Source organism: Falco peregrinus, chromosome Z, assembly GCF_023634155.1.
Source record: "Falco peregrinus isolate bFalPer1 chromosome Z, bFalPer1.pri, whole genome shotgun sequence".
Lineage (NCBI taxonomy): Eukaryota > Metazoa > Chordata > Aves > Falconiformes > Falconidae > Falco > Falco peregrinus.
In genome coordinates, this window is record NC_073739.1 from 4,248,059 (window position 1) to 4,392,237 (window position 144,179).

Consider the following 144,179-nt stretch of genomic DNA (forward strand, 5'->3'; position numbering starts at 1 on the left):
ACTTCACTGAATTCAGACATTTCACTGAATGGGATTTGAATCTTCTTACATGTTTTGCTATTCTATCGCGGTTCAGATATACTGTTATCCAATAAGTGACCACAGACATAATAGGTGTTTGCACTCAAAGAATTCATTTATTTAAGGAAAGATTTTGATACAGCAGTTCAGATGGAGCATTTGTACACTTTTTCTTTCAGACAGTATTTTGTTTTGTTTCAATCCCTGCTCTCACAGCCTCCTCTTCTTTAGCTTCTACGTAAATGTCAGCCAGTTCGACATGTGTGAAGAAATATTCATGGCATATTACCAAGCAGTTTGTATTCTGACACACTGATCTTAATTTTCAAAAAAAACCAACTGCATAGTTACACATTCAGAGAGCATGAGTAATTGTGTAACACATTCTCTGTAACTATGAGCCAAATTATGGGTGGTGTTCACGACAGCAGACAGAACAGCATGTAGTGGATCAGATCGCATTTGAACACACAACTTTGAAACCAGCTTATGTAAAGGTGGGGCTGTTATACTATCTATATTGAGAGGAAATCTGCAAAGGTTGGAAATGTTTCCTAAGATACATAGAAGCTTTGGCATTTCATTTCAGCCTGAGCCAGAATGAAAACCTGGCTTTTTCAAACTCTCTGAGAAAGAAAATGCAAGGAGAACAAGCTTGGGATTGATCAAACCCTTTTGTTGTGACAACATATTGTATTTATTATGCAATAGGAAAATCAAAACAGAACCAAACTATTTCAAATGAATACAAATATTTCTTACCAAAAGCAACAGAACTTCGAGCGTCAAATTCAAGGCAAATCAGTACCCATCCTCCCTTACAGCATAAAGACGTGAATGTTCTCCCAGAAGCTTTTAAAATGGTTCAGTATTGACCATTCATTTTGCTTAACTCTGATGTTCAGCTGAAGTGACTCTTTCAATCCAAATAGGTCTGTACTGGAATACTGTTAGCAGACATTGCTCCTTATCTGAATAGGTGTTAAGGAATGACACATCCCACCTGTATCTCTTAGATGGTCACCTTTCATCTTCCATCTCTATGAGTGGAGTGAAACACACAGTTCTAGAAAGAGATTCTAAACAAAGATTGCTTAGAATAGGTCAAAAAAGTTACTTCTTAAAAACGCTGAGACAGTCTAGAAACCTGTTTAAATGGAAACATCTATGGTTTAATCCCACATCAAGTATATGACTGGGGTGAGCTGTTTTCTCATAGCTGATCTAGCATTATCCCATATAAATTTCTTATACACCTTATCATGAATTTTGTCTTTTACCTTTGACACTGAATGGTGTATATGCAAAATGTGGTCACATTTAAAAGTGACAGAACTGGGTAAGGTAACACTATAATCTACTGGCTTGTGTGTGTGTCAGGTATTGTTTATGTCAGGGAAAGAACAGACTATTTGAAAAACAAGTCTCGAAAAGTGCAAGTAGCTTTAAAAAGTTATTATGCTCGTATCATTTTGTATTATATATATATATATAATGTTTTAAATTCATATATTCCCATATACGGCATATTAATATCTGAGAAATATTATATATAGTATTATAAGAATTATAATTTGATCATTAAGTAATTTATACACTAAGCTCTAAATTAAGAGGAACAAAATTATTCTAAGAATTGCGCTATAGTTCTTCGACAGCAATCGCTTCTCCTGTTCTGGTAGAAATTATGTGGAATTACATGTGACCCAAGAAGATAACCGAAGATTGGGGTTTGTGCATGTTTTCCATACTTTGGAGAACCTGGAGAAACAGTTGAGGCTGGTGGTCTGTGCGTTATTTGAATCAGTTCGTTTGCACCCTGAAATAGCTTTACTGAATGTGTTGTGCATAAACCTGAAGCACTGATATTTCAGCAATTATGTGAATTCTGCTACATATTCAGCATTACACCAGATAATCCAGGGCGAAGAAATCTTAATACTCTATCCAACTGCATTACAGGCTGAGTGAAATTACTGTAATTGTCTATTTTTCAGTCTGACAATTGGTGAGAGATTACAGATATATATCAGATATGTCATTATAGGCAATTACACTATTAACTGAAGCAAAACTTCTATAGTATTCCTATGCAGTAAAAAGATCATTTTTTTCCTTCCTTCTCTTTCTTTCTTTCTTTCTTTCTTTTTTCTTTCTTTCTTTCCTTTCTTTCTTTCTTCCTTTCTTTCTTTCTTCCTTTCTTTCTTTCTTCCTTTCTTTCTTTCTTCCTTTCTTTCTTCCTTTCTTTCTTTCTTCCTTTCTTTCCTTTCTTTCTTCCTTTCTTTCTTTCTTCCTTTCTTTCTTTCTTCCTTTCTTTTTTTCTTCCTTTCCTTTTTTCTTCCTTTCTTTCTTTCTTCCTTTCTTTTTTCTTTCTCATTTTTTCTTCATCTGATGGCCTTACCATAACTTGGAGGAATATTTATGAATGTGAGTATTAATGTCAGCATCTAACCTAGCTGGCCCAGTCAAAGCAAACAGCTGCTAGGAGTCACCTCTTCTACCTGCAGTGTTTTCCCCCTAAATACACATAAATGTCACGAGTGGATAGCTAGTGATGATGCCTTCTACCACATGCGTGGGAATATCTAGCACAATCTAGCCAGTAGTCCATTTATTCCATAACTGCATGTTAAATTCTAAACTCATTACAAAAAAAAACAACTTCCAGAAGACCTGTGTAAAATTTAACCCAGATAGGAAGCCAATGTGAGTCATTTATTGATGCAAAACTATTAGCACTCCATCCCTGGTCACTGCTGCTGCCCAACAGGTACTAACCCATTTGGCATGGACAGTTCTGCCTCTGTGGCTGTTGCAGTGGAGTGCCCCCACTAAAGAGGCAGTCTTCTGTCGCAAGGCTTTCAACAACTTCTGTTCGACAAAAGTAATTTGCAAATATACAGTCCTCCAGTCATATTCATGCATTTAACAGAACCCACGCTCTATTTATAACCTACCTAAATCCTCACCTATACTAGGGTGTATTTGTATAGAGTTCATATACACTAGGAGCTGCTCAGGAGTTTATATAGGAGCTCATATATAGTAAGGTGCATTCCTTCAATGTGTTCTAAAGTGTGATCACTTTTTTAAGTTCCGTTACCATTGTTGCAGGTGAGCCCAGAAGTCCTGTAAGCTGGAACTTCCAGGCATTCTCAGCTGTTCATTGCAATGGAAAAAGACTGGCTTGTTAGAAAAACTTGTGCTTTGGAAATGAATGGTGTTGGCATCCTTCCGCTATTCCGGAAGACTTTGCCTGTCCTCTAGTAGTAAGGCTGATGAAACTTTTTATCAGATTAGGAAAGAATTAACTGTCAGAAAAGGAGATGCAGGATGATAGAGGGGTATGCTCTTGGGAAACTGATGGGTAAACAGTCAGTGTAATCAGGAGTCTCAAGGCAGCAAGCAATACTTGCCTTGAATTACAAGCAAGTGCACGCTCAGTCCCACAGGACATCTGAGAAGCAAAGGAGAAAATTTTGCGGAGGTGTGGAGATGCTTTCTGTGGCAGTTCTCTCTTGGCCTGCCAGGGGCATGTCTATGTACCTGCTTTGAAAGATGAGCATGTTGTTTCATATTTTTTCACAGAGATACACTCCGATGGTCATTTATAGTATTTACGTTCTATAAAGATTTTCCGTAGTTCGCACACCTAAAGGCTGCTGTGACTGAAGCAGGATTACAGCGTGGAAAATGGTGGAAAGTGACCGTATGACCATATGGATCATGATCAGCACCAACAAGAGTATTTATCTGCTGTCAGCAGTACCCCTGCTCCTGCCCCCCGGTAATGTGGTTCTCACAGCTAACACCACCTGACGAGGGAAGCAGCCATTCATTCCCTGTGACCGAGAGGGGCATTATTTGTTCCCTTCCCTCATTGTCCGGCCCTGAAGGTCCCACGCCCCAAACAGACCCACCAAACCGATTTCTTCTCCCCTCCCTCAAGGTTCCTGGGTGCCAGAACTCCCCTCCTCACCGGTGCTGAGGCACCCGGCCAGCCCAGCGGCGGTGGTGGCCCTGGCACGGGAGTGGCAAGCGTAACAGCGCCGAGCACCATCCGTAAAATCAAGCCATTACAAGTCCCAGGGGGGAACCGCTGCTGGGCAGTGAGACATGGGACCCCCATGGCCAGGGGCACCCCCAGTGTCCTCTGCTGTCTCGGGGACGGAGGCAGCGACTCGACCACCCTTCGAGTGATTTTCGAGTTTAGGTGGCGATGGCTATGCTGATGCAGCACAGCAAGTATTAATACCGGTCATGGTTTAATCCCTCTCATCTATTTCCCAGCTGAAACCAGGACAAGACCTCACCCAACCGGCAGAGGGTCCAGGTGATTAGAAATCATAAGTCACATTATAAATTCTGTATTACACTGCTTACAGATTGTGGAACAGTGATGCTGTGAAAAATTATTAAATTGCTTACTGCTTATGAAGTCTTTGTCTTTAATTAGGAATCGTTTAACTTGGACAGTGAGCTCAGGGAGCTCAAGGACAACTGTAATGAGCAGGTGGTGTTTGTCTTGAGCCCCCTGAACAAGCAAGATGTGGGCAGGACCATCCAGACAATAATACTGTGTGCAGCTATATCACCGCGGTGGCGTCTGGCCAGCGTCCCTGGAGTGTATGAACCTTACAAATCGTAAGGTAGTGCACGCCTGCACTTAGCCTAAACTCACATATACTAGGTGTGTAAACTATTTTTGTTTTTCACTGAGTATGAAGGTGGGCAAGCTCTGGGTCTGGGCCAGAAGCCTCAGCTATGGGTGGACGTGCCACGTAGGAATTTTCCCAGTTACTGAGAGACTTCTGGGACTGGCTGCAAAGGGGCTTCCCAGCCAAAGTGTGGGCCTGGATGATGTTAAGGTGGTAATTGGTGATGTCTCCTTCTCTTAGTTTCTCTAATGCTTTGCAGTAATGATTTGATGATTCACTTCTATTGCTCTTTTAACATTTTTTTTAATATTAAAAATATTTTATCATATTTTGTCATATATGTACAATATACAGCTATTTTACATATAACCAGTACTCTTTCCTTTTATTATATTTCATGCTATTTTCCTTTATTATATTGTAATATAATAACCTGAAATTATTCTTATATTTGATTTGGAATTCGAGTTTGTCAATCAGCAAAACAATTGATTCTGCTTGTAGGTGGCCTGTGCCATTCTAATCATAAATTCTGTGCTATACTAATCATAATATTCTGCTAAGAAAATAAAAGCTTTAATTGCAACTACGATTTCATGCTGTCATCATTCTGCCAGAAATAACACATCTGTCCCCTCGGTGTTGGATGACACCTGCCCAGTATCTCCATCAACTGCCTCTGTCTCTGATTTTCTTGGCTACAAGGCTCCATTTTGTCACGGTAAGTGACATCCCTGCCAGCACTGTGGCTACTGAAATGTTTTCCTTCCCCATCTTTCTGTCCATTTCCTACTTCAGAAATATATTGAATTGCTGAGCCAACTTTCCACGTTCTCATAAGTTTTTGGTAGTTCTATTAGCCTTTTCTCTTACGCTGTTGCCTTTTTAAAACAAAATGAGACAGTGAGCAACAGTTAACATCAGTGCTTTTCAGGATCTGGACACTAAGGTGTTAGTCTGCTATATTAAATTTCCATAACAATAAAGACCCAGGAGAATATTAGTACAACTTCTGTCATCCCAGATCCTCTCCAGAATTCTTTGGGGTTTTTTGTTGGTTGGTTGGTTGGTGTTTTTTAATATTGGAGGTACATCACTTTCTACCTCTCTTTCTGTTTACTTAAAAAATATGCCGTGGATCCACCTATATCAGAGACATTGCCATTAGCAATATAAGACACATGTCATTACAGATGTGCTGTTCTTCATTTCAAATAAGGGAAACACAAGGGTGGCACAGGTCTTGTGGGTTATCTTTGAATTAAAAATAATGAGAGTATGGCACAGACTTAAGGGTTTTTGGGGTTTTTTTTAAGGCTGGTTTAATTAATCATTCTACACAACTCTTAATCATAGAATCATTGAATGTTTTGGGTCGGAAAGGACCTTGAAGATTTTCTGTTTCCAACCTCCTGCTATGGGCAGGGACACCTTCCACTGGACCAGGTTGCTCAAAGCCTGATCCAACTTTTTGAAGGATATTTTGATAACCCACACAATGAAACAGCAAAGGAAGCAAAGAACTCTTCATGTAGGCTAAGGAAGACATGACAAAAAATACAAGCAAAGATGCAAAAATAAAACTAAGAGGAACAATGGTTCCTGTCTCCCTTCTTCACCCTCCGTTGGCACTGACCAATGTGCTAACGGGTTGTGTGACACAGCTGAGCAACCCTCCTTCCAAGCATGGGTCTATCTGAGCCCTTCACACGAACTGCTGTCACCCAACAGAATGACAATGTTCCGGGCTGCTGGAAGGCATACTCACATACTTAGGAAAGGGAGATGGAGATAAGTGGTTCCTACAGCTATAATATGGCATTTTTTGTATCTAAAATATGATTCTTGTACCTCGTGGATGGCTTAAAGTTCATGTTACCATGACTGCTACTTTTCAACGAGATTCAGCAATTTAGGAGCTTAAACAGTTGGTAACTTATAAAATGCTCTGTGTGATACAACACCAATATGAAGTTATCATATTGCTGCAATACTTTTTTAGTAAGCTAAAGAAACACAAGTAGGAATTTTTGTTGATCAAAATAGTCTAAATATGATGCTAATAAAAAGTAACTTACGAAGATTTTACCCACTGATATTTTTTTATGTTACAACAATTAACTGAAGTAATTCCTTCCATGATTCAAAACATGTATGTACAACATAAGCAAAAACCAGTATCTATAGCATTCAATAGCCATAATTTCTAAGGCCATGTTTTCTAGCCTTGCTTTCCAAGAATACATGGTCATGTTGTACGGGTGTGTGAGAATGTCTGACGCCTTTAACAGCCTTTGAACGTAATCGCCCAGTGTTGACTTAGACTTTACCAGGACTCAGAAGTAATTATTTTCCACAAGTTTTAGGAAAATTAAGGTAAGGTGGAAACAATTCTAAAAGCCCCCTCTGCTCCTTCCACCCCAAGAGAAATGGCTCAAGCCTGCATGTGGCTTTCAATCAAATAGTCCACAAGCGGTTCACAACTATCTATGTCTTATGCTTTCTCCTTCTCAGGCAGCATTTAGAGAAGAAAAGAAGAGACGGTGGTGACATGGGAAGATACAGAAGGCCCAGATTCACAGAAATGTGCAGCACAGATTCATAAGAAACTGCTGCTTATGGAATTGTTTGGTTGTTTTTAACTTTCTTTCTGGCACCCTACTTTCACTACAGCAACGCTTAGCATGTCATCCGAGACCTTGCTTCTCCACTGTCATGGTACTACCCTCAAATATGTCATATTTTCTGTACCTGATATGTAGGATTTCCTTTAACTTCTTCCTGGACTCTCATACAATCCATGATCTTAGCTTAGGTGAAGAGCTATGGTAAAGGTCTAAAACAGTGTATTTTCTAGCTATGCTGATATCAAAAACGGGATAGAAAAAGGCAGAATATGGCCAAACCCCAGCATTCAGACCAGGAGGTCATGTCAGGCATTCAGGTTGTCCAGGTACTCTATTCCCTGGGAAACAGAGGTGCTACCAGTAGGTGGATTGGCTGGTTAGGACAGTGAAGTGGTTGGAAAGGTGAGAAAGCAGAGCAGGAAGGCAAATGCAGAATTGCTAGAAAGTTTGGCACAGATGTAACTAAACAAATTTATGTCAATGCAAATTACTTTTCATTCCCACAAGAATAAATTCTCCAGAGGAAATTCAAGTTACAGAAATGTGAGTTATACTTAAGCTGCAAACTGGAACATCATGTGCACTGCTGTAAATGTCTCACATAGAGAAGCCCATAAATTTTCAATTAGCATCTGCTTTAACTTGAGGCACAGCACTGCCAGATATTTAAAGGCAAGACAGCTAAGGTCAGGAGGTAACCATAGGATGTGATCTGTCAGTCTGCAATTCCCCTGCTCATACACAAAAACTCAGACGCACAAATACTAAGGTGCATCCTTTGTCTGGGATGGGGGATACTTTGTTCTCTTGTGCAGACATAACATGAGCTAATCTGTAAACATTGAGCATTAGGCTCAAAATCCTACATAGATATGCACCAGCGAAGAAGACCCACTCCCACTGCCAGCTCTAATTCCATTTAGAAAGGTAACTTTAACCTTGTCTGAAATCTGCCAGCCTGACTGTAATCCTCCTGGAATTGCTGACCATCGTCTTGCATGAATTTAGCCAGAAGCCAGAAACCTTTATTCCCTAGAGAGATATTACCACTGATTTACTGCAGCTCTGTTGAAATAGGCTGGAGCTTGTCTGAGTCCAGGAGGAAAACCTCCTGCCCCTAACATTCCGTATCAAAGAGACAGTGAGTGTCCACTGCAAGCATTACTCACCACCACTAACCACCAAAGGCAGAGGTACCTTTAGTTCACAGCACTCTTTCAGTTGTAAGTTGCTTTCCTCAGAAAGCAAAGCCTCCTCTTCTTTTTGAAGTACTATTAAACCGCTTGCTCTTTTAATATTATGGACAGCAGAATATTCCATCATGTCACCTCTATGCTCCCCTGGTGCAGGGACTGGACGTGCTTATTCCTGGTGTATGCCAAGGCAGCTCCTTGTTTCACAAACTCCTTCTGACCATGTATGCTGCAATTTCTCATTATTTAGAGTAGATGGATACTAGTATTCAGCATTCCGTAACTTTCTATTTACTCCTGTGCACTCCTGTTATAAATTCTATGCATATCCTGCTGTTTACATAGCAACATTTTCAAAACAGAGCCCAAACTCTGTATATTCTTATTATATACTCTGTGACTAACGTAATTGTTCTAAACAGTTCTGCCTTTCACTGTTCTACATACATACAAATCGAAAAATCAGTGTGTCATTCCTGATTATGAGGAAATGGATATCCTTGCAAATTGCTGTCAATGAAGGTAGCAAAGATATTCTTGGGAGCTGCAAAAGCTGCAAATGAACTAATTATATATCTCTTGAAAAATCGTAAGGTTATATCTAAACAGTGTGTATAAGTTGTCATTTAAATGTCAGGTGTAACTAATACTATTTATAATGGATAACTGCTGCTACTATGCCCGCATGTAGCAGATGCCATACATCAGATGCAACATTTGAACCTCCCATCGTCCTAACCAAGAGTGTCACACTGAAGCATATGTATCAGGCTTCTACCCCTTTTAAAGTAATTAGGTTCAGCAGCAATTCTACTGTCACCATTAGATCCTCAGCTATTTCTGACTTAAAATCAGACAGAACAGTGGGATGACGGCAAGTGATTTCTTGTTTAATACCTCTTTGAATTTGATCCACAATTAGTTAAAATCAAGTAAATGAATAACTGTGTGATAACATTTAGGTTACTCTGGAATGAGTTATACCACACCTTAAATCTATGGACTACTTATGTTCCTATTCCTTGTAGTTTCTTACCTTGGAACAGATTTCCACGTCAATGACAGAAATTCAACTAGTTTAAACAAATTGCTTTCATACAAGCAAATACTACCATAAGCATATAATAAATAAATTATATAAATAGATATATTTATATATAGATAATAAAACAAACAATAAATAGAATAATAATGGAAAGAGCAATAAGTGTACTATTTGGAAAGTATACATTTAAATTAACATGTTACACTGTCAAGAGGTTTAGGAGCCTGGACAATCGTATTATACAAATCACAGCATTTCACCTATTTTCTTTTGCAAGTAGATTGATACAATCTGTCCCAAGTCCTTGTATCCTATAAGAAAAATAGCTAAGAATTGATTTTAGCCTGTTAGGTTTTAACATTTTGTTTCTTCTTTCTAACTGGGAAACATTTCTTAACAGAAAAATTCATCCTAGGACAGAGGACATATAGGAACTAACCTGTAACGAGCAGAACAGCAGAAGAACCTGAACTATCCCAGTGTAATACTTGAAGGAACTTGTTCCATGGGAGTATATACATAAGGAAATAGGAATCTTCATATACAGAATAGATACCTTAGATGTGTAAATATGACCTCAGACGCAGTTACCAATTTTGCAAATATATTTTATTTGCCTCACATGCAAATACTGGTTTCTGTGCAGTCAGTAAGTGTGTATACAAATTTTGCTGGCACTGTGTGAGCAGCCGTTTTAAAAAACTACTGGCATTATGCAGATCTGATGTCCATGAAATTAGATCTAGCTACATCTTAGCTAAAGTCACATCTGCTACACAAAACAATGTTTCCTTTCCTGATCTCTGAGTTATCAATGACATCATTCATAAGCAGGTTAATCTAAAAATATAGGTCAAAAAGAGTTGACTATTATTTTATGGTAACTGGAAATACAAGTTAAATTTTAAAATTAAATTAGAAATATAATTTTAGACTAAAATAATTGCCATTTTTACTGTTTTAGGAGCTCCACTATACAAATATTCCTTGAAAAGACCAATATATAGCTATTTATTAGCTATATTACAGCTACATCTAGAAATAGTCTCTGTAAGTTTTACTCTTGAATTGTTCTATTAAGCAAGGACATAAAGTTCTGCTATCAATGCAGAATATGAGCCTGCTGACGCGACATGCATTGTAGCCTTTTGTTGATTTTTATAGGTTATGCATACAATTCCATCTACAGGAACACCTATTAGCTATATCTGACAGAAATATCCTTTATTTAAATACAAGATATAGGTAGGCGGCCTAAATTAAGTCATTGCAACTAATAACCACAAACTGAGGAACTATTTTATTGAAAGGAATGAGAATGATACGTTCCTCAGTAGTGTGATTAACTGTTTGTTTAAAAGTGTCAGGGTAAACAGCATGAAAAATCGCCTGAGGTTGAAATGAAAGACAGTCCTCCACGCAACAGCTACGATTATCCTGCACAGGCTGCATCATGGGTCTCAGAGGAAGTTCTGTAGGTATGACCAGTGTAATCACATTTTCCTGTTTGTTCATTCTTATCAGACTTTTTTCCTTTCCCTAGCTCCTGTAAAAGCACCTATATAAACATCCAAAGGATACCTAAACAGCTGCAAAAATACAGCAATGTTTGTCAACGTGTAAATTTTTGTCCATCAACAGTCAGAGAGATGCTGCATAAACTTAAGGTCATTCATTCATCACTGAGAATTCTTATGGAAGTTAGCTATAATTAAGCAGAGAAAATTACTACATGCAAATTATTTTCAAATTCAAAATGGAGAAAAATGTTGTTTGTCCTGTGTAACTCAGTTTTTCATGTCTTCTTGTGGAAAAAATCTTAGTAACTAAGAAATCAGCTTCCAAAAATGAGGATACTTTCTGTGTTCCTTAAAAAATAATTGTTCAGTATATCTTTAAATGGAGTCACTGAATACTTGCAGGCTCAGGAGAGAATCTGTATGTGCTTTATGTGAAGGCATAAGTTGTAAATATGGATAAGTATAAAAAGACAGGTTTCTCTTGCACTTAAAAACAAGTAATAATGCTTAAGCTTAAACTAAAATTAAAGGGTCTCAGTCTTATAGTAAGAGCATTCATGTAGCACTTGTTCTTATACTACTGAAGTTAAAGGGGTGTTTTGCTGTGGCCTTTCAGGGACATAAATTTCAGCTCTTAGAAAGGAGGAAAAATGCTGGTGCTGTTTAATTAACTATTATATACTAAAAAAGACAGCCAATCTGTCAGAGAAGGTACTGATAAGGACAAAGATATATGAAAAATCACATATGGAAAAATTACAAGTAGTTTTTCAAAGCAAAAAAATGTTCTCAGGTGTGCTTTTTTTTTTCAGTTTTTTTTCTTTCCTTATTTTTTTTTTCTTTTCAGTTTTTCATTTTGATTTGACTCCTGCAACATTTCCTTTGGAAAAATAGATGATTTGCATGGCTGGTCTGTTTTCTGGGACCCGTGCCCACTCACACCCTTAAACTTGCTGCTCTATTTCAGGTAGAACACGCATCTTGCCAGCTACAGCTGCCATGGAGTATTATATGAAAAGCACACTGCACTTGCCTCCTGTGTGCTAAGACAACATGCAAGCACCTCTGTGACTGAAGCCTCTTCACTGTATTTTCATCTACAACACACTTAAAATTTATAAATGGCAATTATCTAACAATAGCCTTCCACAGGAATACCAGATAAATAATACGCAGTTTGGGTTCCACTTACTGATCAGTTTCATACCGTCTCTAGAGTAGTTCTTGGCTTTTCAGGTTTGTCTGTAAATTAAAACACAACACTGGCAATTACAATTTATTACCAATCCAGAGCTGCATAAGACCATATTGTACAGTACAATGCTCCCAGAACAAGCTGGCACGGGTGCACCTGGATTTAAATGTGCTGTTCCTGAAATAACAAGCCTGATCTCTGAAACATACTGCTTTGCCAATGTATTTTGCCAGATATGAGCTGAGAACAATGACAACTAGAAAATCTAAATGTGAGAACCAGTAAAATATCTATTATCTCTGATGATTTTTAAAACACCTGCTGCAGGAGGCTTATGTGAAGTGCTAGGGCAGAGTCTAAACTTAGCAGGTAAAATGGATCCAAAAGTCAAAGCACAGTGGCTTTTCTAAAAAGCAAAATCCCGCAACGTTGTAAAAAGCTATAGCAAGGGACATCAGTGAATATCCATTTTCTCAGACACATACAGAAATTTTAGAAAATGCCTGAGGAGAAAGACTTGGGGGTGCTAGTTGACAAGAAGCTCAACATGACCCAGCAACAAGTGCTCACAGACCCCTAAACCAGCCATATCCTGGGCTGCATCAGAAGCAGCATGGCCAGCAGGTCAAGGGGGGGATCCTCCCCCTCTGCTCCGCTCTCATGAGACCCCCCTGCAGTACCGCCTTCAGCTCCAGGCGCCCAACACAGGAAGGGCATGGGCCTGTTGGAGCGAGTCCAGAGGAGGGACACGAAGATGACCAGAGGGCTGGAGCACCTTTCCTGTGCAGACAGGCTGAGAGAGCTGGGGTGGTTCAGCCTGGAGAAGAGAAGGCTCCAGGGAGACCTTACAGCACCTGCCAGCACCTAAAGGTGAAGCACCTAAAGGGAAGCTGGAGAGGGACTTTTTACCAGGGCAAGCAGTGACAGGACAAGGGGGGATGGCTGTAATCAGAAAGAGGGAGATTTAGATGAGATGTTAAGCAGAAATTCTCCCCTGTGAGGGCGGCGAGGCGCTGGCCCAGGCTGCCCGGAGCAGCTGTGGGTGCCCCATCCCTGGCAGGGCTCAAGGCCAGGCTGGACGGGGCTGGGAGCAGCCTGGGCTGGGGGGAGGGGGCCCTGCCTGGGGCAGGGGGGTGAGACTACAAGATCTTTAAGGTCCTTCCAACCCAAACCATTCCATGATTCCTCCCTGTGATGGTGGTGAGAGCATCTGTGGGTGCCCCATCCCTGCCAGTGCTTAAGGCCAGTCTGGATGGGGCTTGGAGCAACCTGTGCTGGTAGAAGGTGTCCCTGCCCATAGCAGGAGGGTGGAACAGGATGGTCTTTAAAGGTCCTTTCTAACCCAAACCATTCTAGGTGCTATAATTTTATTTGTCCACAGGAAAATACAGTAAGTAGAACAATCCGATTATTCTGATGCACTACTTCACTGGTCTTCCTCTACAGAATTTCTTTTTTTTTTCTTCACTCTCTTACACTATGTGTACTTTTAAATAGTATTAGCCTTCACAGGCATGTTTTCACAGCACTTGGTTTAGGGTTTGTGGAAAAAAACCCTATTGTCTGCTTCATTGCTGTAGGTCTGAAAGAACAAAATAATACTGGGCACTGACTTACCAGGCAAAGGGCAGCAGCAAAGCTTCTGACTCTGCTAGTACAGGCCAAGGTCTGGCCAGAAGGTCGTGAAATGCCTTCAAACAGGGTGCTACTGGGTGCCATTACTCCTGCTTAAAATGTTTGTTTCTGAAAAATTCACTTGCTGATATACTGTATGACCTAAGATAAATATTCATTCAGATGAGTATCGTACGTTTCCATCAGTGTGTCACAAAGCACCATGTAAAATTTCAGGACAGCAAATGGTCTGAAACTAGCAACGTACCAACCTGAACAGTACAGTAAAAAAAACACACTATTTTTAAAATTTGTTGGTAATGTGGTAATAACTAAGGTAAAATGTATACTGACATCAATGTACTACACTCAAGAAATGGATTTTTTAAAGGTCAGCATTAAAACAATTTGTCTTTGATTAAACTAGCAGGCTGTGGACAACATTTGAACAGTACAGCTTAGAAACTGTACACTTTCTCAAGAAAACTTCAGCGCAACAGGTTCTGAGCAAATATGTCAAGGTGTACAAATAATAAAGGTAGGAGAAGTACTTCCAACAATATTTATGACTGGAACAACTGGGTTGAAGCATGGGCAGACTCAGATCAGCAAGGAACAAGGTTTGCCAGGAAGAAAGGATTTTGAGCCTCAGTGTTCTAACACATGGTTTCAGGTGCAAAGACATGTGCTGAGGCTGGGCATTGAAGTGTAACATCAACGTGTTTCTGAAAGGAAGAAGATATCTGGCGTGCACTGAGGGCTCATGAAAAGGGACTGAAATACAACACATCTATTTACACCAGCAGACCTGTGAAATATGCAAAATTAAAGGGGAAGAAAAAAAAGACTTCTTTTCCAGATGCAGCCTGAAGTGAAGTTAGACAAGCGAAAACCCATGCTTGTATGTAATGGTGCTGTTCTAAAATTGAAAAGAGAGAGTGAACAATTACAGGCAACTATACAAAAGCTTTGTAAGACATTTTGGAAGGCAGACAAAAGAAACAAAAAGAACAGTATCACACACTAATAAAAATTATTATCTCAAGGTGGTTGTTCACATTTATTTTTGCATCCACTTAAGAGACAAAAATAAAGGTACTGACCAGCAGTAATTTCTTAATGAATATTGAAAGTCATATACATGCTGACTCTTAAGATAGAATTTCTGTTAGTATCGGGATTATAGGTTTTTTATTTAGGGTAAATTCATCTCCAGCTTAAACATTGGCTTCAGAGGATATCAAATGACATAAGAACAGAGTGAGTAGGGACAAAAGGTTATGGAACAGTTTGGAGTTTGAGAGAGATTATTTCTCATGTGAAAAAAATGTTTTTGAAAATCAATAATAATCAGGAAGTCATTAAACAAAAATAACATTTGAAAACTGTCGGTCTTTTAAAACGAAGGGAAAGATTTTAAAAATAGCATATCATTAATGATCTATTCAGAGACTCAATACAGACAAAATATTCCATGCAAACAAAAGTTTCTAATTTGTACCATGAACATGGGAGAGCTGACAGCACAGACCCCAAATTAAATACGCAGAAAGTGATGATGACTCTTCAATGATTACCTTATGACAACCAGTCTGGGAACATAGTCAGCTTTGTTCAATAAACACAAAAAGAAAGTATGAACATGATGGAAGTAAAGAATTAAAGTTACAGGAAATAAAAATACCTGTGCTCAAGTTATTGCCCAGACTGACCACTTTTCCACCTCCCTGGCAACACATGTGGCCTCCCATGGGGTTATAACAGCTATGCGGGTAGGAAGAATTAGCCCTCTGTAACTGTTAATGATATAGCCGTGGGAGTACCAGGGGGAGAACTGAATAGCTGGAGCATTCTGGTTTCTTCGTTACAGGAAGGCTGCTTTCTTGTCACTCCATCCTGCGACAGAAAGACCGAAAACTCCCCAAGTGCTATGTATTTTTGAGATAGGATAAAACTCTGGAAAAGTGGAAATATACTGCACTCAGTGTAGGGGAGAGAAGCGTGTTTTGTGCTGAAATACGGAGTGAAAGTTACATGGTGTTTGTAGCTATGATCTAAGCAACATCTACAAATAACTGAAACAATGTGTCGCTCACTTTATGTGGCTTTTCATCTGAATAAGCATTAATGTCCAACAGCTGTCAAATTAAAAAAAAAGCTAATTAATCCTCTGACACATCTGTGAAATAGCTTCTTATTTTACTGATGGAGAAAGTGTAACCTTGTTCAAATGACTTGCCCAAGGTCACGCAAATCAGTGGCAAACCCAGCCTGAAAACTCACATTCTTAACCACGTATTCAGCTGCCTTGAACATCTCACCACTGTCACCATTCTTATTGTATGTACTATTATGTTAGTCCCAACTGTCTATGAGTGGTATGGCACAAGTATCCTATATGAACCAGAGTCTCTGATTTAGTAATGTAGTTCAAAGGCCTCAATGCCACTGTAATTCACCGGCCACACCAGTGGAAGACATAGCTTCGCATCCCAAAGTCTGTTGTATCTAGAGCTAGGTATCTGCTAGGAACTAGATCTACTGCTACTACTAATAAAATAATGGCAGTTATGGCTGCATTTACTCCACTGAAGTGCATCAAGCATCCCCGTGAACCTGCATGGGGTCTCAAGCCAGGTGGCACAGACCGGTGGGTGACTCCACACAGGAGCTGTCTCAGTCTCCAGCTGCCGGAAGGGTGCCTGCCCTGCCTCCACTGCCCAGCAGCACTGAGCTGGTGGTATGCTCAGAGGCACAGCAGAAAAGGTCGCTGCGCCCTGGGCTCTCTGGACAATCGTATTCAAGCACATTCAGTTTTATTTACAAGCACAGGCACAGACTGTGTTAGTCCTCCACAGGCAGAAACCTATGTTAAGAACTTTATGTACCATAAATCAATAAATGAGCCAGTACTTTTAACGGCAGCATTAACAAACACACAGCAATGTGCTTTTGTGTGTCAGACTCAGTATTGGCCTTTCTACAGATTGGTCTTTAAATCAGGTCAGAAAAACCATAACCTACCTGTGCTCTTGACATTTCAATACTAGACCAAGGGTAAGGGATACCAAACCCAACAGCCAGCGGAGAAGAAATCATAGATATTCCCAGATTCACCAGCCTGCAAATGGGCTTGAGGGAACACACAAATAGACTTTTCAGAGAAAGCTAGCCTGACACCATCCACATAGCAGGGATAAAGGACTAACTATCCCAGCATCATTTATACCGGGCATTTCAGAAAAAGACCTACTTGCTAATGCACAAGGAAGTACCAACAAATACAGCGTTACACTTGTTCCTTCATCCAAATACAGTCACGTAAATAAAGCCCCATGAAGGCTTATAACGGGAGCAGACTTGCAAGCCTTAAGAAAGAGGAAATACAGGGCGATATGCATTACCTGCAGCGCCAAGTGACCTGAGGCAGACAACTTTGCCTGCAAAGCGAGCAGAAATGGTGCATCCCAGGCAGAGATGCAAAGGCTCGGCTGATCTTACCACGTCCCTTTTCTGTGGTTTCCTTGCCCATTTTAATGCTGCTCCCCTCAAACCTCCTGAAGGAGGTGTGCCACAGCCACATTACCCCCTTCTGCAGGAAATTCTCAGCACAGCTGTCCTTCCAGTCCCCCCACACCCGTACACATGCTGCTGCCCTGGAAGGCACTTAGAAAAGCCTGCCTCATAAAGGGAATCTTACAAATATTTACACTGCATTGCTATATTTAGGCATATCACTACTACAGCAGCAGCAAGGCTGTGTTAAAATCATTGTATTTATAAATCCATGAAGGAAAGCAAACAGCAGTCAATAGAAGCCCACACAGGCAGCTGGCTACAACATTATTTGAAATTATAATACTGAAACGTGGTAATGCAAAAATCAAAGCTGGAAGAGATTTCTGTTGAAACTACGATTTCTTAAACAGAAAAATGGCACCGAATGAATGTGTTACAATGCCGTAAACCCAGGGCTAGAGCTAGCTCCTCCTTTCACTGCCACTGGGCACAAACCCAGCATAATTCCACAGATCTTAGTGGTGTAACTGGAAGCAAATTTTGCCTTTAGAAGGCAAGATATGAAACTTTGTTTCAGCAGATGAAAAGAGGTTGGCTGGAGAGCTGTGAAAGTGGGAGTAGTAGTTTGTTTTAGTGGCCTCAGGAAAAATTCACTTAATACTTTTGGGTAACGCAAAGCTTTGAAAACCTGAATGTTTAGATGCCTTCTGAGAACTCTTGAGAGACATGCAAGTGTCAACGTGCTGCTATTTGTCAGCCCTTCTAACACCGGGGGAAGAAGAGAAAAAAAAAAAAAAAGAAAGAAAGAAAAGCTACCTACATGTTGTATAGCCTGGTAATGTTTGTCACAGGGTGTCTTCTTGATGACTGAGGTACTTAATGTGCAAGGTGAAGCTGCTGTGCCAAGGAAACCCACTGAAGTTTGCAAAATTATCAATGATGAGGATAGGCTTGGGGGTGTGAGCGCTTGTGGCTTCAGTAAGAAGAGGGAAAAAAAAATGCAAATTCAGGAAAAAAAGTACAAATTCAGGAAGGAGCAGATACCTTTTTAGTAGCAATGGAGGCGCAACTCTTACAAGATAAAGGGTACCTTGCAGAGTGTAGGACACGACTTTTTATTCCGATGGCTATAATACCCCGTTTCTGCAGTAACACGTAAAGGAAAGGGTCCTTTTCAAGCCGGCTACTGGGAGAAAACCGAGCCCGGCCCGCAGCCGGGCACGCCAGGCCCAGAGGCGGTGGGACCCCTCCCCACCCTGCGGGTTGCTGCCCCCAGGCCCGGAGCGGGGTGGTCGTGCCGGGGCGGGGGTAGGGGGTCACCCCACCGAGTCCCGCTCCGGGAAGGCCCCACCTGAGGCGTAGGGTGGGCACCAGCCGCCCACCCCCTCAATCGGCCGGGGAGCGCAGCACCGCCCCCGCACAGCCCCTCCTCACGGCCGGGGCGCCCGCCCCCCCCCCACGTCCGCGCAGCACCTGCCGCCCGCGCCGCGTGGCCGCACTTCTTATTTCTCTCCCCCTCCCCCCGCCCCCGCGGGCCGAGGGGGGTGTCCCTCACGCCCCCCCTCCCCTCCCCGCCGCCCACCCGCGCACGCGTGCGGGGCGGGGGGGTTGCGGCGCGCAGGCGCGGTGGGGCGCGCTCCGTCTGGCTGCCGCGCGCTCCCGGGCCGGCCGGCGGGAGGCGGGGTGAGAGCGCGGGGCCGCGGGAGCCGCTCCCCTGGCGGCCGGCGGGGGCCGAGGCAGCCGCGGCGGGGCCCTGCGGAGCTGCCCTGCGCGCCCAGCCCCCGCCCAGCCGGCTATTGTTCCCAGCCCGTCTCCGCCGGGGAAGTTTTGCCCGCGTCCCGGCTCCGCTCCCCGCCGGGGCGGGGCGGGGCGGGGCGGGGGGGGTGGGGGGGGACTGGGGCCCCTTTGTCGCCACCTCCCCGGCGTGCGGCGGCGGCCGGCGGAGGGGGGCCGGCGGGGGGGGGAGGGGGGCGAGGCTCAACATGATGGCGGCCGAGGCCGGAGGTGAGGAGGGCGGTTCGGTTACCTCAGCCGGGACGGCGGGAGCCGCGGCCGGCGCGGAACCGGGACACCACCCCGCCGTGTGCCGGGCTAAGGGGCCGGGGCCGCAGGGCCCCTTCCCGACCGGTTCTGGTAGCCTGGGCGCCGGCCCCCCGGGCGGCCCGGCATTGTGCTCGGTGCTGGGGCACCTGGAGCTGGGCGCGGGGCCTGCCTCCCCGGTGGCCGCCGCCGCCACGGCGGCCGGCCCGGGGCAGGGACCGGAGGCGGCCCGGGCCGCCGATTCCGGTACCGCCGCCTTCCCCCCGCTGCCGCCGCCGCCGCCGCCGCCCCCCTCGTCCGGGGGGCTGGGGACTGTGGACGAAGGCGACTCGCTGGATGGGCCGGAGTACGAAGAGGAGGAGGTGGCCATCCCGCTCAACGCGCCCCCCACCAACCAGTGAGTAGCCGCCGCCCCGCGGGGCCCGCCACACCCGGCCGCTCCCCCCCCACGCACCCCCGCAGCCTCCGCGGAGCGGGGCCGCCGCGCCCCCGCCTCACCCCGGCGAGGCGCGTGTGCGAGCTCCCGTGGAAGTCCCGCAGAAGTTTTGCGCCCCCCCGCCCCACCCGGTTCCGCTCCAGCAGGAAGGCTGCTCCGCCGGAGAGCGCCCGCGCCGGGAGCCCCGCTGCGGGGCCGGGGGCAGCCCCCTCGGCGGCCGCCGGGCAGCCCTGCCCTGTGCGGGGGGAGGGGGGCCGGGGGGGCGGCGGGCACCGGCCGCGGGGGCGCCAAGCCAAGCTGCCCGCCGTGGAAGGTGGTACCGGGGTCGGCTCCTGGGGACCAGCCGGGTTAGTTTTTTACAAGTTTTCGTAGCGATACTGCAGGCTGCCAGGAAGAGTGAGCTATTCCGGTTGTGGTTTAACTACCTGTTGGGGAGACTTTTCCAATCTCCGGTAGCGCTGTCGTCTTCTGTCTTAGAAGAGCAATTTTTTTTTTTTTTTCGAATAAAACCTAACAAAAATGCTGTCCACGGCATAATTCCCATCCCATGTCATCATTCTCCATTGCATTGCTTTATACTAAAGAAAACACAGTAATACTTCGCTTTTCCATTCCATACCCAAACATAGCTAAAGTGATGCACACGTGTTTGGCTTTTTCTTCAATTCAGGCAGCTGAAACATGGCTTTAAAATGAATTAAAAATCAGTCCTGTATTTTAAAGTGTTAGCAGAGAGGCAATCTTTATGAATAAAGTCTAACTGCTTTGCTGCTCAACCAAGGGGGGGGGGGGGGAACCCCCAAAATCTGTAAACCTACTGTTAGGTTTTATTACTCTTATCCATCCATTAGGCTAATCGTGATTCCTGCAGTGCTTGGTAATAGAAAGAATCCTACACTAGAGGCACACCAGTTCTGTGTTTATATTGTGTGAAATATAAGATCAGATAATGTTATATAGAGTTCATGTACTTAGTGAGTACTCTAAACAGCCTTAAAGCCTGCAGTTTACGTAAAGCACTCTCAAGCTTGTATGAGAACAGAAAATAGTCCTCAAGCATGTAAATGTATTCTCCCAAAAATCAAGTTGCTTCAAAGGCTTTGATTGGTTTCATCGCTATCTAGAAATACGTTGTTTCTAAAGTTACAGTGAGTATAGTCAATAATTTAGGGTTTTGAGGTACAGGGTGGCAGATGTATTCAAGAGATAGGTCAGAAAGTTAATCTGAAAACCCATCTGAATTTGGGTTCTTTTTTACATTCTCTCATAATCCCACTGTCACAGAGTTCCCTTCTGTGCTATTTCGCTTCACTGCTTCCAAGGTTTCAGGAGCAACTGCCATTGTAAGGAGGACATAAAATGTAACATTATAGGATTTCTTTTAAATTAATCTCTCTAACCTTGACAGGTTTCCTAGTAATCCTTTATTCTTTCAATTTCTGGACTTGTGGAAATTTGTAAATGTTAAGGCCTTGTTTTGTGAAGGCAGTGTTTGAATGGTCTTAAACTTGCAGAATTTCCTAATGAGCTAGAAATAGGATTAGGCAGGTTTGACAAAGGATAAGGAGGGAAATAGAAGCACATAAAAGAGAAGCTACTCCTTCAGTGTTGCATGCCAAGCCAGTGAGGTACAGAATTCTGCTCTTCTGATTTTCTCTCTGAAAGATCAGACTGCTGCTTCTGCTAAGACCTGGCTGAGTTGCTCAGAGAACTGAGGAAAAAGCCAGAAAGCAAGCTTTGTAAGAAGTATTTTTGGAAAGTGGGGTACTTACTTGTGAATAATTACCTGTTTGATGCTTGTCTAATTTCTACCATACCTAAATTCTGAGTGGATTTTACAGTCAGAACATTGTTTTGTAAGTCACGTGCAAGGGTGATGGTTAACTTTTCATGAAGGAAGATGTTAGATTTCTGACAAGGAGTACCAAGGAGTACATGCAAGGGAAGACTGCAGAGGCCCTGATTTTGTTTTGGTTGACAAGGTTACTTACCTGATTCAAACAAAGGGAACATCAAAGTTTTTGTAGGACCAGGGCGTAGCTCTGTAGTTAAATGTTCTTCTCTCGGAGATTCTTTAATACAGAAACATCCAAGAAATAAAATACGTTTAAAAAACTGATTTGGAAGTTCTTACCTCTCTATACTTAAGCTTTTTCTTTGTAATTTTATCCTTGGTGTGTGACTTTAACATAAAAGAAAGAATTAATATGGCTGGTTAAAATAATTAGAAGCCTTTTCCCCTTTTGTTTCTCATTTTATACAGCATCGGTTTTTACCATTTCAATTAAGTCATTTACATTTGCCATATGTCGGTAGTAAATTGTATCCTTTCAGTCCTGCTGTTTTATTCTGGAAGTGCCCTTTCTTTGCAGTCATACCATCTGCTTCTGCGGAGTTGAACTCTTGATTTATTACCAAAACCAAAGATCAATATTATCTATCATCTTACATAAGGAAAGGTCCAATATAAGTATATAAGAGCAATAATTGAACTTCTAATTTAAATTTGTGATTAAATTTATCCAGTTGAATGTGATTACAAAACTGCTGTTCCATTTGTTTAAATATCACTGCCAGCTCCACCCTTTCCCACTTCCTCCTAATTCATTCATTTTTTATAGGAGGCATGCAGGGTTGGCTTGATGGGTAATTCCACAACTCTGTCAAATGGTTTTCTTTCTTTGTCTTAATTGCTTGTAGTATATTACGTGTACATCAGAAATTGAGAGTGCTTGTCACTTCGGGCCTTGCTTTATGTGATAGAAATTTACTATTCTCCTGTATAAGAATGAAAAGGAATTATTTCTTTCGTAATAGTAACGACTCACTAGGCTTCTTTGCCTTCCCATGGACATGCATCACATTTCAGGATTTACGGAATGGTTGGTTACTGACTCCAGACAAATATCTGGTAAAAGTTGCTGCAAGTGTTTCCAAGTTCATACTCCAATGTCAGATTAGGCTTTTAAGTATAGAGTAAGATGAAGCTTTCTGCGTAAACTTAGACACTTTATCACTTTTTTGTCTCCTAACTTGTTTTGCCAATTAAAAAAAACCCAGAACAAACACAAAACAAAAAATTAGTGAGTTCCCGGTTTGCAAGTGTTAGGCCATAAAGATGTTGCAGACAAACACCTTTTTGTGTGTGTGTGTGTGTTTTAAACATGAATAAGTTTTGAAATAATGCATAGTTAACATTGTGGCTTTCACAGTAACTAACCTGAAGAGATGGGAAGTGAAGCAGATGCAAGTTCTGCACTTCCCATCAGGATGCTGTAAATATAGTTTGCTCAGGGTAGTCAGGATGTGTTCGTCTTAGCTAGCAAGCACCTAATACACTTTATTTCCTCTTCTCTTTTCCACATACCTAAGGAAGAGGGGAACTTGTCTTCTCATAGCCTGTTTTCTTTAACTTTCTAGCAGTGGGAGGTGATTGTTAGCATGTATCAGGTTCTCTGTATTCAAAAACTCAAAATCTCCGGGTAGGGTGCGTTTTTGTCTTTGATCTGGAGTGAAACTGACTTAAGGCTTGTCTGTTCTGTGTGTGTGTGTGTGTGTGGTTTTTCAGGAGCACAGCAGTAGCATGTTTATATAGTAGCTTAATGCTAGGTGGGAGGCACAGGATGCTAGAGAATAAAGTGGGCAACCCTGTGTTTGTGTTGGTCATTTTTTTCTGTGCTTTCTACCCCATTTGCAAAGCTTGCTGACAGGGGCTGAAACAGTGTAAGGAAATGGCTTCAAATTTAATGAATGAATGCTGTTTAACTTGGTTGTAACCAGCTGGATGTGGAATAGTTCAGTTGTTTATGTATTTGATTAAAAATCATATTTGAGACATTTATTATTGATCCTAGTATTACATTAAGGTGGCAGAAGCAGTTCCAATATATTCCAGCAAAACTGTCATTTTCATATGGTGTTTTTTGAGCGTGTTTATCAGTTTGAAATGGAAATCAAAATCAAAAGTTGAAATCAAAAGCTATGAACCATACAAACCCAAATAGGCTGTCAAAATACTGTCTGGTTGAAATACATCTTACCCAAAGCAGATATATTCTTACAGTCACTCTCGATGCCTGTTGAGGCAATGTAATAGTGAGAAAAGAGCTGAAGATAAAGAGATAGGTAGAGAAATATTAAATAAGCATGGATTGCATGAAAGTAGAACATTTTCCTACTTGAATGTAATGTGAAGTTTCTTCATGTGACTGTCAGAGGTGGTAGGTCCGGGGTTCTGCAGCAATTATTTCACTTACTCATGAAAAGGAATTTTTTCAGTTTGAATAATGGCTGAAGGCCCTTTTCCATACTGTTGAATGGATCTGTTGCACTGAAAACTGAGGGGAAATAATATTGGCATGTTCAGTTAGGTACTATATAAACAAAAAATTAAATGTAATGTGACTTGATTTTAAAATAGGCAGTTTCTTTTCTGTTCAGCAGTTAATATGGTTAGCAGGGAGACTTTTCTTTTTTAGATAATGGATTTTATTATTAATTCCTGTTCTCTGTGGAAGATGAACACCTTGTTTTTCTATAGCTGATGGGTAGTGTACTGGACAACATAGACCTCAATGTAAATCTGATTTTAGTTGTGGCCGAATGGGTGGTGGTAGAAGTGCTGTTCTTAATCGAATGGTTAAAAGTAGCAGAGCAAAATCATACCTAACCATATATGGGAAGCGAAGCAGTAAGTAAACGGACTGTGTTAGGTACATATATAAATGAAAGCTTCAGTTGAAGAAAACCAGAAGTGGAACAGCATTTGATGCCAGAAAAAGTTTGAGGAGGACTTTTCAGTAGTTCAGTCAATATTTCTAGTTAACATCAGATGATGTCATTTTGTTTAAACAGTGAATAGAGTCTCTTGACCTGCACTTTATCTAGTTTTTACTTTGTGTTGTATATTGACTCCCAGAACTTCAGTGTGGGATTTAAGCACTTCGTCTACTGGCCTGCCCTATTGAGAAGCATGAAACTGTGCCATACTTCCTTCACCTTTTCTTGTAATGTTTGTGGCCAGGGAGTGAGGAGAAACACTAAGTTTGCCAGTGAAGACATGGGTCTCTTCAGTGTAGGACCCCATCTGTTGATCCAGCCATATATTTCTAGGGCTCCTTATAGTACTTTTCCAGTTTCTCACATATCTTTTTCTCCTTTAACACCCCCACCCCCAAAATAATGGTATTTGCCTCACTGGTAGGCACAGTAGGAGGGAAGAGAAGGCATATTGTTTTAACATTGTCTTTGTGCTGCATATAAGTATTGCAGTAAAACAATTATTCATTCCTCTGTGTTCCTCCAGAGTATCGTCAGTACCAATAAAATGTGCTTGACAAGTTTTATATGCTTGTCCCGTTTTATGTACTTTTATGCAGGCAGTCTTTAGTACTTTTTTATTTTTATGTAAAATACCTGCTTTATCGCTCCAGAGCAGAAGACATTTCAGTTTTACATGAGTCTATCTTTAAATTGTATTTTGTGTTGAAGGTGATGGGGAGTAATCAGCGTGGATTTATGAGGGGGAAATTGTGCTTAACCAGCCTAACAGCCTTCTGCAGTGAGGTCATTGGCTCAGGGAGAAAGGGGGAGAGTTTACCTCAATTTTAGTAAGGCTTTTGACACAGTCTCCCATAGCCTCCTCATAGACAAGCTGACAGCGTACAGTTTAGATAAATGGACAGCGAGGCAGACTGAAAACCAGCTGAACGGCCAGGCCTAGAGGGTGGTGATCAGCAGCACAAAGTCCAGGTGGAGGCAAGTCGCTGGTGGTGTTCCTCAGGGTGTACCCAGGGGCCAGCCAGTACTGTTTAACATTTTGATTAACGACCTGGATGCTGGGACAGAGTGCACCCTTCCCAAGTTCACAGACAATGCAAGATTGAGAGGAGTGGCTAAAACACCAGGTGGCTGTGCTGCCATCCGGAGTGACCTGGACAGGCTGGAGAACTGGACTGCAAGGGATCTTGTGAAGTTCAACAATGGAAATTCAAAGCTCTGGCACAGGGGAGGAGTAACCCCAAGCGCCTGCTGGGGGCTGAGCAGCTGGAAAGCAACTCTGGGCATCCTACCGGACAGAGCCAGCAATACGCCCTCATGGCAAAGAAGGCTAACAGCGTCTTGGGCTGCACTGGGAGGAGCATTGCCAGCAGCTCGAGGGAGGTGGTCCTTCCCCTCAGCTCAGCACTGGTCAGATACATCTGGGGTGCTGTGTCCATTGCTGGACTCGCCAGCACAAGAGAGACATGGACTTGCTGAAGTGGGCCCGGTGCAGGGCCACCAAGATGAAGAAGGGTCTGGACCATCTGTCGGACAAGGGGCAGCTGAGACAGCTGGGACTATTCGGCGTGGAGAAGAGGAGGCTCGGGTGGGTCTTGTCTATATGTATAAATACCTAATGGGAGGGAATGAAAATCAGGGAGTCAGGCTATGCTCAGTGATGCCCAGTGACAGGGCAAGAGGCAATGGAAGCAAACTAAAAAACTTGAAATTCTACATGAAAAAAAAAGACGCCTTTTTTATGGTGGGGTGTGTGTGTGTGTGTGAAACAGTGACAATATTGCCTGGAGCGGTTGAGGACTCTCCATCATTGGAGATGTTCATTACCCAACTGAGCATGGCCCTTAGCAGCCAGCTGTAGCTGACACTGCTTGAGTGGGGCGGCAGGGGGAAGGCTGAACTTATATGATCCCCGTTGTTCACTTCCAGCTTAAATGAATCTGTATATGTATAAACATACTGTTTATAGTTGAGGATCAGTGTGTTGCAGGACCTATTTGCTGGAAATTGTTACTTGAGGTAGGCAGGAATAACATCAGAGACAGTAGCCAATAGGGAAGACTGAAGGAAGGTACAAGAAATTCTTAGGTTGGTAAACAGGATGTTTCATTATTTTCTATGTAGGCAGATATAATTTCTGCTGGAAAAGCTCAAGAATTTGCCTTTTTAACAAAAAGGAAAATTTTTAAAGTAGCTAACAGTGCTGTTTAAATATTTAGTGATTTTGCTTTAGAGATCTATCTTTTCCTTCTAAGAAATATTTTTATTACAATGTATGTAAACCAGTGTTGCTAAATGCTGCAGTCGTATTTCAGGAACAGACTGTCGAGGTCTCCAGGATGCTCATTTTACCCAGCCAGTGTTCTTGTATGTTAGTAGTCTGACTGTTATGATGATCAGTACATAAAAAAGTCATCTTTATCTTCAAATTTGGGTATTTTCAGCTGCTTCTCAGGCCAACTTCATACCAAATCAATTACTTTTGTTAGGGTTTCCTTTTTTGTTAAACTGAAGTAGTAATACTTGTTAATCTCAAGTGCTAATTGGTCTTCCGTAAGTATACCGTTTCATCGGGGTTGGAATATACAGAATCATAGAACCATAAAATAGTCCAGGTTGGGAGGGACGTTGGAAGATCATCTGGCCCGACCTTTTGTTGGGAAAGGGAGTGCAGTGGAGATTATCTAGCAGCCTGTTCAATCGCATCTTGGAAACCTCCAGTGAGGTTTTCTCTGTCACTGAGGAGGCTGTTCCAGTGAGTGATGTCGCTGTAAAAAGCATTTAACTACTGCAATACCATGATGAGGTCCCCCTGAGCCCTCTCTTCTTCAGGGAGAAGACGCCTAACTCAATCTTTTCTCACAGGGGAGGTTCTCCAGCCCTTTGATCATCTCATGGCCATCCTCTGGTTCCTTTCCAGTCTGTCTGCATCTTCCTTGAATTGTGGGGAGCAGAACTGGACACTGTACTCCGTGCACAGCCTGACAGCTGGGTAGAGTGGGATGATCGTGTCTCTGTCTCTGGTAGCAGCGCCCCTGTGGATGCAGCCCAGGGTCCGATTTGCCTCCCTTGCTGCAGCAACATGCTGCTGATTCGGGTTCATCTTGCTGGGGCTCCCAGGTCCCTCTCAGCAGGGCTGCTCCCCAGCCCCACACAGATTCCACCCAGCCGGGACTAGGCTCTTTGGTCACCCCAGGTGCAGGACCTTGCACTTGTCTTAACTGTTAAAATTCATACTGCTCTTGCTAGCCCACTCTTCCAGCCTGCTGAGGTCCCTCTGTAAGATGGCTCACCCTTCTGACGTGTCCACCTTGCCACCCAACTTGGTGTAAACAATCTTGTGGGGGAGTTTTCAATCCCATCATCCAGCTCATTTATGAAGATGTGGAACAGCATGGGGTCCAGTATTGGTCCCTGGGGGACCCCGTTTGTGAGAGGCTGCCAGCCTGAGTAACAAACCACTGATCACCACACTCCAAATGCAGCTGTGGGCCAGTTTCCTACCTGCCTTGTGGACCACCCATCCAGTATGTATCTTGCCAGGTAATGTTAGTGTTGAGATGTTAGCTGTGTGTAATTGTATTTGAAGAAGTTGAGTATGTAACTACATTTAAAACATTACAGTGTTCTGTTAAGAATTACTGTCATTAGTTCAGCAGGGGTGGGCAGATTATTTTCTTATTAATATCTACTCAGAGATATTTGGGCATAGGTTTCTTCTAGGAAATTCCCCTTGTAGAGTACACTGGTTTCTTTTCTGGAGTGGTTTCCAGAAACCACCTATGTTTAGCCAACCTTATCAAAGGTTGGAATAACATGGCAATTCTGTGTAGATTTGTGTTAAGAGGTTTTTCTAAAATTTTGGTCTTTTTTTTTTTTTAACTTATGATTTTAAGTCCACCTCTTGCTTTCTGTAAAATTGCATGTATGTATGTAAGTGTTCACCTGCAAGTAGGAGATGCACAAAAGGATATTCTGTCTGTGTCTTACTCATTGGGTTTTGTATGGTTATTATAAATAAATTGCATCATCTTTTTCTATATATCAAATTTAAGAGTAACCATAAATCCATTCCATTTTTTATATTGCCATCTATTAGTAGAGTAACACTGGAGACATTACAGGATTCAACCTTGAATACTTGCTTAATGTGGAAGATTAAGGAATTGCTGGCATTACTGAGTTCAAAAACACCTTTTCCTCAGATTTTTGCTTGCATAGATTTTTGTGCTTTCTAAGCATCTGGGAAGAGATTTTTTTAATTTTTTTTTGTTCTTTCTACTCCTTTGCAATAAAAGGGATGCTGGAGAAATATCTTTATTCCTCCAAAAGCAGGATATTACCGAACCTCTGTAGCAGTTGTCTTGTTCTATATTCAAGACTAGAAACAGGTTTTTTTTCTTAGTTGTCCACACAGTTCTTACACAACAAATCCAACAGCGTGATGTGAATTGTTCCTAGTGCATGTGGGAAGTACTGGACATCTTTTAATTCAAGCATTGTACCCATCTTTGATTTCTAGTGTATAACTGTCACGGTTTGTTGTTAACAGAAGCAGTTACTTATCCATGGCTCCGATGCAGCTCTCTAGAGAGGCATTCCAGCTTGAAGGGGAGGTGAGAGTGGAGCACAAAACAAAAATCTGTGCATCCTTAGAGATGGTGAGGTGCGAGGAGGGGGGGAAGGTGAGGGAGCCCGTGTTACATTTAATGAGGTTAATGGCAGACAAGATGAATATCATCTTAGAAATGCCTTAATTATTGCCAAAGAGTGTCTGCTGATCTGTGTAGGAGTATTAACATTGTTTCTGTAGTAGTTACTTTCTAGTTCAAACAGAAAAAGGCCTATTTTTGACCCTGAGGGCACAAGTAGGCAGCATTTAAAAATGGGAAGTTTCTTGCTAAAAACTTTAATGAGTTCCAGAATTCATTTCCTAAGCTGATCCTTCAGTAAGAAAATGCAAGCTGTTCCAAGAGCTATTTTTCAGCCAGTTTAGCTGTATTTCACCTGCTTATTGGTGGTTCTCACAAAAATGAGATAGGCACTCTTCAGTAAATGTATATCAGGTAGGATTGAAAGAAATCTTTTGGCTATGTTGGCTATTATGCTGTCGTCACATCTCTGTCTCCTTTAAAGCTTATGTCATTGTTTGTTACAGCAATTGAAACTTCTAGAACCTTTCTTTCCTTAGTGAAGTTATTTAAATGTATGCATTCTTGACTGTATGCTTATCTTGCTCTTTCATCTCTGCATAGTCTTTTTGTTAAGGTGTTAGGAGGTTTTTGGCTGATCTGTTTTGGTCTAGGCCAGAGCTGGTGTAGACTTTGCTGAAAGTGTTTTGACAGCATTTTTTGGAGGTGTGTGCAGGTCCCAAAGTTAACAGGTTGGCACAGCTGGTGTACTGAGGAGTGCCTGTGGTAGTGACTTTCCACATTAGTTGGCTGGCTCCTACTCTTGAAGTGCAGCATGGTTCAGTTTTCCACATGCTGTTTGTAAGGGGTTTTGGAACAGTCGAATGAGAAAAGCAGAATTATTCTTCATTACACTTACTTGGATGTGTTTAAACGCATTGTACTGCCTCTTAGAAAAAGGAATAGGGATATAAAAGAAATAAAACCCCCTCCTTCCCTTTTTCTAGTAGAGTACACAACAATTTCATGCACATTGGATGCAGAACACTTAACTTGGCTTCAAGTTTGTTCCAGCTCTTGTTTCATTATCTTAAAGGTGCATCCAGTATCATAGTTGATACATATTTGCAAAGAGCTTTTTCTGGCAGGAAGTTTTGTGATGTGGAGAACTGCAAGGAGGTGGTCAGAAATTGGTAACTACTGAACAGTAACTAACAAGACAGAAGAAGGATCTAAATTTAGTGAAGTCTCTGTGAAACTGACCTTGATTTAATCTCTACAAATAATGTACATGAAGGAAGTAATGCAGCCTTACAAATCTGACAGAGATGGGGCATAAAGTATTAAAAGGCAGAGTCAGCACAAAAATGGTAAAACTAAGAATGTCTTTTTAGGCTGAGAGAAACTGTAGGACTGAAATGAAACTTGAATGAAATAGAAGTCTTTAGATGGAAAGCTTGAGGGATGCTGGTTGGTGTTAACAGGTTAAGAAGAAACAAATAATAACAGGATACTTTGTTGTGGCTTTTTTTTCCCCTCTGTGTTCATGAAACTGTACTTGAGATTTCTGTGCGCCCTTTGAAATTGAGGATTTTCCCAGTTCAAGACAATCAGCTTTGCTCTCTTTCACTTCTAATAGGAACAGAGCTCACATAGTCTCAGGCGGTGGTAACACGAATCTGTAATGTGTGAAAGGTACTAAGGCAGTGACTGAATTGGTGGGAGGGGAGCACTGACCGTGACTCCTAGAAGTCCTCTGTTTGCTTTATGGGTTTTGTTGAAGCAGCAGAGTATGGCTAACAAGAGCTTTGAGTGAAGTGGATGTGGCGTTTGACTCTTTTTTTTTTTTTTTTTTTTTTTTTTTTTTCCTGTGCACCATAGCTTTTTCTAGATGGAAATAGGGAGGTCTGCAGCTATTATCAACATCTACATTTTTGTTCTAGGTTGCTGAGAAACACTTTTACTCCCCTTCAGTACTTTCTCCTACATTCCCTCCTCCCAAACCTACTGTGTTCCTAAGTAAAAACTGCAGTATACTGTACCAGCAGAATCCTTCTATAGAACAACAAAGCTTTGTAGTATTTGCTTTTCCCACATGAAAAAAGGAAATATGTAAATAAAAGGTTTTGGTTGAACAATGTGACATGCTTACACACACAATAGCAGCTGCCTCCTTCCAGATGGTACATTCACCATCTGCTACCTCTTTGTGAACAGCCTGTGCCTTGCATGGACCTTGCGGTGTGTCCCACGTTGGGGGCCAGAAGTCCTGTTACTGTACCATGAGCTTGCTGAAGCGATGCAGCGTAGTTGTGTTCCTGCCCACAGTAGAAATTGCTGGCTAGGCCTGATGAGGCTGGTGTGACTGTATGTCTGGTACGCAGCATCTTCCATGGAGCCAAGGAAAATCAAGGCGCTCTTGCTTGCAGGCCAGAGGTAGCAGCTCTAACTGCACTGCAACTCATTTAATGAGTTTTATGACTTGGCTTATGGCTGTCAGCCACATGACGTGGCTGTGGCTGTAGTGTAGGGGACCATTCTTCTGCACAGCTGTATGTCACTTGTGTGGATGTATGAGCTGTTTGTGGTGTTACTGTGTCTGCGTTCTGCTGTTTGCTGTAATTAAGATTGTGATACCATAGGGTTGGAGTTTTGAACGTGGTTTTGATTTAAACTGGCAGATGAGATAATATTCTTGTGTAGCTTCTGACTGCTTTGTGAAACATAGAACTCTATTATTGGTATTCTCTTAGAAGCAAAATAAAGAGCCGTTTTACAAGTTTGTTACAGCAGTTAAATGGGTGGTCATGGAACCAACCACCTAAATTGTGATCTATAGCTGGTAAGACATTTGTTTAACTACTCCATAACATTCTGTTGCAAGGATACTTGCATCTTCTCTTTTAATGCATTTCATAATAGCTATTGTATTGTCAGGGCACTAGCACTGATTCAGAATGTCATTTAATTATGTTTGCTCAAAACACTGTGAAAATGGTGGATTGTCTGCATTTTAAAAAGTTGCAAAGTTAATGTTATAAATACAGAAGTGTTCCTAGGTCTGACTAGGCAAGCAAGCAGAGGTGACTGATGAGAAATGATAAGGATATTGTCTTTGGCAATGATAGAGGATATGTATCTAAGTGGTAGCGAGTTATGGTTTTGAGTGCATGCATTTGTTAAGTCACAGCCACAGGGACAATTTTATATTTACAAGCAGCTAGGCAGGCTTTTTTATTTCATACCTTCCTATCCAAAGCTTAACTCCTTTCATGAGACTCGTAGTGCACTGTAGGTAGGACTCCCTTTTATGTGTGTTCAGACACTGTATTTGATGTAAATCAAGAGGTCTGGTTAAGCATTGCTTCTGACTGTGACCACATTAAACTTGCATCTGTTACGCCTGCAAAATGCTGAAGTTGTTACCTTGACCTATAAAACTTGAAATGGTGCACAGCTTCTGAAGAGAGAGAGGTGGTTTCTTCTGATACACTTTTTCAGAAACGCCAAACTCGGGCATCATAGAAATACCTGACTGAGGGTTAAAGCCAGAAGATCTGGAATTTATTTTATTTCAGAATTGATGATAGCCTGGTCCTGTCCTTCAGTATTCCGCATTCTTTATTCTCTGATGAAATTATGATGAGTAGGGCAGGTTCTGTAGTTTAGTTGTTCCTGTTGTACTTTTCTTTGGATAACGTTGGATAGATCTTCCTTTATAAATGATAATACAGCATAAGAGATCTTAACATAACCCGTATGAATTTGTGCTCAGTATATTACCCAGTATTCACATCATAGATCTATATGGATGTATTTCAAAGGAAAAAAAATCCCACAACCTTTCAACAGAAGTATTTTTTTTTTAAATAATGCCACTTCTTAATTGTGCACTTGACATCCTTAAATCAGACTGAGTACAGCATTTTTGTAAAGTAGTCTTTACTATTTGCTGTCAAACTACTTGAAGATGATGACACAAGTGTATCTTCTTATAATAGTGAGACCAGGTGATAGCTGGATGAAATATAAGATGTGCACTTCTAACAATGAAGTCCTTCAACAGTGTTATACTGTATATTGCTTGAAAAAAGTGGTTCCAATGTTTGAAATAGTGCTTGAAAAAGTTTGGTCTAGTTACCAAACTGCTCTCTGGAAAAGCACAGTTATTTCTCGACAAGCATTTTGCATACTCTGATGATGTCTTAGAGCTTGTACTTAATTAAGTGTGTATCCTGTTTTTTAAAGATGCGTACTATCTGCAGGGGCTTCCTGAGGATACTACTTGAGCTGTTTTCTGCTGTCATTGCCCAATATTGACTGCTTTGCTGCCATTTGTATCTTCCTGTCGGTTGGTAGTTAAATTCGGTGTTGATACTTATTTCTGTATCTAGTGATACAGAGTAACTGTACATAGCACTAGTGCATAGTAAGCTGTAAAACTCAGTATTATTTTCTATCAGCTGTTAATATTTCAAGTATGTGCTCAGTGACACTGAATTTAATTGCACTTTGAAGTTAACTAGATACTTTTGTTTCAGAAAACAAATCTTTTCTGAAATGGTAGAGCAAATAATTTTTAACCCTGTTTATACTTTACCAGGTAATATACGTCTTCAATTAGGCTTGATATGAAACTCTTGAATGGGTGAGAATATAGCTATAGCCTGTTCAGCATTTAAGGAAGTGATCTCCAATATGTGGGATATGTGTGTGTCTGTGTGTATATATATATATGTCTGTACACACACGCACACGAATATTTCGCTGTCACTGGCACAGAGGGTGTCCTCTTTGTTCAAAGCTTGTGGTCTTAAAACTGAAGCACCAAAGTTTGTGTTGTTATTGCAAGAAATCCTGATCCCTTAACAGAAAAGTTGAATGGTTTGTTTGCAAGTAATTGGGTATTTTTGTTTTCCTAGTGTATTTTTTTCTCAGTAATTTGCATTCTTATTAACACTCTGACCTTCCCCATTTTGAGTTTGGCATTGCAATGCAGTGTGTCTCTCAATAGAGTTAAGATTATTTTTCTCAAGTGGGTGATAAATAGGAACAAATAAAAGCTTAGTGAACCTATTGTTAGTTTAAAATAGGCTTCATGGAATGTTGGTTTCAAAGAATTTCTTCATTAGGAAAGTTTCTTGGGTCTCTGGGGAGTTTCTTACTTTGTCAAAGTTGGCCTGTCCATAACAGCAAAGCCCAGTTGTGACATGTGCTGGGAATGAACGAACTCGGGTTTCAGCCATGCTGTGCACACTCACAAGCAGGATATTTCATCCTAGGTATGTCAAAATAGACGATCTTGATTTTGTTTCACTTCCTAAAGGATTATCCTGGTAGGGGTAGCGTGATACTCTTTTTTTGCATGCCATGTTTAAGCAGCAAGTTTCTGTCTGTGAGGCTGCCTTGCTCTGGAATGGGATGAGACAGGATCTTGCTAAAAGTGCTGTATGTTGTACAGACATAACAGGGCTTTTTCTGGTTTAACTTGTTTTGATCAGGATGAGGAAGAGAAGCAAAGGAGAGCTATACTAGCAAGCACACGGCTTTGCCAGGGTAAACAGTATCTGTGCTGGTGCTGCTTCTGCTGGTATACATGTTTATCAGTTTAGTCTGATTTTCATTCTGATAAAAGCTCTCAAAACTTTTGCTTCTAGTTCATAGAGAAGAAAAGCTTCTGGTCTAAAATGCTTCAGATTTTATCAACAGCCCGGTCTTTCTGGTTTTGGGTTGTTTGGGTTTTTTTTTTAACTGTAATCTGTGTAATTTTTGGTATGTGTGCATATATTCGCTCGGTCATTTACATATCTCTTCCAAATTGCATTTTTGTGACTCTTACAAGATGTGTGAACTATTAGAACTAAAAGGCAAATGGTGTGAAGAGGTAAAGGATTTAAATTGTCTAAAACAGTGGCTGTATGGGAGCTGATGTTTTCTCAAGTGTAGAAATCAAAGGTTGAAATAAGCACAGTTAGTTGATGGGTGTAGAGCTAATGAATTGTTACAGCATGTAGCTCTGGAACATGCTGTGGCTTTGTGAAGGTGATGAGAACAATGCTTGGCTTTCTATTGAATGGTGCACTCTGTTGCTGCCTTTTTTTCCTTTAAAACCTAATACTTGATCATTTGAAATAAAATGAGTGTTCTAACAAAAGCTGTGTAAATAAACAGAGGTAAGGTGAGTGAATGCTTCAATGGTAACAGTCTAACCTTTACTTTAGACTGAAGTGTTCCTTTGTCATATTGTTTTTAATTGATGGGATACCCATTGTGATTAGGAAAGAATGTTTTGGGGTTGGATGGTGGTCTGGTGGCTGCTGTCACTCCAATTCAGTGCAGGCTTTGCTACAGCAGTCTGTGTCAGCTGAGAAGCAGGTTGTTACAATTAACTTCTCAAGAACTGAAGTTCATGTAGGCTTAAAATCCAACAGTCTTCTGAGTCAGATCACTCACCTCTGTTTCTGTTTGTTTAAAATAGGCAAACTAGGAAGGATAGAAAAGCTGATGATACGTATAGACCTTCCGTCCCCTGGGGAGGTGGTTTGTTGGGAGAAGCAGAAAAATCATGCTGTCTTAGAAATACTGTTTATTGGAAATAAGTAAACTGGGAGGTTGAACATGTGAAGATGGGATAACTGAAACAAAGGTTAGGAGTTACATCGGTTTTGACTGAAAGCTTTTGTTAGTCTCATAGATCTATTCTGTGAGAATAAACAAAAACATTAAGTTGTAAGGATGCTCATTGTTACTTTCTTTCAGGTGGTATCATGGAAAACTCGACAGAACAATTGCGGAAGAACGTCTTAGACAAGCAGGAAAACCTGGGAGTTACCTTATTCGAGAGAGTGATCGGAGACCAGGTTCATTTGTGCTTTCATTCCTTAGTAAAACAAATGTCAATCATTTTAGGTGAGAATTAAATGATTTATTTTAAAATACTGTAATTATTTATTTTGGAGTTTAGAACATAATAGAGTACAAACAGAAAACAATCATCGTTTGACAGTTGAATATTTTTGACTTTATTTTTGCATGGTACAGCTTTTTACTTGTGTTTGTTTTAAAATATGCTGCTTAAAAATTACTTTCTAGGCTAAAGAACAGAAATGTGAGGAAACCAACAACATCTGGATAGAGAAGCCTGTCTAAAGTGGTTGTGAATAGACTTAAAGAAACATGCAGGTTTCATTGGTCAGTCAAGGAGATTGTTTTGAGTCTGTTCCATAGTAGCCATTGCAGCTCACAGGACATACTTAAAGTGCTAGTATATGTGGTTGCTTCCTTAATGTTGAGTGGCACTGCCCCCCACCCCCCAGAAAAAAAAACCCCAAAACCAAAAAACAAACCAACACCAAAAAAACCCAAAAAAACCCAAAAAACTAAGAAGAAACAAAGAGATAATGTATTTAATAATCCGAAGGCTTGCTGGAAACAGCTTTCAGCGTGTATTAGAATTAGTTGTTCTAAATACAAACAGTTGTATCCAAAGTCATAACTAGGATTATTTTACCATTGCCAGACTGTGTACGTCAGTAAGTTCATTTGTTCTTATGTTGAATCAGATGTATTCTGAGAAGAGCTTGAAGGTTAATCAGCAAGTGGAGTGCTGCAGTGTAATGTTGATCTTTACAAAATAGGAGAGCAAATGTCTCTTCAGCAGTAAATGATATCTATGTCAGTTGTCTTGGTAGCAACAAACAAATTCAAAGCAAATTCTTCAACTTCTGAAAGTGAGAGTTATCCAGAATAGCAACGTATGAGCCACTGCGTGCATGGTTTGCAAATGTAGGGACTTTTTGGTTGCATCTGATGTGTGATGATATGTGGTTGAGAGGTCCTGATCTCCCATTGACATGAAGGCATAATTGTTTTAAGTGCAGACAATATAGCACACAAATAGTATCTCATGTTTGCATCTTGCCACCTGAGCTATCAATTTCAGCTTCTCAGCTATACTGATACTTGTTTGGGAACAGGCTACTGTGTAGCAGTAACAGACAAGTAAATTGTGCTAATACTTGGGTTTCCAGTGCTGTTTTAGAGTCCTGGGTCAATTTTTAATAACTTCTCCTTTGAAGCCAGTATCGGACAATTGACTATTGGTTCATGCCTAGCATAAGTGTGTTTCTGGCATCTCAGGTAGAAAATAGTCTAATGATTTCCGATTTGCTAAGGAAAAGGTCCTTACAATATTTTCAAACCTTAAAGCATCTTTCATTCTGAGATCCATGGAACACATAGAGATAAATAACCAGAGGGAATTAATTTAAGTTAATAGTGTTTGTTCTTCAGAGACTGGACATGTTTACAGTTTCGTTCTTTGACTGCCAAATACATATTTTTGTTTGTGATTATATAGGCAACTGTTACACTCGAGAACATTGTCAACCTCAAGAATGGCAGCCCTAAATTCCAAGCAAATATAGGGACAGGTCTCCTATGTTCCACAAAGTAGAAATGCTGTTTCCACCAAAGCTTGATCTTTGCCAGTTGCAGCCTATCAGCAATGCCTGGAACTTCATTGCTAAAGATGTCCCTCATTTTTTGCATTAAACTTTCCTTAGATTTCTGTGCAACTGAAACCCCAGTGTTTTAGGTGAAAGTTTCTTAAGCTCTTTTAATTCTGTTGGTGCCTGTTGAAAGCTCCATACAGACATATGTGCTCATGCAGCATATCATTGATTTGTACCGTATGAATCTGCCAAAATGAAGTCTTCTTTCACTGAAGTGTTACCTTTTTTGGTGAGCCAGTCATGCAAAAACTTTGAAGGAAAATATTTACCTTTTAATCTTCTCCTTCAGAATTTTCTTTGGTTACAAAAGTCTTTCTGTGTTTGCTAGCTCAGTGTTCTGAAGAAAGGTTTCATTTAAGCTTGTTGAGGTAATAATCGGAAACACTAAATTTCATTTAGAACTTAATGTCTATGAAATGATTTACCAAGGAATCTTAAAAGAAAATATTCCAAAAGATTTAGCCTATGTCCTTAAAGTTTTTTTACCTTATTTACAAAAAATTGTTTACTGGCTACCCTTGCAGTGCTGTGTGCTTAAAAAATTCAATCTCTGAGGATTGATCTTTGTATGCATGTTACATCGCTGTTTGGGAGAAATAATTTAGTATGAAGAAATGACTGTGAAGGAAGACTTTTTGGGAGGAATGTATCAGAATAATGACCTGCTAAAGAAAAAGAGTAAAATTGGAAGAAACCAATAAATAGTGTCCTCATTTGGGATGAAGAATAAGTTTCTTGGCAATTAAATGGTTGGGGTTGTTAAATTCGTATAAGCCTGTCATGAAAGGTGTATATCTTGGATGATACAAGTAATAATGCTGTTGTGTCTGTTAGTGCATTATTTTAGTTTTTCAGGACACCCACAATTGCATTTTCCTGTTTTAATTTCATTTCATAATTCTGACAAATGAACTTGCTTTTTTTGTGAATCAGCACTTCCTTTAGAGTCTTAAAATACTGCTGTATCATGCAATACATGTCTGCAGTTTTTAATGAAATATGTCATTAGCTAAGATGTAGTTACATATTTATAGAGAGCTTGTAATACTGCATTTTGCTGAATGTAGATACCGCTTTAAAAATTAAACATTATTCTAATTTACTTTTTCTTAAAAAAATGCCAATAAATAAATCAGTAGAAAAAGTTTTCTTTATATCAAGATTCTTATTTTTATTAACAGGATTATTGCCATGTGTGGAGACTATTACATTGGTGGACGTCGTTTTGCTTCACTCTCAGACCTAATCGGTTATTATAGTCATGTGTCCTGTTTGCTGAAAGGAGAAAAGCTCTTATTTCCAGTAGCACCTCCAGAGGCAAGTAGTAAAATTTTTAAATGTCATTTACTTGAATGTTAGTAACTTTAACCAGCAGTTTTCTTTGCAAAAAGGATTGCAGAAAGTTTCGTGTAGTTCTGCACAGGCTCAGCATATGTTGTAATATAAGGAATATAAAAATGCATTCTTACTGATACAAAGTAATAATTACAAAAAAATAATTATTGCTATGTAATAAAAATGTGTAATGAGAAGGCTGTATGTCAGGTGTTGCAGCTATCTCCAAATGTAGTAATAGCATTGTAAGTAATCATAGAATGTTTCAGGTTTGAAGGGACCTTAAAGACCCTTTGGTTCCCACCCCCCTGCCCCAGGCAGGGCCCCCTCCCCCCAGCCCAGGCTGCTCCCAGCCCCGTCCAGCCTGGCCTTGAGCCCTGCCAGGGATGGGGCACCCACAGCTGCTCTGGGCAGCCTGGGCCAGCGCCTCGCCGCCCTCACAGGGGAGAATTTCTTCCTAATATCTCATCTAAATCTCCCTCTTTCTGATTACAGCCATCCCCCCTTGTCCTGTCACTGCTTGCCCTGGTAAAAAGTCCCTCTCCAGCTTCCCTTTAGGTGCTTCACCTTTAGGTGCTGGCAGGTGCTGTAAGGTCTCCCTGGAGCCTTCTCTTCTCCAGGCTGAACCACCCCAGCTCTCTCAGCCTGTCTGCACAGGAGAGGTGCTCCAGCCCTCTGGTCATCTTCGTGTCCCTCCTCTGGACTCGCTCCAACAGGCCCATGCCCTTCCTGTGTTGGGCGCCTGGAGCTGAAGGCGGTACTGCAGGGGGGTCTCATGAGAGCGGAGCAGAGGGGGAGGATCCCCCCCTTGACCTGCTGGCCATGCTGCTTTCGAGGCAGCCCGGGGTACAGCTGGCTTTTGGGGCTGCAAACACATTGTCTGGCCGTGTTGAGCTTCTCATCCACCAGCAGCCCAAGTCCTTCTCTACAGATCTGCTCTCAGTCCATCCTCTGCCCAGCCTGTATTGATACTGGGGGCTGCCCCGACCCACGTGCAGGACCTTGCACCTGGCCTTGCTGAACTTCACGAGGTTCACACGCGCCCACCTCTCAAGCCTGCCCAGGTCCCTCTGGACAGCATCCCTTCCCTTCAGCCTGTCAGCCGCACCACACGGCTTGGTGTCATCAGCAAACTTGCTGCGGGTGCTCTAAATCTCACTGTCCATGTCCATAACAAAGATGTTAAACCACACCAGTCCCAGTACCAACCCCTGCGGAACCCCGCTTGTTACTGGTCTGCAGCTGGACGTTGAGCCTTTAACTGCAACTCTTTTGAGTGCAACCATCCAGCCAATTCCTTATGCAAGTAGTCCATCCATCAAATCTGTGTGTCTCCAGTTTAGAGAGAAGAATGGTATGTGAGACAGTGTCAAATGCTTTGCACAAGGCCAGGTGGATGTCATCAGTTGCTGAATGAAGTGGCATGAGTGAAAGAAGTGTGGTTATATTTGACATCTCACTGGATCTATGTTATCCTAACAGAAAATAAGTTGTTTGCTGAAGAATTATGATGTGCTTTTCTCTTGACAGATGAGTGGATTTAAATTGAGATGCTTGAAAGTATTTTTTGCATCCCTTAGTGTATTTCTCTAAGTACAGATATGCTTTTATAAGAACAAAAGATGTAATATTGCATGGCCCGTATTTTGCATTAAATAGGTACTCTGGGAATGTTTTAAAAAAATTTGTGTGAGGTATGTCTTGTCGAAACTTCATACCCTGCTTTGATTCTATGGTGAAAGCATTACAGTCTCTATAGTGTATGCATTTGTAACCACGAGGAGTCTTCATAATAGCTACCTAAGCTATCTACATCTGTAAGAAATAACACTGTAACAGGATAAAACAGTGCTGAGGAAGTGACAGATTTTGGGGATGGGAGATTGCTTTTGGTGGCCACCACACTAGCCACGTGGAGCTTGGCTGCCTGCTGGCAGTGGATGGGCAAGGGGAAGGCTCCAGGCTGGAGTGATTGGAAAGTAGTCAGGTCTGCACTCTGAGATTGGTCCGGGATATAAACCAAAGTGCAGTGGGAAATTCACCTCAGAAGTGCACCTCTGATCGCAACACCCATATGTACTTGTCCCTTTCTGCTCCTGTGGGATGCTGCACAGTGCCATTACACATTACAGTTCATTGCTGGCACAGAATAGTAGAAAATGATTTCAGGATTTGCTTGAACAGAGGGAAATAGCATGCTTAGTCATTTTCTTGCCTGAGTGAATTTGACCAATGGATTAATTTAACGTGTGCAAAATGTGGGAAACATTGTGTGCTAGTTATAGTTTAACTTGTAGGATACTAATTACAAAACAGAGATAAACGAGAAAATGTGCAGTTCTTGGCTAGTAAAGAGCACCATTGTAATGTAACGCTTAGTGTTTTGTGATATTTTGCCTATCTAACAACAGTTTCAAAATATGCATCCTGGAGATAACCAAAGTTTCTGAAAATGGGGCTTCTTTCACATGCTCATCCTTAGAACAATATAAGTAATCAAAATGAAACAAAACACTGCATAATTCTGCCACCCCTAACAAAATCCCAAGCCTAAATAATGATGTTTCTGAATGTTAAACTTCTGGAAATTTCCACTGTAAATGGAAGAAAGTTTAAAAGTATATTTTTATGGGAATCATCTTACTAGCAATTCATTTTGAAGATGATAAATATACATTATCTGTTATGCTAGGAGATGAAACAAAGCGAGAGCTCTTGTAGCTAACTGTATGAATTATGTTTTTCTGGCTCTTCGTGGTTTTCATCTTTGAAAATTTAAAACTGGCAAGGGAGATGTAAATGACTGTTACCAGCCCTTTGCCTCAGAATAGCATAACACTGGGGAGAAGAATTCTACACTGCGAACAGGGGAAAGTACTAACTTTGCTCACTTTTCTTAAATTGTAGCCTGTGGAGGACAGAAGGAGAGTTCGAGCGATTCTACCTTACACCAAAGTGCCAGAAACTGATGAAATAAGGTACGTTTTAATAATAGTAGCAGTTGTGAAATTTTCAAGAGTATTTATAAATACTGATGATTGAAGTATGCATTCCTATGCGAATACTGCCCAGTTGCATCTTAACACAGGTTAAAGGATGATGCTTCTTTGGTTTTTGGTGGGTTTTTTGTGGAAATAGCAGTAAGATTTTTATTCTCAGTATATTTGTTTGTATTAAGTATAAGGCAAGTTACATTAAGTTTTTAGAAGTAAAATTAGTAGTATAGTTTGGGAGTATGTTTTATAAAGCCCAACATTTTTCTCCCAAGAGTGTAAGTCTGTGTATGGAAGAATTCAATGCAGAATGCCTCATGTGAATGTGTGAAATGAATATGCTAGGCTTTTTTCCCCTTAACTACCACAGAACTAACTAATGGCAGATAAACAGTTCAAGCCAAACCAATTCTAACCACTAGAAAGAGTATGTGAGCCTGGACTACTCGTAAATGGAAGAACAGTGTATTTAATGCCTGCTTTGAAATAAGAAAAAAGGAGCAATGTTAAAAAAGCTTTGCCTTTATAATGTTCTAGTATTCATTTTCTTACCTGTGCTTGGAGACTTGATGACTATTTTTTCCAGGTTCTCTTCTCTGTCCACAAAATGGAGCAAAAATGCTTCTCTCTTCCCCTCTTACTACCTCCTTTTTTGAAAGAGTCTGTATTGAACAAATGATACTTTTCAATTTGTAATACCTCTTACTTTTTAAGATCTTAAAAAATTACTGAGTTGATAGAACGGTTTGGGTTGGAAGGGACCCCAAAGATCACCTCGTTCCAACTCCCCTGCCATGGGCAGGAACACCTTCCACTAGACCAAGTTGCTCCAAGCCCCGTCCATATGTGTATGTATATATATGTGTGTATATATACACCATAATTTATAGTTCTTCGTGATAGAGCTGATGGAGGGTGCTCTTGCTGTATGTCACCCATTCTTAGGGTTTAGGTTCATTAGCAGCTGAATTTATTCTGTGTTTTCAATAATGGTTTGCTGTTTTTTGTCCTTTAATTCTTGCTGTTTGCTTTGTGCTTGAGTTAATGCCTTTTCTGTTAGTCTGATACTTAAATGAGAGAAATGTCATAGAAATTTGCTATGTAGCTTTGGACTCAAATAGTAGTTAATGACCTTCAATACTTTATTACTGTTTCCTGTACCCTGATACATCATCAGACTTGATTGAGAAGTCTTGCTGTGCTATAGTGAAAGGTTTTCATGTGACCTGAGTTTGGGATAACACTTTAAGGAGTAACTTCTACAAGCCTTCCAGAAAGCAAACTCCCTTAGACATGTTAATGCTTCTTATTTATGCTTTTCTTGTAGCAAATTGCATAGCTTCTCTGGTAACTGTTCTGTACTCTCTTTGTAACACTTGGCTTCGTGTGTGGGAACATAAAGAATAGATAAGGCTTTCATTATATGAGATTAGTTTTCGATGAAAAGAGTATTATTTTCTTTTCATCTATTAATGGTATTATTAATTAATGGACTATTAATGGTATCTCTGGTTATTTTAATTGTGTTTAGTATTTGATCCCTCTTGAGAAAAGAACATTAGTATCTTTTAATATTGTTGTGGTGTTATTTTATATGTCCTTAGCACACTTCAAAGTTGACAGAAATGAACCCTGTGTTAGATGCTAAATGTAAATTAAAAGCATAAATACTTAGATAGTAGCTACTTAACTGAGGAAAATTATACATGATGTGCTTGTGTTATTCATACATTTTTCACAAACAGGTTTTCTCAAATATTTTGCAGCAATTTTACTTAAGAGTTCATTGTATTCATTAAACTTTGTATTACAATTGTATCCCTGATTTAAATCTTGCTGTAATCCTATTCAGTTTCCTTAAAGGAGACATGTTTATTGTCCATAATGAATTGGAAGATGGCTGGATGTGGGTTACAAACCTCCGGACAGATGAGCAAGGTCTTATTGTAGAAGACCTGGTAGAAGAAGTGGTAAGTAATTTTTATATTGTAATTTCTTAAATGAATAACATTCTGGGGGTAAAATAATATTGGAATAAACCAAAACTAATGACATTTAGTTGCCTGTTTTCTAGTTGTGTACTTTTCTAAACCTAGTAATTGGATCTCCTAATTTTGAAATAGTATAACAAACCTTTAAGCCTAATTCAGTATCAAAAAAAGTGCTTATTCACATATTGTCCAAAGAGAAGTACAAATGAATGGTACTCTAAACTTACTAGGCAGTTTCCTAAACTCAGCTGTCCTGGTGAAGAATCTGCTACGCATTTAATTTCATGTCTTTATATTTGCCATGAAACGTTCACAAACTGTACAGAATGTAATTTTGCCTTGTGGTAGATCTTTCTCTTAAGGATGAACTGTTATGAATGTATTGATGAGTTAGTTATACCTACAAGGGCTTGTGTGGGCTCAGGAATCTAACGAGATGACCTGCAGATAATTCAGTTGTTTTAGGGGAACAGATGTTTTAATATACTTCAAAAGGAAAAAAAAAAAAATTCAACAAGCTCAGCATTGTTTTGGAGTCCAGTATTACCAAATATTTTTGATAGTGTTTTCCTGCAGAGTACGTCTGTTTTGCTAATAGCAGTGTTACCTGCAGATGTTACCTACAGATCCTCACAGATCTGTCAGGATGTCAGTGCTAAATTGAAGTGGCAGTACTAGACTGTTGAACTGTAGACTAATACATCAGTGGTGAAGTTAACCTTAGGAAAGCTGGGATTTTAAAAAGATACTGCCTCTGAAGAAGGACTTGAAACATGACAGAAGCAATCCTCTGAAATAACATATTTTGGCTGAATTTCCACTTAGTAAACAAAGAGGAAAACTTCTTTTTATAGAGCTGCAGTAAACCCCTTAGTTCAAAAATGTCTCAGACTACTTAATGTTTTTTCTACAGAAGGTCTTAACCCATGAAGTTTTATTTTTTTAAAAAAACTGAGCTGTACTCTTGTCATGCACTTAATATGTTAATTTTCTCATTAGGGAAGAGAAGAAGATCCACATGAAGGCAAAATGTAAGGATTTTTGTTTTGTTATTAAAAGCAATCATAACTGTTTGTATGGGGTTTCCCAGCTTTTGGGAAGGTGAACCAGAGAGATTTATTTTTTCATCTCGAGACTTTTTGACTGTACTAGCTGCTGAAGATGCATGGATAATTAACATGAAGGAGTCCTGTGATAGGAGGTATGCCTATTGTAATGGGTTTTGCAGTGTTGAAACCTTAGATGAGTGCCTGTATGATAATTTTCAGCCAAAATATGCACAATGGAGTATTTCTTGAAGATATTTTTTGCTTTCGAGGTAACTTTTTTTCAGATCTGCGCAACTCTAAATGCTGGAGAGAGAGCAAAGTACCATTACAAAACAGAGTGTGATAGAGCTTGTCTCTGTTAGCTTCATGTAAGAACTCCTAAGCTTTAAAGAGAAAACCAGAGGACTACAAGATTTGTTCTGTTTGCTTAAATACTTAAGAATTTTAAAATATTGAATACAATTTAGAATCAATGTAGTGGTATGTCAAGCTGCTGATATATTATTTTTAGTAGTAATGATGAGTGGCAAATGAAAGTTCCAAAAAATTTCTAGTAGCTTATTTCATCTGTCCTGTTTGTTTGCCGTATTTGCACCTGCTGCCTGTTCTCTGTTGCCCAGTGTGTGGTGTCCAAGAGGCTGATGGGTGGAGAAGGTATTTCTTTATAGGAGAAAGAAAATCACTGGTGTATTTGTTGTTTGTTTACTGTTTGGTAGTGTTCTGCTAGACAAACGGTATGCCTTCAAATGTAGGATTTTGTATTTATTCATTTGCAAAGTAGTTTGTAACAGATGCTTGGAGTTTTGATACTAGCTGTCCACAGTTATTTGTGCCACTCGAAAGGATCCTGGGGAGACTAGTGATTCCTTCGAACATCCCAGCAGCCAGAAATTGTACTCTAAAGGTAGTATAGAAAGAAAGTCAGAAGTAGAGCTCTTTTCTGATACATAAAAAGGCCATACTTTTTAGCTTTACTTTAAAGGTACAGAATAAGCTATTTAGTTGTAGCGTGTCAAGCTGTTCTGTATATAGTCCTAAGTATCAGGCTGAGACTGGACAGAGGCTACTGAACTTTTTTAGGACACTACTCTGACACAGGACTCTGGGAAGGAACAAGGTGTGAGATCAAAGCAGTTAGTATTCAATAGCCTAACAAAGCTAGGTTTTACTTCCACAGCAAAATTCAGTTTGAGTTTTTCCGTAGCGTTTAACCTCCTTGTTTGAGCTTTGGATTTCATGATTCTAGTAAATTGCTGTAGGAGACTGACTTTAAATAATGCCTGTCAAATTATCTACCATTTAGACAATTTATTTTAATCTCTAAACACAGTTGTATTTGAACACCAACTCCAAGTTGTTGGGACATTTTTATTGAAATTAATGTATTTGTATACCTGTTGATGTTAGGTTTTTCGTGCTGTTGGTGGAACAGAATCATTAAGTAGCATAATCATTGATTATCTCATCTATATGTATTAGGTCTTTTTAAATAAAGATCAATTCATAGGTGCCAGAGCCTTGGATGTCACCACAGCCAAAAAAGAGAGCTGATAGTCTTGCTTTCTAATTTTTCTCTTCATCTTTGTTAAGATGGTTCCATGGGAAGATCTCCAAACAAGAGGCTTACAATTTGCTGATGACAGGTATTTGTATTTCTGATTGAAATACAGTGGTAATGTAATGGCACAAACTGATCCTATTCATATTAAACTGTGGCAAAACTTCCTTTTATGCGTGAACATACATGAGTGTCTTAATCTGACCAACCCCTATGGTTGTTACCTTGTTAGAATACCACATTGGAAGAAAATATGAGTATTGAGTATGTTCTCAAATACAGTCATTTTAATAATTTTTGGTTGAAGTAATTTTTTAATCAATGTGTAATAAATCATTTCAGTGATAGATACGTTCATCAAGATGCTGTGGAGAATATCCTTCTATATACTTAAAGGAAAATATAGTAACAAGCTTTTTTAGCCCTTTAAGAGAACAAATATTTCCTTAAATGAAGATTTGTGACCCATATTGTTGAACAGCATACTTCAAATGCTAGAAAAGAAATTGTGAATTTTTGAAAACGTGTCAAACTTTTTTTTTTTTGTATGCTGTTGTAAAGAAGTGGCAAAGATGGGGCTAGGTTGCCAGCTACAGCTAAACCATTTTGCATTAATTTCGGCAGTTCAGTACTAGTTTATCTAGTTTGAGATAACTGTTGGAACTTACCTAATAGACTTTGTATTTCTTCAAGTGTGCAATTCTTGCTAATTTATGTGGGAATAGATTTGATAAGGTCTTACATATAATGCTAAGAAAAGTAACGCTGTTATGGTATCTTTTCAGTTGGCCAGGTGTGCAGTTTTCTGGTGAGGCCTTCAGATAATACACCTGGTGATTATTCACTTTATTTTCGGACCAGTGAAAATATTCAGCGTTTTAAAATATGTCCAACATCAAACAATCAGTTTATGATGGGAGGCAGATACTATAATAGGTAAGTTTTGATGGTAGAAGGAATTGTGCATGTTTTATACATGCGAGAAGAATTTGTGTAACTTGCTTCTGATAACTGTTTACTGCTATGATTTTAAGACTGTAGTTTTCTGAATGGTATACTAAACATTTTCCCAAAGTTGCTTAGTAGTTGTAACTGATCAAGTTCTTAAAGCTTGCAGCAGCCTAAGTGTGGCTTGTTGTCTTTGAAGTATTTGTTGTCCTTCAGCAAAGCAGTTTCTCCAGACTATTAATTGTGGATAGCATGGATCATGTGGATCGATAAATTGTGGATCTGTAATTAAGAGAATGCTCTGTTGTCTTGGAAGCTACTATTTGTATTCTTGTCTATTTGAAAAGGGAAAATAAAAATGTTAATTTGATCTAAGACGTTCAGTAGGGTTTTCGAATAACAGAAATGGGTATTTACAAGAAAGAGGGAAAAATACCTTCGATGTTGGAAAAAGTCATTAAATTGCGTTGTAATGTGTGCATGATACTTGGGTCAGAAGTACAGATGGCTTCATTTAGAATGACCAAACCTGGGATGCATTTGTTCTGTGAGTTGTACAAAAATACAGTAACTTCTGCAAAAATAATAAGAAATAGCAAGAGATATGTTTCCCCTTTTGTGGGAGAAGCTATCAACACGGCTTAGTCCTTGATAATCTTGTTTTTAGAGTTGTTGTAGATGCAAGACTTCAGTTGTGAAAACTTGCCCCATCTTTTAACGGAGGCCGTTGCCTGCCTCACAAAATCGGCACTTTTCCAAACTTGCTCACCTAGAACCAGGGCATTCTTCATCCCAATAGAAAATTTGTCTCACTTCCAGCTTGGTTTCTGAGTGGGTAGAGATCCAGCAGCTGGTGTGTCTGAGAAAATGTTGAGGAGGTTTCCTAACTAAGACGTTCAGTGGACATTTTCATATGACTTCAAATGGATGATGGTGTGAGGTTAACAATTTGACCCTTATGAGCCTGTGCATATCCCGCACTCAGGCTGCTTGAATAGCTGCTACATTAGTCAGTCTGGCCTCTTGACATCCTCATTGAAAACCAGGCTAGCTGCCCTGTCAGCCTTTCATGAAGGTAAATGCTCTTTTGCCCACTCTCTAGTTACCTGGCTTATTAGGAGGATGGTAGGTTAGGAGCCCCCACTCTAGGTGATGTCAAATTAGTTAGGAAATTAGTGGAACTCTGATTATTCCTAAGTGGTTTTACAGCGTTATATAGTATACCTTCAGAAAGTTAATATAAAGTATGTTATTCAGATTATTTCAAAATACAGCGTTGGATTCACTTGAGGCATGTATGTATATGAATAACATTTATCTGAAGAGTGTGGTGTTGAATAGAAAACAAGATTGTAACTTTAAATAGCGCTAAGTTATGACAAATTGCTTTTAGATTTTTTTTATATATATATTTTGGTACCACTGTATGGTACCTGAGATCTTCCTCAGTGCGAAGGAGAATATGCATTTAAAATGAAGCTTTAAAAGGCTTCATTTTTGTTGCATGTTTTGGAGAGTTACTGTTATACTCCTAGGCTCACATGCAGTCCAACTTAGTATGTGCTGCAGGCTGGTAAACGTCCTAGAAGTTCAAACACATAATGAAGTATGTAACAGAAGATAAGGCCTGAAAATGAAGATGCAAACTGCCCAAATTCTGTATAAGATCTACTGCAGAGGACAGTAAGTGAGGAACAGGAGAGAGGGAATAATGACTTTGTGGGCTTTTTAATTCTTAATAAATAGTTCATTTAACAGGGACACTGTGAGAGAAAAATCTTTAAATATGTGAAGACTGATGTGGTTTAATTGTAAGGAATAATCAGAAGTGGCTGAAAAACAACAAACAGGGCACTGAATCCGTAACAGAGATACAGAAAACAGAAGTTCATGCAAGATAATGAAACTATTTATAAGCATTTTTTGGTGGCAGAGTTTTGTCTTTGTGGCTTCTCTAAAAATGAAGTGTTTGCCTTTGAGGTGAAAATTTCAGATTTAAGAAGTGCTGCTTCTTGTTTAAATGGGTTTATTTGACAGTTTCTATTAACTGTAAGCTTTTTTTATATTAAGCTGTTTCCATAAATGTTCTCAAGGTATTTCCTTTGATATCTGTTGCTAGAATTAGGATCTTTAAAATTATTGTCCTTTGTAGTACAAAGTAGTATTTTTAATGTTTTTCTACAGTTTTTAAAATTGTAATTGGGGTAAAAGATAAAATGAAAGCAATCTGCTCTTTGGTTGCAGAGTATTGATTACAGTTATAGTGTCAATAAATTGTAGACCAAGATTTTTCCATAGAAAAGTAAGAAGGTGAAGAATAGTAAAGGAACAAAAAATGGAGGAAGTTTGGTTTATTTCGCCAACATTTTGAATACTCAGAAATGGGACTGGAATCACAATAACCTCTATAAGCAACAGTATGTCTGCATGTATTGCAGAAGAGTTTATTCTCGGTGATCATGGGCAAGGAGGTCCTGGGTACAACTCAGGAATCTCATATTCTATGTCGTGTAGGATGACTTATTTTTTCCACCAAACCTGTTCCTTTTGCATGTGCTTCCACCACTCTGTATGTAAATTACTTTAAAACTTCTGTTGATGGGTATGACCAACAGGCTGAGTTTGAAGTGTGTCATATTTTGTTGTTTCATTCTTTTGTATCAGCTCTGCAAGGCAACTTACCTCTAGTCTTATAGTTGTCCACTTGAGGGTCCAAATACATAGTACCTGTATTGCACACATATTGGAGGAATTATTTTGACTATTGAAGGAGTATTTTCCCATGGACTTCAGTGAAGCATTTAACTTCCGCGATCTTTGTTTATTCTGTGGGTAACAAATTACTCCATTAATCACCTTTCTGCATTTTAATGGAAAAATTTGCGAAACTTTCTTGGTGGCTGTATGAAGTCTGGTTGGGGTGGAGTTGTGTTTTATTTACAGCAGCCAGTATGGTGCCATGATTCAGATTTACAGCTAAAACAGTGTCAATAACACAGCATTTGTTATTGACACAAGAGCATTTGGCTTTTGCGGAGAGGTGTTTGCACAGTGTTGCCTGCACAGTGTTGAGGATTTCCCTGGATTCCAGAGAACCAAACTGACCAAAGAGACATGCTCAGCAATAAAAACTGGAGGGGGATGTTTTGTCTTCCAAGGTGGCTCTCAGCGAGATGGTCTCAGTCTCCTGTGAGAGGTGGTAACTGATTGCTTTTGCATCAGTGGTGTGCTGCCTAGCCCCTGCCCTTCACTTATTAAATTGTCGTTACCTTGGCCCATGAGCTTTGTCATATTTGCTTTTACTATTTTCACCCCTCCATAGGCCTTTCCACAACCCCCTCTTCCTCCCCCTTTTCTTGAGCTGTTACTGTTGAGCATGACATCATGTGGCAGGGAATATCCCTTTGGCCAGTTCAGGCCAGCTGTCCTGCCATGTCTGCGCCCAGCTCCTTGCCCACCCATCTCCTGCTTGCAGGGTGGGTGCAGGGGAAGCAGAGTGGGGAAGAAGGAAAACCTTAACACTGCAAGTATGGCTCAGCCGCAGACAAAATAGTGGTGTGCTGCTGATGCAGGGTTTCAGTCACACATCTAAAATGTAGCACTGCATGGGCTGCTATGAAGGAAATCAACTCTGTCCCAGGCAGACCTTGTATAGTCGTGAATTCAGTATCTGTGTCATGAGATTTCAGTCCAGAGGTGTGCACTTGGCTTTTACTATGAGGGTGATTGAACACTGGAACAGGTTACCCAGGAAGGTATGGCGTCTCCATCCTTGGAGATGCTCAGGATGTGGCTGATGAAGGGCCAGAGCAACCAGCCATTTTTGACCCTGCTTTGAGCTGAGGGCTCGGACTAGGTGGTCTCCAGAAGTGTCCTCTGTGCTCAACCGTTCTGTGAATAACTTCTGTATGTTCTCACGGTGTTTTTCTGTAAGATAGCATTTATTAACATTTCAGTTCTGACTTTAAAACATGATAGGAAAAGCATACCAGTCCATTCTGCTGTTCTTTTCTTTTCTCTATCTGCCTTCTTTCCAAAAGTCAACTTACGTAACAGGTAGCATTCAAAAAACCCTGTAAATCGAGGGGTTCTACTTTATTTCTAGTGATTCTATGTCAAAGGAGAGGATAAGAAACCTTGGCCCAATAGTTTATGGAATCAACAAGCTTTCACATTATCTTGAAATTGAGAGACAGCACAATTTGAAAAAGTTGCTAGGCAGTTGGAAGATAATTTTGTTTCAACCGGTAGATGGGCCAAACAACATGAGTTTAATGTTAATTCTTTATCTTCGTATTTTAACAGTATATAGAATGATGTTGCTTAGTTCTGCCTTCCGGATTCTTTGTTATTTGAATTATCAGCTGTTGGAATAACTCTTGATTCACTCTTCAGCTGTTAAAAAAAAAATTATACTGCTCATTGTGGTGAGATCCTTTTAAAATTATCCAAGTAGCTGAGACCTGAGGAACTTAACAAGCCCCGTGCTAAGCATTTTTAAATTACTGAAGTGAATGTAATGTAGTATTGAGATACATCTTTATTTCCATATATCAAACAGTTTAACTTTTTTTTTAACGTACGTTCCTTGATGCATTTTGTGTAAGCAGGATTTTTGTTGCTGTCAGACATTGAAGGCGGCTGTGATTCATTTTCCTGTCCCCTAGATAAGCTTTGTGGTCAGTCTGTTTCATCCTTGATGGTAGATAGCTATGCATGTTAGATAACCGATGATTTGCAGATTCACATTCTGTCCGGATATACCTTGTGTCTTCCATTTTGCAACATTCAGTTTGTTTAGGCATTTGAGCTGAGGTAGTGGTAAGGCAGTATATTCAAGTGACCATCCGAATTGAGTTCACTTGTGGGAAGAGAGGGCTGCAGAGCCAAGCCCCCAGTTGCTTCATCAAGGCATAAAGTCCTAGCCTACCAGGACAGGGACTCTTTAACTACAAAACAAGTTTTCAGATACAACTGAGTTTATTCTTCAATCTGTTTTACAAAATTGTAAGAAACTAGGCAACTGCTCCTTATATTGAGGAACTAGCTTCTGCTGGCATTTTTAGTCAATGAAGGAGGAGAGGAGACATCAACAGTCAAAGTATTCTTGATTTGATGAGTGAGAAAAATTATATAATGCTGTTTTACTTATTACAAGATGTTGGCAGTAACTATTCAACATGCAGAATGGAATGACTGAGTCATTGTTTTCTGTAGCGAGGCAAAGTTTAAATTTTTATGCAGAAGACGGCATATGCAGATTGCATCTCTGTAAAAATTGAAATAAATATTTGATTTATGTAGTACCAAAAGAGAACATGTTATTCTACATATCTGAAAAACAAAGATGGTTGTGGAAAGATTATTTCCTTATGCATACATGAGTTCATAGCTTTTAGAATGAGAGAGAGAAAAGTGAACAAAGGTGTCTTGCTATGGCTTTATTTGTAGGGTTTTGAAACTGGTTTTACAGTGTTAGATGTTTTTCCTGTGTTGGACACAACTGTATCCAATTGTAAGGTCAAAGATTTCATTGCTGTATGCCTTGTTGATTATCTGTACACACACAGATAACTGTGCATGAAGTGAGAAGATAAGCTCAGTATATTTTTGTTTTCTACTAAAGTAGTTCTTTTTTTTAGGTGGGTATTTTGCATACAAATGATTAATTTCTGTTGATGTTTGTTTTGATGTTCTTTATTAGTGTAAATTTTCGTACCTGCAAAGATAAGTCAGAGCAACTCTAATGCCTCGAATTTCAGCTTCAATCTGTCACTACTTTTCTCCTGAGCCTTCCAAACACAGTTATATTTTGAATCTGGTGATCTGAATGAATGCTTCCCTGTAGAGTGCTACTGTTTGAGTGTTTAATTTAACAGGATAGCTCAGTGATTTCTAAGTATAATCTGTATAAGCTCTTCTGCAAACCTTTTCTGTTTTCTGTTCCTGTCCTCCTAGAAGTAAATTGCTCCACACATGTGGTTTCTCTCCCATTCTCCTTCCCTAGTTACTCTAGGACTTTGGAAGTTATTACCAATGAAATAGCAATTTTCAGCCTGGTTGGAGAGCTGGTAATGCACATGTGCTACTTGAATGTGGAAAAAGCGGTGTCCTCATCTGGCATTTTAAGTAACTAATTAAAATATTTTGTGGAGTTTAGAGTTAATACATTCTGAATACAGTTTTGTGAACTTTCTTGACTTCAGTATATTAGTAAATTCTCATTGCTACAAATGGGATTATGATGTTTAACACTTGATTTTATTAAAACTTTGTGAGAAAGTTTTCTGTGGTTGTATGAAAAAGCAGATTCTCAAACAGAGGAAAAACTAACCTGTTTAACGTTTGAATCCTCTTTTTCTTATTGGAACAGTATCGCTGACATCATTGAGCACTATAGAAAAGAACAGATTGTTGAAGGATATTACCTTAAAGATCCTGTTCCAATGCAGGTAAGATTTCTTCTCTGAGCATTTGTGGTTGAAGACACAGACCTAATCATCATCAAATCAATTTAGGAATGAATTACCGCAGAGATGCCAACGGTAGTTAAACAGCATCATCTCCAATTTTAATGTTTTCATCTTGTTTCTTTTGTTTTATCCTCAAATGCATTCAGTTACCAAGGGTTGGCTTATAGTCAAACAGTAAATGTGGTAAGCTCCGTCTGTCCTCTGGGGGTGTTCCTCGTCTGCTGTGTGCCCCTAGCTTTGGTCTCATGCACAACCATGCTGTGCCTTAGTTCCATTTTAGGAGGAACCAGTCTGCCCTCCTGTCTTCTCTGTCTGCGCTTTTTCTGCTGCCAGAGGAAACCTGTATGCACAGAAAAGCTTCAGGGCTGATCGCAGGGCTTGTTCTGGAGTGCTCTTCCTTCATAGCAGAAGCTCATCCTATGAGACCACCAGTAATAAGCACACCACATCATCCACCTTTGCATAAACTTATAGCATATATAAACATAAAGCATTCATGTATATTTGATTCCCCCTCTGTTCCCAAACTTTATTGTTTCAATGGTTAGAAATTTGCCCTTAATTTCCTCCTTAAGTGTTACGGTCAATTCATACTCCTTTGTGAGATCTGTGGTGTTAATACAAGAACATTTCTTGTATTCTCCCTTCGTCAGCTCACTGAGCTAAGCATACCAAAGCTGATTCTGTCCCTTTGTAATGTTCTCAAGCTGCCACCAACTTTCATGTGAGCTTGCCTTTCTTGAATGTGGTGGACCAGGTCAGAGGGAATTACCCATGCCATGGTACTTTACACTTTCTCTCTGGAAAATACTTGACAGAAATATCCTAGAATAGGTGTCATTTTCTGTGGTGGGTTGACCCTGGTGAGCAGCAAAGGACCCACATCTTTGGTTGCTCATCCCATCTCCTGCAGGATGGGGACAAGAGCAAAAAAACCCTCCTGGGTTGAAATAAGAACAGTTTAATAAGCAAAGGAAAGAGTAATGGAGGTGATGCAAAAGCAGTCACTCACTACCTCCCACAAGCAGGCTGATGCCCAGCCAGTCTTTGAGCAGTGGTCACCTAGGAAGGCACCCTTCCCCACCCAGTTTTATTGGTGATAATGATGGTTACGTGATGTGGCAGGGAATATCCCTTTGATCAGTTGGTGTCAGCTGTCCCAGCTGTGTCTGCTGCCAGCATCTTGTCCACCCAAGCCATCTTGCAGAGGAGGGGGCAGAGGGGGAAGCGGAGAAGGTCTTGAGGCTGTGCAAGCACTGATCAGCAAGAGCAAAACCACTGGTGTGTTACCAAGGCTGTTTTAGTCACAAAACCAAAACACAGTACTACAGGGGTATTGTCATAGCCACATTACACCGTAGCTCAGTCCTGCGAATGAATGAGCTGTTCAAGTTTCTCATTTTCTGTTCTCTGTAAGTGTCAACAGGTGTAACTTATGTTGTACTGGTAGACTTATACCTTGTTACTCTGATCTTTCCTGTACTGCTAATTGTGTTGTGTCATCAGTGCTTCCCAGTTGTTTGCTGCTGTTAACTCGTGCTCTGTAATGTGGTCGGGTCAAAAAGCAAATATGAATCCTGAAACTGCACCTTGAAAATCTTCACTATAACTTTCCTTTTGCTCCATCATTCCTCTTGAATTATGGCAGTAATTGTCTTCATTTTTGGTTTTTGCAATGCACTTACAGTTCCTGTAGTAGTAATCTTCTCTGCATTGACTAATTTTCCATGTGAGACTACTTCAGATTCTTTTAAATTATTCACGTATATTTGTAAGTATCTTTGCTTAAAGATTTAGTGGTCAGTGGTGCAATTTTTGTTCAGCTTTGTGTTACTTCCTTTCCACATACTACCATGCTCTATGTTTTTGAGGGAAAAGAAATTCAGAAGCCTTGAATAATTTTAGGGTCAGTCTGATTGACTTCCTGGGTCTAATACAAAATCTACTATACAATAATTGTCATTGGAGCTGTTGTTTTGGGCACTGTCCCTCGCATAGCTATGTTATGGAGATTATCTTGAACTCGTAAACATCTGGGTGTTGCTTCCATTGTAGATCCTGTAATTCCTGTTAGTTTTACTGAAGTATTTTTCATCTTGCTTTTTTCATGATGTTCAAAATCATAATTCTTGTAGATACATGGGCAGCAAAAAAATATTTAGTGTGAGCCAGTTCATATGTCGCTTTTCATCTCTGTTCTCATTGTTCGACAGTCTTGCTTTTCATATTTTCTTACGGCTAAAGAACTTTTGCTGATCAGCTTACTCGGTAAGGTCAAACTTGGCTTGGTTTTTGGCCATGCTCATTTGTTTTTTGCATTTCCAGTTCCTACAATTTTGTGTGAATTTATCCTTTTTCTCTTTCCTGTTTCTGGTTTCTTCTCTGGTTTTGAGTTCTACTCAGGACATGTGAGTTCTAATGAGATTAATGAGGGACTGTGCAACTTTGACTGAGTCAGTGTTAATTGTGATCTGCACTGTTCTTGTTGCTTCAGAGCTTATCCATGATTACTTATCCCAAAAGCTTTGGTAGAAGACAGTTAGAAGCTAGATCTGTAAAGACTTGCATAAATTTAACAGAAATCACGTTGAAAGATGCTGCTTTTTATTTAATATGAAAAAGACACAATGTTACTTTGTAGAAGTTGATCTGTATTGAAATCTTTTTTCTGCTATCATAATTCTGGAAATAGGAAAATAGTTACATTACATTTTAATATTATATGAAAAATTATGTTGCTTTATTAACATGCATGAGAGAACAAGAGTAGTGACTTGGTGGCAATCAATATGATGATCATAGATGCAGCTTCATAGTGTGTAATTTTTAATGGCAATTTCTGAGCTTAAAATATGTTTTTCTTATTTATTTACCAGCACCAAGAACAAGTGCTTAATGATACAGTGGATGGAAAGGAAATCTACAATACAATTCGTCGGAAAACAAAGGATGCTTTTTATAAAAATATTGTCAAAAAAGGTTATCTTCTGAAAAAAAGTGAGTTATGTTTACTTTTATGACATCTTTTTAAAAATAATAATAAATCGCATCATAGAATATGTGATGTTGGAAGGGATCCATAAGGCTCCTTGGGTCCAACTTGTGCTCCTTGCAGGACTAACTAAACCATATGACAAAGCGTGTCATCCAGCAGCTCCTTAAACTCTGACAGGGTTGGTGCTGTGACCACCTCCCTGGGGAGACTCTTCCAGTGGCCAGCCGCCTTTCCTTAACACCCAGCCTGAACTTCCTCTAACGCAGCTTCATTCCGTTTCCTCCTGTCCTGTTGCTGGTCACCAGGGAGAGATCATCAGTAGTTTCTGCCCCACTGCCCACCTTGAGGAAGGTGTAGATTTTGATGAGGTCATCCCTCAGCCTTCTCCAAGCTGAACATGCATACTTAGCAAGTTTAGTATAGTAATAGTACTAGAAAGGACAAAATTGAAGGATCTAAAAAGTGTGTGAAGAGTATGAAAGATGTCTTTCCTTAAGTAGTAGATGTATAGAACAACATAATATGTAAAATTACATGCAGTGTGAAAATGTTGATTGGCAGTTGTTCTGAAAAAAATCAGAGTATGGCCCAAAACTAGGCAACCTTGTCAAAGGTAGCATTCAACCTCATTAAATGAAGTATGTGTTTGTAAAAAGTGTTTCTATTTAATATGGAACTCACTAAATTCTAGCTGAACAGAGTAGTTTAGAGAGAACTAGAATAATAAATCCGCATTCACTGACTGCTTGACTCATCTCAATATAACCCTAAGGAATTGTCATTGAATAAGTCTTCGAAGTTCTGAGGAAGGAGAAAAACTTACAGTAATAAAATTTCTGCAAATGACAGAGACCATACTAGAAGCATAAGATACAGATAGTAATCTGGATAGTGACCAAAAGAGAGAAGGAAGATTTGATTTTTACATATAGCCAAATACAAAAGAGACATTAAAAAAACCTAAACCACCCAAAACTGTAGACCCTCTGAGCAGAACAGGGCAAGTATCTCTTCTATTGAGAAGTCAGATTCTGAGAGAAGGTGTAGAGTGAGGAATCAAATGAGAATGAATTGAAAACCTTTAGCTAGAAGAGACAATGAGATACTTTAAATGTGCAGGCTGGAGTACTGAGTAGGTGCAGAGAGGTGCACGTAGCTGCATATGGGAAAAATGCAGTAAAATGACTCTTCCGTCTAGGAGTCAGAGTGTAAGAAGTGGATGTTAACATTTGTCTCTTCAAAACAGTGCTCATTTATTGAGGCCCATGGTGGATTTAAGATTATCAAAGTACAAAATTAAGGCTGAAAGCTTTTTCTAAATGCATTAATTAGTTGCAGAAAGTTCCTAATCCATTGTAGTTCAGAGAACATTTTCTCTGGAACAAGTGGAACCACTTAGATTCTTAGACATGGTTGTGTTTGGGGCATGGCTGTGGTTGAAGTTTGCATATAACTTAATCCCATTTCTGTTCTTCAGCCATGCTGTTTTAAGATACTGTATGCAATCTGTTAAACATTGGTCAGAGTTTAGGATTAACTTTCTTATCTCAAGAATCTAATTTTTACTTAAAATCGTAATAAATGGGATCCACAGCATCGTTATTTGCAAACTGTCTAGATACAATCTTAAAACTGTCAGGAACTCACCGTCCAGGCAGCTCATATGCACTTGCTTAGTCCTGTTGAAATCTGTGAAAATGTTTAGAGAACGGTTTGCAACTCTACCTGTATCTGTGAAGAGGGTCTGATTTTAGCCACATGTTGCATAAAATTGAGTGTGTGTACTGATATTATAACGTAGGTGTGATTACTTGTACATTGTACTTCTGTTTGCAATTTCACAAAAACTTGACTGCCCTCTTTTGTTTTCTTCATTTACAAAATTTACACTTTCTTTTAAACAGTATTGTAACTTTTTGCTTGACTCTTCTACAGGTAAAGGAAAGAGATGGAAAAACTTGTACTTTATATTAGAGGGAAACGATGCCCAGCTTATTTATTTTGAAAGTGAAAAACGAGCCACAAAACCCAAAGGACTAATAGACCTTAGTGTGTGTTCTGTCTACGGAGTACATGACAGTTTGTTTGGCAGGTAGGACACTGGCTTTTAATTCTCATACGTGCAGCAGGAGAGTTGGCTGCTGGTTTGAGACATGTGCAAGACACCGGCAATATGTCACTAGTGAATGCCTGGCTTGCATTGTGGCTCTTGGTTCATACCAAGAGTCTGTAGTTGGTGTGAATCGCAAGAAGCATATTTAGACAGATGTAGCTGATGAATAGTAATCTGTTTAGCCATGGCAACTCGATTGCTAGCAACTGTACATAACTTGCAGTCAGAAATTTTAGACTGTAGTATCAAAGTTTTATTGTGAAATAGGAACCGATGATGGTTTCAGCTTTTTTGCATTGTCATTCTTGAGTATTCAGTGCATTAATTGTTCCATCTTTCATTTTACAGGTATTAGAGATTATGAACTGAGGGGCTTAATCCTTTTGAACCAAGGATTGGCAAGATAAAGAATTTTGTCAATTCCAAAAGATGTGCTTTCTTTTGTTAGGGATTTGAAAAATAACTTGGTTAGATGGAGTCTGTAAATGCTTTTCTGTTTAAGAACAAGTACCTTTGTTAGATGAGACCAACTTAGTAGTAAACTAGTTCATATGAGTTAACATCCTCAGAAATTGGTTTTGCACAGTTGCTGTATTCAGAGAATTTTCACATCAAATCTCATTTACTGTAATAATTTTGGTGTTCAAAATATGCCAGCTGGAAGGGATGCAGTTATCAGCAAATTATTTGAGAATCAGAAGTCTTTCAGATATTACTGGTAATTAACATGAAAAGAGTTTACATGTTTGTTCATTGGTAGTTAAAAAAAAACAACCTCCACTGTCCTGTATTGTAATGTCTTATAGAAGAAATAAGTACACATACTCCTGCAAGTGTTAGTGAATTGAAGTTCCAGTTATCTCATGGATCTTAATATTTATTAAAAAATTACAGATAGTCCACTTTTTATGAAAAAAATTCAAGACAAATGCTTAACATTACTGGCATTTCTTAAGCTGCAAAGATGGATGCTTTTGTTTGATCTGTGGGATTCTTTTAATAATTTTGAAATAATCAGTTACACTAATAGAATGAGGAGCATAGATAGAGTACTGGAACAGCAATGAAAAAAATTACTGGAATATTCCTTATGTAAGCTGGCAATTATGCAGGAAGCTTTAGCGTATATTGTAAACAAGGAACATTTTGATTAACAGCAACTAGAAACAGCTTTTAAATGCACTGTGCTGTGAGTTAGTGTAGTTGGACAGTAAGTGGGTACTAAAGGTGGGTAGGAGGACTTGCGTGGTTGCACAGCTTCGGAAGCTGTTACTGAAGAACTGTAGCTGAGACAGTTCCTCCTGCATTTTAATTAGCTGGTAAAAACTGCCTTTCTCAGAAGTACAGTGAAGTCTGTAGCTTTGCATGGTTCTTTGGTGGCAATGATTTAATTAGCCCCAGACCTGGCTACTTCCTGCTTTCCCCCACCCTTCTGCAGCACGGCCACAGAGTGCCGTGTCAGCATTTCTCCAGGCAGTGAAATAGATGGGGGAACTGAAGACTGAAACTCCTTTGCAAATGAAGTACGATCTTTCACATGGTGCTGGTTTTGGGACAGCGAAACTTCCTTGAGCACAGTGTTGGAAAGTCATGAGTAAAGTGTGCACTTTAAATAGCTTGTAATTTAACAAAGCAAAATATTATTTTTTTTGTTGACTTCTTGGCAAATGAGTGAAGGTACACAAAATGGCAAAGACACAATAATTGTATTTAAGGCTCTAGAAGTTTGTGTCACATACATTCAGTGATTACTATGTGATCCAGTACACATTTTATTAGTCGCAAGAGCCATGGGAAATGTTCAGATAGGGGATTCCTTATGTTAATATCGTTTCCTGAAAGAACAAATCCTTAATGTATGATTAATTGCTTGGGAACTAATGCTGAACCTCTGCTGCTTCTAAAGTCTCTAGGACTGGTCCTCATTGACAAGTCTGCCGTTACCAGATAGCTCTTTTGCCATGACTGTAAGTCAGCATACATGCCTGTTCAGGTACAGACCATTCTAAAAGTTTATCATTATTCTGAAATGAACTAGCTGGAGCGAAGTGTGGTTTTCTTCAAATGATGTAATACATTCAACCCAAAATGCAGTTTTGAAGGACCTGAGAAATCTAGTTGGAGTTCTTCCTCTTTCCGTGTCTGACGATGCTACATGTATACAAACAAAAATTGATGCAATGTTTAATGCTCGTGAAAGACAAACAGCAGAAATGCAAGTCCAGTGTAAACTTTGTTTTGGCACAGATCAATGAGTGAAGGTGTCCGTTAATATTACAAAGATTAATTAAACTGACGTTTTCTGTTTTGTTTATTTTTAAGGCCAAACTGTTTTCAGATAGTAGTTCAGCACTTTAGTGAAGAGCATTACATCTTTTACTTTGCAGGCGAAACTCCAGAACAAGCACAGGTGAGAGCTTTTGTTGGTAAATATAATGTAAGAAGTAGTTTCTTGTCTTGTGATGTTTAATGATACTACCCTTCTGAAACGGGAAGCAAGTGTGTCACAAATAGTGGCTATCTCTACATTAGTAGGTGTTATAATGAAGTAGTAGCAGATCTCTAAGGGGAACGCAGATCCTGTGTTAACTGCACTTGGATGTTCTTTGGACGAGTTCCAGGCAGGTCCCATGGACTGAACGTCTATTATTTTCCATTATATGTTTCTGGAGAACTTTTTTTTTTTTTGACCTAGTTCAATTCAGAAGAATAATTTACTCGCCAGGACTTTTCCATGTTATAAACCAGAGCATGGTAAGTGGGAGTTTTCCTTTAAAGGCATATTCCTGGTATGAACGAAGATGCTGATGCACGTGTGTGTGCCCAGTGACCAAAATGTATTGAACTGCCTTTTGCAGTTATTTGTACTGTCCATAAATTTGTGGTTGTTCATAGTCTTGCGCTCTGATCGTACATGAAAAGTAAGGTTTTCTCTTTTTAGTTGGTACCCTTTAGTTACTAGATCTCTAGTGGTTATGTTTGCTGATTGAGAATGGTAGGAGAGGAGCCTAAACTCTGAAATTCATTCACTGGCAGGAGAGCATATCATATAAAAAATGTCCTTATTTATTAAGTTTACAGCTCTGGAAGTCCACAGCTCTGAGATATACCAGTTGTATCAGAAGTTTTGCATTTGATTTCATTTGAATGGAATTAAAGCTGTTTAGAGCACTCATAACAGACTGCTATTCACCAGAGCATGAAGGCTGTATAAATTTGGTATTCTGTTTGTGCTGTATGTAAAGGAAACCACAGATTTTCCTGTTAAATTAATACAGATTTATTAGAGTTGCTGAGATGATATCAGAGTGATGTAGTAGCATTTGTCACACAACTTTTAATGTACCGCCTTTGAGAAGCAGTGTGCTGAATAGTAATTGAGAATTATATGTTAATTTCCACATTTACTACTTCCTGTACATTAATTTTTGTCACATCTGCAATGTCTTTTGTGTTCTACAAATTAAAAGAATTAAGAGTGTGTAGAAGACAATATCCTGGCTTGTTCCCTGAACATTTGGTATAATCTGCTTTTGGTTTTGATCTGCTTAACAGGCGTTCACTGTGTTTATACAGAATACAGGGTGATTGGTTTTGTTGGTTTTGGGGTTTTTGGGGGGGGGGGGGGGTTGAGTATGGTTTTGGCCCAGGAAAGTTTATAGATATTTCTCTTTTGAGAAAGTTCCGCTTTCTTTACTCTGTAACATTTCATAAAATAATAATTTTCTTTTTATATGAATACCCTCTTATAACGTGGTACATAAATACCAAAGCAGCGCCATCCTGCTGTTGTCTTTATGGTTTCTACCAAACAAAAGCAAATATAAAATGTAGCCTTACGTGCTTGTGTCACTGTGCTTACTGTGACACATTGCTCATTCTTGCTGCTGTAAGCTCTGGCATTTAAGGGGAAAGGTTTTCCTGCTATGAGTATAGAGGCGTATTTAGCATCCAGGAAATATTTTTGTTAGAGTGTTTAGGAGGCATTTGTTTCTTTGATAGCTACTCCTGAGAATAAGGAAACAAGCTGTTGAAACTTAGTGATGCATAGTTGAAAGCTTTTCCTTCTGTGGAAGGTTTTGAAAGCTGAAACCCGAGCTGCAAAGTAGTCTAGCTGAAAATAGCTGCAGTACCTGTTCCTGTATTTTTTAAATGTGGAGGATACTGTGAAGGGTAAGATGGAAAGAGTGTTGTGGTTTTTCTAATGACATTGTTAAACTTTATTTTGAGAATAATGACAGATCTTTGAGATACAGATATAAGAAGACTGTTGGTCAAAACCTGAATTTTGCGCTTTGCAAGAGCTACACAAAATTCAGTGGTTGGGAGACAAAAACTAGAGCATGCGGCTATAACATGTCTTACGCCTTGCAAAGGCCCTTTGCAAAGTTCCTCTGTTAGCAACTGTCTCATGCTTCAGTGACTTTTTCAGAAGTGGCCTGGAGAGTTGGCCTCTTAGCAGCATATTTGTTTTTTAAAAAAATACACACAAGGTTCTACAGTCACTTTGATGTTAGACAACCTGTTTGTTTCCTTGATAATAATGGAATCTATCCATCCACTCTGCTGTATGCATTTGTGATCAGACGAAGTGGGGAGTGTTGGATATATGCTGTATTTCTCTGTTTATGTTTTAGTTTTTGTTTGAGGTGTGCATAATATTGTGACTGTGGTGCAGAAGTACTGGAGAGAATCACCACAACAGTTTGGCTTGTAAACTGCAATTTTGTCAGAAGCAAACAAGTTTTGCTTCATTTTATATACCATTTGTAATTTCATGTAATATTACTAGACTGGAAAATTGGTAAAGGTCACACTGCATATCCATTAGTAATGCTTGTTGTTTCTAAAGGAGAAAATGATCCAGATTTGTAAATCCTTTATTAGGTTTTTGCACAGTAAAGTAAGAACTTTGCTTTAATATTGAAACTTGCATACTTTGGAATTACAGAAAACTTAAGTTTTGCCAAGGTAGAGTGAAAACTTCAGATACTCTTTTTTAGATATGTCTCTTCCACTGAAAGATGCTGTATCTGACTTTGTATTGTTACACTGTTGTGTGTCCTTCTCTCTTAGGACTGGATGAAAGCTCTGCAGATGTTTTGCAGTTTAAGAAAAACCAGTCCAGGAACATCAAATAAACGTCTACGTCAGGTGAAGCTGATATTATGGGGTTGGTGGTGCACATGGAGGAGTTTTTTGCCTACTCTTTGCAAAACGATACTGATAAATCTTAGAATTCTCCTTTCAACAGCAGTAAATCCTGCATATACTTACTCTCCGTTTTGGAGTTATGCAGTATCCTTGCAAAACCAACCAGAATGACTCACACTTTGTTGTATCATCTACATATATAAAACCCAGAATGGCTTTAGGCAATCTGCTTGCGCTTTGCGAGGTATTATTTTCTGACTGCATTTGAGTGAAGTTGTAAAGAAGTCAGCATTTGGATTGTCTTAGCTTTTTAAAACTTAGGCCATACCGGAAGCTTTAAAAATTTGACAAACTTAAATGACGTGTAAACAAAATACTCATTCAACTAATACTCATTTTCAGTAACAAATACATGCTGAACCATGCTTGTGGCTTAATTTTGCTTGGCCCGTTGAAAGTGCTGTGTTTGCCAGAATTTCCTCATAGGTAGAGGATAGGTAGTCATAAATGACTAAGTCTGTAATGATTGGAGAATAAGGGAAATACTTCAAGAATTCCTGTTCTTTTTGAATGTTAAGAACATGGTGTTTTAACAGACAGGTGAAAAGGGAATTAATTGGGATGTTTTTCAGGACACAATTGTTCCATAGCAAACATTAAAGATGTTTCGATACTTCTAAATAAATGAACTAAATTAGGTGCATTCACAAATAAAGTGGCAGGTGGAATTGGGAGCTTCAAGCTGCAAAAGCAAAGGAAAAAGTGATGATCTGAAATAATTTTTTACTTCAAAATGCAAAGAAAATGCTCATCTGCATAAAAAAATAGACTGTAATGTGTTGCACAAGGGAATTTTACTTAATCTGTTAGTAAGGTACCAAATACGCCATTGTATTTGGAATTGTTAAAAACCTTTTATTTGAGGTGCCAGTCTTAGATATCAATAAAATTTTCTGTGTGTAGAAAAGTTAGTATTTGCAAATTCTAATGCCTCAAAGATAATTTTAAAAGCTGACAAGATGCCTTAAAAACATGGGGCATTTGCTTTCAGTAATTGAGTTACTCTGTCACTAGTGCCTCTTAAAATGTTGTTGCATTACTTCTGTTCCTTGCTCTCCTTACTAGGAAATTTTAGTTTTACTCAGTGTTCATATATTAACATTAAGCCTCTGCACTGAGAATAAAAATTAATTCATTTGTGTGTTTTGTATTTCTATTTTAGCAACAAAAAGTAAATTTTGTGTTTGTTTTTTTTTTTTAGGTCAGCAGTCTTATTTTGCATGTAGAAGAAGCTCATACACTCCCAGTAAAACATTTTACTAATCCGTATTGTAACATCTACCTGAACAGTGTCCAGGTAGCAAAAACACACATCAGGGAAGGGCAGAACCCTGTGTGGTCAGAAGAGTTTGTCTTTGAGTAAGTCTTAGTCTTCTTGAGTTACTGCATTTCACTGCTAAGTTGCATTGCATTCAAGATTCTTAACACTGTGTACTATTTTGCATATGCTTTTTAAAAATACAGTATGTGTGTTTATACAGCAGCAACTTTTCAGCCAAATTGTGCATGGGCAGAATATTTTGTAGACACCTAAATATCTTTGTTAATGTGCCTTTGGCTGATGATGGGAACTCGGGATTGATATGATTTTAGAATAAGCTTAAATGCCAGACAAATATAGTATTAACTGAGGCTTTCTGTCTTTTCTCCTAGTGATCTTTCATCTGATATTAATAGATTTGAGATAAGTCTTAGTAACAAAACAAAGAAAAGTAAAGATCCAGATATATGTAAGTATTTTTCTGTAAAAGGTACTTGTATGTTGCAGCAGTGGATACTTTGTGTGGTTTTCATTACTCTTGTCAAACCTTATCACAAGAGAATTAAGTCTGGGTTTGTGCTCACCGTAATGCTGTGTTTGTGTGTTTTGGGTGTCTGGTACTGGTTTTCCATTAATGTTTTTACAATGAGAACCTGCATATTTATTACTGATAAATTGCACAGTAATCCAGTCTTTTGTATCTGATGGCTTTTTTAGCTCTGCTCTAGAATAGCCATTGTATTCTACTATGACTGTGCTTACCAAAAAACAGGAGGAAAGAGAAGCTGTCATTATTAGTCTGCTCTATAAAATACTAAGTTTCACAGAGTTTTAAGTCTGATTGCATGGAATTGCTGTTCAGGTTTTTTGTTGCTTTGAGTGAGAAAGATGAAAGGTGTAGTACTTTAATTATTTAAAGGAAATAATTAAAAAATAAATCTTGGGAGGTCTTTGGACAAAATTTGCCTTGTTTTCTTTCTGGTTTATCTCATCTTTCTGTTTTCCTTGTACCACTCTTGGGCTTTAACTTGAAGTTACCTCAGTATCACCTTGAATGGGAAAGGATCCATAGTTTCTTCTGCCTTTTACAGAAGTTCTTAAGAATTTGTTTTCCTCGTGTTACCCAGACAGCTGCTTCTTCAACTGTGGTTTTGTTTCTGTTCCAGCAAATGAACAAGAAGCTGGTAAAATCTATCAGCTTTCTAGAAAAGAAAGGGTTTGAAGAATATAGCTTTTAGAAAAACTTAAAAAACTTGAAATTATTTTTTTATTACTATTTGTTAATTTAGTTCTCTTCCCACACAGTGTGTTTTTAGGTTTTTTTTCCTTATATTTAAGGCATCTTGTTTCCCACTGTTACTTGTTCTGGAGCAACTTCAGCCCTCTGCCGCCTCTTTGCTGCCTGCAGGGCAGGATACCGTCCCTGCCCCCTTCAAATTTATTCAAAGTTTTTTTTTTCTTTTCCATTGTGTTTAGAGCTGACTGTTCCAAAGCCTGTCAGAGTAGTTATAATCTATTGCAGTTGTTCTCAGTTTGCATAGATTGTGTTACTGGCCTGTTACGTTATACCTCAGTGCTAATTTCTTGATTTTCCGTATTTTTTGATCGGTAGGGAAACTTTGACCAAAGTAGAGGAATTACTACTGATTTTGAATGCGCTTGCAGGACCTAATTCAGTTTCAAGCCTGTTCCTCCTTCCTCTGACTAGAAAACTTCCTATGTAGCAGGAGCAAAACCCAATACATTCCCTCTGACAGACAAGAAGGCTCTAACTGCAGTTGTGACCATGTTCTTGCACTTTTTATTCACTTGATGTGGAAAGCTCATTATCTATCCTACACCAAAGCTCTAGTTAGTAAAAGAATCTTTAAAAGGGTAATTCTTGAATGAGGTACTTCAGTAACTTCTTTTAAAGTGTTTTTGTAGTTCCTTCCGCTCTGTCCAGCTTAAGGAGGTTGTGTTGTCTCTAGATGCATCCAGCTGATAGGAGGTGACATAAGGTTTCCTTTTCTAGGTCAGGAGCAGGACTGGCTGAGTTTCTTGATTGCAGTTAGGTACACTCTTACAGCATAAGCCAACAGTCCTTTCATTTTGCGATAAGGGTTAGACTAAGTCAAGGCAAATGAACACATGTCTCACAGCCCCAGCCCTATGAAATGTATGAAGTGCAGGGATACCTATGTGCTGCATCACCTCAATACCTTTTGAATTCTTCAGAAGAGGATTGGTTCCTTTCCTGGACATCCTCCTTTTCAGCCACAGCTGTTAAATGTGGACTGCTGTGGAGTGGGAGTCAGGTGAAGCTGGAATTACTCATCTTCCCTGTTGGGTTAAGTCAGCTTTTCTGCTTGCTTTTCCTGCTATGTAGTGCAGATTGAAGCCCAAAACTCTGTTATTGGTCTCACTGCTTTATCTCTTTCATCATAGCACTGGTTAAATACCAAAACAATATCAGCATGAAGGGTGTTTTTCCAGTATTTTAAAATATACACTGACATTTCAAGTCCTTGTCTTTGAACTTTGCCTATTATGAGTATTCCATAATCATTTTAGTATTGTTGTTTTTACGAACTATTTCCAATAGTGGAAATTACGCTAAACAGTTTACTGTCAATTCTGTTTAGATTTTTGGTTCTCCAACTATGAATTGCATAAGGTTTTATTCAAATAAATACATATAAAATGGCTTGATAAAAATAAAGCCCTGGAATGTATTAGTAGACTTCACCTGCTGCTACTGCAGACTGGGGTGCTTAGGTATGTTTAGACAGTTGAATTAGTCAGTCTTGTGGGACAATACCCCACACAATGTTGAACTGGAGTGGAAGTTGTGGTTTGGTTTTGCACCATGATAGTCGGTCAATTTCAAATTAGTTCATATTAAAAAAAGAAGCATTTTTATAATGGAGGCGGCCACCTCATACAGGCAGGTGCACATGGCAAAGTAATAGCCGATGTCGTTCCTTTCAGGCACAGTTATTTGCAGTAGTGCCAAGGCTTGGGTTTTGGAACTGATAGCTGTTATTATAGGAGGATGGGTTGTACTAACATGGCAGTGACTTGGGGCTGCAAAAGGCAGGATTTCGTATGTCCATGTATTTAACAATTTCCTTCTCAAGATTTAAAATATTTTGTATTCTTAAACAATTTGATTAGGGGTTTTTTGATGGCTCTGTTTTGTTCTGGCGGGGTTACACAAAGGCTTCATAGTAAATTCAGGTTCATCTCCGGTCTGAGAACTGGAGCAAAGCTAAGTTTGAACCATTTTTCACTTTGATTCCCATATTATAATTACTAACAGTCAAAATATAATCTTGATTATGCACAAAGTTTCCTTAGCAAATAAACCATTAAGAAACCTCTGTCTGACATTTTGTATGCTAATGTTCATCATGTAAAATACTGTGATTCTTTTTGGATCAAGGTCATTGACAAGAGAATTCTTACCTGTGTCTAGAGAGAAGCAACTATTGTTTTGATTAGTTTCTGTATGTTTATTTTTCTTTCAAAATGTGCTAGATTGCAAAATGTAAATATCCTGTATTTTTCAACTATAGTGGTCTCTTACTGAAGGTAGCTACTAATTCAGTGTAACCTGCTAAATGGAAAAAAATATTGTTCCTTTGAAGTTATTGAATATAAATTATGGTAGCAACTGTTCTGCAGTCCTTGTACTGGACTGTACAAGGAAAAATTAAATCATCAGTTTATTCTTGATTCTAAATTTCATTCATCAGTTCTCTCTCTAAGATAAAGGTGCCTTACATGTGCAAGCAAAATAAGCAAAACACATTGCTTAGTTGTGGGTACAGGAGCTTTAATGCTGGGGAGAAATATCCTGGGAAGGTCAATTGATTACCTGGTCTGAAGACATATTCCCATCCACACTGATGACAAGTAGCAGGTGGTAATGAGTTGTTATTCACACTACATGACTAATTTGAATGTGTTAGCTTATAGCAGTTTATCAACCCCAAAGAATATGAAATAGGCAACAGAAATGTCCTGAAGTGAGCATTATAAATGTGATGCTTTTCTATTCCAGTATCAAATGATATTCTGCTCTGTGTCGCAACACTGGGGCAATGGGAAGTCTACTGGAACTGTTGACAGTTTATGCAAAGCAGTATGCTGTATGTGCATATTTGCAGAAATGTGGAGAAAACTACCAAAAACACCAAAAAACCAAACCCAAACCCCTTGCTTTTGCTGTGTTAGGGGTGTTTTTTAATATGAGGAACTTAAAAGCAGATGTCACTGAGAGGCATGGAAGGAGTGTGTGTGTTTGAAAGATCCCGACTGGCAGAGTAAATGTGAAACTGCAACCATGGACCCCTCTTGGAGCACGGTGGATGCTTCACAGCCACAGTGTTGTGTCTGCAAGTGCCTGGGCCCTTTCTGTGTGAAATAACTCTGTTCAGGAGTGTGTCCACCTGCTGCAGATGGGCCTGTGCTCCCACTGCTGCAGCTTGCTGCACAGCTGCTGGGCCAGGCTTCAGCTGCAGCCCGGGTTGCTGCTTGACAATTTCAAGGTGCCCACACCACTGAAAGGTGAATTAATGATCTGGCCATCCTTGAGTTGACTTTCATCATTATCTAGGCAGCAAGTTGCTTGGAAATACATTTTTACATAATGTGTATAAACTGTTACAGCCTTAACCTGGAAGTCAGCATAAAATAAATACATCTGGCAGTATAGCAACACTGTAATAATAAATATTAAGAAGTAACAAAGTGGGCAAGGAGCAGGCCTGATGGTGCTATCAGCCCAAGGCTGGAAAGAAGACAGTGAATTCTGAACACTTAATCTGTTTCTAGTCTCTGACTGCTACATGGATTTGCAGAGGAGCACTTTTTTACTCACTGCTTGGGTGTTACAAAGAAAACTGTGTCAATATCCATGTGGCATTTTTGCATGTGTATATATGCGTTCTTTACAGAATGCTTTATATTTCTTCAGTTTACGGAGTTTGTTAAACCATTGAACAGATCATCTGTCAATACATTGATAGCAAAACCCTTGGTTATTCTTATTAATACTCTTTCGCTGAAACGAGATGACGTGCCAAAAATAATGCTTTTTATTCAATAGTAGCACCGTTTTTCTGGAGATAACATACTTGAACAATGCTCTTTTTTTTCCTTAAGTGTTTATGCGTTGCCAATTAAGCCGATTACAAAAAGGACATGCAACAGATGAGTGGTTTCAGCTCAGTTCCCATGTACCATTAAAGGGTATTGAGCCAGGATCTTTGCGTGTTCGAGCACGATATTCTATGGAGAAGATCATGCCAGAAGAGGAGTACAATGAGTTTAAAGAGGTATGACGTTGTTTAACTTGCCTTGATATATCTGTTAAAACTAGTTTTGTTGGTTGTTTGAGGTAGATCTCAGTAACACTGGTTGACATGGTTAAGCAATATTTATAATTATGTCCACATATCACTACAGATGTATGATAGCAGTTTTTCCAGAGCTTTTATGTGTTAGGAGAAGCTTCTGAATATTTCAAAATTCTGTTTCTTTCAGCTTATACTTCAGAAAGAACTTCATGTGGTCTATGCCTTATCACATGTTTGTGGACAGGATAGAACACTGCTGGCTGGTATTTTATTGAAGATTTTTCTTCATGAGAAGCTTGAGTCCTTGTTGTTACGAACACTAAATGACAGGGAGATAAGCATGGAAGGTACTGCGCTAAAATACACTAAAGTTTACTGGAGCTCTGGGCAGGTGGGGGGGAAGGGGCTCCAGCACCATCTTTGGTTTTGTCCTCCTTTAGGTACAACATATATCAAAGTGTAAATACAGCACATTTTTCTTCACTTTTTGTTGTCTCCTTTTCTCAGCTTTTCAATTTACTGTCTGGTTTTTTTTCAGATGAAGCTACTACTTTGTTTCGTGCCACCACTTTAGCAAGTACACTTATGGAGCAGTATATGAAAGCCACAGCAACAAGTTTTGTTCACCATGCACTGAAAGACTCTATATTAAAAATAATGGAGAGCAAGCAGTCCTGTGAGGTGATAACCTTGAACTATGTTTTTAAACATTTTGGTTTGTTGACACAATTACCTGCTGGTTGGTATGTTTTATGTTTGCCTGAAATAATTGCTTCAGAGGTATTTATTAATCTCTCGGAACTAAAATGAATTTATGTAAGAAATACAGGAACTGAATTGATTGAAGGGTTTTTTATTGTTATTTTGGCTTTGAACAATGTTAATATTAGATCTTCTAAAGTTTTTTATTTAAAGTTTCTTTAAATTATCTATTTATTGTTCAGCAATTGTAGGCTGTGCTTTAGGAGTTACTGCATGTCCTAGCCTAAGTAAGTAAACTCTAGTGGCTGGGGTTTTTTACTGTTTTTTTTTTTACTAGCTTTTTTACCAGTAAATTCTAGTAAACTCAAGATACCATAGAGGTCAATGTCTGAACTTCAGTTTGAATTTAAAAATTCCTGATATTAAACGATTGCTATTGATCCTGAAACTGTTTCTAAAATTACCCTCCTAACTTCTTTCTTTCATTTTAACTGCGCAAAGTATAGGGAGTCCTCAGAAATTTGGATTGAGAGAGACAAAAAGGTCATGCAGATGGGATAGTGGTAAATATCTGAGCTGTTAAAAGCCAAGCCTGTTAGAACTTAAAACAGTTGCTTCTTCACTTTTCCTCACTTGCCATTGAAACAGGCTTGTGAGTTGTAGAATATACTTGTACAGCAGCACAATATTTAATGTACTCTGCTGTGTAGTATTATGAATTTATATATGTAGTTCTAGTTAGGAAGAGAAGCCTAATGTTTTTCTCTTTTTGTTGTAGTTAAATCCCTCAAAGTTAGAAAAAAATGAAGATGTAAACACTAATTTGGCGCATCTACTCAGTATACTTTCAGAATTGGTGGAGAAAATATTCATGGCTGCAGAGATACTGCCTCCGTAAGTTTGCACTTCTCTGTTCAGACTTGTATTTGAAAACTCCTATTTGTATGAATTACCTGTCGCTTTAAAATGATGTTCTTATTGGTTCATCTTCGGCTAATCAGTTATAATTTAGGGTATTACGGTTGCTGTATGCATACAGAGGAATATAGATGGGAAAAAACCCCCACTTTTTAGGAATTAATAGTGCTTTTTGCAAAAGTCTCTGGCTAGCCCACGTGCCTTTCTTTGAAGAAGTTACTAGACCCAAGAGCTCAGGGAAAGAAGAATAATAAAAATAACCAAGCTTATCTTTCCGCAAAAGGGTAGAAGGCAGTATTAGTTAGCAGGCAATTTTATATGTTTCAGTTCGTTACAAATTCTTTCCAGTCCTCCTTCTCTGAGAAAGGGGTGGAATTATTAACAGCATATTAAAAATACAGGAGGGTAGGAGTAGAATGACACTGTGCTATGATTGCTTCTGTCTGCTAGGAAAATGTAGCAGTTATATTTTTTCCCCCTTTTTTTAATTGCTATAACAACTTACTTTCATAGCTCAGATTTGAAACCATCTAATAAAAAACGGATAGTACTAACAGATTTTTTTCACTGTATCATTGGTTTTTTTAATTATAAAATAACCTCAATTTTGAGATGGCAGAGTACACAAATGTTTTTTGTGTTAGTGCTGGTAAGGTTAGCTTTAAAAGTCGCACTCCTTTTAAATATATGATGCAGCTCTCAACGTTTTTTGAAATGCACCATAATTCTCCCATTTTTTAACGGGAGAGGACTGTTGGTGGGTTGCTTAACTTTTAAACACCTAACCCTCATATATGGAAAGAATAGTTATTTTTCTCCTCTTAACTAAACAGTAAATAATAAAATCAAACCATCAAAATTGCCTTTTTTTAAAAAAAGGAAATACTACTTAAAGAGCTATAAAACACTTAATGCACATCTGAATAATCACTACATTGCATATAGAATTGTGTATTAGTGAATGTTTCCTTGCCACATATAAATTTACTTTTTAATAGAAGTTTAGAAATTTACTTTCTTAACTCATAAATTAACTCTTAGTTAAAGCTAATTTAAAGCTTATGTCTAAATTATAAATGTAGAATTTATAATAATTCTGTATCGAGTAGGGGGTTCTTCTAAATACTTTCTGACTTTTTGATTCTGTAAGTTCAATAGAATGAGTAATTAGCCATTATTTTTGCAGGACATTGAGGTATATTTATGGGTGCCTACAGAAGTCTGTTCAAAACAAGTGGCCAGCTAATACCACCATGAGAACCAGAGTTGTTAGGTAAGTTACTTGTCGCTTTACTCTGAAAATAGTCTTTTCAAGTCTTGTTAAAGACTCACTTCAGTGTGTTTATGTTTCTTCCAGTGACAAAACTGTATAGAATTTACATAGGTTACTGGAGTATTTAAGGTATTTACAATGCTGAGGCATGATATCCCAGTTAAGGATTATGAGCCTGCTAGATTCTTCATCATGTGCTTAGAGCCTTGCCCAGAATAAGATGGTGTAGTATAGAGGTCAGTATAGCTGTACTTAATAGTTTTAACTTCGAATTTACTTGCATTTTGTCAAGTTTTACAAACTAGTTTGAAATAGCAATTTCCTTTTTCATGCTGGGAAAGCAAAACTTCTCTCAAAGCAATAGTTGCCCTTGTGGTACCTGTAGAGAGCACTGACCTCTGAAGATCATGTTCCCTGTCATACGCCAACTGGGAGGACTGTGCCTTATCCAGGGACTCTTATGTGAGTGTGTCAATTGCTGGAGAAATCTTACATGGTTTAAGATGCCCTTTAAAATGCAGACCCAACATGGTAAGGAGTCTAATGCCTCTTCATAAAGACAATTGGACTGTTAGGTTTCACTGAGGTGCTGGCTGCGTTGGGATATGTAGTTTTCTCTGCATCAGAAACTGATGGAACCAGAAACTCCTTGGTTGCCGGTGAGAAGGCATCCTGGTGACTGGTATTGGGCTGCTGGTTCTGATCATTCTGAATCAACACTGTGTTGGTTTCCAAAAACACATAATTCTGTGTTGTCCCTGTTTTGTTTCATTTCTCTGCTCCAGCCCAGTCATGTCAAAACATTTTGGAGCTCTTCTAAAAACGTTGCAGGAGGTTACTGAAACTGGCTCCTCTGAACTTGCACCAGCCACAAAAACACCAGTGAACATTCCTAAACCAACACAGTGCACAAGTTCTTCCTGTAACACTGCCCATTGCCAGTGTGGGCCAGACAAAAAATCTTTGACAAAGATGTGGCCACATGTTTCCTTTTTTTATGATGCCTGGTAGTCATGATCTCCTGGGGTTAATCTCCCACGGAGGGAGTCTTTCAGAGGAGGATTTGTCTTCGGCTTGTCTTTGTCATTGTGACACCAGAGCCTTATGTCATCCTCGGTACCATGCAGGGGCATTGCCTGCGAATGGAGGCTGTGCTTGCTGCAGAGCCCCTCTCGCTATGAGGGGCTGTACACCACAGGAAGGCTGTAGAGCTCAGCAGTGAATACCGCATCTCTGTCTGTTCCTCCCCAGCTCCAGAGAGAACTGTGTGGCTTTCCTTAGTGGACACAGCTTGCATCCAGGCTTTTCCAGAAGTCCCCACTGGATGCTGTGAATATTGGATGCCTTGTGATGTTAGTCTTCACCTGTGGCTAGTAGTGATTTCTTTCCGAAGCACAGAGCTTCACAGCCTTCAGTGATGTTTGTTATCTTTTTTTTGCAGTTTTTAATGCCCAAGAGTGATTAAATATTCAGAGGCAGATGGCAGGGTTTTAGATGCCTGATATCTTCCCTACTGTATCAGTCAGAACGTGCTGCCATTTCTCTCTGGTTGTAAAACCCCCACGGAGACAGACTCATTCTTAATTTAGGTGGCTTGACCAGGATAAGAAGCACCAGATCTTCTATATCAGCAAAGGCCATGCTAGATTAATACCTAATTGTCCTTCATCTTCGGGCGTTTTACAGGAGGAGCTGGTATATATGCCATGATTTCAAAATTGGCTACTTCCTCATACTCTTAAATTCACACCATAGAAAATATTTTAGCCTCACGTATGTCCAAGAAGTGTTGTCATACCATCCAATAATTCATGGTTATTGGAGAAGTAATAAATATCTAAACCAGTATATATTAGGTGTCTCGGACATATGAAAGGTATGTTAATCTCACTACTGTGAATGTCATTTTGGAGTAATATAGACATTACCATCACTGTGTACTTATCAACTCGTGTAAATATATATGTATTTTTTATATATATAAAACCAATAATATATATTATTAACAACACAAGAGGTAATGGCCTCTTCCTTTTGATAAGTGGTCAGGCTTTGGTATTGCTGTCACGAAAACCATTCTGCTGGTTGTATCGAAGCACTCTGAACAAAAATAAAGATGATTTAGATTACTTTAGTTGGTCCATATGTCACCTCATTGTATAGCAATTAGCTGGAATTGAGGTTAACTTGAGGTGGATGTTTCTTACTTCTGCTATTAACAGAAAGTTAGATTTTTCTCATGCTACTAAAGACTATTCTGGGTTTCTGTTGAATGAGTTCCTAGTTCTGCAGTCAAAGCAGAGTGCTTTTTCCAGCTTTCTAGATGTCAGCAGTTATGTCATGGAGGAAAGTAGCAGATCCCTTACTACTATCCTACTGCAGCGTGCTGTCATAAGGATATGGATCAGCTTAAGCTGAACTAAGCCTGTGTTGCTGCCAAAAAAGAAGTTGCCTTTCCCACCCGCTCCTTTGCTCCTTATATTGTTTGGGGGAAACAGGTGGCTACAGGATGGGTGTCTTGCAGTAGCAGGCAATGGAAAAAAAAATTTGGAAGGTCAGAGACCAGGGGCAGCTCCTTTTTGAGGCCAGTGTGGTCTGAGATTGGCTTCGGTGTGACTTTACAATTAAGTTCTTCCAAAATGGTTTCAACAGTACGCCTTAACTGGGAAATCAAGATGCCTATTCTTTCAGCTTTTATCATAGTTGAGGATCACAGAATGATATTCTGAAGTTGTTACCATACTCACAGAGTGCAGGCTGGTTGGTTCATGTCTGTCTCAAAAAGATTCCACACTAACTTGAATCCTTAAAAGACTACACAGTTTTACACCAATTCTGTAATTTTATTGAACAAAACACAATCTTCTTCTCATTTCAGTGGCTTTGTTTTTCTTCGTCTGATTTGTCCTGCTATCCTGAACCCGAGGATGTTTAATATCATCTCAGGTGACTATGTGCTTCAGATTGAATTCATACTTCATACAGTAGTAGGCCTGAAGTTACTGTAATATGTAATGTAGCAAAATAGGAAGTTTTTTTGAACGCTGTGTCCAAAGGCATGTTATCCACATCACTTGACTGACTTCTCCATAAGGCAGCCAACGTGTGCTTTTCACCCTCAAAGGCTAGGTTGTGGTTATCTCCAATGTAAAAGTCCAGAAAAACTTGCACTGTGGTATTTAGTAACAAAATTTTGAGTTGAAGGCTAGCAATGTGGAATATATTCTAGCAGTGTGAAAAATGCAAGCGTGTGGTCTTCAGATGTCACTTTGAATACAATGCAATGCCGAAGTTAAGGGCTGAAATTCAATGGTATCTCTTAAATGAACAAGACTTCTACAGAGCTTGGAATACATGTGCGCACCTAGAAAATGTGGCTTGTTTGAACATCCTGCTTAGCTTCCAGCCATTGGAGAAGGTTTGACTTCAGCTCATTAAATACAGTCAATCTCAAATAAGGAATATTAAAGATGAAGGGTGGGTGGCATTTAGAAGGGGTGGGTTGTGCAGACCTGAGATGGCAATCTTGGTTGATATATATATATATTGGCCATATATAGAAGAGTTCCCATGGGCTTGCTGAAGTGAATGTTGTCACCTCATGAAGTCCCACCCTGTTTTTTGCTGTTCTTTTGGCAGAGTGTGTCTATAGCAGTTAACTAAAACAGCAGCAGGGAACATTGCAAGAGCAGGATTGCACAGCTGCTGTGCCAGCCTGTGGCTCAGTGCTGGCTGGTATCAGCGTTCTCCCAAACAGCTCGTAGGGTTGACTGGGGTGGTGGCCCACACCAGGGACCACATCTGACATGCTGATGGTGTGGGGCTTTCCTGTTGTGAAGCTTTAATGGTGAGGGCAGGCGTTACCCCATGGCAGTTGCCTTAAGCACCTAGAAATGTTTGTTTGTGGGCATTTTGAAGTTAACTTCTGTGGGAGGAAGAAAGGAAAGAAGTAAATTACTGAAAATTCTATTACTAAACTTAAAATATTTGGACATCTGAGTTGCTTAGTTTTAAACATTTGCAAATTTTATACTTCATCTTAGTTTTCTGGGTTTTTTTTCTCAGCAAAGATCACCCCAAGCTAGAGGGCACTTGGTTTGCAGTAGCCATTGCTCTTCCTCCTTCCCTCTCTAGCAGATTCTTGATATTCCCCACACCCCCAAGTAAAATGCTGATTTGGAAATAGAAGAAATCAGAAATCTGATTCAGAATAGCTTTTTCTTTATTCATAGGCAGTGTTTAATAAAGACAAAGTAGCATGTTTTCTATTGTCTCTCTTTAGGCTGTACTAAATTAGAAGGGCTGTATCCAAGTTCCTCTCTCTCACCCAGTAATGACTTCCATACGTGCTTTGGAGAAAGCATTTGTGAAACATGGCCTAGTACACAGTGATTCTTTAGGATTTTATTATCTTCAGGTAATTTGCAAGTTAGGTACCTTTTGATGGGTTGCACTGTGTCTGCAGGTGTAAAAAGTTACCTATGCATTCGAGTAACCCCTTTCTTTTAAGCATGTCCGTTAAAAGTCCTGCTTATGTACGTCCAGCTAATATTCTTGACTGCTGGTAAGGTAAACTTACTGACTGCACATAGGTCTTTTAGAGCTGTTAAAAAATAAATGGATGAGGCAGTCCTTTTGGAGCAAAGCTTCCAATGTACCTTCTTCGCATAACAGGGGAAAAAAAGTATTCTGAAGGCTGTGTGTGTAGGTATGCCTCAGTATCAGCAGCAATCCTACCACCTCAACAACTGTGATGGAAAAACACCTCGTTGTTTCAAAAGTGAAATCCTTTGTTTCAAGCATACTTGAAGTTTTTTAAGACAATTAACTTCCTTAATCAGTTCTAACCCAAAATTCCAGATTCCAAAGCTAGTAATGTTTTCCAGCTTTGCTGCTTCAAAGGCTTGTATTGAGGCAAACACTAGATACAATGAACGACTGACATAAGTTGCATAGCTCTAGCTATGCAAGAAAAATTACAACTTACTTTTCAGTGGATTTTGGAGGGGGAGGGGAAGAAAGAATAAGAAAAGATGCAGGTAGACAATGAAGAGCATATAGCATTCTTACAAAGAACTAGAACGTTTAGAGATTATATAATAACCATGTCAATTTTGGAACACCTCAAACCTGACTTTCAACCAGGCTGTTTAGTGTAACTGGAGGGAAAAAGAATTTTGTAAGGTGCTACTGGGTAGTATCTCTTGTTGGAAAAAGTTTTAACTAAGTGGTTAATGTAAAGTGTTAAGTGTCATGTTAACTACAGCAAGTGACTATAATTTCATGAAAATACAAGCCATGATTTCGTGTAATGTTTACTCTGTTTTTCTGATGCCAGTAACTCAAAGTATAATTTGTGTAACTTGTCAGAGCCCACTTACGTGGAGGTGTACACAAATAATGAAAAAGATAAACTTGTGATTTATTTATAAGGTGAATATTTTTTTTATTTTAACAACAAGTAATCCTCCTTTCAACAAAATTGTTTCATTTTTGTGAAAAAGGTTCTTTACCTAATTCTTACTAATATCACTTTATTTTGCATATTTTTTTCTGTATGCAACTACTATAGAAAATCAGACATTCATGTTAATATGTTTTTGTGGACAGTACTAAAGCAACATGTTTCACTTCACCAAGTGACACCTTCCACATATGATTGTGTTATAACATTAAAAATACTTTATTCCATGAAAAAATAACGAAGAGCGTTACTTTCAGGTGACTGCTGTTAGTTTCACATGGAACGGCCAGTAACTCTGCTTTGCATTCCTGACAGATTCTCCTTCCCCCACTGCTGCAAGAACACTGACGCTGGTCGCCAAGTCTGTGCAGAATTTAGCAAATCTGGTTGAATTTGGAGCTAAGGTGAATATCATTTTACACACAGAGAACAGCCTAGAACTATGCTTCCAGTACATTTCAGTGTTCCTTCCTGTGTAATAGATGCAAAAATCTGTTGCTATTTTGTCATGCAAAGCCTGACACATCACCTGTTTGTCCTTATTAGGAAGGAGGCAGTTTTGTATGTCCTCCTTATTTAGAGCTGAACAGGGTGTTGATCTGAACTAGAGCAGTAGTATAAAGTCTGGTCAAATTGTGAAGAGGAGCCATAATAGTTTGAGAGGAAGTGATTTAGAAACTCACATTAACAACTTGGTACATCCCATAAACGTTTTGAATCTGGTAGTAGGAACAGATTCAAGTGGTCTGTTCAAATAATTGATGAACAAATGGTCATGCCAGTAGGTATTACGGAGTGTGATGCAACTATACATTGATGCTATGAGAACACAAACTCAGCAGGCTTTTGTTCCAAAGGCAACAGTGGAAGTATGTGGAGCATTCTTTTTTCTGTTTGCAGCAGCAAAGGTAGCAGTCATACTCCAGTATTTCCTGTGTTAGAGGGGAGAAGTGGAAGAGGAAAGGCAGGCAGCCATCCCACCACAACAAAAGTGTCTGTGATGGTAAAACGGGCACACCTTCTTTTGAAATATTCATCAAAAAGACAAATGAGAATTTCTAGAGCAGGAATCTGTGATGGGAAAGAATCAGAGGGATAAATACTCTGCCTTAAATAGATGATGGGAGCTTTTTTTTTGTTTTCTTCATTTCCATTGATTATTTGATGTCAAAGGGGAGGCACCTTTCAGTAATAATTGGTATGCTTGTGTACACAACCGTGAAATGCATTCCACATAACGTTTTCTGTCTATGTATAGTAATTAACTTTCAGACATGAGACTACTCAGGCCTAAATTCCCAGCGTGGTATAGATATCCGATACTGAAATAAATGAAGAATTGCCAGCCTCTGACTCTTCCCCCTCCCTTATTTTCACCCTGCATTTACTTACTCCTTAGATGGGTGTTTTCTGTGGTAGGGCACTTCAAAGCACTTCTCCTATTTGTACTCACTTTCATATTGTTAGATGTAATTAATGTTGTAAATCAAGCGTACATATAGCACTAAAAAGCCCCAGCTTTCAGTAAAGTCTCAGTTCCCAAGCCAAAACATGGTTGAAAAATAAACCTGTTGACTTAAGCATAATGAAAGCGACTTCAGCCTGGCATTATAAAAGTTAGTTCTTTGACACACGTAACTTGGAACGTAAGCAGTAATGAAGTAACAAGAATGAGGGCACTTATTCCTGATCATGCCTTTGAAAGCAGAGCATTTGCTCATTGGAGCTAGGTATTGAGAGACATTCCATCTTAATGCAAATTCATGCCAGTTCGCATGTATAAGAAAATTTCTGAATCTGAAATTCTTCTGAATATAAGTACCGCCAAATTCTGTACTCTTTTGACTGGCTGCACAGCAGAGATGAGAAATTCGCTTGAAAAAATAAAATCACTCCAGATGACATACTTGTTTTGCAATGTCATTTGTTTGACTACAGTGTGTTGACTTCAGATATCTTGACAATATTTAGTCAAGACAAATTATCTTGACAATGATTTGTTCTAATGAATGCTTTTAAAAATTACTAGGAGCCGTATATGGAAGGGGTAAATCCATTCATCAAGAGCAACAAACATCGCATGATCATGTTCTTGGATGAACTTGGGGTAAGCAGTTTAAAAAAAAAAAAAATCTTTGCTGGAAGTTATGTAGCTACATTATAAATGAAAATTCTTTACACTTTTATTCACTAGCTCAAAAATGGATCAGCTGCCATGCCATTTTAAATGCTTGTAACTGAATAAATTTTTCTAATGCATGTTTAGAAACTGCAGATTGCTGGCCTGTCATATGAAATTAAAACCATCAAATGTCATCTTACAGTTCATTAATTTAGTGCTTCTGTAGATGTGAGAAGCTCAATTAGATTTTCTAGCTGTGAGGATCAGAAATTTTGGCAAAAAATACAAATATTAAAAAATACGTTTTAAAAAAAATTCTTATATGTACTTTGTCATACGGTTTTGACCAGAAATTGAAATATTTTTTTTGCTTTAAAAAATATCAGGTTGAATTTGTTAGGTGTTGCCAAATGTGTCACTGCATGCGTTCAAGATGTTCTAGTTTGAAAGTGAACTGCATTTGCTGTATTTTTGTAACTGTTTTGTGTATGATTGATATAACAGGAATTAGGTCCTTGTGTGTATTTTTAAACCAATAATGCATTTTAAAAAACAAGATAAAAAAAAGTGCTAAGCTTCCTGAATTGGTCTCTCAAAAGTGACCTAGAAAACATCTCAGAATATTTTGATAAGATATAAAACTGAGTGTGGCATTTGGGTAGGTTGCCGTATGTTACCTTTTTCTGGTTAAGTTGCAACTTCCATGTGTTAGGGCATGTCAGTTTTCTTTAGATGACAGATTTTGTGTGAGAACTCTGAAGACTGTTGGTTTGAAAATAACTGTTGGATTAATCTACTGTTCTAATGACAGAATTACTGGTTTATGACCAGTTACTTGGTAGTTACAGATTTTGCTGATTTTTGGTTGCTGCTGTTCTCTCATTTAGACTGGGAAAAAAGCACCTAATGGATGGTTCCCCCTCATTTAGGGGAAAGTTACCTTAGAACCATCATAGAATGGTTTGGGTTTGAAGGGACCTTAAAGCCCACCCAGTCCCACCCCCTGCCCTGGGCAGGGCCCCCTCCCCCCAGCCCAGGCTGCTCCCAGCCCCGTCCAGCCTGGCCTTGAGCCCTGCCAGGGATGGGGCACCCACAGCTGCTCTGGGCAGCCTGGGCCAGCGCCTCGCCGCCCTCACAGGGGAGAATTTCTTCCTAATATCTCATCTAACTCTCCCTCTTTCTGATTACAGCCATCCCCCCTTGTCCTGTCACTGCTTGCCCTGGTAAAAAGTCCCTCTCCAGCTTCCCTTTAGGTGCTTCACCTTTAGGTGCTGGCAGGTGCTGTAAGGTCTCCCTGGAGCCTTCTCTTCTCCAGGCTGAACCACCCCAGCTCTCTCAGCCTGTCTGCACAGGAGAGGTGCTCCAGCCCTCTGGTCATCTTCGTGTCCCTCCTCTGGACTCGCTCCAACAGGCCCATGCCCTTCCTGTGTTGGGCGCCTGGAGCTGAAGGCGGTACTGCAGGGGGGTCTCATGAGAGCGGAGCAGAGGGGGAGGATCCCCCCCTTGACCTGCTGGCCATGCTGCTTTCGAGGCAGCCCGGGGTACAGCTGGCTTTTGGGGCTGCAAACACATTGTCTGGCCGTGTTGAGCTTCTCATCCACCAGCAGCCCAAGTCCTTCTCTACAGATCTGCTCTCAGTCCATCCTCTGCCCAGCCTGTATTGATACTGGGGGCTGCCCCGACCCACGTGCAGGACCTTGCACCTGGCCTTGCTGAACTTCACGAGGTTCGCACGCGCCCACCTCTCAAGCCTGCCCAGGTCCCTCTGGACAGCATCCCTTCCCTTCAGCCTGTCAGCCGCACCACACGGCTTGGTGTCATCAGCAAACTTGCTGCGGGTGCTCTAAATCTCACTGTCCATGTCGCCAACAAAGTCATTATACAGCTCTGGTCCCAGTGTGGACCCCTGAGGAACGCCACTCGTCACCGGTCTCCAGTTGGGACATTGAGCCATGGACTACAACACTTTGAGTGCAACCATCCAGCCAATTCCTTATCCACGGAGTGGTCCCTCCATCAAATCCACGTCTCTCCAGTTCAGAGACAAGGATGTCACGTGGGACAGTGTCAAATGCTCTGCATGAGTCCAGGTCGATGACAGCAGTTGCTCTTCCCTCATATGTCGACACTGTAACCCCATCACAGAATGCCACCAAATTCACCAGGCACGACTTGCCCTTAGTGAAGCCATGCTGGCTGCCACCAGTCACCTCCTTATTTTCCATGTGCCTTTGCACAGTTTCCAGGAGGATCTGCTCCACGATTTTGCCGGGCACAGAGTTGAGACTGACTGTCCTGTAGTTCCCCGGGTCTTCCTTATTTGCCTTGTTAACAAGGGGGGTTATGTTTCCCCCCTTCCAGTCAGTGGGAATGTCACTGGATTGCCACAGCTTCTCCAATGTGACGCATAGTGGCTTAGCCACTTCATCCACCACTTCTCTCAGGACCTGCAGATGCACCTCATCAGGTCCCATGGACTTGTGCCCCTTCAGGTTCCTTAGATGCTCTCAGACCTGATCTTCCCCTATAGCAGGTGGTTCTTTGTTCTCCCAGTCCCTGCCTTTGCCTTCTGTGACCTGGGCGGTGCGGCTGGAGCACTTGTCAGTGAAAACTGAGGCAAAAAACCCCTCATGGAGAACCTCAGCCTCCCCCGCGTCCTGGGTAACCAGGTCTCCCGTTCCCTTTGGAAGAGGGCCCACCTTTTCCCCGTCTTCCTGTTATTGCTGGTGTACCTATGGAATCTTTTCTTGTTGCCCTTGACGTTCCTGGCCAGATTTAACCTAACCTGATCCTTGGCTGCTCAGGACATTTCTCTGTATTCCTCCCAGGCTACTTGTCCTTGCTTCTACCCCCATGGGCTTCCTTTTTGTGTGTGACTTTGTCCAGGAGCATCTTGTTCATCCATGGAGGGCTCCTGGCATTTTTGCCTGACTTCCTCTTTCTTGGGATGTGTGGCTGCTGAGCTTGGAGGAGGTGATCCTTGGATATTACCCAGCTTTTTTTGGGTGTCTTTTCCCTCCGGGGCTCTAAGGAGCATGGGGTGGCTCCTATCTGTCTATAGAGGGCTTCATCCGCTCGGCCTTCCTGGTCAGGTGGCCTGTAACAGGCCCCCACTGCAATGTCACCTGTCCCTGCCCTCCCTGTAATCCTGACCCGTGAGCTCTTGCCGGGCTCCTCATCCCTGCCCAGCCGGAGCTCCATGCACTCCAGCTGGTCACTGACACAGCGGGTGACACCCTCTCCTTGTCTGCCCTGCCTGTCCTTCCTAAAGAGCCTGTATCCTTCCATTCCAGCTCTCCAGGCACTGGAGCCATCCCACCATGTCTCCGTGACACCAGTCAGATCATATGAGTGTCTATGCAGTAATTTTCTGGTGAGCTGAATGGTAGTGTAGCAATGCCAGATCTCCTAGTAAGAACCCTTCTAGCAGGAGCAGAGATTGCAGTATGCTCATAAAATGCATGTTTGTGGAGAGGAGGAAATGCATAACTTGTAACAAAAAGATGGACTGGAGACTTAGCTGGGAAGAGTAAAGTTGCAGAGACTTGGCTGGAAAGACTAGAAACTGGTATGGAACAACTGTGTTGGCAGAGCTGTAGAGGTACAATTTGTCTTCCTGCATGCATGGGTACTCAGCATCCTAAATCCACTCTCATCTTCTCTGTTGAAGAATGTTCCTGAGCTTCCAGACACTACAGAGCACTCTAGAACTGACCTTTCTCGTGATCTGGCAGCCTTGCATGAGATATGTGTGGCACACTCGGACGAGCTCCGGACGCTCAGTAATGAGCGAGGTGTAATGCAGGTAAGCAACACGGGTTAGCAGACAAATCACAGGTGCAGGCAGTATGTCTTCGAGTTACTCCTCAGTGTCAGGCTTCTTTCGTAGTATTTCTGGCTAGCAGTATGACTGATGAGCATGTTAAAATATGTGCATTTCACCAGGTTGTTTATCTGTAAAGGTAAATACTTGGTCCATAGTTTTGTTTCTTCATGCAACAAAACTAAAGAGTTTTTTTTAAAGTTTCCGGATGAGTTTCTAGAGGAAGCCTAGAAGTGCAAAGTTACTGTCTCCTGACAGGCACTCTGGGTCATTAGTTTTAGGATCTTGGGTGTTTTTTCGGTTGAGAACTAAATTTACTTTGGTTAGCTTTCTGTTGATACCTCATTTCTGTCTCATAATTTGGCAGTGTATTTCTAAACAACCACAGCAAACTTTTCTAGCAGACCACGGCAGCGTGTTTGCAGTACGCTTCCTTACCTCCACGTTCAGCTACAAAGCAAAGAGATCCGTGAGCAGAGAGGCAAAGTTTGTAACGCTGTTTTAGAATTCCCTTTTGAAGGCAGCATCTTATTGACTAGGGAATTGGCTGTTTCCTTCCCCCACCCCCCACCCCCCCCAATGTATTTACCTCACAACAGTCTGATGGGTTAATGCTGAAAATGTTTCCCAAGCCAGACTGTTCTGTTCCCAGTAGCTAATGTGTGGTTTTCCTGACTCCCCTTTCTACAGCATGTTCTTAAGAAGCTTTTGGCTATTACTGAACTGCTTCAACAAAAACAAAATCAGTATTCAGTGTCTAACAACATCAGGTAGCAGCCCTCTACCTGAATTCTGCATGGATCCAGCATGCCCAACTTGGAGACTCACACCAGTATCACTTTCTTCTTGCTCTTGCCAAAAATAGCACACCCTGTCACGTTCCCAGTGATGTGTGAACTATGCAAAAAGAAAACAAAGATTCTGTTGGTGAATGATTGTACCAGCAGCTTTTTAAGCTATCTGTGCAGGACATTTGCACTTTTTTCCACTTGGAAACAGTTTTCACAACCTCTGAGCCTTGGTGTACAGTTCACCTTCCGCAAAGAAAATGCTGTGACTGTGTCTTGGACTTTGAAAATTACTTTCAGCACCTCTTGATTGCCAAAGTTTTGCTGTCTTGTTGGAAAAGAATGATCAACCGACATGAAAAGAAATGTATTGTTTTGACAGCCACATATAACTGGATAACGTTTCTTACTGTAATTTCTGACTGGTTACAATAATTACGACTTTTGACTGTTTCAACAACTTTAACTTGTATTTACAGTTTCCAGAATTTGATGTTATGGTAGGAACAATCTTTACTGTACACTTTTTATACCATGCTGTTTCTCTTGCTGGAATCATGTTGAAAGAGAATACGCAGAGTGGGTCTTTGTCAGCTTTATTTTTTGATGTGCCACTGATTCAGTCTGAATAGTTCTTCCATCAAGAACTGTATATCCAGATAAATCACAATGCTTTTGTAAAATGTTTACAACAGTAAATAATTTGAATTCAGTAAATTTATTGATCCTTGTATCAGACATGCATGCATTCATTAAACCATTTTATAAAATAGGTATTGGTTGGTCTTTTGTGTACTGTAAGTCTAGCTGAAACATTATTTTTATAAGTTTTTGAAATAAATCAAGATGCAGATCAACTCTTAATGGAAACTGGCTAACTTTGGCCGCTGTGGAAATTTTGCACAGCGTCTACACACATGATATACTTGGCAGTGTTCATGCGATGTCACTTTTTTAGGATGAATCCTCAGAACAGCATTACCTTGTCCATGTGCTTTTATTCGTATGCATCTCTCATGGGGTGAGAAGGTAGATGCTGAAAAATGTCATGGAGGGAGGGATGCATTTCACTCGTAAGAGAGAAGTAGTGCAATACTTCACAAAGTAGTGGGTTAAATTTCAGTGGTAAATGTGACAGCGGCTTAACAAGATTCGTTGGCAAGGTACACTTCATTATTTACTACGTAGAGGACAGGGACAGAGAAGGCTGTCAGGGAGACCCTCCCCTTGAGTCATGAGGCTCAGAGAGGACCCCCGTGTTCTACAGTCCTCAGAGGGGAGTTCAGGTGCAGCTGGATCCAGACTTAGTCCCAGACTTGGACAGTGATTTATGTCTAAAGAACTACATATGCACAATCAATCCTTTATACCGCTGAGCTAAGATTTCAGAGTTTCAGCGCTCTTACCTGGTAAGTGAATTGGGAGTATCTGATGTGATAAGGATTTTCTCAACCTCAAAAAGTAACCTTGAGAGGCATCCGTACTCAAGGGAAGATCCTGTGTGCAGCCCGCTGCCATGGCAGGAGAGCTTCACGGGCCCTGGGCTGTCCACTGTTTATGGAGTAAATGCCAGCTGTACTCAGGCTAGCACACGCTCAGCTAGCCCTTAGTGGCTGAGCAGGATTTACGGCCCTTGCCTGTTGTGGCATTACCCCTCTCTCCAGAGTCCACCTTCAGCCAGGTGCAGCCATCTCGACTGTCACTGATGGCTTAAGCAGAAAAAGAGTAGGGGACAACGCACAGCCACAAACTGTTAAACAAAATTAAAATTAAAACATGCAGTTCATTCAGAGGGAATTTCAGCATCACCATTTGCCCTTTTTCTAGGCAGCGATCTAATGAAAAGTAAAAGATGCTGTGATTCACTGACAAGACTAACAAGAATCACTAAGTAACCATGTAGTACAAACACAGTTGTTACACCATTAGAACAACTGACCTGTGTCTCTTGTCTTTTGAGAACTGCTCTCTTCCATTCACTGTCACGCTGGATCGTACAGACTCTGTCTTTGGGTCTGTGCTGCGCTGCCCTGGTCTCTCTCTTGCAGGAGGGTGCCCAGTGCTGTAGCATCGAGAGCTGCCACGTGTCACAAGTGCTACACTGAGCAGGCAGGCCTCATACAGCCTACTGCCAACACACCTGCTTGCAAGATCTTGGTACTACTGACTTCTTTTTTAGATTGTCCCCTAAAAGCACTGCCTGCGCTAGTGCTGTCAAGCCTATATTAAACTGCATCTCAGAGGAAAAGGTCATTAATTTTTTTTCTGCCCTGTTTAGTTCCCTGTGTACCACTAGGTCATGCAAGTCACAGTCCCACCTTATAACCTTTTTGTGTGTGACAAGCTACTGCTGCATGCTCTTACAGCTTCCAACCAGGTCAGAACCTAAGTACACAACTTACACTCTGTTGTCACACTTCTTTCACTTGGTTACGAAGGTGGTGTTTGAAAACGTCAGGCTTTCCAGAGTGAAATGGTGACAGCTGCTTTTCTTCCCTGACTAGTCAGCCGCTGACCCGGCTACAGAAGGATTTGTCAAGAACAAGAGTGGTTACAGTGGGTTATTGGGTAATTTAGCTGGCTGTAGGTAATACTTGGGTAAATCGCCTGACAAATCTGTTCTCCAATTACATACAAAACGCACTGATGAGAACGAAACCACAAAACTTCTAAAATTACATTTAGGTGTGCGTACTGTAGAACTAATATTATAAAACTGTTTATGAAGAGGAAAGAGACTTTGCTCTAGGTTTGGAAGACATCTAACTACTTGGGAAGACGTAAAAAGTACTCTTCTCCGTTGCTGCCAGGTAAGTTAGTCACAGCACCCTAATCTGAAATCACAGCTGCAGAGTAAGTCACGAAGGTGTGATTATTGCTTTCCATATTGTAAAATATGTTGCTGCAGCCTCTCGGTACGCTTGGGAAGAGCTTCCCAAATGCACCCAGTGTTACAGGCAAGGCTGTATTCACTTAGCTGCTTCGATGACAAGCTTGGGAAGAGAGGAGCACATCCTGCTCTACAGCATGTACGGGGCCATGAGCAGATCTGTCTCCTGCTTGCATTTATCCCGTTCACTAAAAGCCCAGTTTGACACTACCTACCGCCATGCTGTAACCCTACACTTGCAGCTCAAAAATGTTCCTGAACCAAATCTCTTTCCTGAGTGACAGATTTCTTAAAGCAAACATTTCCTTAATGATGCTTGACCTTTAATGGAACTATAACTAATTATTTTAGCATAGTCAAATGCTTTATTAGGAAGATCAACGTGACAGAATAAATATCGCATGACACACACAGTAAGGCACCTGGGGCAGACAGGTTCACACTTGACACCGAACAGTAGTTTCTGCAGCAGTGGGATCCCATCTTTCTTCAACGTCACACTGACTCTGCAAGTTCATCATCAGTCCACTCCTCCTAACGGGAAAAAAGCAACGCCTTGAGCAGTGTAAAAACCTGTGTGTGCTTTACAACAAGGTGGGCCAGGCAAGATGTACCTGTGGGCACACGGTGCTACCGCACGTGCTGTCACAGTAACTCTTACTACAAGCACCAGTTAAAGAGAATCTGCACAACACATAGCAGACACGGTTCAGAGATGGGAGAAGTCGGTAACAGACTTACTTGAATTTTTTATTTATTTATTTTTTTAACTGATTTTTAAGATAGTGCTTGTCCACCTTACTTTACTTGACAAGTGAGCACTTCTGCCAGGACACCTGACCGTCCTTATGCTGCAGACTCCATTCCACTTCTGACAACCAGGTAGCAACTGTCACTCCTGGTTAACTTAAAAGGCTGGCCCAAACCAGAAATGAGAACTCATGCAAGGCCTATGCAGGAATCACTTGACAGAATGCACGTTTGTTATGTTCCCCTTCAGACTCTCATAACGTGCCTGACCTAAGATGGCCAAGAACTGCTGATCAGCATGTAAAGGTATCTCCCTTCCTTAGAGTCCCCATGATCTGGACTTGCTCCCACTGCTAAACGTCAGCACAGGTAAAGGAATTCGTTTAAGCACACCTTAGTCTGTTGTGAGACTCCAATTAAGTTTTGATTCCTGGGTTCATTTAAAATGTTTCTTGCGTGCCACTCCCAAGCAGTATTATCCAGCATGCTCAGTGTCTTGAATAAAACAGTTATCACTTAATATCAAGTAAATGTAGCAAAGGGAAGATTTCATTTTAGCTAATCCCAGAATGCAGGATTGAAAGCCTCCTGGGACCAAGCCCTACTTTTTGCTTCTGGAAACATGCCACACTGCTTACCACCACCCTCCCCTGCCAAACCCACACCAAAAAAAGCTATGTTCTTTATGGTCAGGATTTACTACCTAATAGAAGTATTCCATGAACAGAAGAATAGAACAAAAAAATATCTTAACTAGTAATGAGTAAGCCCTTTAACCTTGAAGCTAGGTATCCATGTCATGGAGACCCAGCCATCTCAGCAGCCTCTTTTCAGCACCTGGTTGAGGTTTAGCGCATGATTCTTCATTATGCACAGATTTCCACAAAAGCCCATATTGCAACCCTTTACTAATACCTTGCACTTTTTATGGCTTCATCACTTTGGCAGCTGAGTCATCCTCACTCAACCACTACTCTGTGTGTTTCTTTATCATTTCAAATTTATAAGCTCTCTGTATCTGTTACGGCCTTGCTGTCAATGTCAACTTCAGCTGTAAACCATTAGATCAAGAAACAGAATCTTACAAATAGATTAGAACCGACTGTGCACTTGTATACTACAGCCTCATTACTTACAGATATACATATTGTTAATATCAGCTGACTACAGGATTACTGAAGTCTCAAGGTTTGAGCAGTACTCACATACGATCAGCTTTCAAAAAGCTGGGCACACTTTCTCCTTTATGCCCTGGCTAGCTCAGATCTGCTATTGCCTGCAATACTCAGAAATTAAACTGTTTTATATAAATACATTTTTAATACATATAATTTATATACATGTAATATAATTATATATTTAATAATATATAGTATGATAATGTATACATTCTATATTATATATGCATAAATTAATTTTCATATATGTATATAATGTATTTTAATACAAACTATTTTATATCCCAAGTACAAACCCTTGGGAGTTCAGAGTTTCAGGAGCTGTTCAAACCATGCAAGAGTTTATCCTGAAATGCTGTACGCTATGTGAATTTATCCAATCAGTTCATTCCTTTGGAACAGCATGGCAAATAGAAATTGAAAATGCAAAAATTAAAACTGCCTCAAACCGCGGCGTAACTAGAATAAGACCCCTTTCAAATTAAACTGGGGTAGGGAAGAAAGGAGTCTCCAGAGCTTAGTTGGAGCTGTTCTCTAAGTCATTTTGTGAGAAAGTGGAAAGTTATTAAAGTGCTAGCTTTACAGAGCTGCCAGTTTCAATATGCTTTCCGAGACTGGCATTTGAAGTAAACACTACTCAAAGTTTGTACAGCATTAGAATAGTTATTAAATATGCCTGAGGTTCCACATTTCATTAGAATATACTTTCAGTTCTGATTTTATTACAGTCTTACTCAATTTTTTAGATTCTAATTTGACATTATAGCATCAACCTACTATAGCAATTTTTAATATCAAGAGTCCTCGAATGATAAAAAAAAACCCTACACATCCTGCACTTTAAGATTTTGACAGACAACTCTCTTCAGCTGTTCACAAGTTTTTCTAAATGCCATACTTAAAGTGTCTTAGACTACATCAGGATGGTACAATGTCTTCATATCAAAAGAAGTCCAGTTAAAAAGGGTTCTTCACAAAGCTATTTCCTCCACCAGAATGTATTCTCTACAACTTCCAGTCAATGCCACAAATGAAAGCTCTCAAAGGTGTTCAGATTAGATCTGAACGGTTACTTTAATGCCGTTTTCATTTGTTGAGTCACCCTCCTCTGCCCATCTCCACTTGGTCTTGCAACCTGAAGTACTAGCTACCCATCTGTAATCTATGCAAGCCCTGTTAGCAAATGGGCTGAAGTAGAAGTTTACTCCAGCAGCTGACTTCTGCTTTGTGCAAGAAGCCAAATGAAGTAAATGAAAACAGTTTCAGAAACACTGGCTGACAGAAAAACCACCACATAAAACTTGCGTGAAAAAAGCCTGCATGAGTATATTTCAGCATAGTCATTTATTTAATCCAGTTCTGAGGAACAAGTTTCCACCTAGCCAGGATTTCTCAAGTGTTAAGTTTCTGGCCTTCCAAATCCTCCTTTCATCACAATATTCCAAGTATCAATCTACAGCTATTTCCCCTCACTGGCATCATGGAGTTTCACATGCTGGAGTACTAAGCTTGATGCTGTTTTATGGTTGTTCTGTGGTTTGTCAGAAGATTTTCAAAGCACAGAAAACAGCAGGAAGGATGGTCTGTGTGTTCTTCCCCCTCCTCACAAAAGACTGCACTGTTTAAGAACACTCCCAAGTGCAGGCTAGTATGAATTCTGGCTCATTTTTTTAAAAAGCTGAAGAAGATTCTGTCTGAGCCATACATAAAAAGAGAATTAACGATGCAGGAAGTTGGTCTCAGTAGCTGCGTCCCCTTTGTCTGGGCAGTTGGAGTGGAAAGCACAAGTACTTGTACAATAGGTTTACTGACCTCATCCGTTCTGCATTTCTTCGTGACATGGTCATCATCTTCACAACCTTTCCTCTTCTTCCTATACCCCAACCAGAAACAAAGTAAAACGTTTAGGTATTTTCAGAAGTTGGAATCTCCTTATTCAGCCACAAGATTAGATTATGGACACATGTGCCACGCTAAAGCCTCAACAAGCAGCTTGCTAGAAGATCACAGTGGGTACACTAAAGTGAAAAGGGCAGAAAATAAAAATCAGGAAGTCCTCTGCCATCCAGCCAAGCCTTATGAAAACATTAACCCTTTACACAATTCTTTTAATTGTGAATTTAAAGCTCTTGGTTCTCATTACATATGACATCAAGTGGCCAGACCTTAGAACCTCACCCAGGATTCCAGCTCTCTTGTTACAAAATCATCAGTATTACAGCTTGCAGTGCAAATCAGCACAAAAGAATGTATTTACATATTATTGAAAGCTCTACCTTGAGTCTCGGTCCTCAGCTTCCACCAGACACTGACAAAGGAAGCATGTGAACAGACATCATTGTAGGTACATTTGGATGTTTTCGTTTTCAATCACTCATACAGATCAGAGGAAATTAGTGTTTCTACAGCAATAAAAAAGGCAGAAGTTGAACACATCAAAGACTGAGTACCTACTTACGGGTTTGTATTAAGTGAAAGCTCCGAGCTGTGGCACTTCTCTAATTTCTGTTTCAGAACAGCAACCTCTTCAGGCCTTGGTAGTTCATATTTCTTTATGAGATTTTTCATGCCTGCAGTGGCAACAACACAGCTCTAAGCACATTAAATATTTTCAGCTCTACCTTGTATCATGTTTGCATGGCAGGGTTTTGGTAGCGGCGGGGCTACAGGGGTCGCTTCTGTGAGAAGCTGCCAGAAGGTTCCCCGTGCCGGATGGAGGCAATGCCAGCCAGCTCCAACATGGACCCACAGCTGGCCAGGGCTGAGCCCATCAGCAGCAGTGGTAGCGCCTCTGGGGTAGTATAGTTAAGAAGGGGGGGAAAAATCTGCTGTACAACAACAGCTGGAGAGAGGAGTGAGACCCTGTGAGAGCAGTGGCCCTGCAGCCCCCCCGGGCAGGGCAGGGCAGAGCAGGGCAGGGCAGGGCCAGGCCGGATGGGCTCCCGGCCTGGAGCAGAGACTCCCTGGCAGCCCCAGGGCCAGGCAGGCTATGCTCCCCGCCCAGGGAGGCCGGCACATTGGTGTGTTTAAGGTTTGGGTTTATCTCTCCCTGCCCTGCCCTAATGTGGCTGCTAACAAAGGAACCCGGGGGTTATATTGTCCCTGTCCTGCCCAGCCGAGGAGGGCAGGGATGGAGCAGCAGCACCGGGCACCTGGGCTACTGCCAGGGCCAGCCCACCACAGCTGTGAACTAAACTTGCCTATCAGTCAGTACTACAGCTACCATTCCTGCTCATCCCTCACAGCTAAGTTTGATCCAACAGTTTACTCTGCCCTCCCTCACTGTAACAGCAACACAGTATACATTTTCAAGCAGCTTCTACCAGGGGGAAAAAAAAGCCAACAACCTACACCAAAAAAATCAGAATGGTACACAGAGAAAAAAAAAAAAAAAAGAAATCTAAGTTTTGAAGTCCACACCTCTGAAAGGTTTGAAAGCATTGTATCTAGTTTTCAAACAGACTCAAAACACACTAGAAAGCAATCAAAAGCAACATGCAACCTACTGCAAACAGCTGAGACAACTTACCAAGTAAAATACTTTTATTTGTCAAAGGAAGCATTAGACATTCAAAGTATGAACTCCTCCCAAACTGCTTGCTTACAAAACTTCCCAGCCCACATAGCACTCAAAACTTTAAAGGCTCAAAGATTACGTGTCTAAAACTTAAGTATCAACTTACATCCAAGAATTAATTCTAAATAACAAGGTACCACAGAAGCCGAGCACAGAACACTACACTGAAACAAGTTGTTAGCATTGTTGATCCTGGATTTCCTCAAGGTAAATTGTAATACTGTAGTTTGTATTATTCTGCTAACAAGGTTCAAAATACACAGGTATTTTTTGCATTCAGCATTGTAGCTCAGTCTTAAAAAAAGGGAAGATTGGTTGAAGTCTTGTTAAAAATGCAAATTAAATTTACACCTACCCTGGCAAAAACAAGAGTTTTTCCTCTACCACCAGTTCTCTGTAAAACTAGTCATTTACAGATGCTTCAAAATTTCCTTCCAGCCTTCATATGTTTACAAAAAGAGTGGCCTTTGGACTAAAGCTACTTTCCAGAATAATGCAAGTGAAGAATAATTATCCCAGCATTCCTTTTGCATCTCAGCAATGGAAACCTGAAGACTGGATATGTTAACAGGAGGAGAAAGGGAACAGCATCTTAAGTTTAATCAATGCAATTTAAATTGAATTTGTAGACCCTGGTGACTTGTATGGTGTAGTCACTACTAGCCAAAAGACTGCAATATTAATGCTACCACTCTCCCATTTTAAATGCATGCATTAGCTTAAACCATTAAATAACTGATTACTTACTGGAAATTTCATATTCCAGCCTTTTTATTTAATTTAAAAAAAGGTAATAATCAGTGTACTACATCCCCCATTATCTTAACTAAACCATGCTAGAATTTTTTATATTTATATATATATATATATTTCTAACACAAGAAAACTAAACATCTTTTGAAACATCTCCAGAGCTACAAAACAGAAGTGAAGTATAAATCCTGACATATCGCTTAACATAATCATTTCTCTTAGAGAAGGTACCCTCTGGTGGTAGAAGTAGCTTTGTGCAGGCTTTTGCCTGAAGCTGTAATTTTCGCAACAGAGTGACTGAAAAGTCATTTCACCCTGACTTACAAAAGCTATTACCTAGTTCCCAAAATAGATTTCTCACTTTTGGGTCAGCTCCTAGCACTTAATTGACTGTAACTCTTATGTTCTGAGAAGCATCAGGCCCTTTGCCTTTTAATTTCATGTGTTCCTGTCACAGGAAAGTCTCAATATTTTCTCCCACTGCATCAACATGCTAGGTAGTTCATTCTACTGCCCATGTTTTACTTACTTATGCATGCCCTGAGGTGAAGAAAAGTACTCGAAAACACACTTTCTGCATAAAGCTTTTGCTGTTTGGAAAAAGCTCTTTTTCCTCCTTTAGAAATACTGTTTGTCATACTTTTCCAATGTTTACTTACATTTCACATCATCTAGTAGCTTGGCTAAGGATGTTCTGTTCTCTTTCAGCATAAGACTTTCTGTTAAGTAACTACAAAGAAACATGGAAGAATAAGTTCTAAAAGTGTCCTAATTATTGTGGCAGCTAACATTAATTATAAAGTTCTAGCAGATGTAAATAATAAATAATACACATTTCATTAACTAGACTTTTGTAAGTAACATTTTGGTTGTGTGTTATCAAGTCATAAAAAGGCACCTCTGTCACTTGAAACATTCTTCTTCTGTAAGAACGTGACATAAAGTACATAGCCACATAAAGAACCAAATTCTGCAACACTGCAGAATTAAACATTTGTGAGTAAGCCTCACTGAGTTAGCCCAACTTAAGTTTAAGATTCTGTGAAGTGTCATACTAACATCACACTATTACACAGTATAACTCCTGGAAAAGCAGATACTGCAGAAGAGTAGTCCTCAGACAGGTAAGACAGCAAAGCTTGCAAGATGAGACTGCTTCTTTTGGCAGCTGAAAGCAAATCCTAAATACCATCCTGTAAGAGTCTGTGGGTCCCTTCCTCTTCCTTCAGAGATTCAAACTTCCTTTTACTAAGAATATAAATATATATACACACCATGTGGGTAGAAACCTCCACACACACACAGAGCAATACTTACTATAATGCACAACCACCAAGTTTTATCCCTTCCCTGGAAGTGCACTTTAGGATAAATGATGTGTTAAGTTCAAACTTACTGCACAGACTCACACAGCTGCATCAGCTGCAGCTCCCACAGTGAGACACCAGCCACCCTGAAGCTGACAGCTGCTGTTAGCATCACTGCTCTTGCACAGTTAAACTTAAGACTATTATTTAACCTTGTGCTGATACCAGAACTGAAGGTTAATTTGCAGCCACCTATGAGCCAGAGTACGGTGGCACCTGTCTTTTTTCCTGAAGCTCTAACTTAAGACATGCTGACATGATGGGAGCAACAGGTTTTCCAGTCCTTCCATGTTCCACCCCACCTCTGCAAGTCCACCTACCCACAGGTCCACAAGACCCAAGATTCTCTCATGTCCAGCAGCTCAAAGTCACGCAAAAAAAGCAGGTGACAAGTTTATAGTAGCAGTAGGATGCAGACAGGTGGCAAAGACTTGACTTCTTCATGAGTATGCAAAGAGAAGGTTCGCATACCTCGATTCACATGCCATCTACAAATTATTCTAGTTCTTTTCACAAGCATGCTTTTCTGAATGTTGGCAACAAGTGGTACAGAATATAGATTCAGGAGTGAGATCAACAAGTTTCAAGTTATAGTAAGCACCTGAATGTTTTTACACTATTCTGAGAGGTCAGCAAACCTTGTAAAGGATACTCACATACTTGCTCTTTTAGAACAAGAGAGATATGAGATTTATTTAGAGTAGGTGGAAGGAAAGTTCCTGTAAAAAGAACTCTGCTTTTCACATCAGCCCTTGTGCCTGACATGACACTAGATAAAAAATGCTCACACAGAGCATCAGGCAATTAAAACACTCCAGAATACAGCTACTTAGAGCAACTACCTCAGCTGTCTTCCTGAAGGAAAAAAAAATAAGATGGTTTGTCCTCAGAAAGAACCAAACCAAACCATGTGTTTCAGCAATGACATCGAAGTATTTGATAATGCATTCGCAAACACCAGTGGCTAGAACACAGAAAGGAAGAAGGGACTATTTAAAACAGCACCTTACCATTAGTCTGTTTCCATGGAAACTGAACAGTTGTACCAGCCAAACAGAGCACTTAGTTTCCACATGCCTAGTAGCTGTCAATTCAGTGTAATTTCATTTCACACTGTAAGCTTAGAAAACTTCAAAATCCTACTTTTTTCCCTTGAAGTGATTCTTGAGGCATTCCATACTCTCGGTTTCTATTGTATTTCTACTTTCTTCACTTTAATCTTCAAGAGGAGTCTGGAAATCCTATGCTGTTCTAATAAGGACAACGTCATCAGTTTGACTTTTTTTTTTTTCCCCTTTTTCCAAAGCAATCTTTGGAATTGGTTCCAAACTGGACACCGAACACCAACTAACTGCATTTATCGCCTGCTTCTTGAAAATGGAGAATAAATAAGTAACAGCACCACTTCAGTTTTGAAACATACTTGAAGAACATACCAGAGTGTTAACAAACAATAAATACTTTCACTAGTTCAGAATGTCTAGAACAAAATAGTTTTACACAAGAGGCAAATAAAACTGTTTAAATCATACCTATAACAAAAAAGAAAAGACTACCTTTCCATATTAATTCCTGCTCTTGAACCACTAGATAGTACGGCAGCGAGAGCTATCTGTGAGGGAGCAAAAAGCAGATACGCATCTGTCAGAGCCACTCGATTCAGGAAGTCATCAGCTGTTTTCCTCAAAACTTCAGGATTCTCCAGCATTGGATAGCGAGTCTAAAAAGTAAGTATTTAGGAAAGTAAGCAGCTGTTCTTTGTCTTCTGGTTTGTAAGCTAAGAACACATAATTCAACAATTAAAGCTAAAAAGTGGCAGGCCATCTACTTATTTCAAAAATAATCTAAAGCTCTTAAAGACCACAGCTAAACCAATCTCCTTTGTCACTTTAGAAAGTAGATCTTTCCAGATCACAGATATGAAGGGAAATAAAACTTTTGTAACACAATCCATGACAGAATTGCATCATGTTAGTATACGGACCATGTAGCATATAAAACAACACTACCTTCAAATCGATTAGAAATCCCTCAAATGGCCTGTATGGATTGTGGACGATAAGATGGAAGTTCAGTTGCTGAATAAGCAGTAGTTCATATTCCAGTATTTGTTCAAGAGCTTTTTCCTGGCCCGGAGGGCTTTCTCGAAGGTTACCAACAAACTGTGCACTGGACACATTAAATTCATCTACTTTACAGGCCAAAAATGCACATGTTAACCTAGAGAAAAAGCAAACAATTGACATATGCAGCATCCATCTGTTTATCAACAGTTCTGTTCACAAAGTTTGTATCTTAAAAACAGCATGTTCTGAACACAGCAAACTTCCAAATGGAAAATGAAAGAGACCAGACTTCCTCTTTATTCATATTTAAGCTCTCAGATTTACTTCCGCATTTTTTCTGGTCTTTACAGATACAATGGTTATATCTCCAATGTTCCACTTGACAGAATAACTCAAGATGCATTGATAACTCACATTATTATCCGAGGATGATACTCCATCACTGAGTTATTGAGGTAAAAGCGTTTGAAATACATGCAAGCTGTTCCCTAAATTAAAAAAAAAAAAGGGATGGAAAAGTAAGTATAGAAGCAAAAACAGATTAAGAAAAAATAAAATCACAAAATCACAGAACAGATAAGTTTGAACACACACTACAGACACACAGGATACAGTAAGGCACCAAGATGTACACAGTCCCCATGTCATTAATTAATTCAAAGTCTAATACACTGATGCCTGCAAGAGCCTTAAAAATTAGCAGCTTGGTTATCTTTTCCTCCATATTTAGACATAGTTAGGAAGACAATGCTCAAAAAGCCTACAATATCTTCAGGAGAAAAATCTGACATTTAAAAGAAATTTAAAAACCAAAGACTGAAAAAATTACCCTGAAAATCACAAGTCATCCCAGCCAAGCCACCTGACCTTTTGGATCAGTAAAATTCCCAATATATTTAACATTTATGCTTCTCTCTGAGTGTAGAGGTACTTCAGTCAATGCTAGATTTCCAAGCTGATCTGAACGCTATCGGCATGAAAGCATGTCTTCTAAAACCATTACTTGGTGAGACTGATCCAGCACACATACTCTACAAGGGCCACTTAGGAAATTTAAGGTCTGGCTCCACAGAGCATGTAATGGCAGCCTACTGCTATGTTTCAAACACATCTTCACACAAGACGCTCTTCACCTCAGTCATATGCCGCACCTGCCAGAAGAAGTGAGAACTGATTGGGGATGATACAGATTATACATCTTAACAGCTAGGTGACAAAAGCACAACTCCCTGCTTTAGCTGTTTGGTTGCTGTCCTTCCTCTTCTGAAATGCACTCGTCTGTGTTCAAGGTAAGTAGGTTCAACAATTTATTTATTTTTTCCCCCCTTTGTGGGTTAGTTTACTGCCAGTTCTTGAACCAGTTTGCTTTGTGGTCAGGCAAGCACCAATGCTGGAGAAACAACTGGATCACCGCCCAACTTTGAGAATACCTCCTTTAGCTGCAGTGAGATCATTTTATTTTATCGTCAATCCAAACATCATTACGTTTGTTTCTACTCTTTGCTTAAAGGAGAGGAAAGCAAGCAGTTGCGACTCGTGGGGAGAGGAGAGCAAGCAATTGCGAGTCATCCACAGATGCCTAATGAAGTAGAGAAGTAAGTCTGGTTTTGAAACGGCTGCACACTGCCCAGGTGACCGAAAGGCATAAAAAGCAGCATGAAATACAGCACTGGAAAACGAGAGATATCCGTGCTCTCAAGAACAAGCTAAGCAATGCGCAAGCGAAGAAACCTGAGACACGGAGGGCAGGGGCTGGGGAGGGGTGTGTGTGCACTGCCTGCAGCCCCGCTAGTCCCCAGGCCGCAGGCCGTGAGGGGAGGGCGGCCACCCAGCGCAGGCCCCGCCGCTTACCACCACCGATCTGGGCATGGCAGGCTTGAAGACGGCGCAGAAGTCCAGCAACCTCTTTTCGTAGTACTTGCATATCGCCAGCTCCTCGTGGGGCTCCAGCAGGGCAGGGTCGGTCTGCTGGACCTTGAGGGGACCAAAACCGCGGCTGACACAGAGGCTGCGCCCCGGCAACGCCGCAACGCCGCTCCCCCGCCAGGTCCTTCCCTCAGCGGCGCGGGCAGCGCCGGCCGAGAGGAGGCCGCACCCCCCCGCCCCGCACCTTCCCGCTCGCCACCGCTTTGCTGCGAAACTTGCGGTTGGCCTCCGCCCGGCACCGCGCCAGCTCCTCCTCGCTGCGGAAGGTCCAGTGCCGCCACTGCGTGCTGCTGTGGTACATGGTGGTGATCCTGGCAGCGGCGGTGGCAACAACTCTCCGTCGTCCGCGTTTTACGGCAGCCTGTTTTACGGCAGCCCGCTTTACGGCAGCGCGCGGGGCGTGGCGGGAAGGGGTGAGGCGGTGGCGCCGCCGCAGGCCGCGGGGCGCTGTGGTGGGCTGGGCTGAAGGGAGCGGTCCCTGCGGGAGGGGACGGGAAAGGCCCCGGCCGGCCTTGGGGGCAGGGAACAGCGGGGATGGGGCAGAGCGAGATACTTCTGGGTGGCGCTGGGGCAGCTTGCGAAGCACCTCACAAAACCAACAGCAGTCTACTACTGTTCTGTCATTGGATCTTTTAATGGAATAAAAAACGCTTGTACAAGTGAGGGAACTGGGATCAGGCCCAGAGGGGGCACTTACGTGGTGGATTATGTTAGAGTGCAGTAAGCCCTGACAGTGAGGAATACTTTTTCTTGTGGTAATTGCAAGAGGACTTGTTGCAAGCTCTGCGTGGCATGAAGAGCCAGAAACCCTAGCACCATAGTGCCAGCAAAGACAAAACATCTGCTCCTCTTACACTGTGTGTCTGTAATGACCTTCTGGGGAGTGCCTTGGCCTCGTGTGCCCATGGATGGTGCATAGGTTATAGCTCACAGTGGTCCTACTTCATCCTGTTACAATAATGCGTGGCTGTAATATGCAGCTTCGCATTTTTTCAAGCTTTTTACAAATAGCATGCAGCATGCTGACATCAAAAAAGAAATTCACTGTTCAGTTCCTATCCACAAAGCTATGAAACCATGCAATTTATCAACATCAAATAATAATACTGTCAGAAAAAAAAGGAATCCTTGATATTACAGCAAATGAAATCAATCTTGGTGAGTCTTCAAAGAAACATGTGAGAAGAAATAATCCTCTAGCAGTTCGTCTAGTCTGTACTGCTATCTCATGTCAGGGTTGATTTCATTATTGTTAACCATATCCCGTAAGCTGATACGTGGTTTCCATTAACATCTCTGTGAAGGTGATTTAACAACTTGTCCGCGGTAGCTTGTCCCATAGCTTCACCGATTGTATGGTTCTCTCCAGTACCTTGCATATTTTCCCTGTTGCTGCTTTACTTTTTGGTAGCTATTCAGCTTCTTTTATATAGGGAGGCCAATGGCATTAACATTTGGGTATTGACACTTGAGTTTCTATTCACTTTCTTTTCCTAGACTGTACACACCCACTCGTCAGAACTTTCTTTACACTGGTCTTGCCTTACAAACCTTCTGCCGTTCTTATGTCTTAGGATTTTTTTCACTATTGTTTAAAAGAGAAAGTTAAAAAATGAGTTACAAAATTACTATGGTTTTGGCCACACATTCTGCTCTTGCTACAGTGCGGGTTGAGTCCAGCTAACAGCCGAATGGCCACACAGCCACTCACTATCCTCTTGCAAGATGGAGAGAGAATAAAAGGAAGGCAAGAAGGCTCATGGATTTAAATAATGACAGATTAACAGCAAAAGCAAAAGCTGCACATAGGAATAAAGCAAAAAAATTAATTTTCTCACCCTTCCCATTGGCAGCCTACTGACTGCAGAGGGTGTACCGGGAGTCTTGCAGAAGATGTTGTATTTGAGGAGCTGGTAATACTGGACAGGCCATGTCTGCTCCACTGGGTGTTGTACAAAAGGCTTGAAATCCTTTATGTTAGCATGAGTAGCCACTGCATAGGAGTCTGCTGGAGTACCCTGAGCTGGCCCACGCTGTGCACTGCTGGGTGTTAATGACAGAGATAACACCCCAGCCCATCAGGAGAAGATTGTGACTGTTACACAAAATAGAGAGGCACCACGGTGTGGGAGGGAGGAGGAACCTCTCCACACACAGAATCTGCACAGCATGCTGCAGGAGAATCCGTCTAGGATCTGTCCAAAGCTGCACAAACTCAGGGTTCCCAGTGGCTGAAGAGACATTAAGATTTAATCACTATTTGCATACTTTTTTTTTTCCTCTATCTTATATAAAATAGCTATTTTATTAAGCTGTTAATGGTTGTACCTTTCCTGTGGAGATGCAGAAAGAACCCTGACCTGTCTCTCTCTACCCTGCTCCCTCCAGGTGCAGAACAGCATTGAGGGGGAGGACGGGGCTGAGGGGAAGGAGAGACAGCCCAGATGCTCTGAGAGCACTACCCAGCATGAGCCAAGACACTGATGAGTACCGACACTTTTAGTTGTAAATGCAAAACACAGTGTCATACGGGCTGCTGTGAGGAAAGTGAACTTCACCCCAGCCAGACACAGCGCGTACAGATAGGATGATCTAGAGCTGAGATTAGAAATTAAAAATTCAAGTCTATCTGAAAAGTTCCTTAAGGAATAATAAGAACCATGGCAAAAAGCATGTAATAAGCTTTTGCAGAATAGCAACATTCACTTTTTCAGTTTTAGCTACATAAACCTGCAGGTTCATACTTCTCCCTTTGCTTCTTCAATAGTCTCTTGATCCCCCAAATAATCCATGTTTTATTCCCCCATATAATACCCAATCAAGTTATGGAAGCAGCATTTCATAGCCTATGTGCTTTAGCAACCAAATTTTAGACATTACTGCATTTGTATTTGAAGTATGTGAGACACGTATGTTAAGCACATGTGGATGTTCACAGGGTTGGTAGTTAAAATGGCTTCTTGTGGTCTGAAATGTCAAAAGTCCTTTTTGGAAACTACATAGGAGATTATTTTATTGTCTACATAGTCTTCTTTGCCTTAAATTACAGCAATTGAACATCTCTATTTTGAAATCAGAACAAATCTCATTTTCAAGAACCATAGGTACCAAAAATACCAAAACAGGTACACCTTTTTATTGTGCATCTAATCATAACACTTCCATAGCAAATTAGACAATCATAGTAATCGAGCAATCAAAATAACCAGCATATGCCATTTCACATCATCACTGTTAGTGTAAAAGGTGTAAGAATAGGAATAACAATTTCTGAAAAGGAAAAGTGCAGTAAAGAGGATAAAGCAGATTATTTTTTTTAATCTCCACTGATTTTAAATCTTTCACTTTTCAGAATTTGTACTTCAAAGGGGTATGTTTTTAAGTTTTAAGGGTACCCAACAACTATTGCTTTTATTGATTTTAGTTCTACATTGACTTTAGCAGGTATCCTGCATTATAAGTGATTCTAAAATTTAGGCTGGAAGTGGAGAAAGGCAGATTTACGTAACACATTTGAAAATGTAATCATAAAATACTCAGCCAAACTTTTGGCAAGTCCATTCACCAAGCCATGTACAAAACCAAGAATTTACTGTTTCTAGTGCTGTGGTTTGAATGTAGCACTTTTCACAACCTTTTTACCTACAACACAATTTTAATATACTCAATTCACAATTGAAGAAGTTAATGAAAAGTAGAAATTATGTAGTGTGGTTTTTGTGCAACAAAATCTGAAAAGAATGGTATAGAATACACTAGTAAAGGGCAGAGTAGGTATAAAATAATTTGTTACTAAAATCAGAAAGATAACCATGACAATTAAAATTTTTTTGGGAAACTGAAGTCTAAAGTTTTAAAACACAGTAATTTAATGATGAAACTGTGTTGGGCAAAGTATCCATAGGCAGCCATGAAATTGGAGATACGGTCTGAATTTTCCTAAGTAGCTGTATGAGTAATTGGTTACTCTATTCAGGCAAATGTAAACACTTGCAGTCTACCTTTTATTCCGGTTTCAAACATCATGTGCAGGGATATTTGTTCAGAGTTATGCAAGTAGTGAGATAACAGAGGAAACCTTGTGAGATAATAAATGTTATCCAATTGCCTAAACATTTGAGAATGTGCTTGGCGATTTCTCAGAAAAAATTACCTGAAAGTGTGAATAATGTCCACCACCTACATATTATAAACAAAGCATAATTTACCTGCTTGTATTAACATGTGCCACAGAGGTATTCCTCCCGATGTAAGTGTCTGAGTGGGGCTGCAGTCAGCTTTAAGAACAAAGTTTCTCCTACATCCATTTTTCGAAAGGCAGGAGTTCCCATGAGGACAATTCTGGTGAGAAGTGTGTGATGGGAGGTAAAGGTTCTGATGATGCTTGCCTGGGGAGCGTGCTGTGGTTTGATGTTAGGGTAGGCTCATCAGTATGATAGAACTTGTTGAGCAAATATATGTATTTGCTTTATATAGTAAGAGACCCAAAGAGCTCTCGCAGTGCTTCCCCTTTGAGGAACAGGTTTCCCCAAGGCTCAGAACTCAGTTGTATGGCAAGGAGAAGCACTGACTTCTGTGGGAGGAAATTTAGGAAGGCAACCAATGGTAATCCTGAGGTCAATACAAGACACACTGGCATCCCTAGGACAGTATCTCTTCCTCTGGCCTCTTGCTTCTGGTTCCTGGGAGCTTTCACCCTTCCAAGCAGCCATGGGCTGAGTTCAATCACGTTTTCACCTGCAAGATTTTCCAATGGCTCCCTACGCCACCGGTTCTCTAGGGAGGTTCATGCTCACCAGCCAAGTCTGCCAGGAATTTTTGTCTGTGATGTCCTTTTTTGCCAGAAGGGAGATGAGGTTGGATGAGCCTTATGACATGGGACTCTCATATAAAAACAGCTGGTAGCTTTCCAGAATCACAAAAATGTTCTGCCCTTGTTACGTACCAGAAATAAGTGAGTAGCCCACTATTTACATTCAGAATAAAGCTCCCATTGTCTTCAGTGTGAGCCAGCTGGGTTCTTACTGTCTCTTTGTAACACATTGTCTCACGTAGAGCATAAGGGTCTTGCAACCAGCCACTGCACATTTTTCCAATCTTCATTGCTATTGGATTCACATGTAGCTATGCTGTTATTGGTATTGTTGTTATGGTAGATACGGCCTTAACAGGAGGCAACACAAACGTATTTCTTTTTGGGACGATAGGGAAGGTTTTTGTACAAAGGAAGCATCATCAAGGTGCGCAGCCTTGTTCAGCTTAGTCCAAGGTGTCCTTCAGATTGACGCCCCTACTAGCCTGAGCAAACCTAAGTTCTGCAATGTTTTTATGATGGCCATAGCTGCTGTAAATGTTCTTTTTTTCTGTGTTGGGTGATACAGAGAACCTAGATCTGTTGGAACAGCTAAAGGTGACTGAGCAGGGCTGACAAGCACTACATACACCACCTAAGAACAGAAAGACACCTAAAGCCCAGTGGCTTGCCCTGTAGAGTTTAGTCTTCAAAATAAATTCAGAAAACCTTTCAACTTGTTGTTGGTAGTGTCCTTTTAAAAAAATATGGGAGGAAGGGGATTGTGAACACAGCCCTTCAATTCAGTTGTAAGCTTTATTTACATAATGCATGTACAAAGATCATTACCATAGAGTCTTCTAAAAGAGTTTGAGTATCTGTAGCCATAGGGAAAGTCCCATATTAATTTTTTACAAAGCGCATCACCATGTGGATGAGTTTTTAAAACCATCATGTTTTTTTAAAACCACGCCATCCTCATCAGTATGAGCTTTTAAAAGCTGTTCTAAAGGTAGTTCCTTTTTATGGTGATGCAGGAGAGAGAAACAGTGTGTATGGGGTTTGTGTGGCAAGGTTTTGGTAGGGGGTGAGGGCTACAAGGGTGGCTTCTTTGGGAAGCTGCTAGACACTTCTCCCATGACTGATGGAGCCCATGCCAGCTGGTTCCAACACGGACCCACTGCTGGCCAAGGCCAAGTCCCTCAGCAATGGTGGTAGCACCTTTGGGATAATGTGTTTAAGAAGGGGAAAAAATCTGCTGTACAACAGCAGCTGGAGAGAGGAGTGAGACCCTGCGAGGGCAGCGGCCCTGCAGCCCCCCGGGCAGGGCAAGGGAGGCCGGAGGGGCTCCCGGCGCCGGAGCAGAGACCCCCTGGCAGCCCGTGGGAAGCCCTCTGCCAGGCAGGCTGTGCCCCCGCCCAGGGAGGTCCCCACCTGGAGCAGATCCCCCACGATGGAGGAGGGGAAGAGAGTGAGGGGGAGGGGCGGCAGAGACAGCGTGTGATGGACTGACTGCAGCCCCATTCCCTGTCCTGCGCCACTGGGTGGGAGGACAGAGAGAATTCAGGGAAGAAGTTGGCCCGGGAAGAAGTGAGGTGTGGGGGAAGGTGGTTTTGAGGTCTGGTTTTATTTCTTATTATCTTACTCTATTTCATTGGTAATAAATTAATTTTCATGAGTCAAGTCTGGTTAGCCTGTGACAGTAATTGCTGAGCGATCTCCCTGTCCTGATCTTGACCCATGAGCCTTTCATTGTATTTTCTCTGCCCTGCCCAGCTGAGGAGGGCAGGGGTGGAGCAGCTGTGGTGGGCAACCCACCACACAGTGATATCCAGAAGCTGTGGAGAGCGGATGCTGCAGTTCTCTGTAAGGCGATGCCTATCCCATTTTCCACAGGTCCCTCCACAAGCCTTCAATGCAGCCATATCTGATATACTGTGGGGGCTTAGATGTACAGTCAGGCAGTGTCTGTCCATTAATTAATTTAGTCCTGACCAGTGGGTGTGTAGAGGTTTGCCCATTAATGCCCATGATAGAAACTAATTGCCTGCTAGGTGGAGGCTATCCTTTGTAAGTGTCACCAATCAATAGCTGGGCTCCTTTGAGTGTGGGGAAAGTTCTGAAGTAGCAACCCTTTAGCTGTGACCTTCGTCTCGGTTTCTTTGCCTAAAATTTAGTTTCTCCGTTCAAAGCATACCATATGTGCAACACCATGAGAAGTAGTGAAACTTAAACCTGAAAAGTTATCCAGAATTATGTTCCTGTCAGCTTACATGAAGGAAAAATTAAAGTTTCCTGAAGTACTTTCAGACAGACCAGTAATTAGGAATTAGGAACTAGGACCGGTTTTGCTGAATCACCATATTACATGGGGCATGTCATTTATCTTCAGTTTTCCCATATTCCTGTTAATGCTGATGCTAATAACCTTCTTTGGTTTTCTTTTTAACAACTTTAAATTAAAAGTCCTGTACAATGGCCTCTGAATGTTAAAGAACTATGCTGTTACTCTAGGTACTCTGAAGGACATACAAACAGTACTTACTATTCTGTGCTTTCACAGTAATAAACCAAAGATAGGAAAAATGAGGGAAAATCCATGTCACATGTATTCTAAAACTATGGAGGAGCGCAGAGGACCTGCATTTCACCAATTAATACAGAAAAATTTATTAAGGATTATGTATGTGAGTCGTGAAAAAAAAGCAAGCCTGTGAGTTAATGATAAAATTATTGGCCTAAGTTTTTGAAAATAGTTTATTTAAATATTTATATTGTGGAAGAATTGGAATTTTGGGAAGCAACTGACAAGGAAAATTGTCTTCAGATACAGAAATTTTCAGGCTGTTGTCACTGAATGTCATTTCCTCATCACAGGTTTTTTACAGGTACCTCAGTTTTTTTGAATCCAAGGGCTGCTAGTTCTGTTTTCATTCAGATCAAAGGCCCAAATCCTAGTAAGTTTAGAGAGCTATAGTTCATTTTTCCCATAATTCAGCTGAGTATAAGGATAACTAATTATTAGTATTATAATTGTTGTTGTTGTTGTTATTATGCCTAATTCCAGATACTAACCAGCCTGAAAACATAGTGGTGATTACATTCAAAGAAAGAGTTGATGGTGTTGATGGCCCTGGAGAGCTTTAAAAGCCTTAGAGGGGAAAACACATCAAGGTATTACCACATGTTTTTAATATTTGCTATAATTAATGCCACTGAGAATTTGTCAGTAGTCCAAAATCTAATGTTTGAAATACTATGTTTTAGTCCTCATTTTGTTCAATATATAAATATAATACCATAGGGACTTCACTTTGCAGTGCTTGAGTCACAATTGTCCTAATTCTGAAACTAATTAAAATCAGATTCTTACCTTTCTTGCTTATACTAAGTAATACTTTATTTTTTATTTGGTGTCACTGATATCAGTGAGATTATTTTGTCAAATGAGTGCTATTCAGTATTAGCAAAATGTACTGGTCATTCAAATGAGTACAAAAAGATGTACGTATATACCTATAATATATTGAATATGCAATACAGGGACATAAACCTTAGGATTCGCAGCAAAAGCATACTTCATGTGAGTGAAAAAGGACTAGAAACAACAGTTTGGAATTCCTGACCTTTACATTTTAAAATAGTAAGGAAAACCTTTTGCATTTAATAATATACAACTTCAAAAGCACATTAAGTGTATGGTCTAAAAGAAATCACAAATCAGGGAGGCAAAACTTAAATATGCTGAGGCAGAGATGTTTGGCTATCCTTAAATTAAGGACATCATGCTCATTCAGCACTGAGGGCTGAATTCCTTCCGGGCAATCAGAATTGCATGCTCCTTTTGGTACTGTGCAGGGTATCTGTTGAAGTCAGTGGAAGATTTGCCTGAAGACCAAGAGCCGAAGCCAGCTTTTACAGAGGAGAGTGGTTATTTTTGCCATTCTTCACTGGCATGTCCTAAATTATTCACAGAGAAAGTTCTGTGGCTTCCACCCTTGTTTCTTGCTTTTCCTTTCCTATTTCTCCCTTCTCCTTCCTGACCTTGCCTTGATGTTCTTGACCATTCTTTTTAATTTCTTGTCAACTCAATTCTTACCACCCACTTCACTCCCAATATGTCACCTCATGTGAATATAATCAAATTATTGATACTGATACTGAAAAATCATCACTGGATTTCTGGACTGGTGGTATCCTGAAGTGAAGAAGAAAACAAGGATGTTGACTTCCAGGTCATTCACTGCAACTGCCTTCATATTCAGAAAGCTCTCTTGTGGCATATTTGCAAAGATTTCTTTGCAACCAAGTGTGCTTGAAACCTAATTTAAAAGTGAGAGCACTTAGACGTTGCAGAAAAAGCAAATGTCTCAGAGGCCACAAAACACAGGACAAGTTAGGCAACTTCCAGCCTAGGTGATGTGTGTTGAACAACTCTGGTTTAGGTTTTTCAGCATTTCAAACACTGTTTAAGGTTTATGATCATGTAAAGCCAAGATAGTGTTTGGGTCAGCGATTTGGTGTTTAGGTAGCACAGGCAGATACTGCTTTTGTAAAGAAAACTGAGCTACAACACAAGATCCAGGTCCAGACCTGAATTGTACCAGAAGGTAGTGCTCAGACTTGGGGTTTTGGTTCACTTTAACATAAAGGAAAAAAGTTATTGCAAAGGTGAGATTTGATGTGAACTCCCCTAAATTTCAGGGTTATTTGCTGCTGGAGTTCTTTCTGTGACCTTATTTCTATGTTGTTACATATATATATATATATATATATATGTATATATAAAATTTGCTATGGTATTGCACAGTGATTGGAAAGGATAAAGATAGGTTGCTTTTAGTAAAGATCTGTCAGTTCTGTTGACCCTGTAGGTACAGCCTGCAGAGATCCATGAGCTCTCTTTCTAAGGCTTAAAAATACTGATAATAAGATTACTTATGTGATTACTTTATGTGCTTTTAGCCATGGCATTCTAAGAAGCCTTAACCTGTGAGCACCACGTATCTGGAAGTGCGGTGTGCCAATCTCACCTTTTCCCCATGCTTGTGCCATGTTGTGGTGTTGCCTCTTGTTAAGCCAGTGGTAGTGGGAAGCCAGACAGATGTGCTGCCTGCAAGGATTTCAGAGGATGTAGTTACCCTGGCAACAATGGCCACATGGAAGAAAAACTACTTCTGCGTTCATCATGTGAGTTTTTGCCCTCTGATCTAAATGTCACAGATAGCAGAGTTGGATGCTATGCATCTGATTCTGAATCTTAAGTACCTGATGGAATTACAGCAAGTCACAGGAGCCTGAAGAATCTGAAAATTGACAAATGGCTCTTAGACCTTAATATTATTAGTAAGAAGTTTTCTTTTTCCTATGCTTTTATAATATTGTTGAGACAAATTGGACTGAGGAGACAAGGTTGAGACTTTGTTATCTCTTCCAGAGATCATGACAGTGACGTGACCAGGAGCAATTATTGTAGAGGAATGCAATTCTTTATATCTTTAAATAAATGAAATAAAATTACATAGAGATGAGAAACTTCTCAATGCCAACAGTGAACCTAGGAGAACTGAAACTCCTTTCTTACATACATACAGTTAATAGAGTTTGGCAGTTTGTATTTTATATTTTGTGATATTTACTCCATTTACATTGTTCCTTATTACCCATATCATCTGTATGATGTGTAGGAGCTGCATAATGTTTATTCATGGCTGTCTTCATGAATGAAAATAAACTCTAAATAATTTTTCCATACTTGTGGTTTTCTAGCTCATCTTACCTAGAATACTTTACTGAGAGACAAAGCCTGACCTGTCCTGCATAGTTACTTGAAAGACTGGGTAGTAAAGATTCCCATTTTCTGTACTACTTTTAGAAATGTGCTGTGTTACTTGTTTACTTGCCTTGCTCTCTCCTTCCTCCTCCTCTCACGTTCCTTTATTAAAGGGCATGCAAGGAAGAGAGGAGGTGAAATGACTGTCTTTCTACACCACCCCTTCATTGGATATAACACACTTATCAACCATCTGTTTTGGTGGGTTTTTGTTGGGTTTGTTTGGGTTTTTTTTTTTTCCCTACTGAAGATGGAGAAAGGGGACTAGAAAATAAGATTTGTAAAATTCACAACAAAAAATGAAGAGATTTGCTCACACCAGCAGCTCGTGGTCTGGTCTGTGAAATGCCAGGGATCAAATAACTTTTCCTATTCCCCATCTTTGCTGTAAGTATATTTTAAGTGTGATGTTCTCCCTGTTTGGCTTGTTCACCGTGCTAGAAGAGAGAACAACATTCTGAGCAATGGATGGTGCACCATGTTGTCTGCATTGCCAAGCCAGCATTTCCTGTACACTTTATCATCTGTAACATTCTGAAAGTTGTTTTTTACTGGACTTAAGAAAGTAGCTCTTCACAGAGTTAAGTGTTGTATAAATGGGTTTAGCTGTTTTTTTCTTCCATTTAACTTCTTTATTGCATTAAATTTGGCAAGGAAACATTTTCTTCTTTCTTGTTTGTAGGATATGCTGAAATGAAGGAATGGATTCCCTGTTAAACTAAAGTGCCTGAAGTAACTATAACATCAGGGAATCTCATGAAGGCTAGGAAATGCTTTTGTAGCTTCTTTGTAAAGATACAAAGAAAATGAAGGAGGGATTTGAGAAATAGAGGCACCAAAATTTTCAGGTGAATTGGATGATATGAAACCTCATATATAAAGTACTGTTCTGTCCCTTCCGTCAAAATACAGTTAAATTAAGCCCATTGGGAAGCAATTTTCTGAGGGCTAAATAACTACCAGCTGCACATATAAGGTTTCGTGACCTCATAACAACTGACCTGAGAACATAGGAGGTTGCAAGAAATGGTATCGATCTTCCTTCTTGTTACTCAGAAGCAACTTCCATGCTGGAAGTGGGCTTGGATTGCAGAGATGGGGTGCCTGCCTTATGGACATGCCTTTGCAAATCTTCAAATTTCACTGTGCTCCTCATGTTTGCTGTCACCTTTTGTACTGCCAAGCTTTTCTTTGTGAACAAAGAGGAGTAGGGATTGCAGGGGCAAGCAGAGCAGAGGGCTTCAGCAGCCTGGACCCTGACACAGCCTGAGAACACTCAGGTTGCAGTGAATATTATGGAATAAATACTCCTCAAACTAGACTTTTCATGGGAAAGAAGTCCTTACCTTTCCAACAGACTGACTGAGAAGAAACATTATTAGAAGTACAAATGTTTCCCAAGAGGACTTAAAATTTTCTTTTGGCTTTGGAGAAAGAGATAAGTTGGCTGTGACTTTCCATGTTTGAATGGCCTTGAGTTGCTAGCACAGCATTCTGATACAGTGGATGTTAGTTTCTTAAGTATTCTTTTCTTCCTGACATTAAATACTCAACAGTTTCAGCATTATTTCTACAAAAACATCTAACATATTCCGTATGTTCAGAAAAGACGGTGTCGAATTAGTTGTCCTATTTGTTCTAGAACATATGCCCTAACATGTGGGATAGGGATTCCTTGTGATGTGCGGGAAAGCAGCTCGCCACTTGGAATTGACTGTGTTCACTCCTGGTTTATTGTTAAACCAGGAACAAAGACATTATTTCAATTATCACAATGATGATTTGTGATCAAAAAAAGTAATAACACCTCAGTGGGGTTGAGTAGGCTTCCATAATGTCTGTTCTGCATCTTGTATGCTCCAGGAATTTCACGTGGATGATGTAGTACGTGTACAAATACTACATTTGCAGAAAACTGCAGCCTGGGACACTCTGCAAGTGCATTGGAAAAGAGGATTAGGTTTAAAGTGATTTTGAGAAAATTTTGTGAAAGTGCAAAATATGGTTATGCAGGATCAGCTTCACAAATCTAAGATGCAAAGCATCTGGCTAGTTACCCCTTTGGTGAGTATAGCTATCCCTTGGAAAAGCTGAATGTGAACCAATGTCAGGCTGCTGCAAATGGGCATGTCATTATTAAAGTTATTTTTCCCCTCTGACTAGTATAGGCAAGGCTGGACCTGTTCCCCATTTGGGGCACTTCCGATAAAAAAGTATGGTCTGCTTTAAGAGTCTAAAAGAAAGAAACAAGAAAAGCTGGACATTCAGATAGCCTTGTAAAGAAGGGAGTTGTCTGAACTAAACAGAAAAGTACGAGGAGAAAAAGTGCGAGGATCTTCTTCCTCACCCTTAGCCCACAGTTTGTCAAGCTCAACATTTTTGGTGTCCCATAAGACAGACTTTGTGTTTCTCAGGTGTGTGCAAATACACATTCTTTTCACTGAGCTCAGTTAAAATTTCCTTTGACTGGAACTGTATGTTCTGGTAAACACCTTATGATTGCTCTGGGTAAGGGCATTAACACTTCCTTATCCATGCTAGAACTTTTCCTGATACGTATGTAGATTTGTTTCGTCTTGTTTGCTTGTTTGTTTGTTTGTTTTGTCATGGTTTCATTGTGTCACAGTCACCTGGTGATCAACAAAGGCCTCAAGTGTTGTTCCTGGACTGTGCTTTCACCTCTTGTCATTTTCAATGTGGACTCAAAATTCCTGGCACAAATTCTGGGTAACAGCTAGACACATGGCTTTGTATTTCAAGGTATTGAATGCCATCCTTTTCCTCTTATTCTCTCTCCCAGGGTCACCTGGTTATTCCTGTATGACATTCTGACCCTTTTCAATCTCAATGATGCAATGTCATCCAGCTTACGTGCTAGGTTAAGAAACTTCATTTTCTCAGGCAAATCTTGCTTTCCAAGAGATGTTAAAGAACATGTAAGGTGGAATCCCATTCTGGACCATCTTTTTAAAAATCCTCTCTTGATTCCCCCCATTGTCTATGAAGGGATGTTAAATCACTCTGATTCTTATGCTGAATGATGTGAACATCCCTCTTCAAGCTCTAAACCTGCATCCTTATCAAGTGTGCTTGACATGCTCTGATTTTTTTGTGACAAGATCACTAATGGAAATATTAGAAAATATCAGCCCTAAGGAAGTCCACTAATAAGTTCCTTTATGACACCCTTTTTTTTACTAATCTATTGTTCATTAACTCTGTTGGTATTAATCCTCATCCTTACCATTTGAAGCTCCCATTTGATATCATACCAAATGCTTTACTGAGAAAGATGCTTCTCTGGAATTTCATACTGAAATGAGATCCACTGCAATTCCTTTGTCTGAGTAATTGATTATTAAGGAAAGAGGTTAGTTCACAAAAATATATATTACATAATCTTATGTTGCATTTGATCTTATATCCCACTTATTATGCACACATAATTTCATAAGTATCTGTGCTAGCCTTTTTGTCCTTGTATCTGGAAGTCTCAGGTTTCTGTCCTTGTCTCAATAGATTCATTCAAAAAATCCTTTCAACTGAACTTTAACTTCTGTATACTGACCAGTTCTGTGGGGAAAGAGATGGATGCATATTTTAGCATGTAAAGGTATTTTAGATTTATGTCTACCCTAGGCATATTAGCTACTTTCCTGTCTTTTTCTTATGCTAGATCTCATCGGTCTTACTGAAAACTCAAGAGTCATTTAGATTTGGGGCCATACCTAAACGGCTTTCAGTTCCTTTCCCATCTCAAGATTGTATTTGACTTTGTGTAGAATGAGGAAATCTGAAGAAATTTCAGTGGACAGGAAAAATGGATGTGCATCTGCATGAGATCATGCTAGCCATGAGATCTAGGTTGTCGAAACCTGGCTTGCTTCCCTACTAAGAGAAAGCTTCCTGTAGAGTAATGTCTTTCTAAAAATACATGATAATATAGGTTTAGCAATTACTAAGATTTTATTTTTTTTTTTTACAAGGTCATGACTCACAAACAATTAAAACGTCAACAGTGTAATTGCCAGGTCATTTGCTATTGCATTTGGTATTTACAGTGACTGTCCCTATGGATGCCCAGCTGAAACAACAGCTGAGAAACAAGTATTCATGAATTTATCCTCAGAACATTGCAGTAAAACTGGGATCTGTTACAACCTTCTGTATTACATGTAAGAACTAAGCACTAAGAAATTATCATTGGATGGCTTACCCAAGCTCATTAAAAATGGGTAGATGTTTCAAGGATTGAACTTAAACTCAATTCAGTGTTTAACCAATAGATACTTGCTCCATAACATAAGTAAAGAAACAGAACAAAAGGGAATGACACAAACATTTCAGTATTTGCTAAACAAAATAAAGTGACATAAATGATAGGGAAATAAAGTTATATGTTACAGATAAGGAACAAAACCCAGTGTAAACCTCTAAAAACTAACCAATGATAGCATTCCTGCTAAGTGTAGAAATGGTAAAATGCAATTCTACCCTGATTATCTGTATAAATATGTTGGGGTAAATATCCTTTGTTGAGGGGAGGTATGGAAATGCAGAAATTCTTAATTATTCCTACAAAGTAGCACCAAATAAAAACTAGTCTGAGAAGGATGTTTAAGTAAAAGAATATAGACACTCCATGGTGGTTTTGTAGCTTACACAAAGAGATCTAAATTTTTTTAATAGGTAGTCAGTGACTGCAAAATGTGTGCCTGACCAAGGCCACAGGAAGCATTACAATTTCTGCGACTGAGTTTGATCGGTTTCTGGCTGATATATTTGTCCTGAGGTTTTACATGAGTGACATTCTATGGTATTTTCTTAGCAGGCAGAGCTAAATGAGACTGTGCATCTCATGGCAGAGAGCTTAACAATAACCTATTATTAATAGACGCACATTTTTTAATGTATATGACAACAGTGATAATGAGTAACCTTGTATTTCCTGTATTTCTGGTTTTGTCTGTTTGCCAGAGCTGATTTTGAATTGCTGCTTAAAATTAGGGCCAAGCTACTAAAAATGTATATTTTAATGTTTGTAAGTCATGTATTACTATTCTGTAGGAACACACATTTCAGTAGAGTAAAGCTGCCACACAAAATGCACTGAACTAAGATAATTCAAGTGTAGCAAACTATAAAAGCAAGGACAGGCAGTGAGGTATTCAGTATTGCTCTGAACTGTGTTTAGTAACAGTTATTAATTTTTATTGAAGGCTGTAGTTGCGCTTGGTACTGGGCACACAAAATGAAGGTGGTCCCTGCCCAGAAAAGCTCTCATCCTAAAAAAATTCTGGGACATCACTGGGACTCCTGCTGCGAAAACCTAGGGTTGTAAATACCTTGCTTTGAGATCCAGCTTTGTGTATGAGGGTCCTTCCTTTCTGGAGGCCAAGTCTGTACACAATGGGCATAAAAGTAGGATGGTGCAGCTGTTTAAGGACAATACTACAGCAGGAAAAAATACAGTAGGAAGGTAGGGGGTTGTGTCTCAGCAGTTTTACAGACTATTTGATAACATGTACACTTGTTGTGGGATCAGGAGATGTAGGTGAGGAAGGAGATTCTGTCAAGTCACATCATGTGAAAATGCTGATGTATAACCCCATCATTTAGATAAAACCCACATCTGACCTTGAGAGACCTTATATAGCTAGAAAAAAATGGCATGTAAAAGAATGGATTACTCAATACACTGTACTCTCTAGTTAGTTCAAAAGTCATTCTTTCCATGTTCAACAATAACATGTCTTTCCCACTTTGCTTTCCTATAACATGCAAGGAATATGTACAATTCAGCTGAGGTGATAAATATACGTAACTGAGATACTTAAGTCATGAAAAATTGGATTTCAGTTCTTACTCTTCTGATTTCTTTCTGCATTTTTCATATAGAGGATCATGTTTTTGCTGTTCTCAAAAACACTTCATACAAACCTCCAGCTGCGCAATTTTGGTCTTTCAGACACACAACTAACTGATCCTCATGACTGACCCTTAGACACTAAGAACATTTTGGGCACAGCAGGTATCATGACCACTATGTAGGTATATGCACTGTGATAGGGTTATTTTTTTTCAGTTATTATTTTTTTCTTGGTAATAAGCTTTATTGCCAAGGCTGCTGGAAGGAAAGAACAATTACTAAATTAAAAAATGCCTTTTAAGGTCATTCATTGATACCAAGAAAAAGTTTTAGTGGTGGTGCTGTGTTTTTTATTTTCCTAAGATTTTATAGCAGCGCTTTTTAGCATTTTCACATATTTTCCACAAGTCACTTACACTTCTTTAGTATTAGATAACAATGCAGAATTAGTGTCCTCTGCTGGCACATTTCTTGTGGCCTTGAGCATAAATCCCACCCAGGGAGCTGCTGTAGGGTGGCGACATTAGGATCTATCCAAAACCCAAGCCTGGCAACTAAGCAGACAGGTAGATTTTAAGCCACAATTTCATTCTCGTGCCTTCTGCTGCTTTTTGGCCACTGAATTTTTGCGTTTCATCCAGGTAGTTTTGTTTCTCTTCGTATAGTTGTAAGGAATCATGTAGACGATATTTAGGCTAGCCAGAGCACAAGCAGAGGTAACCCAACTCTTCCCAGCACTGAATTATTCTTTGGTGCTTCTGTGGTTCGGGAAGGAGGCACACAGTACTCCTCAGGTGCAGGTCTGTCCAGCGCCTCATCCCTGGCAACGCAGGAGCCGCTGGATGGTCAAAGAAGTAAATCACATTTTTTCTTTCAATGCGTGCACATTAAGACATCGATTTCAAGAATAATACTTGCAAAACCTTTTACTGTTCAATGAATTTGCTTTGCCTGTTATTTTAAAATGAATATTGTTATGACCTGTGTGCAAATTTTACAAATAAAGGAGTACACTCCCCTCGAAAGCCTGGGAGACAGTTTTACTGTACAAAGGTTAATGCTAGTATGTAATATAAAACTCTCTGCAACCCTGGAACTTCCATGGGTATTTTCTCCTTTTTGATTTCGTTGAATGTTCTACAACCACTCTCTATCGTACAGTCTACAACTCAGCAGGCAGAAAAAATGAAAAGCAACAGCTAGTAGTTTTTGCCTTTGAAGAGAAAGAAAGGTGATGGTACTGTATGTAGGTAGGTGGCACTCATCGCTTGTGTCTTAGGAACCTCCTTCTGCAACTTATGATCTCTGGAAAACTTTATCCAGGATGCAATATGCAAGATTAAAGAAATATTTGCAATAAAAAAGAGTTAAGAAAAGAAGAAAAAGGTAGAATGCTCTAAAATAAGGGTGGGTTTTTTTAAGGTATCCAACCTAAATCTTTATGCCACTTACCTTTCTTCCCAGATGTTTCTTCTGGAAGGAAGGTTTCTGTGTCTGTAAGGACATGTACATGTAATCTGTTGAGAGCACATGGAAGCCAAATGGGTTTTCATTGCTGTCACACCCTGTCTTCTGAAAAGTAGGTTTTGGAAGGACTTAAAAGGCTATCAGTGCCTGTTGCTGTGAGGTCTCTACTCCCCGCAGGATGCACTAGCTACAGATAGGTCTGCTGCTGGTACATGCAGATCAGTAAAGCCAAGGGTTAGTATTGTATTCTGGAGCCATGAGAGTGATTTCATAGCCAAAGCTGTTGAACAGTTTTAATTATAACCCTGAATTCATCTGCCCAGCTGGTTTGGCACAGGGGATTGGGGAAAGAGAATATCTGAAAGTAGGGGAAATAACTTTCTAGCTGAAATTTACTTTTCATTACTTAAGCATTGGGTATTTTTTTTGTTTGTTTGCTGTGATTTTTGTCAACTGGAGACAAAAATTGTGGTTGAGAAACGAAATTTCAGAGAAGATGGAAGTAAACACAGTATGGTGGCAAAAATTTACAGGATACTGCTCATAAAGAGCTTTTCTTTCTTCAAAGCATGATCATTAGAAAGAAACAAATCAGTAAGGTTTCTGTTGGGATCACACCTACCTTTTAAGATGAGATTTTGAAAGAGGCAAAGTCACTACTATTATCTTTTTACTCTGTTGGGTTGTTCATTGTTTTGTGGTTTGTTTTGTTGTTTGTTTTTTTTTTTTAATGTGGGTCTTCTCTATGAGGAATGATGGGCTTTTTTTGCCTCCCTTTGCACAGATACAGTGACTCTGGCAGGAAGGGTTGCTTTGATTTTATTTTCTTTCTCTGTATTCAGCATCTATTTGACGTTCTCTTTTCTAAGCCCTTTTTTGTTTCTACCTGTCTGCTCTGGGTACATAGACTTCCCCTTCCAATACTAAGCATGTGATAGTGTATAGCACATGTGAAGAATGTGGTATTTCTTATGCATTTTTAAAAATGCATAAAAATGAATAAAATTTCTTTACAAATATATTAGCCTGTCAGATTTTTCTAGTCTTCTATTGTGTACTGCTGTATATACTATACTCTGCCTAATGTGCCCTCATCACACATTTAGTGAAAGGCCTGCAGAAATAATCTATAATCTGTAAAAAAAACAGTCCTTAAAAAGACCACTGACTCACAACTGCTTGTCCACACTGTTGCCTGAACGGATGCCTGAAGCTTTTGGGAGGCTTAGATGTAAACTAAATTTGCATATTTTTCTCCCAGGTATGAGGAAATCCTCATGTCTCCCCTTCCTCTAGATTGATCCTGGATTTCTGGTTTCCGTCAGGATTACTTTCTGACACTCCTATTGTAAGTGGTCTTACAACGGGTGTAATGCATTCTGTTGGTTCTGCATCAAACATCAATTTGCAGTCTCTTACAAAACGGGTGTAATGCATTCTGTTGGCTCTGCATCAAACATCAATTTGCAGTCTCAAAGGATGTCTTCATTGGAAGAAGGAGGAAACTGTAAGGCCAGTCTTCTTGTAACACAAGGTGTGCCATTGCTACTGCACCAGCACTCATTCTGATGTCATGGCAGCATCATGCTTTGCTATTGTAGGTGAAAACCAGACACAGCATTTTTAGGCAGCTGGGGGGATGGAAGTTATTCAGCAGATGTATTAATTACAAAAGCAGGAAGAAAATGGAAAAAAATGTAGATACCTGAGATGGAAGTAATAAAACTACTCCCCCCCCCCCCGCCGCTTTGAATCAAGTTATATCATCTTGCAAAACAATGTCTTGGTGTTGTTTCTTTTCTAATGGGAAGATACTTGTGATTTGGGGTATGGGTTATTGGTAAATTGGCATATGAGTGAGTTTGTCCCTCACTGGAATTTCATAAATTGTGCACTCCTTTTATTGTGTTGGAAAAGCACTTTGGAATGATTATTTCAGACTTTGTGGGGCACTTGGCAGTGTTAGGTTCACAGCTGGACTCGGTGATCTTAGGGGTCTTTTCCAACCTGAATAACTCTGTAGCCTTGGCAGTATTCTCTCTGTATCCTGCCCTTCTGCAATGCTTTTAGTGCATTTGCAGAGCAGTGAGATAAGATTTTCTGAAAGAGGGACTGACTTTCCAAAATGGACTCGCTGCAGAAATCTGAGCTGTTAGAGACCCGAGGAGATTCCAGCCCCGCTGTGTGTTATTGAAAATCAGCAGGAACAGCCTAGCAGGCACTTACATTACAAAATATGCTGGAGCTTATTCACAGATATTCAGAAGATTCCTCTTCACGTTTTCTCACTTGTTTGCAATTCTCCTGTCTTTTGCTCTTTTTATGATATTTTCAAAAGAAAAATGTGAAAGAGCTGGTTTGTTTATTACATATAGATATCTGGCATGGAAGATTTTAAAAACCTGTGTTTTGCAATGGTTTTATTATGGTATTTATATTCTACCTGGTCTGTGAGTAAAACAAAACTTAATGGAATTTAAGTTCTATATAAGTAAACTATAAACCTGATACAAATCTACTGTGTTTTCTGCTGTCATATTATCATTCTGCATTTTTTAATGAATGATATAGCTGCTGATATAAATGTTCTGGTAATTAGTATGCTACAGGCACTTTCTTTTCATAAAATATACTCAGTTTAGCCATGCTTGCGACCCTTTCCAGGAGCATTTCTACAACACCATGGACTGCAGTAACTAATCCTGGACTGTCCAAACTATACAGATTTCCCTACATTTTCTTTGCTATAAAGCACTGGATTTTGTCCATGTGTTCCCTTGAAGAGGAGATCTCAGAAGTACCTCTGTCCCATCCAGGGACAAGAAGGCTTTCCCAACCCCCACCGTCAACCCCCATCTGCTGGGTTGTGTCCCTGCTCTGACTGCTGCGTGGGTCTCCAGCCACATTTGGGTTGCGTTGGGTGGCCAATATGTCAGGAATAGTGGATGGAACATGGCACCTATGGGAGACCTGCATTGTTTCAGAGCATCAGACTGAAGATAGCCAGGGTAACCTGCAGCATCTTGAACGGCACTGGACACCAACATGCAGCAGAGTTCAACTAAATCCCCTCTTTGTCATTTTTTTTTGTTTTGTTTTTGGTTTTGTTTTTGTTTTTGTTTTTTGCAGTTGCACAATTTAACATGCACTGGCTTCCTTTCATGCCCACCAGTCCATGCTGGTGCTGTCATTTGGAGTGGATGGAGTCAGGAGTATTGATATTGTTAATCAGTGTCACTTCTCTATTAAGACACTGTTTGAAAACAAACAAACACCCTTCAAAAGTCATAAAACAAGGAAAGGGAAGAGTTTATTTCCGCTTGGGTAGAAGTCACACTGTCTGAATTGTGTTTATGGCCTGAGAGGCTACTTTCATCGTAGCTGCTGTTCTTTATTGCCAAATGAAAACAGACATGTGTGACATGAAAGCACAGGGCTACTTTCTACCTGTTGAAAAATGAGACTCCAGTGTTATTGGTCATCCCTCCTCAATGCAGAGTTATGTGCATATTAATCAATTAGTAATATTCAGGAGATACTGTAAGGAGTAACATTATTTGATACAGAGGTGTGGTAGATGCTTCACATTTCCATCTCTGTATTCAGAATTAATCCCTGAAACATGGAACTGCGAAGCAGGTATTAGACTGAATAATCCAGGAGGACTAATTTTAGTCATCACAATTATGTTGACTTTATCCTGGAGCAAAAAGCCTGTGTGCCTGAAGTGCTGTTGGGATCCTCAGGCTGAAAACAACTGTGTTACCTAATTTTTGCCAGGCTCCTAGCTTACACCATTGCCTAAATCGCCCCTCTTTCAGCAGCAGCAGCAGCAGCAATGGTGGTAGCAGCCAGAAGGGCTTGGTCATGCTTGCCACATTTGTCCTTCCTCCTCAAAGGACCACAAGCACTCTTCTCACTCCATCCTTACTGCTTTTGTGCTTGTTGATACATCATGAGACGATGAATATTTAGTAGCAGAGTGGACCTGACTCATTTACTTGGGAAATTAGGAAGATTTGGCACTGGCAAAATCTAGAAGTAATTTTTAAATTTGTTTTGGGATCATGGTTCTCCCATCCTTCTTGACTACTGCTAGAAGCAGAATTAGGGATCTCTGTCGTCTCAGTTACAGATATTAATACTAATACCAAATCATGATACCACTTGTTTGCTATCACATATGGAGCAATAAATATCATCTAGCATCCAGTGCCAAAGCAACATGTTACATCTCAGACTTCTGTGCCCATGGAATCCAGGATCACACTGCCATTTTGTCTGTTTAATTCATCTCCCTGGAAATTACCTTAGAAATCATAGAGTAATGAGTCTACTGTGATAATGAGTCTACTCTTGATATTTTGGGAGGTAAATTTGATATCTTTTTATTGTTGATACAGGACTGGTGTTACAGCATCCAAGGATACTTAACCACTTTTCTAAACCATGATTTGAAATAGCCAGTGTTTTGTATAAACATATCAGCAGGTTTCAAAGAGGACATTTTTGTTCAAAGACATGGAAATAATTTATTCACAGTGTTTCAGTGCAGGCAGAGGCTGTTATTGTGTTACTGTTGTTTAAATAACAAAATAGGCTTAATGTACGTGTTGTTTGCGCAGAGTATCAAGTCCCTAAAGACTTTTATCCTTTCACTGCATTTCTCATTCCATAAAATCCTGGCAGTCTGATTGAAAGTATAGATTTCTTCCTGTAATGAACTTAAAAGGATGCTCCTTTAGTTTCTTCGGGAAACTACTGTCTTGTGATCTTGATGTTCCTAGTCCTAATCCCATTAAAGAAAACCAAGTATTTTTATTTTTACAGTGAACACGTAAGAGTTGCAATGCTCCCTTTGATCTACAAGTGGCAGTATTTATTTGAGCTAGTAAAATTTGTAGCAGGGTTGTCTGATGCTTGTGAAGTCCTGTGCATCACATTGCTTCGTTTCCAACCACGCTGTTTGTAAATCAGCGGCAGCTTCATGCCAATGAGAAGCACACTTTGCAGAATAATTGCTGGCATTTGTGATTCCAATTTTTATTCCATTTTTACATTACAGCTTAGTACACATTTGAGAGATAGGTTTTCATAAACAAAAGTCCCACAAACATTCTGTAATCACCTTGATGATTTTCGGCATTTTTATCTTCATGTTAGAAATGCCTTTGCATTGATTTATTACTCATTCACTCAATGACTGTGTAGCAAGTGGAATACACTGTTATAATGCCATTGCACATGTGGTTTGACCTACCTACACCCTCCAATTTTGACTAAGCTACAGTATCTGGATCTAACCCTCCCAAGTCTTGTGGAAGGGCTTGGAATATGAGCCCAAACCCATTTGTCAGCTGGTGTTTTACCAAGTGTTCACTGACCACACCTTTATCTCAAGTTATAATGCAAGTGCTTAATTTGGATTATATCTATATACAGAAGATGTCAAAGGTGGAATCCTTTTTGTTTGAGCTCACTGAGTCATCGAGAGTCTTGGGTGACAGCTGCCAAGTGCTCCCCCACTGACTAGTGCTTGTATTTTTTCAGCGCATTGCTTTGCCTCCCTATCTGGGCACCTGAAGGAGCAGCGCTGGAGACTCCACAGCCATTCTGCACTGAAGGCGTATCTTAGAGGAGTCTGAATAGAACACCCAAGACTGGCACTTCCACAAACTTTTTGAAAATGAGGGTGTGAAATAGTGCACACATTACCTGCCCACATACTTTCAGCTTCCATCATCCTCTAGTGAGTATGGAGGTCATTTGAGTGTAGAATTGTTGGGCTGCGTACAGCCCCAGGCAGTCTGCCTTGCACCAATAACCATCCCATTGGATGTCTGGCTCTGAAGTGTATTCACTGTAACTATAATCAACATAAACTGAAAGAGGACCATTACACAGTGCATGTTAAAGTGTTTCTGTACTAAATACCATTACTTTGAAAGTCTCTGCTTTGTCGTCAGCTGTTTCAGCCCTCCAGAGCTACATGTTGGATACCAACAAGACCTTTCCCAAAGAACAGAAATTGTCTTTTTAATTTGGCTGGTCATAGTGCTTTTCAGCTATGACAGTCAGAGCTAGGGACAGTCTTATGCCTGAAGACTGGGAGTTGCCCTTCTTGAACCACGAGTATGCTAAACTTGCTGCTGAAGAAGTTGTTTTCAGAAACATACAAGAAAACACAACCACTAACTAAATTGCCTGAGTAAGAAAAAAGAACATGCTGAAAGACTCCAGGATATCAGCCTGGATTTTAAGCCTCTTAAGGGTTATACTGATAATTTTTTCCCAAGAATATCAATGCACACTCTAGTCAAAACAAAACTTTTACTGTGTTTCTTTTCCTTTGTTCAACCTTAGCAGTGGATTAAATATGTGTGTAGATTTCTAAAATGGCACAGTGTGTTTCTGTGTCTTTACTCAACAGTATCTCTCTTGGTCCTTTCACAGTCACAACATTATCAGAAAGGCTTATATGTTAATCTTTCTGACAATACAGATTTTTCGGCTATAGATAGATTTGATATATGTGTGCGGGTGCCTGTGTATATGTGCATGAAATAGCAAGCAAAGTCTGTAGCCAACCCTTCCACTCCACAGCATCAGAGATGTTGAGTACTACATCACTGAAATATTGTGTGATGCCCATGTCAAACAGTTGGTGTCTGAGATTGCCAGGCTTGTTTGATACAACGCATTCCTTGAAGACTCAGAGTCTTTTCAGGGAGGTCTGAAGGCAGAAGGATCTTCTCTGCAAGAGTCTTTTGAGTGGATCCTGCTTATTAACAGCAAAAACTAATTACAGTGTGGTATTCTCAGACTTCATGGCATTGAATGTTTCTCACTACTGCTCTGAGAGATGAGAATTGACATGGTAATATAGCTACTCAGCTCCTTGCCCTAAGGGACTTTTGACATTCATGGCAAGGTTGCTCAGATACAACCACCCAAATCTGCCTACATGTTTCATTATGGGCATTATCAAATGGTCTCTGTACTACACATGTAGGAAGATGGTGATGGAGAAGTTCTGTATCTGTATGTGTAAGAAAAATAAGGTATGGAACAGTGTTCTGGAGGGAGGTATTTAGTGTCAGAAGTGTTATTCACTGAGCGTTGCTTGTCCCTGCAGGATTATGGGTTCAACTGCCTCCCACAGTATGTTTCACACCCTAAAACCAGCGCAGCAATGGCTATTCTGAGCTATTTTTATGTTACAGTCCTGGTATTAATGGCTCAAAATTCAGCACTGTGGTAGAGTGGAAAAACGTGTTTCAAAACCCTTCTTTCCTGTCAATCACCTTAACCCAAAGTTTCCCCTGGTTCTTCCTTTTGTTTGTGTGGGATACCTCAGAATTTACTCAAAATACCCATGTTTTTAAAGGAACATGGATTATTTGAGGTGCAAGCTGTAAACCTGCAGTATTCCAAAAGGTGTTGCTTTTGTTATAATGCGTTATGGAAAAATTTCAATACAGATCAGGAAAACAATTTCCTGCTCACACTAAATGGGTAATTATGCAGCCGTTGTCACGCAGTAAGTTATGCGCCAAGCTTAGGTCAATCAGCAGTTTTATATAAAGAATGAAAAGTAGAATGATTACACATGATGCACCATTCATATAATATATTATGTGTTATATTAATTAATGTTGTATAAAATGTATAACATAACCATATATGTATGATTTATGCTTTTGAGATAATATAATGCAAAATTTAAACACATTAGAAGGAAGTTACTAACATTCTGCATGCAGATTATGAACCCAGCTATGTGTGCTGCTCAACGGCAGAGGGCTGCAGAGTCGACCTAGAGGTATAAACTTCTTTTATATAAATGCTGCTCCTCCTCCTTCTCCTCCTCCTCTTCCTCCTCCTCTTGTCACTCATAATGCCTGAATGAAATCAGCATTTTAGCACTTGTCTGTGTGTGTGTAATGATTGTGATGTTCTCTGAAACTCTTCCATTCGGAAGATGGTATATGTGCCTTGGTAAGAGTTAGTTAAATGGGTGGAAAGAGAAGCCTTGACCTAGAAATGCTCCGGTTTTGTTGGAAAGAGTAAGTTTAAGATTTTTTTTCTATTCTTGTAAGTTTTCAGGTGACTGTTCCAGCAAATCTCTCTCCCATAGTTTTAAATATGTCGCTTCCCTAAAGGTAGCACTACCAAATCTCCCCAGTGCCTTTCTGAATGACTGAACGGCTCACATTGTTTCGTATTTACATACTTGCTCCAATATAAATGTTGAAAAACATGTCTGTTCTAGAAGAAAGTGTATTTGCTTTTCATATAGAATATGGCATCTGATTGCACGCTATTTTTAACTAGGAGGGGTAGAAGGGACATATATATCTATATCGATATCGATATAGATAGATATATATAGATATATCCTGCTAAGGTACAGTTTAAGAAGGGTATTTTTAACATCACTGTTTTACCTCTTATTCTACTTTAGTATACACTTCCGCCTTCAGTAATTTACATAAACATACATAGTCTATGAATAATGCATAAGACTTATTTTAAATGCAGGGCTTCCAGCTCCCACAGTGCAGTAGTGTATACAACAATTTGATTGGCTCTGCTCTGTTTTCATTACTGGCAATTTCTAGGATCACAAAAGAGGTTGAAAAGGCTGACAGGAATGGACAATATTTATTTTGTGAGAAATATTTGTAGCCTTTTCAAGGCAATTGTACTGCATCGTTTTGCCTGTGATTATTGTCCCTTGGTTGTTTTTTTTTTAATTTTTTTTTTTTCTTTTCCCTGGGAAAAATACATTAAAAGGTCTGTGATTGCTCTTTTGTAGATTCATTCAGATCTGTGATTTCTTTTTTAAAGGATACTGCTGGATTTTTTCCCTGTTTGTATAAACGTGAGCACAAGCTATAAATAAATAAACCATCAGTTTTCTTAAAGTTTCCCAATTAAATTAACAAGGTAATGCTGAGGAACACCTGAAGAAGTTGAAATATCTTGACACACAGAAGTTAAAATAAAGAGGTTTTACTTTATAGTATTTTAGGTTTTTTTTCAGGAGAATGAAATGGCTTCTAAAATGTAAATTCATCTTTTTCTTCTGGGTCAGTTAATGCTGTTACAGCATATAGGTTATCCTTGTCACATGTATTCTTAATAGAGGACAAAGACACAATGTTGATTAACCAAGATGCACAAAGAATTTACTTCTATTTTAGGAATGTCTTAGTCATGTAATTATGTTTATGCAGGAAAAAAATTAGTTTTTTTCTTTTCCTCTCCCCACAAAACAACTATTGTTTATTAAAAGGCTGGGGGTCCTGGTGCTGCTGAGGTGACCAGTAATTTTCCAATTTCTTTAAGCTCATTCATGAAAATAAATAGTATTTTTCCTGAAAAAAAATGTTCAGTATGCCAGCCTGACAATGTACCTGTAGTCATCCTTCAGTGTTATCCAAACAACAAAGGGTTTTTTTAGAATTTTTTATATCTGTAAATGAAAAGAACTATTCTGATTTCTGTCAATATTATAGGGAAGTATCCGAGGTTACTATAGCAAACAATTTGACAAGGTGTTTAACTGGTGCTGTAGATAATTAGGTCATGTACAAGTTCTCACAGTTAGCTTTGATTAGTATTTTTAATAGCTGAGGATACTGTCATTTCACCATCTGCTGCTTATATTAATCATTCTGCAAACGAATTGGTTTTAGCTGCCGATAGTACATCACATCTAAGCAACCAAAACACAATGCTGGTGTCTTTTTTTTTTTTTTTTTTTAAAGGCTGAAGTGTCTTTTTTTTTTTTTAACAATGGCTGGACCTTGCCAAGCAGTTAGTATTTCAGGTGCATGACGGCTTGTTTCTGCTAGGTTACCTGAGCAAAACTTTATTTTTCTTACTCCTGACCTGACCGAGACAAAAATGAATTAATGAATCAGCACAATTATTGAGGAATGAATTATAGAATCATAGAAAATAATCCACTTTAAGGCAAGGCAAATTGCAGACCCCGCTCTTCCATGTGTCCTCAGGGCCACAGAGGTGCATGAGAAGGGGGTGGCCGTGGCTGTTTTCCACCTGCACGGTGCCCAATTGTGCAAGGGGCGGTGAGCTCCCTGCACAAGGGCGGCTGGTGGGAAGGGCCCCCCTATCTCCAAGGACTGCCAGTCTGCAAGGCAAATGCTGGCTTAAGTATGTTTTCTGTATGTGCTCCCGTGTTTTGCTGTTTTGAAAATCAATTCCAAAGTGTTGCTAATAAACACTTCAAGATATTTAAAAGGAAGGGCTTCTTTTTTTTTCTCTGCAAAATTCTAGTGCAGGGTTTTGTTTTGATTCTTTGATACCATCAGTTCTGCCATAAACACATACACAAATGACCGTAAAAACTATTTACACAGCTGCTAAAATTTAAAGTACCTTTCATGTTGCTAATCACCACAGAAGAGGAGCTTTTTTCCAGAAACATGCAAATGTCCCAAAAGAAATTCCAAGCCAGTGAAGCTACCAGATTGCATGGTTCATTAGAAATCAAAAATTCAGATCATTTTCTCTTGCATTCACAAACTCAGGCCCTCTTTTTAGTGAACCCTGCACTAGATCAGCTTTTGATGAGATTTGGTTGTGAATAAACTTGGGGGAAAGAGGGAAAGTTAAGTTGTTAAGTTGGAGGATTTGGAGGGTGCTGGGGATTTCATTTTGTTTGGGTTTTGGTTTTTTTTTTCCCTGGCTGAGGAGCAAGGGAGGGCAATTCCTGTGCATTGAATAATTCTAAACATAAAAAGAGAAAGAAGAAAACTTGTTTTGGTTCGCGTAGCTCTGATCTTCCCACAACTACTGTAAATTTAATACAGTGAAATCCTAATCAAGATGCCCTGGCAGATGGCCCTTTGTCTCCATTAAGAAGAATACTTGATTAACTGAGGACGTTACTTGAATAATAATTTATTTGGAAAGATGTAGTGCCCATCAAACAACTGAAAGGTTCTCAAGGCAGTTCCTCAGTGGGAGCAAATGAGAAGGGCGCTGCTGGAGCCAGCAGAAATGTCTGAGCCTGCAGACAAGCTTCCCAAAGTTGGAAACCAGCATATCTAAGTGCAAACACAACTCCAATCCTAAAAGAAACACCTAAAAGGGCACCTGGATCCTAGTTAAGCAGTGAACTGCAAGTGCCTGGCCAAATCATGGTTATCAAAAGTGACCAAATTGGGTTATCCAGGGTGGCTGTGAGACACCTGCCATGGAAACTGGTGATGTGCATCAGAGCTGAAACAAACCGCTGAGATGCAGAAACAAATGTTGCACTTACAGTGCACTGAAGAAGACTAGGTGGTGGATAAAAATGATCATCAAGAAAACAGAAAAAGGAACTGATGAAGTATGGAGACACCACAAACTTATAGATGCTGCTGTGTCACTAGGTCAAGCCCTGATGTAGGGAGCAGTTGCCTTTCTCAGTGATTGCTGAGAATAAGACTTTAATATAAACTTACCCCTCTGTCATACAAAATGTATGGCACAGTACAGTAGCAAGACAGTTTTCCTTTAAAAACATCTTTTCTTGTCTACTATTCAGCAACTGTAGTGTGCAAAACACTTTTAGCCCTGATGACTTAAGAAGTGCTCAACATCCTACAAAAAGAGTTCATTCCCATCAGAAGTGGGTCATAACATCATCCTCATCACATCTACCCTTTTGTACACCTGACACTGGTCTGTTGTGCCTCAACTCCATCCTGTCAAGAGACGATCAGTCATAGAACAAAAAATAAAACATCTCATTTTGATGTTGAGTACCTGAAACTGTTTTCCCTCATCTTCTATAATTACCGTTCTTGTGGTCCCTTCCTTTTTGAGTAGACTATTCAACAGTCTAGTAGTATCCAGTAGACTAGTCAGTCATTTCAGCATCTGTGCAATTATTTCCATTGTTGGCACATTGTTCTGGTGGGAAAGTGTTTTCACACCATTACGAGTAGTGCCAAGGCTGGGGGGCTCTTGGGTCTGGAGCAGACCTGAATGCTGAACAGCTCTCTGTTGTGTGTCTTGGGGTGCAGGACAGTGGGCCAGCATGGAAGCAGTTTCTGTGCAGCAGAACAAGATGCATCCAAGCTTCCAGAGGCTGGGAAAACCCGTGCTGTTGCAAAATCTTCTGCTCAGAAAGGTCTTCTCATGAGGATACTGGTCACAGTCCCACTCAGTAGAACTCTTTAATCACTAACACAGAAGGAAAGTTAAATCACAAATGTTGAATGCTAATCCTGAGTCTGGTTTATACCATGAAGGCACCAGAGATGTAAGAAGTTTCTATAAAGTCCTCAGTAAATTTTGCCAATGATTCAGTGCTGACATGCAGCCATTTCATCATGGTAATTCACCATGGGGGACGTGTGATGGTCTTCATTTTTCAGTTTTTCTCCACTTTTTCTTGTAGATAGTTTGACTTCCTATAATTACTAAAATTTTGAGATCAGGAGAAATGATGGCATCTGTTTTATAGGCGTGCATGCACACATGCATGCCTTTCATGCACCTTAAATCAAGCCAAATGGTTATCTGGATGAAATTCAGCGAAGTCTTTATCCCAGAAATTCTGGTCTGATGTCTTGCTTCAGGTACTGTTCAACATTATCATTTTCAATTGGAAGATGAGCTGCTCAAGTACTACATTACAATTTCTGAGGTGTCTTTTGAAGTTCAGCTTGAAAGCATTGCTGTCAGTATGAGCAGTTTTTTACTACGTTGCTGTTTTATGTTGCCTGTTTTGTGAAGGAAAAGGGGTAAAATCAATGTACTGCTTGTTCGATGGTAAGCAGCAACAGAGTGATCACATGAAAAACGCTCTACTTCAAAGCTATCGAAGAAGACACATCCCTTGGTCACTCATGAGGAGGACTCCATTACCTGCTGTCAGCGTGAGAAAGGTTACCTGACCCAGCCAGAGAGTGCTAGCTCTTTCTTCTGCTATGAAAAAACTGCTTTGCCAGCAAAGCATGATGCTTTAAGTCAGCATCATGATGTAAATCTTAGTGAAAGATTCTGTGATGTCTGAAGAAATCAAGATGTTTGGCCACCCTGATGCTCCTTAATCTATCTCCCTGCCATTTTTTCCTTGTATTTTTTTTAAATTTATTTTTGAGGTAAGTAGTAGGAGATAAAATGTGTTTAGTTATAGAGCAGTAGCTGCTACAGCCACCTAGGCCTTTTACTCTGTTGCAGCTTGGGCAGAACTGGATCTTGATTATTATTATCTTTATAAGACTCCTTTTCTTACTGGAAGTGAACCAAAACATTAATATTTTGAAATTGATCCATATCAAGTCAAATTTTGGTCTTCTGGGGCTGTCTTTAAGTCCTGATGCAATCCTTAGTCAAAACTCTCACGGCAAGCATTTGCCTAATCTGATTAGGAGATTTTCCTGACCAGCAGGGATGGTATCGCAGTCATTTTCAACATTGACTCTGCTATCTGTTCTCTTGTGCTATAAGAAAAAATGCATTTCTTTCCTATTGGGGAAAAAAAATCACCCACGTTTACATATTACAGTATACTATAATAGCCATCAAACTTCTGTATCTGTTTTTCACAATGCTGGGAGACAGATTTTTAGCTGCTGTGAATCCACTTGGTGAAGCTGACTTTAATGGAGCTATATGCTTTTTATCTTTGCTGATTGTATGCCCTTAGATTTATTGAAAAGCTACAAATTTTTTCTGCTGATTCACTGTTGTATTTGTCTGAAATGATGTGACATCCTACAAATTTACACACACACACACACACACACACACACACACACACACCCCGCCTTTGCTCTCCTTGTCTTCCTAACCAAAACCTAAGTACTTGAGGAGTTAGGTCTGCATCCAAGAGGGGATATCCTTACAGGTTTATCCATTAAACATGCAATTACAATTCCAAAAATTAATTCAACTAACCCCTAGTTGCCTCAGCTTTCTGAGGTTCCAAGTTTTTCTCTTCTTTCATAGTTTTTGATTTCATAACATCTTGATTAGTTGTCAAGGAAACTTCAGTGGAAAAAGCTGTCATTCCTGGGGATATTTCTTTGGATGTTTCTCTGTAAATAAACTGTATTTTGTAAAGCCTTTCAGAGCCCAAATGTGGGAGCCAGTATATCTTGGTTGGTTCATCGTTGCCATGTGTATGCCTAGGGATGGATATCAAATATCAGTTTGATTTCCTGACACTTGCTACTGCTGCTTTAGAAAGAAATTGTGGATGGGTTTCCAAATCCCAAAAAACTTTTTTTTAGGTTGAAAGATGCACACAATATCTTAAGAACCTTATGAGGAAAGTAGTTAAAACCCATTGCAATCCTAGGAGATCAGTGACCCTGAGAAAACACTGACAAGGGTGGAGGTGAAGGTACAAGAAAAATCCTCAGAAGCATTAAACTTAACAGAACTATCCCAGAACCCACATGTCCAGGAAAGTACAATTTGGATTTGCATTATTTCTCTCTCTCTGCTTTTTTTTTTTTTTTTTTTTGGGGGGTGGGTGGGGGGGGGGGTGGGGATTAGCATTTAGATCTGAAACATAAATCCATTTGTGTAATTTAAGAAACAGAGATCCAACAGAAGACTGGGCTCCCTTCCAGTGTTCACAATATGCAAATGTAAATTGATTTGGAGAACTATTTATTTTGTTTAGAATGTCTGAATCTTGCATGTCATCTGTACATCAGATTTCCATCTATTGTCAGAATACCTGTATGGCCAAATAGATATAGGGGTTTCATTGTACTCGTAGACAAGCCAAAGTGCTTCTTTAGGTCTTTAGGTCTGGAGCGGGCTTGTGACAGCCTTTGGGCTACATCATAGGAGAAAGCTTATACCTTTTTTACCTCTTGTTGTGGATGGGATGTATTTGTTCCAGACACCTCCATGGATTCCATCTGTCCTTGTGCCAATGTGAGGAGATGACAAGCACTTTCCTTGATGGAGCCTGACCTTGTCAGTATTAATTTGAAAAATTAATGCAATGCAGCAAAACAAAGCTGAAAATGTAGCCAGTGGTAGTTCAGTTGTACTACTTTAAGTTAAAAAATGAAGGCACACACGGTAACAAAGGCATAACATAGTGATAACCAGGAGAATATTGATCCACAGTTCCCAAGATTTTATTTCCCAGCTACATTGGCTGAAGCCCACTTTGACCCATTTTCGTGACTGCTGTAATCTGAATCAACAGATTAAGTTAGCATTCTCTCTGCTGGCTGTGTTCTACTGCATAAACATGTTCTTGATCTGAATGTAATTTCCCATAAAGAGATGATGATAAGGGAGTTCCTTTTGGCTTTAAAATTTATTCAGCTACAGAAGACCATTCCCTTAAAAACATGCTCATTTCCCCTATTTGCCTGGGAGCTATGGCTGAGAAGCTCTGACTAATCTGCACCATTCCCGCGCTTGCTGTTGTTTTGACACATCTGATGCAATTATTCACATTCTTTCTCTGCATAGCTTGTAGCACACTGACACAAAGCAGTATATGAATGTATGTCCTTTATGTCCTCCTGTTAAGGCCCTGCCTACTGTGACCAGTGCTGCTTCTATTCATATGATAAAGAGAAAGCTGCAACCACTTCACATTATTATTTAGCCTATTAGTTTTCAGGTGGTGCCCTTGTTGTCTAGGACTGCTGTGGGAAAAAGAAGCCTCATTACACAAAAGCAATTGCAGGTTTTACATTAAAAAAAAAAAAAAAAAAGACAGCAGCTAATCTGCAGAAAAGATAGAGTTTGAAATGAAGTTTTACAGTTGTTCTGGGCCATTGGAAATCTCAGCACATAAATCTGATAGTTTAGGGTCTCCAGCCAGAGATTAGCAAAGAGCATGAAGTGGGACTAAGACATGGGAGGTTTGTAACCTGCTTCGTTCCTGCAGGTCCTGCTCAATGTAATACCAGAACTTTAGGTTATAAACAAACTACATCTGATCCTGATAGAAAATGTGAAGCAGAAGCCGTCATCATTCGGGCAGACAGGTAGCACAGCTTGGGAAGTACCCTTTCAAAACATCAGGATCATCTCCTTAATGACTCACTAATTTGTCTGCTGTTTGCACATCCTTAAAAAGCTGCTGGTGTGCTCAGGCTCCCTCTTTTCCTCAGCAGAAGTGAAATTCGTTGATTATGAAGGCCTTTAATATCATCATCCAAGCAGAAAGCTGCAAAGGTATATGTTAAATCTGTGTACTATGTTTTCCAATATTTCTATCCTATTTCCCCACACTTTATGCAAGAATGGGAAGAGAAATGCATTTTCTTTACGTTTTATCTTTTTGTGGCAGATGTCCTGGACATCCAAGATGCTCTTGGTGTTCACCATGCAAGACCAATGAGCTGTCCCTTCTCTGAAACCTCTCCTTGTGCTGCCAAATACTTTAAACTTTCTTCCTGCCTACAAATTTAGCCCCAGCTTTTGAAGATAAAGGTGTTTCTCTGCCTGCTCTTACTATTAATGCCTTTTCTTACTTGCTTGTTTTTCTGCATCCTTTCCTCCAGCCCATTTCCATGTAAATTAATTGAAAGAGGACTTGGGCTGAAAATGCACGTGTTTCTTCTGACATTCCATTTCTAGACAGACTACCAGGACTCAGTGCTGGCAGCTTCTTGCCCTTTGCTTGAAAAAATTAAGTTGGTGAATGCAGTCATGAAGCATTTTATGCATCACATGTAAAATGTTATCAAAAAATGAATGGTACTTTCCAGGCATGTTGCTAGGCCAGAAGCTGTTGTGTCGGGCCATTGGCTGGTGGCTCCACCTGCTTTGCCAATACTTGCACCATACTGACTGCCAGCCCTCCCATTCTAAAAGACATTTCCACCTGATTACTGACTCGCCTTCTACAAAAATGCAATTCCTTTCCTCAGTGGGTGTGAGGTGGACAATATTTCAAGAAGGTAGCTCCTAAATTCTTCAGAAGCTAGAATAAAATTCGTTTATCTGAACAAGTCTTCAGTCAAAAGCATTTTGTGGGCATAACAATGCAGGTAAAGCTATCCTGATAGAAAATAAAGCTTATTAACTAAGCCAACAAAATCTTACCAGCTTATGCGAACAAAAGAACTTCTTTCCCTCTTACATCAGTTTCCTGATTAAAACATTAAAATCTATCATTTCTGACCATTAGGATTATGGCAATGGTAGGGTTTTTGCTGGTCACCTGGGAATCTGTAGAATCACCAGCTTTTTTGGTGGAGCACTAAGGTCAGGTTTGTTTGGTAGAAGTTCAAACAAGCCAAGTATGCAGCAGGTTTCTGCAAGGCAGTGGGAGGTCCTGGCTGCTGCCGAGTGAGGACCGAAGCAGCATGGTACTTTTGGGGCTACCATCTTGTGTTAAGGGGAATTTGACAATATTGGGGTGATGATGGACATTAAGAAACAAGAAAGAAGAGGTATCTGAGAAGCTGACAGCCTAGTACTTTCCTTCTGAGCACCTTGTGTAATCACCACCAGTTGTGCAAGGTATATGGCGAAGGAGAATTCTGGCAGTCTGCTCCACCATCATCTCACACCACACTGGAAGTGATTAGGTGAGGTGTAAGGTAGTGGAGAATGAAGGGTGGTTTAATTGCAATAAACACAACATATTCCATCTCAAACTTTGCATGATGGGCATTAAAGGACCATTAGAGTTTTTCTAGACTTCAGAGTCTCAGATTAGCATTATGGGAATAAAACCACCAGCCCATAAGCTAGGCTATATTTCACTGTGCTTATTATAATCTTATTTCAGTCCTTGTTATTGTACTTTTGCTAGCCTGCGGCATTTACGTATTTCAGATCTTGTTGCTGTTATCCTACCGTTGTGTGCTCCCATGCTGTTAGCAGTCCAGAGGAGTTGCGTTGGCGAATGTTCCAAAAGATGTGATGGTTTACTATTAGGAGACTTGCAGTTAAATAAATTACCTGTTGGAAGGGAGAAAAGGATAAACCTTTCAAAGCAATGCTTTAAGGAAATTAACATATTTATTGTGTTTCTTTTGTGCATCAAGGTAATTTGGGGATTTTTTTAATTTCCTTTAGGTAAGGCTAAAGTCTCTCATTGCCTCTGAAAGTTGGATGAGGCTCACTGTGCCACATATCAAACATCAATTCAAGAGTGTAAAATCATATGGCAGGTCTGAAAAGCTAGGTTATTCTCCAAAAATCACTTTGCATTGAAACAATTCTGCATGTCAAAATGGAAGAAACCTGTATGTGCTTGAATGAAGACGGTGGAGAACTCAGACCCAAATTTGCAAAGGTACAGGTTTGCAGAACCGTGCTGAGGTTTTAGTTACCAAGCTTTATTTTCACAGTTGGGACAGGGTGCACCCGGCTTGTTTCTGTGACTCATTTGACAGGTGGTAATGTATGAAGTCACCAAAAATCATGTTTTATCCTGTATTTTGAGCATTGATTTTGCACGTAAGTGCTGTTGTACACATACTACCATCCTGACCTTTGGGAAAGTTATACATATCTCATCGCACTACCTGTTTGTTTGTTTTCACTAAATAATTCTTAAAATTTTAGCCACTTTTGACAGCCATCCAGAAGGCTCAGAGATATTAATTTCTTGTGAATGCTGTGAAGAGCTGGCAGCTAGTCATGGAAAGGGACCTGTATACAGTCGTGAGAAAAGTGGAGACCTGAAGAACTTGGCCATCCTTTTGCTGGCGGTAGCCAACAAACCGAGGCAGGGTGGAAAAATCAAGCCTAAATTAGTGCTCCCTGGTGATGCAAAGGCAGTTATAACTCTGATCCTTGTCCTTTCCAAGAGGCAACAGCCAGCTAGTCAATCAGCATGCGCACGCTGGCTGATCCACCAAGCACACACATAATCACAGCATATGCCATCAAGCATGGCAAATAGGGGATAGGAGTGGGAGGTGGATAAGCAGCAGGAAAAAATTAGGAGAGACAGGGCACATGTCCTTAGGAAAACAGTCCTTCTTAGTTCATTTACTACACAGTGAAAAAAAGCGCAACTTTTTTTTCTCCACTGTCACCATGTGTCCAGCCTGGAGACACTGGCCAGCAGCATGGGAAGGAATATTTGAAGGATGAGATGCTCTTCAGCATGCAGCCCTGATAGGCCCGTCACTGCTTCTCCTGTCAGCAGCTAGTTATCTATAACAATCAGCTCTATACAACAGTCAAAAATCATGGTTGAGTTTTTTGGTAGGATTTGAGGTTGTCAGGCTGAAAGAAATGTAACAAAAAGCCAGTGATGACTCTAGAAGACCCCATGAGTTTGTTAGAATATGGCTAAATCTGCACTTTAATATTCATTATTAGCTTTAATCAGACTTTTCCAGGCTTATATGTCTAATGACTTTGGTGACCTTTAAAAAAAGATCAGCCTTGTTTGCCAGGTGGATTTTCTGCATTTGAAACATGTAATTATCATAAAAATTATAGAGTGCAGATCTTCCTCAAATTCAGTGGAAGATTATTCTTTTATTCTTTGCCTTCAGCAGTAACCACTGAGGGCCAGTAAATCCCATGATTTTAATAATATGCTTTGTGTTGGTAGCCACATTTTGCAAAATATTCAGTAAAGTCTTATTTTTAGGATTATTCTTTTTGTGAGATGGTTAGCCAACATCTTTGGCTGTCTCATTTCCCTTCTGTAAGAACAGAAAACATGAATCAAGACATAGACCTCTGATCCATCTGCATTCATATTTCAGCAAGGTACTTAAGACTGTCACTTTATTGAAGTTTCAAGAGTTGCTTTGGACAGAAACAAAACGAAAGCAGGATCTGACACCACTAGTATTTTGTTTAAAAATAGAACGAGGAAAGAGGTGCTCCACTGCTTTTTTTACTGCCTGAATTATTCCCTGCTCCTTGAAGAAATTTATACTTCAAGCATAAGTTTATAAACTTGAAGCAGTTTATAAAGGTCCTTCTGCCTCTGGAGTAGGTATCTCATCGGTACAATGTTGAGCAAACATCCTTTCAAGTACTTTTTCTCAGAGTAGCCGCCTGCTACCAGATGTGCTGACTGGGGTACATAGAGGGTGGTTCTCCTCTTTCTTTGTATGTACAAGGAGCAACTAGCGTTTGGGTACAGGGGCTGCCCTTTTTAAGACCTTGCAGTTTACCTGGATGGGAATTTGTAAGGCGTGGTGTTGTGGTTTAACCCCAGTCGGTCATTAAGTGCCACGGATCACTCGCTCACCCCCCCCCCCCTCACCCCAAGGGATGGGGAGGGGAGTTGGAAAGGAATGTAAAACTCGAGGGTTGAGATAAGAACAATTTAATAGTTGAAATAGAATAAACGTGAAAGAACAATAATAACAATGATGATGATAACAGAGAGAAAAGGGGAAGGGAAAGAATAACATCCCGCGGGAAAGGAGGAAAGGAGCGCGCGGTGCACAAGGCAGTTGCTCACCACCCCCCGCGACGATGCCCGGCCGGTCCCCGAGCAGCGCCCTGCCCGCCCCGGCCGCCCCCAGGTACATATGGGGGGCATGACGTCCCACGGTATGGAACACCGCTCTGGCTAGTTGGGGTCAGCTGTCCTGGCTGTGCCCCTTCCCAGTCCCTTGTGCCCCCCCAGCCTTTTTGCTGAGGAAAAGTCTCACACCAAGGCCAAAACACAGCTCCCCACAAGCTCCCAGGAAGATAATTAACCCCATCCCAGCTGAAACCAGGACACATGGCATAGCACATCACACGGCCCGGGAGGAGGCATTTGAGGACTCATGTGACCAAGGGAGGGAGGAACCATATGTGGTGAGAAATTCCTGTTGGTTTATCTCAGTTAATCTGCAAAACCAAAGGCTGAAAGGGACTGCCAGAAGTCTATCCCTTTTCCGTGAGCAGGAATGACTATACCTATGCTGATTATGATACAAGCTCATCTTAAGCATTCATAAAAGTCTCTAAAGATCAAAACTCCAAAACATCCCAAATAAACCTGTTTCAGGGTTTCATCGCTCTTGCTGTTTAAGAGTTTTTTTCTAACACTGAATTATCCTTGTTCAGACATAGAGGTACTGTTCCCAGCCTTTCTTTAACAGCTCTTGCATATTTGAAGTCCTTTATCATGTTCTTCTTTGTTGCCTTTTCCTAGGATGAGATCTCACAAGTGATTGAGGGTGATCTCCTCTGCTCTTCTGCTGAAAGAGCTGCCTCCAGCTTTCTACCACCAAAAGCCACATCTCCCTATCCTCTCTCAAAATCAGGGGCTGAATGCTTTAACCAAAACTAAGTTTAAGGAATAAAATGCAGCTAGTAGGCTGAAGATCCACACAAATTCTGGTGCCGCAGCTGAGGGGCCAGACTTGGGAACAAGGACAGTTTTGGCAGCAGTGGTGAATTACTTCAGCTTAAACCGATGAAGGAATCACTTCTGTACCAAAAAAACCTGGGGTTTTGCCATCCTTTCCTCTTGTGTTTTGACATTACTGCTTATTGCTTTGCATGAATTTCCTCAGATTGGTCCACATCTTCCTTTGGGATCAGAGTGTAAAATCAAAAACCACCTGCAAGTGAGGTCACACCAGTACTGCCAAAAGCCCTTAAGTTCATCGATTTGTACAGTATAGGCCATACCTCTGTTTACCTGTCACCCTGTTGCTTTTGCCTGTATTGCCTGTGCTGACTCACATTCAGCTGGTAGCGTCCAGCAGCCACGTCCCATGTTGCATGAAAAGTACGGAGGTAAGTTCACTCATGAAGATTTATTAGGAGGGTCCCTAGCTGGAGGCATATGTTGAATAATAGTTGAAGTTATTTTGGGAGAAATAATAGAAGAAAAAGAAATATTAAGAGGGAAAGAGAGGGGGAAAAGGGAAAACTTCCTGGTGGCCAGCTAAAAAAAAAAGCCACAGGGGTCCCCAGACGAGCATCATACCTTGGGTATCCTCTGTAGTGTTGCAGGTGGTTCCTCCTCAGCTGCACTTTCTTTTTTCGTAGTAATGATACCAATTTTCTTAGGTCCTGCTCAGGCTCCCCATTGGTTGTTTTCCTGCTGGTGATGCTGTCAGCACCAAGTGGAGCACATATTGATGAGGGGTTGGTGCTGTGCCCTGCATGGCTGTTGAGCCTTGCCCCTGTACATTACTGCATCCTTCACCTGGTCTGTTCTCCCTTCTTGGTGCAGCATGTGCCTGGTTGCTCCCTCCTGAGGACAATAACTTGCACCTGCATATGTTGAAGAACATCCTGTGCTTTCCTGCCATGTGTCCAATTCATTAAGGTAATTTTGCATTCTAACCCTGTCTGCAATGAACTAGCCGTACCTCTCAGTTAGCCATTGTCTGAAGATTAATTAGGTATACCTTGTATTCTGTCCACCAAGTCCTTAATGAACATTAAAAATCAAATGCTATCCAACCCTGGGCAGCAATTTGCAGGATCTCACTGGTTTCATATTCCTACTTTGACAGGAATACATGGGTAGCTATTTGCTGAATATAATTCTTTGCCCATCCAAAACCACCTTCATTGTAGCTGCACTCCATCCCTACTCGCTTACAAGAACATTAATGTGAATAGTTGTTGTGCCAGTCATGCAGTAAGGTGGAAAGAATTTCGTAGTCAAATTGATAAAATACAATGTTGAAAAAACTCTTAAATCCCTCATCTTGTATGAAAATATCTTCTTTGCACTTATTTCTGAGAAACAGATACGTTCATTAAAAAAGCATTACGATGCACATTAAATACAACTGAATCTCTTGTGCTGTGGCTTAATTACCTCATAATTAGAGTGGGCAAAGGACACATGCCTGATTAGTGATGGTAGTTCAACCAGCACCTGGTAACTCATCACATTCCCACAACTCATTTTTGGTCCTGTGTGTGCCTCCATTCAGTGATGAATTTTCCACATATCTGTAAGTGCCTCTCAGGCATCAGAGCTGGATTTTTCTTACATTTGAGCTGGATTTACATCCATGTTATTCCATTTATTGTTTTGGAATTACTCCTGGTTTATATCAATCAAACTGGTTAGAAATTTAGGCTCTCAGCGTGTGATGATGGCAAGGGAGCAACAGAACTTCTCTAACGCCTGCTGTGATGTCCATGCTATATTGCTATGGGGTGAATATAATAAAAAAATTAAAAATGCAGATAATATTATGTTTCTAATAACAAAATTTTGTAGGATGGGTAATTGCTAGTGTAACTGAGAACAGAAAGAGCACATGTCCAGGGATTTTGCCCTGCTGTCTCTCACAGGGAGTTGCTTGACTGTAGTCTTTCCCTCTGAGAAAGTCAAGTGCTCTCCATCCCTTCTTCCACAGCATGCGTTCTGCCACACACATAGACAGGGACATATACCACCGAAACAGCAAAACCATTCATGACTGAAACCATGAAAGAGTACTGTCATCTGCTATCAAGGAATTATGTCCATGTATTCAGCAAACACAAGAAAACTGCTTTGGAGTTCCAACAATTTTTCTTTCTTTAAAAATATTCTGGATTTTTTTTATCTTTTCTTTAAGCATTTCAGAGTTAGGAGGGCACATATTCTGTGTTTCATGCATGCCCTGTTGCAAACTATTCTCGTAAGGTGATTGTGATCTGTTACTATGCATTACAACTGATTTTGAAAGTCAAAACCTTAAACTAGTTCAAACGACTAGAACAGATATGTTCACTCCTAACTTAGTGAACAGTTAAGAGGTGATCAATGTGAAAAAGCTGAAAGTCTTGTACATATTGTGGACTTAAATAAACACAGTAATTTGGATGCATTTCTACTGCAGCTCCATGGAGTCACTGCAGGGTTGGCATTAGACTTTTGCAAGTATTTCTAACTTTTTTAAAAAAGCTGTTTGACAGTAAAGTTTAAATATAAAATTATCGCCCAGTAGTACTATGAACATGTTCCAACAGTAATGAGAAAAAAAAAATCACATTGTAAAAAAAAGGATTTCTATAAAATGCTATTACTACTTTTCTCTGCTTCTCAACAGCTATGATTTAGAAGGGTAAGGGAAGGAGTTTTTCTAGGGTCGTGAAATTTGTTCTTAATTGGATAGATCCCACTATTTTGAGCAACTCAGTCATCCTTATTCCAGAAGAGTTTCAAAGCATGAAATATAGATTTGTATTTACTTTATTCTTAGGGAAAAATAAATGAGATCTTATGAAATAAAGCACATGCAAATATATCTTGATGAGAAAACGTTGTTTGCACTTGTTTCTGAATCTTACTCACTTATGGGTGATTTTTCAGGGATCGAGAGCAATTATTTTTGTCAAATTTCATTTCATAATAGAAATTGTTTGGATGTTCTTTCATAATGTTACACTTCACAAAAACCCAAATGCAGCAGTGTGGATTTGGTACTGTACAGTTCAATAGGTTTGGATCAGGCACTACACTTTTAGATTATGTTGATAATAACATGACTTAATGTGTGAAATTCTTGGAAAGAGAATTTTTTTGATATTGTGATAACATTTTCTTGGAGCATATTTGAATCATATACATTTCCAGTGATGTTTTGTCTAGTAAAAACAGGGAACTTGCTATTTGAAGACACGTTATCCAGGTCTAGTCCTGGTTAAAAATTTTCCTTTCCTGGTTTCCCTTATTATCACAGTAATCCCAAAGATAATTTAAAAAATAAGCCAAACTTTTACATTTAGCCTGTGGAACTTTTCCAAGTACTCCAAACCAGGAAGCTTGCATTTAATTGCCAACATATTAGAGTGGATTCCTGCTTTAAAAACGAGGATTTGGAAGAACAGTTGCAAAGACGTAAACCAGAGCAAGATTACCAACTCAGCCACTCTTGGTTTTGGAGTAAATACCGTATCCCTTAAGCCAGTAACATTGTTAATGTCAGGTGGTGTGGTGGGGGGTGGTTCATTACATCTTGGAGGAGGCGTTTGCTTTGAAAGCCATCTCTCTTAGACTATGCTGTGCTCCATATAGAAGTGTTTGCATATCCATGCTTACAGGGCCTTTACACTTGTACTATGATAGATACATGTAAATATATATATATACACACATGCATGCATATGAACTATAGTCCAATTTCTGGATATAAAAGGGCACAGCTGGGAGACCCTGCAGGATGGGGGTCCCTGACTGTGCAATCCAGGGATGCTTCTGCCCGGGCTAAGCTTCTTTTTGCACTGTAAACGTCCCCATCATTTTGAATCACCTTTGAAAGATCTTGGCGGTGCTTCACAGCCTTTAGTCTTTGCTGGTTCTCAGACCTTTTAGTCTGTAACTTTAACATAGGGATAAGGCCTATGGAGAGCATAACTGTGAAATAAAAGCAAAAAGCTGCAACAATGAAAAGCCTACTACACCTGTTTGCCATCAACAATATGCTTTGAAAAAAATACTCAGTGCTTTTCAAATTCAACCACACAACCTAATAAGCCAGGGAAATTGCAGATGAAGATGCTTCTCTAATCGATACTTCAAATTAACCCCTTTCAAGGTTTGTCTCTTCTAGAAAATTAGGTCAGGATAGAACATGCACTGGGGACACTGTGTCAGTTAGCTGCAAATCTGGCTTTAGTAAGGTTCTCCCTATGGGGTTTACCCGAAACCTGCTATGATATTAAG

At 40.0% G+C, this 144,179-nt stretch overlaps 2 protein-coding genes across 4 annotated transcripts; one reads left to right on the forward strand and one right to left on the reverse strand.

The window, feature by feature from the left end:
• Window positions 1-19,340: 19,340 nt before the first annotated feature.
• On the forward strand, window positions 19,341-86,925 carry RASA1 (RAS p21 protein activator 1). Its single transcript, XM_055790461.1, has 25 exons — window positions 19,341-19,829; window positions 36,038-36,187; window positions 38,973-39,108; window positions 42,034-42,104; window positions 43,972-44,089; window positions 45,110-45,141; window positions 46,750-46,802; window positions 47,503-47,653; window positions 54,039-54,117; window positions 57,015-57,135; window positions 59,069-59,225; window positions 61,569-61,656; window positions 64,323-64,400; window positions 65,662-65,819; window positions 66,114-66,190; window positions 70,870-71,042; window positions 71,251-71,410; window positions 71,602-71,744; window positions 72,544-72,659; window positions 73,870-73,956; window positions 76,835-76,902; window positions 79,736-79,824; window positions 81,450-81,527; window positions 85,213-85,347; window positions 86,056-86,925. Exons 1-25 carry the CDS (start codon window positions 19,375-19,377, stop codon window positions 86,137-86,139), a joined length of 3,057 nt encoding a protein of 1,018 aa, XP_055646436.1. The 5' UTR covers window positions 19,341-19,374; the 3' UTR covers window positions 86,140-86,925.
• Window positions 86,926-89,385: 2,460 nt separating this feature from the next.
• Window positions 89,386-101,022, reverse strand: CCNH (cyclin H). 3 transcript variants are annotated; one of them, XR_003557122.2, is made up of 9 exons: window positions 100,845-101,022; window positions 100,586-100,708; window positions 99,149-99,222; window positions 98,678-98,888; window positions 98,225-98,388; window positions 95,961-96,031; window positions 93,426-93,541; window positions 92,784-92,844; window positions 89,386-89,577 (listed from the first exon to the last, which is right to left on the reverse strand). XR_003557122.2 is itself a non-coding variant. In XM_055790462.1 (9 exons), exons 1-9 carry the CDS (start codon window positions 100,959-100,961, stop codon window positions 89,539-89,541), a joined length of 864 nt encoding a protein of 287 aa, XP_055646437.1. In that variant the 5' UTR covers window positions 100,962-101,022; the 3' UTR covers window positions 89,386-89,538. The 3 variants fall into 3 exon arrangements, 2 of the variants coding, with proteins under 2 accessions (XP_055646437.1, XP_005243511.1); XM_055790462.1 differs by having other exon boundaries at window positions 93,430-93,541; window positions 98,225-98,280; XM_005243454.4 differs by having other exon boundaries at window positions 93,430-93,541.
• Between the last annotated feature and the right edge of the window lie 43,157 nt (window positions 101,023-144,179).

Bases quoted from the DNA above. Each gene is read 5' to 3' on its own strand.
- RASA1 (XM_055790461.1), top strand. From the start codon at position 19,375: ATGATGGCGGCCGAGGCCGGAGGTGAGGAGGGCGGTTCGGTTACCTCA. The intron at 36,188-38,972 runs GTGAGAATTAAA...TTTTATTAACAG, and splicing joins ACAAATGTCAATCATTTTAG to GATTATTGCCATGTGTGGAG. The intron at 65,820-66,113 runs GTAAGTCTTAGT...CTTTTCTCCTAG, and splicing joins TCAGAAGAGTTTGTCTTTGA to TGATCTTTCATCTGATATTA.
- CCNH (XM_005243454.4), bottom strand. From the start codon at position 100,961: ATGTACCACAGCAGCACGCAGTGGCGGCACTGGACCTTCCGCAGCGAG. The intron at 100,709-100,844 runs GTGCGGGGCGGG...GGTCCCCTCAAG, and splicing joins AAGCGGTGGCGAGCGGGAAG to GTCCAGCAGACCGACCCTGC. The intron at 93,542-95,960 runs GTAAGTAAACAT...TTGCCACTGCAG, and splicing joins GCTACTAGATGATGTGAAAT to GCATGAAAAATCTCATAAAG.